The 144,179-nt window shown below is 42.4% G+C and overlaps 3 protein-coding genes across 3 annotated transcripts in view; 2 read left to right on the top strand and 1 right to left on the bottom strand.

Annotated features, from left to right (window-relative positions):
• Positions 1-1,063: 1,063 nt before the first annotated feature.
• TUT4 (terminal uridylyl transferase 4) lies at positions 1,064-78,950 on the bottom strand. Its single transcript, XM_065408902.1, has 32 exons — positions 78,856-78,950; positions 75,479-75,536; positions 68,170-68,845; positions 66,124-66,287; positions 64,615-64,731; positions 60,542-60,719; positions 56,423-56,511; positions 51,838-51,889; positions 46,214-46,283; positions 43,529-43,655; positions 40,496-40,615; positions 39,855-40,073; positions 39,526-39,700; positions 36,291-37,042; positions 32,989-33,139; positions 30,704-30,790; positions 28,220-28,323; positions 27,994-28,051; positions 27,794-27,897; positions 27,046-27,135; positions 23,730-23,843; positions 22,337-22,414; positions 21,765-21,942; positions 21,346-21,393; positions 21,169-21,251; positions 18,963-19,078; positions 17,928-18,088; positions 7,765-7,865; positions 5,427-5,756; positions 5,231-5,378; positions 2,589-2,762; positions 1,064-1,511 (listed from the first exon to the last, which is right to left on the bottom strand). The coding sequence occupies exons 3-32, from the start codon at positions 68,729-68,731 to the stop codon at positions 1,420-1,422; spliced, it is 4,842 nt and encodes a 1,613-aa protein (XP_065264974.1). The 5' UTR covers positions 68,732-68,845; positions 75,479-75,536; positions 78,856-78,950; the 3' UTR covers positions 1,064-1,419.
• Positions 78,951-86,788: 7,838 nt separating this feature from the next.
• Positions 86,789-105,064, top strand: GPX7 (glutathione peroxidase 7). Its single transcript, XM_065409839.1, has 3 exons — positions 86,789-87,025; positions 101,763-102,024; positions 104,855-105,064. Exons 1-3 carry the CDS (start codon positions 86,789-86,791, stop codon positions 105,016-105,018), a joined length of 663 nt encoding a protein of 220 aa, XP_065265911.1. The 3' UTR covers positions 105,019-105,064.
• Positions 105,065-133,126: 28,062 nt separating this feature from the next.
• The window catches only part of SHISAL2A (shisa like 2A), a 23,213-nt gene continuing 12,160 nt past the window's right edge, over positions 133,127-144,179 (top strand). The window contains exon 1 of the mRNA XM_065410113.1: positions 133,127-133,314. Within this exon, the coding sequence (XP_065266185.1) occupies positions 133,133-133,314 (182 nt within the window). The 5' untranslated portion in view covers positions 133,127-133,132. The remainder of the gene's footprint in view (positions 133,315-144,179) is intronic.

A 144,179-nucleotide genomic window follows, 5' to 3' on the forward strand; every position in this document is an offset into this window, starting at 1 on the left:
TTATAAAATCGGTTTCCTAAATTCGAATTATATAAATTCGGATTAATCCCGTAGTGTAGACATACCCTTAGTGCAGTTGTTGGCCATGTAGGGAACAATAATCTCTTTGGAAGGAATTTTTTCCACTCAAAAAGAGTATCTTGTGATGAAGATTTTTCTAAATTTAATAGATTGATCCTAATCTGCTACTATAATATGGAAAAAGACATTCAGCCAATGGCATGCTAAAGACATAAGATATAAGCACAGGGACTGGACACTCAAGACTGAAAGCAATAGCACAACCAGCTTTTAACATGTTGGATAAAGTCAGACAATAGCTGACAGAGCTAGGTAAATTCAGAATGGAGTTTTAAGACTGCTACACAACAAATTGGCTATGCTATCAAATCAGCTGTTTGGGTCAGATTGTCCTAAGGAAGCCAAACTAAAGACTAAAAATTAGCAATAAGAAATCACCTCCCTCTTTGAAAGGCATTAATTATAAAAAGTCATGCCAGAATATATCCCTGCAGGTTAAAGCCTCTATCAATTTACAGAGTATATGATGCACAGTAAGCACGCAAGATGCAATTTATTGAAGGATCAGCTTAATGACAGGTTCCTTTCCCCCTTAACTGAGGCCCTGTGTCACAGCACAGCTTGATTTCTGTTGAGTACTTGCACATAACTGGATTTAAAGCTTGTGAATGTGGAAGCAGATGTACACTCTCTCCCTCCATATATACTGAGTATATTTAGAGGAAAAATGTGTGATCCGTAAAATACAGTAATAGTAAATGGTGATGGTAATGATTTTGGAAAAACTTGAAGTGATCAGGTACATTTTGGTTCTGAATATGTGACCCAGTTTTTCCAAGCTACTTACAGCGTTCACGTCCCTTCTTTCAAAGATTTTAAGCTAGAACTATATTTTATTTGTTATATTAATTACCCAAATATGGACCAAACACGTTCTAATATACAAGTATGGAAAAACCTTAAATCCTGGTTTTGCACTTTTGTTTTATTTTCTCTTTTAAAAAATTTTTTGGCACTACATAGTTCTGTAAAGAATAGAAGTGACAATTTTTTTTAAAACACATGAAATCCCTTTCTAATTTTATTTTTAGAACAATATATATAAAGTCTGAAGCAACCAAAGTATGAATACAGCTAATAGAAAATAAAGAACTTAATTTTAAAAATTCTCTCTTTACAGTTTACCAAGATAAAACAAAACACAATTGCCCTTAAAAATAGGGTAATAAAATAGATGAAATTTGTATCACTCAATTTTGTGATACTAGTAAAAACTATAGATCATATCTATATACAAATGATACAGTTTAAAAACAGTCTTAAATAATCTTGTATCTAAACATGTTGCATTAAGATTTTAAATCAGAACCTGATTTTTCTCCCCCCTCCCATTACATTTCATTTTTTCTGTTGAATGTAATTCATATTCAAGTGTGGGTGTCCTTGAGACAGAAGCGAGAACCGCTGGTTATTCTGCATCAGTGGACCAGCTAAAAGAAAATGGATTACAATTATTTTAGCAAAATAGATGTACTTAAAAGTGCTTGGCTATATTCAATATATTAGGCATTTATAAATAAAAGCATCTACTTGACTGGTAGAGATTCCAGCTGTGCTGGTATCCAGTGTATCTGTAAGGCAGCACTATTTTAACCCAGTCTCTGAATATCCCAGAGTCATCAATACACTTTTATTTGCACAGTAGTTTATCTGATTTCATTTAAGTTACAGTAGGAGATAAAACAGGGTAATTTCAGAGGAGATGGAAATAGTGCCCTGGCTCATTCAATAGATACAAGTGAAGGAAATAACTGGACTTACATACAGTACCTTTCACCCTAAGGATTCTATCTAAGATTATATAAGATTGTCCATCATCATAATATCCTGGCACCTTCAAATTTTGGGCCTGATTCAACTCTTACTGGAGTTAAGGGACATCTTTCCACTGACTTCAATGGGATTTAGATCAGGCCATTTATGAACTAAGAGCCCAACCCTGCAAGATTACACAGAAGTCATTAAAAGTTGAGAGTGCTCATCATGCTGAAGGATTAGGCCTTAAGGGCCTATTCCTTTAACCTTTACTCACGCAAATAGTCCCCTGAAATAGATGTATGGAACACAAGCATAGTGAGTTAGGAATATTCATGGGTAACGCAGTTGCAGGTTTGGGGCATAAACACACAGGAACTGGTTTACTCCTACGGAAATATAAGTGGCTCTAGTGTTGGGGGCAACAGTCAAGGGGAGAAGGGTGGATGGCAGGAAGGAGTAGGGGGTATTCTGGTCAAGGAAAGCAGTGCAAACCCCTACTCTTTCAGAAAGTGCCATAGAATTTTTGTGCTCATGCAGTGAACATAGGATCTTGGATTTTAAAGTCTCATTTAAAAAGTTCCCAACATAGACTTCAATTGATCTACTATGTGAGGATGAAGTGTTGAGTTGACTTTGTTGGAATTCAAATTGTGCTTCCAGGGAACCTAAGTATTTGAAACATGATTCATCAGCTTCTAAGCCACTGAAACAGTAAGAGAGACACAGCTTTCCTTTATTTGTTCTAGTACCTTGAGGGTAGAAAGGTTTGCTCGGTGGATAGCTGGCATTTCCCTGCTGCATGTAGTTCTGAGGCATATTGTAAGGCCACACTCCTCGGAGGAGAGGAAAATGGGTAGGGGTCCCATGGTCCCAAGGGACAGAAGGAGGGTTCATTTTACCAAACTGTCCTTGGAAACCCTGATCTATTTTTCAATTGAAAGGGAAAAGCATATTGCAAAGTTCAGACGAAATAATGAAACAGTCAGTCATAAAATACAATTTACGTCTCTACAAATTACTAGGTGGGACTGAAAGCAGCTAGATTTGGAAAGTTAACATCTTAATAAATCAGTCATATTTCACATAAAACTACTGTTTGTCACCTTAATGACTCAATGTTTAATGTAATACTATTAGCTTGTTGGTGCAAGAAGCTGAATTAGCACTTAGTATCAAGATATAAAATCTTGCCTGTCAGTACAAAAATAAATGAGATGTACTGTATGTAGCTCTAACAGGTTCTCAAAAACAATATATCTAATCCTGAAAAGATCTTCAACCATCACTGATGTTAGTGTGACCTGAGGGCAATCATCCCATTACAAAACTGGATCCTTAAAAGAAGTGATGTGATGGAATTTTACTAATTCTTGTACGTTTAATAAACTTAATACAATACAAATACAATACCAATTTCTCTTAATATATATTTCTAGAAAGAAATATTAAAAAACCTCTTCAAGTACTATACAGTACGTATGCTAATCCGTTCACAAATCAAGTATTACTGGAACATTAAGGATGAGAAATCGAGAACTCAGAAGTCAGGGAATTCCAAAAGTTAATGTTGAATGCTCAATCTTAACTCTCCCCTCTTGTGTGTTTGCCTTACTATTTCAGAAGATAGAATATTACACTATAATTTAAAAAAAATTACATATGAATGATCCATAGTTATTAATTTCAAAATATTCTTTAATAAAAGTAATAGTATCAAGCCTTCTGCGATATCAGAGACCAACTCTCATGTAGTTCTCACTGCTTCAAGCAAAAAAGCTTTTACATACGCATTTACGTAGACTGGTATTGCTGATGAACCATGTGGTTGTCACATGATGGAATTTGTTTTTTCATTTTTTTAAAACTTTGCAAATTATATACAAAACCCTGTATTAGAAGAAAGTACTCAAAATGTTAGGAAATGCCAGATTTACGGTTCCCTGTGCAACCTTAATACAGTCCCCTAATGAGTCTTTACAAGATCACATACCATTTTTTCCATAGGACCCCTGACTTATTCAGTGCACAGGATGAATGGTGTTCTAGGGATGAATCAGAGTTGTGCAGTAAAGGAGGCTGTAGGATCTCTGCCTCATTTGTTGCAGAAGTTGGAAGGTGTGTAATGAATGTGGCAGGGGGGTTGCAAGAAGAGAAAGGACCCTCTCATGGTTAAGGTATTTGAATGCTGCCCTGGAGAACTGGATTGTATCCCTGCCACTACTACAGAGAAACTCTGTGATGCCACTTAAGTCGCTTAACTTTTCAGAGGCAGTCACTAATTGTGTGTTCCTCATTTTTTGGGTATCTGACTTGAAATCCTGGGGTCTGATTTGCAGAAGCGCTGAGCACTTAACAGCTTCAACTGAACTCAATAGTAGCTGTGCTTGAGTATACAAAATGCTGTACAATGCTAAGAATGCTGAAAACTCAGGCCCTAGGTGTCTCAAACTGGGTATCTAAAATTAGTGGAAACTTTTCACTTTAATCTCTCTGTGCCTCAGTCCCCTCACAAAAGTGTTGCGAAGATTAATTAATTAACGTTCATGAAGGACTCAGACACTATAGTGATAAGCACCACAGAAAAGTCCATGAGGAAATTAATAATTCTGCCTTCAGAGCAGGGTTTGAATAGTGTGCAGTAACCAAGGCAGGATCACACATTGAACAAAGAGGAGGAAAAAAATATTCAATAGCTGCTCACTAAGTGAGCACCCTGTGCACTGAATGAGCTATTGGTGCTGTAGAAAAATAGTACGTGATAATGTATTCTAAGCCGGCCTCTGCCCAAGGGAGCTGAATTAAGGTTGCACGGGCAACCTTAATTCTGGCATTTCCTAACTTTTGAGAATGTGACTTTGCAACCTTACTAATGTTCTTTTAACATAACTTTTTGTGTCTAATGTATTATAATAATAAAGGTATAAACTGAGAAAACAAATTCATAGAATTATGGTTGAGGTTCATATTGAATTACTGGAATTTTCTGAACTGAGTACTTGATTTCTCAGCCTTACTATTGCATTAACATTGCCTTTTTTACATTGCTGTAAAGAATCACAGAATCATAGAATATCAGGGTTGGAAGAGACCTCAGGAGGTCATCTAGTCCAACCCCCAAAACGTTCACTTCCTTCTGCCAACACTAATACTACTGGATTTCTCAATAGAAAGGGCCACCATGTTTCCTGTGGATGCTAATCCCTAATCTCCAACCCAGATTTATGTAGTTTTTCTAGAAAAAGTGTAAAATTGTACAGCCAATGTAAGTGACTCAGTTCTTTAAACTTCACATTTCTTTAGGGTAAAATAGATTTAGAGAGTTAACTGGTTCTGTAACATTTAGCATTTGTACAAAATGTGTGAGATGTTTGATACAATAGAGAAGAGTTACCTGAATTCCCCACAGTGCCATTGTTCACCAGTGAGTTTGGAGTCACGGGGTTGTGCCAGTGTCCCTCATGAGAAGTGCTGGGGATTCCCATGGGCCTGGCAGCAGGCTGTGCAAAGATGATACTGGGATCATTCAAGCTTACACTGCTCTGGTTATTTGTGGTGTTGCTGCTGCCAGACCTCATAGAAAATGGAACATTTGTTGAATGAGGAGGGTTACCCGCTGCAGAATGAATAACGGGCCCATGAATAGGCCACGAAGTGTTGGGAAGCTGAATTTGGTGGTGATGGTGCATCTGAAGTAGTCCCAGGTTATGCAAGGTGGAATACTGACCTGGGGGAGATTGGGTAAAGTTAAACAAAGGCAGCTGGACCTGATGGGGTGGCTGTGCACCCTGCTGTGGCTGTGGAACGTGCTTAGACTGGGACACTGGTTGTGGCTGAGCCTGGTTAATAGAGGCTGGTTGAGAGGAATTCTGTGTAAATTGCTGAGGCTGTGGAGAGTAAGATGACTGATGCGAATCAGACTGGAGGGGAAAAAAAAGTACGTATTTCCATTAGTTCACTAGCTATTTAATGTGTTTCTCTTTAATAAGCACCTGATGTATAATACTCCTCACAAGGAATGCAGATGCTACCCACCAACACATTATCTGAGCTCTGACACATGTTGAGCCAAATTCTCTGCTGGTGTAAATCGAAAAAGCTCCAGTGACTTCCATTTTCACCAGCGCAGAATTTGGCCTGTTAACGCCATTTGGCACATCCCAGTCAGAAAAGTTATGCTGGGCAACTGCCAGCCCTAAGCCACTATTAGGTTCCTCCAACATCAGGTTCTGATTTGTGGTCAGAAGTGTCCTTTCCTGCCTATTTTTTTATAGCACAGAACCTCACTAATTCCCTCAAAACCCCAACAGGTTTACTTCCCTCCTCAGCAAAGAGTTCAAGAGTGGCTCTCAGCTCCACATGCCTTTTTGTAAGTGTTTCCATAGTAAACACCCAGTAATTTTTAAATCTTTATTTAAACTGTTAATGAGAAATTAGAGAGGCAAGGTGGGTGAAGTAATATATTTTACTGGATCAACTTCTGTTGGTGAGAGAGACAAGCTTTCGAACACCTTTCCAACAGAAGTTGGTCCAATAAAAGATATTACCTCACCCATCTTGTCTTTCTAGAATCCTGGGAGCGACACAGCTACAACGCCACTAGTGAGAATAACACATGAGAAATTGTCACTCCAAAGACTCAGCCTCATCTACCACTTCTTGGTGCCAGGCTTATGAGGCGAAGTTATTATAGCATTAGCAGGAGAGCAGGCTGTCTTCTTTCTCTCTCCAAGCTCTTCCCATACAGCAGATAAACATAGGAGCAGAGAAGAGCCAGGGAAAGCCGCTTGTTGCTGCCACAAGGTAGAGGAGCATGCCAAGAACTGGCCTGGCAGGGAAAGAGACAATTTCCCTGCTCCCTTAGCACAATTCTTTACAGAGTTCCTGCACCTGGTCAATTGTCTTGGCTGCTCCTCTCTCTGCCTAGGTCAGCAGGTTCTTCCCTCCAGCAGCCTGTAGCATAGTAACACTTCCCTTAAATCTCTCCCAACCCTACGTTTCTCTTCCACATTGACAGCCCACAAATTGGCTCCTTAGTGTGGTGGTGGCTGATGTGCAACAGGCAAAGCACTTGCCCCCTGCTGCTACTCCAATTACTCCTGCATCAGTCTCAGCCAGTTTTATCAAACCAGGAAGAGAAAGGCAAGGGTTGAGAACTGGCAGAGACAACTGCTAGTTTATCAGCTTATCCAAGTTTAAAAAAAATATAACTGAGGACTTACTACTACAGACATTTTTAAAATGTAAAAGTGTATTTGGTGGGTAACCCATCCATATTAGCAGATCACTATAACGAGGTGGTATATTACCAAGACTCTACACCTGTTACAGAGTATTCTACAGAACACTTACTTATGAATTATGAAATAACATGAGGGACAATGTTTTCTTTGTCTCTTCGTAATGAGAATTCTTTTCCCTTCTGCTTCCCATTTTTTCTACCTTCCCCTGATGGTCACCATCCCAACTGACCATCAAAAGGCCCTGACTTATTTCATTTTTTTAAGCCAGGGGAGAGACAGAATTATGAAAATCACCAATTCACAGTCTCTTACATGGATGAGTTGAGCTGTGCACTAGTTCAGATCTAGTTTTATCTATGTGCATTTCTCGTGCACAAAGCCTCTTAGTTTAGACTGACTGGTAGCAATGCTGGCCTTTAAGAACTGCTGGTCGCCCAGAATGAAGCTTGCCCATGCAGTTTCCATTCTGAGAGACCACAAGTGGTCTCTAAGTGACAGTGCATGGCAACCCAGATATCAGTTTCAGTAGCTGGTACTGTTGAGTAAATGCACTGTTGTCATTATAAAAACCAGAAGTCATTCAGAGCAATTAGTGCAAACATTTTACTAGCACAAACCAGGTTTGCTGGTTTCATTACCATTAAAAGTATTTTATTTTAAAACTTTCAAGCTAATTGGAACTTACACATTCTGACGGTTGTCTGGTACGTAATGGTCGTTCCACTTGCTGTTGAACTGACCCTGTCACCAGCTGTGCATTTACCAGGCTTCGGACCAACTGGGCACCTAAACAAGAAAATACCATAAATAGAAGTTTTAATATAAATCAAGAGACAATGCATTCTAAGAGACTAAGAACAGCTATCCTGGGTCAGACCAGTGCTCCATCTAGCCCAGTATCCTGTCTTCTGACAGTGGTCATTGCCAGACGTTTCAGAGGGAATGAACAGAACAGGGTAATTATCAAGCGGTCCATCCCCTGTCATCCAGTCCCAGCTTCTGGCAATCAGAGGTTTAGGGATCCCCAGAACATGGGGTTGCATCCCTGACCATCTTGGCTAATAGTGACTGATGGACCTATCCTCCATTAACTTACCTAATTTTTGAACCCAGTTAGACTTTTTGCCTTCACATCATCCCCTGGCAACGAGTTCCAAAGGTTGACTGTGCATTGCGTGAAGAAATATTTCCTTACATTTGTTTTAAACCTGCTGCCTATTTATTACACCGGGGGGCCACTCGCTCTTATATTATATGAAGGAGTAAATAAAAGTTAGCTATTCACTTTCTCCCCACACCATTCATGATTTTATAGACTTCTATCATGCCCCCCCCTCAGCTGTCTCTTTTCTAAACTGAACAGTCCCAGTCCTTAATCTCTCCTCGTATGGAAAGTCTTCCATACCCCTAATCATTTTTGTTGCTTTTCTCTGTACCTTTTCCATTCTAATATATCTTTTTTGAGACGGGATGACCAGAATTGCAAGCAATATTCAAGGTGTGAATTACTATGGATTTACGTAGTGGCATTATGATATTTTCTGTCTTCTCTACTCCTTTCCTGATGGTTCCTAACATAGTTAGCTTTTTTGGCTGCTGCTGTATGTACATTGAGCAGATGTTTACAGAGAACTATCCAGGATGACTCCAAGATCTCCTTCTTGAGGGGTAATAGCTAATTAAGTCCCCATCATTTTGGATGTATAGTTGGGATTATTTTTTCCAATGCGCATTACTTTGTACTTATCAACATTGAATTTCATCTGCTAGTTTGTTGCCCAGTCACCCAGTTTAGTGAGATCCCTCTGTAACTCTTCGCAGTCAGCTTTGGACTTAACTATCTAAGTTAACACTAAGCATAGGACCAGGAGCCAGAAACTCCTGAGTTCTAATCAAAACTCACTGTACGGTTTAGGCAAATCACTTAATCTCATTAGCCTTGTCTACAGTAGGAAATTTATCCATTAATGAAAACAGGTGTTAGCAATAAGTGCAACACAATTGGCCATTTAACTTCGTTCTGAGCAATATGAATGCTCATGTAAATGAGACTCCTTATCTAGTAGACATGGAAGCCCCATCTAAACCAGAGCTTCAAGCATTGCTACCAGCAGTGGAACTTTACCAGCATTAGCAACATTGGGAAATTGTTGCCAAAAAACCCTAATGCAAAAAAGGGATAAACATTTTCAAAAGCAACTCTGAAACATAGGAACCTAACTCCTTGATTTTCAATGAGACTTTGGCTCCAAAGTCAGTTTTTAAAATAGGACCTAGGCTCCTAAATCATTTAAGTGCTTTTGAAAATTTTATTCAAGGCCTTTGCGGGATTATATTTACCTACCTCAGAGGGATGTTGGAGGGTTAATGTTTGCAAAGCACTTTGAAGAGGAAATGCACTACATAAATGTGAAGTATTCTCATTATTATTAAATGCATCAGTCAGGGAATGAAAGGCAATACTATAAAAATTTGGATGAGGAATAAAATATGATATTCTGAAACTAAGACTAGAAACTAGACTACTTACATAATGGTTTTAAAGCAAGTCAGGGAGAAATTGTTGTAAAATATTAAGACACTTAAAAATCTATTCTAATGTCAATCACTGTTTTATGTAAGGGTTGCTCTGCCTGACATTTTTTCTGAAATTTTAAACCACTGATCCCCATTCCTCCCTCTGCAATCGCAGCATAGGAAGTCTCATTCTAAACACCTCTCCACTCTAATGGTATTTTTGCCTCATACAGCAGAAAAAACGGTTACTTACCTTCTGTAACTGTTGTTCTTCGAGATGTGTTGTTCACGTCCATTACACATTAGGTGTGCGCGCGCCGCGTGCACAAACGTCGGAAACTTTTTCCCTCAGCGGCTCCCGTCGGGCCTGCAGGGTCTCCCCTCCCGCCAGAGCGGCGCCCCGCTCTAGCGTATATATATCCCTGCCGGCCCGACCCTCCCTCGGTTCCTTCTTGCCGGTGACTCCGACAGAGGGGAAGGAGGGTGGGAAGTGTAATGGACGTGAACAACACATCTCGAAGAACAACAGTTACAGAAGGTAAGTAACCGTTTTTTCTTCTTCGAGTGATTGTTCACGTCCATTACACATTAGGTGACTCACAAGCTTACCATTGGAGGAGGGTAGGAGTCAAGGAATAACTGATTGTAGCACAGCCCTGCCGACCATCGCGTCATCTCTGGTCTGATGGTGGATCGCGTAGTGGGCTGTGAACGTATGCACCGACGACCAGGTGGCTGCTTTGCAGATTTCCTGGAGCGGAACCTGTGCCAAGAAGGCCGCCGAGGACGCTTGGGCCCTAGTTGAGTGAGCCCTGATCTCTGGGGCTGGTACGTTGGCGAGCTCGTAGCACGTGCGTATGCAAAGCACAATCCATGCCGACAAGCGTTGTGTCGAAATAGGTTGGCCTCTCATTCGCTCCGCAACGGCAATAAACAGCTGAGTCAATTTGCGGAATGGCCTGGTGCGGTCTAGATAAAACGCCAAGGCCCGACGGACATCCAGGGTATGCAGGCTGCGGTGGCTGGGGTACGTATGGGGCTTGGGGAAGAACACCGGTAAACAAATGTCCTGCCCCATATGAAAGTGCGTGACCACTTTTGGAAGGAATTTGGGGTGCGACCTCAGTTGCACCTTATCCTTATAAAAAACTGTATAAGGAGGTTCCGAAGTGAGGGCTCTCAATTCCGATACCCTCCTAGCCGATGTGATGGCCACGAGAAACGCTACCTTCCATGAGAGGTGCAGGAGGGAGCAAGAGGCTAGGGGTTCAAAGGGCGGCCCCATGAGCTTAGTGAGGACCAGGTTGAGGTTCCACGCGGGGACCGGTGGGCGCGAGTAGGGAAACACCCTCTCCAACCCCTTGAGGAATCGGACTACTGTGGGGTTGGAGAACACCGAAACCCCCAACTCCCCAGGGTGGAACGCCGATATGGCAGCCGGATGCACCTTAATTGAGGCGGGGGCGAGCCCTTGATGCTTGAGGTGTAGCAAGTAGTCTAGAATTGATGGGATTGAGGCCTGCAGAGGCTGGATGTGGTGAGGTTCACACCAGTGGGAGAACCGTTTCCATTTGGCAAGGTAGGTCGCTCTTGTGGAGGGCTTTCTACTACCAAGGAGGACTTGCTGGACCTCATGAGAGCACCCGTGCTCCCTATCGTTTAGCCAGAGAGAAACCACGCCGTGAGATGTAGCGACGGTAGGTTCGGGTGGAGCAGGCGACCTCGGTCTTGTGTGATGAGGTCGTGATGGAGGGGGAGGGTTATTGGAGTGGACACGGACAGTTCCAACAGGGACGTGAACCAGTGCTGACGTGGCCACGCCGGGGCAATAAGGATGACTGTCACCTTGTCCCTGCGGGTTTTGAGGAGGACCCTGTGGATGAGCGGGAATGGGGGGAAGGCATACCCCAGGCTCCCGCCCCACGGGATTGCGAAGGCATCTGCCAATGAGCCCGGACTGCGGTTCTGGAATGAACAAAACTGGGGGCATTGGCTGTTGTCCTCGGTGGCAAAGAGATCCACCTGGGGAAACCCCCACCTCCGGAAGATTGAACGCAGGACGTCCTGCTTCAACGTCCACTCGTGCATGAGATAGGACCGGCTGAGGTGGTCCGCTAGTCCGTTTTGGACCCCCGGGAGATGTGTCGCTAGTAAGTGGACTGAATGAGCTATGCAAAAGTCCCAGAGGCGGGGTGCCTCGTGACAGAGGGGAGAGGACCAGGACCCGCCCTGTTTGTTTATGTAGAACATGGCGGTAGTGTTGTCCGTCAGAACCGACACGCTGTGGCCTCTTATGGTAGCGTGAAAGGTTTGGCAGGCAAGGCGAACCGCCCTTAGCTCCTTCAGGTTGATATGAAGCAACTTTTCTTCCCTGGACCACAAGCCCTGAGTGCGCAGGTCCCCCAGGTGCGCCCCCCAACCCAGGTCCGACGCGTCTGTTACTAACGTCAGAACGGGCTGCGGGGCGGCGAAAGGGACCCCCGCGCAAACCTGCTGCCAATCGAGCCACCAACGGAGGGCGTTCGACACCCGAGCCGGGATCGTAACGACCAGGTCTAAGGGGTCTCTGTTGGGGCGATATGCTTGGGCCAGCCACAACTGCAGCGGCCTGAGTCTGAGGCGGGCGTGTCCGACTACGTGGGTGCAGGCCGCCATGTGCCCCAAGAGTTGTAAGCAACAGTTGTATGGCCGTGGTCGTGGGGAATTGCTGGATGGAGCTCACGGCCTTCTGAATGGCCAGGAACCTCGACACGGGGAGACTCGCCCGTGCCGCCACTGAGTCCAGGACTGCCCCTATGAAGTCCAGTCTCTGCGTAGGGACCAGTGATGACTTGGGTACATTGACCAGTAGACCGAGTTCGTGGAACACCTGTAGCATCAATGCCACATGGGAGCGAACCTCGGCCTCCGACCGGCCCGCTAGGAGCCAGTCGTCCAGGTATGGGTAGACGCGCATCCTTCTTTTTCGAAGAAAAGCTGCTACCACGGACATGCATTTCGTGAATACGCGCGGGGCTGTTGCCAGGCCGAAGGGCAAAACTGTAAATTGGAAATGGCGCTGGCTGACAGTGAAGCGCAGGAACCGCCGGTGGGCCGGTCGGATAGCGATGTGAAAATCGGCATCTTTCATATCGAGGGCAGCGTACCAATCCCCCGGATCCAGGGATTCAATGATGGTACCAAGGGAGACCATACGGAAACGTGGTTTGAGCAAGTATTTGTTTAGCTTGCGTAGGTCCAGAATAGGACGAAGGCCCCCTTTTGCTTTGGGAATGAGGAAGTATCTTGAATAGAACCCTTTCCCTTTGAGGTCCGGAGGAACCTCTTCCACCGCTCCTACTGTGAGGAGGGCCTGCACCTCTTGCAAGAGGAGTTGCTCGTGAGAGGGGTCCCTGAAGAGGGACGGGGTCGGGGGGTGGCAGGGAGGGGGCGAGGAGAACTGAAGGGTGTATCCTGCCTCCACCGTGCGTAGGACCCAGCGGTCCGATGTTATACGTGACCAAGCACGGTAAAAACGGGACAGGCGGTCCCTGAAACACAGGGGGGGATCCGGAATAGAGGTTGGTACACTGTCCTCGATCGCAGCTTCAAAACCCTTGTTTGTTTCCCGGCTGCGGTTTGTTTTGGCCCTGATTTTGGCCTTGGTTGGGCGTGTTGTTGCGTCTACGCCTGTTATCCCTGCCCCTCCTGCGGTACGGCTCCTGTCTAGGACGAGGGTGGTACTGCCTCTGCAGAGGTTGGGGCTTGAAGGGCTTCCTCTGCGTCACTGGGGTGCGCATCCCCAACGACTTGAGGGTAGCTCGAGAGTCCTTAAGACTGTGTAGTCTGGCATCCGTTTGGTCCGAAAACAAGCCTGAACCCTCGAACGGAAGGTCTTGGAGGGTGTTTTGCACCTCTGGGGGAAGGCCGGAAGCCTGCAGCCATGCCGAGCGTCTCATTACCACTCCTGACGCAATTGTCCTAGCGGCTGCGTCAGCGGAGTCAAGTGAGGCCTGTAAGGAGGTTTTGGCCACCGCCTTCCCTTCGTCAACTAAGGCAGCAAACTCGGGTTGCGAGCCCTGAGGCAAGGCTTCCTTGAACTTGGACACCGATGCCCAGGAGTTGAAATTGTGCCTGTTCAGGATCGCTTGTTGGTTCGCGATCCGCAGCTGGAGGCCTCCGGACGAGTAGACCTTTCTCCCAAATAAGTCCAAGCGTTTTGCCTCCTTGGCCTTGGGGGCCGGGGCCTGTTGGCCATGTCGCTCCCGTTCGTTGACCGCAGAGACGACCAGCGAACATGGGGTTGGATGGGAGAATAGGAAATCAAACCCCTTGGATGGGGCGAAGTATTTCCTCTCTACGCCCTTTGCCGTAGGCGCCGCGGAGGCTGGTGTTTGCCATACGGTCTTGTAATTAGATTGGACCGTTTTTATGAGCGGGAGCGCAATCCTGGAGGGGCCCTCCGGGCTTAGAATGTCGACCATAGGGTCTTCCTGCTCTACGGTTTCCTCTGCCTGCAACCCCAAATTGAGGGCTACTCGGCGGAGCAGGCCCTGGTGTGCCCGATGGTCAATCGGGGGAGGACCGGACACTGTTGTGCCCGCTACGGCTTCGTCAGGTGAGGAGGAGGAGGTCATGGCCTTTTGTGCGTCCTCTTCCTCTTGTAACTCCTCATCAGCAGGGCGCTCCTCCGGAGTGCGTTCTCTGACGTGGGCCTGAGACGGTGCCGGGCTCGGTGCCGAGTCGGCCCTTTCCCTTTCTGGCGGCCTGGATACCGTGGACTCCCTGCGGGAGGGTGGGCGCCACCGTGGGGAGCGGGACCGGTGTCCTGAGGGGCCCGATCTCGAGGTTCTGGACGGGGGGCCTTGTTGATGGTAGGCCCAAGGGGTCCAGAATGGCCATTGCCCTGGGTGGCCCCACTGTGGTTGCCAAGAGGCTTCGTGCTCCCTACTGGCCTGCGCTCTGTGGGCATATTTGCTGGAATGGCCCGAGTCCACCTCCGAAACTATGGACGGTGATCTAGAGGGCCACGGCGGTGCCGTGGGGCGGTGCCGGTCCGGGGTTGGAGAGCGGTGCCTTCGTGACCGGGACCGGGAGTAGCGCTGTGCCGACCTGGACCTGGATCGGTACCGGTGGCCCCGGGACCGGGAGCGGCTGTGGGAGGACGGTCTCAGGGATCGCGCGACCGACACGTCCCGGTGCCTGCTCGAGCAGGGCTGCTGGGCCGGTGCCTCGCGTCTGCTGGGGCCCGACTGTTGTGCGGACCGCTGCGCGGAGGGAAGCCGGGAGTCCACCGAGGCGGAGCTCGACCGGGATTGGCGCCGCGAATGGTGCCAAGATGGCGACCGTGATGGGCGCATCATCGCCGGCTTGCCTTTGGACGGCAGTCTCGGCGGAATGTCCTTAGCGCAGAGGGTGCCTTCAGCGGACAATTCAATGAGGTCCTTTGCTGCCTCAAATGTGTCCGGGGTGGAGGGCTGTTCCAACAGTTCCTCCAGCCCTTCCTCCTCACTCGACGCGCCTATCCCGGGGCTCGACGGGCCTTTCGGCGCCGGAGCCACTGGCACCGGGATCTGTGTTGGGACCGCAACGGCTTTAGTGGCACTTGCGGTCTTCGCGGGCGCTACCCTCTTGTGCGGGGAGCGTCCTCGGGCCTTGGGTTGGCCCTTCGGCTTAGCCGGCGAAGAGGACCGGTGCCGGGGGTGTTCCCTCCGAGCCGGTGCCGTAGGCTTAGGTTGCCCCGCCGGCATCGGATCCCAAACTGATGCCGGGGCACTCCGCACCGAGGTTGACGGTGCCGTAGAAGTGGAGGGCTGTAACGCCGACTCCATGAGCAGCTGCTTAAGGTGAAAGTCTCTCTCTTTCTTAGTCCTGGGCTTGAAAGCCTTACAGATCTTGCAGCGCTCCTTTTGGTGTGCTTCCCCCAGGCAACGGAGACACGATTCGTGTGGATCACTCAATGGCATAGGCTTGCGGCACGTGGCACAAGCCTTGAAGCCTTGGGCGTGCGGCATGCCCCGCCGCCCAGGGCCGGTGCCGGGGTTAGCCAAACACCTAACACAGAGAGTTTAAGCCTTTGTAAAGAACTGATAACTGCTAGCTTAACACTAACTACTAACGAACTGATAACTGTAACACTAATTACTATGCTAAGGGACACTCTCAGATGAGAGACAGAGTTGTTCCAACGTCGCCACGGACGGTAAGAAGGAACTGAGGGAGGGTTGGGCCGGCAGGGATATATATACGCTAGAGCGGGGCGCCGCTCTGGCGGGAGGGGAGACCCTGCAGGCCCGACGGGAGCCGCTGAGGGAAAAAGTTTCCGACGTTTGTGCACGCGGCGCGCGCACACCTAATGTGTAATGGACGTGAAGAATCACTCGAAGAAGAACCTTCACTTTCAGAGAGATCCACAAAGCAGGAGACAGCATGTGGAACATTCTATTACAGCAGTTAATTGAAATTACATTAAAATTAGCATTTTTTCTTTGCTAGTCTAAAAAGCAAGATATTCTGTGGGTTCACAGAATTTGGTTTTGTCAAAACAATGTATGACAGCACTTTATAATACCACAGAGAGACAAGGACATGAGCTCTTACCAAGGGATACTGTAAGTGGTCTTGTGAATCCTATATACAGGCAATACAAAGAACTAGTTCATGATATTTGGTGTGTTGGCTAAAGAGCAGGGCTGTAGTAAGACTAACTGAGGCCTGGACCCATTAAAATTTCAGCACAGCTATATCGCTCTCCCCATCCAAAGACCTTGTTTACACAGAAACTTAGTGCAAGATAAATACGTGTAAATCTGTAGTGCGCTAGCTTGCCACGCACTGATTGGTCATGTGTACGCTGCTGCTGAGCATTAAGCGCCATAGTGCACTTTGATGTACTGCTGTCAAAATGTATTAAGGAACTTTTAGTGCCTGGTAACAGGATCCACGTGGTGACGTAGTGTGCGTCAGGCTTCTGCACTCTACAGTCACATCCTGGGTTGCTGTGCACTAAGCCTCCACATTGACAGCCCAAATAGAGACATCTTCTCCCAACACTTGCCTCATTCCTCTTCCTTCCCAGCTCCTCTGGTTATCTACCACTGTTTGGTCTTCTTGTTCTTTCCTCACTCCCAGTCCCCATACTCACACTATACTTATTTTCTCACTGCTTTATGCTGTTGGGCCCCTCAGACCACTCAGTCATGTCCCAAGGATCTTTCCTTAACCCACTCTTGCCAAACAGTGAGAAACTACACTTTTATCATTTCAGAAAGAGATGTGCAGGGGAGCCTGATAAGATTATGTAAGAGAGGTGTATGACCAAAACCCTGGATCCAAACACCATTAAACTCTAAAGGATTTTGGATTTCAACTTTACATCTTAGACCCATCTCCAACTATAAAGCACTTCAACACAGAAAAAGGTTTATAATTTAAAAGTATGTTTATATGTGCGAAGAGGCAAATAAAATCTAGTGTTAATTAAACCGCCATCTCCTTGCTGTCATCGCTCTATGGGAATGCACTTTCACACTGCAAGGCTCTGAGTGCAATCCCCCTTATAAATTAAAAACACATTTTTTTATATTTAATACCATTATAAATTCTGGAGGTGATGTGGCCTTTGGGGGTGGAGGATGACAGCTTGCGATGCCCACATATTAACCTCGCAACCCCGAGGAGTCATGACCTTCAGTTTGAGAACCCCTGGTCTACTTCTCCGTGGGTCTCAGTGAACAAGAGCTAGGATCCCTGCCCCCTGTTGTGGCTGCTTTGAGCTGGTCATGCAGCATAAAACAGTTCAGGATTCTGTTTACATAGGGGAATACCCAAGAGGGATTAAGCTGGTGCAGCTAACTTTACAACAACCACTCCTGGCCCTTACAACATGGTGTAGTGTGGGTAGGCCAGTGGCATTGCCTAACATTGCTAAATCCTTAGCCAGCAAAACAGACCCTTCAATGGCTGTTCCTGGTTGCTTAACTTACAGCAGTGCTTAGGTTGCTTTAAATTATGCTGGGGTCCAAAATACCTCCCCAACTTTTCCAGGATCAAGAGAGTGGAAAGGTGACTTAGATACACCTTCTTCCATCCATTCACTTTGTCTTGTGATGAACTCAGCACATCTGAATTCAAGAATCTGGTCCAAAGATTCTAAAGCTTGAGGCAACATCCCTTTTAGAGAAAAGAGGTGCTTATAATGAAGCTTGTGATGACAATGACAGTGGGTGTCTTGGGCTGCAAATGTGAGAACGTGCAATGCTGAGGAGGGTGGTGTAGAAACCCAAATAGAACAGCCTCAGAACTTTCTAATGACAATAACAGAAACCATCATAGATGAGACCGCTTGTTTACCTGGCACGCTGTTATTTCTCGGTCGAGTTTGTTTGAACTCAGGACAATCCCTTCGAACATGTCCCACATCCCCACAGATGAAACATCTCTTCTCTCTAGTCTCCCTGTCCTCTTCTTTCACTTCTTTTTCATCGTCTTTCTCATTCTCCTTCTTCTTCAGCCTACATGGTAAAGTTTATTAACACTGGTGCCAAAACATCGTCTGTACAGTTCTACAGTTCCTATGTCCAGTGAAGGAATATCATGACCAACATATGTACTGGAATACAACTACCCCAGAGCCCGCAGGAAAACACTTTCCAGAGCCTGGGCTGGTTAAGGAACAGCTTGTAGTGGAGTCAATGAACTCAGTTTGTGTTGGATGGCGGAAGTGCTACAACAGAAGGTATTACTTCTCAGGAAGAATACGTTAGCATCCTGGGCCTGGCCCAGTAACAGCATTGATGGGTGCAGCACGAAGCAGTGATGCTCTTTCAAATGTTGAGCACTGGCAGAATAAATGGCAAACTGGAATTAACGTGAGGAATAAGGAACAACCTTTCCTTAAGCTGTACTGTTTCTTCATCATAAGTAATACAATAAGCCACTGTAATAGTTTATACAGTTGTGCACTTTAAAGTCATGTGGTAAAATGTAGTCCCCCCCCAAAGCTTACAATCTAAATAGACAATGTACTGACAAAGGCTACAGGATTGTTTGCAACAAAGAGCAGATGATAATACTGGTGTTTAGCACATATCTTGTTAGTTCAGCCATGCATGTGTGTGCACGTGCTTTCAGGAGAGCACTGGGAATTGATTGTGGTTAGTCATTGATTGTGGTTGGGCAAAGCAAAAAGGGGGTGGGAAGATGAGGTCAACGGACTCTTAAGAAGGACAAATGGGAAGCTTTGATAAGAAAAACATTGTATTCTCTGTAATACGTTTTTCTTATCTGCATTGAATATGCAAGCCGTGAAAGTCCTCCTCACTTAATATGATGACCTGAATTAAATAAATTTTAATTTAAGATGACTGCTTCATGTATTTTACTCACCTTCTCCTTTTTGGACAGTCTTTCATGTAGTGACCAATTTTTCCACAGACACGGCAGCATCTATCATTGGGTGCCAGCTCCCCATCTGTCAATACTTTGGAGTCAAAGAAGTATTCCTGCAGACAAGTGTCAGACTTTTACACTAGAGAAGTTATTCATTTATTAATTTACAACAGCCAGAGAGGACAGATAAATCAGATTGTCCCAAAGATCTAAAGTGGGGTGGCATGCTTTCATTTGCTACCCTCTCACGTTCATTCTATGACAAACTCCACGCAGCCTTTAACTTAGTCTAAGTTAAAGTCAAAATATGTGTTTTATAAAGAGAGCAGCTTGGTCTACAGGAGTGAGTGTAGTAACTCTCCTGTTCTAATCACAGCTCTGGAACAGACTCCCGTTGTGGACTTGGGGAAATCACGTAACATCATCTGTATGAATGGGGTGTGATCTGGCGGTGTGGGGATTAGTTGTTTATAAAAGTGCTTTGAATAAATAAAACATTATAATACTATAATTCATGGTATTTCCCTGATGTTAGAATGCACAGTTAGGGCATATGTTGACTTGGCCAACTTTTCTGTAAAATGTTGGATGAGACCCTGGGACAGAGCACTGCAAATTGAAGATATTTCCATTTAGATACTGGGACATCTTGTTGAATGCCCTTGCAAACAATAAACACAGATGCTGCTTGAGAGAAGGCTGATTAATAATAATCTGGGATGTGGTTATTACACAGACACACATACATTTCGTTCATTTTATTCCTCAAACACAAAAAACTAAGTCCAACATGTTAATTTATTACTTATTAATTGTATATATGCAACACCCAAAAGCCCCAATCAGATCAGCACCCACTGGGCTAGATATTGTCCAAACACAGAGCAAGAAACAGATCCTCCCACAAAGAGCATATGATGCAAGTTAAGACAAAATACAAGCGAGTATAATCAACAAATGGAAGGAGTGGAGGAAGGACAACCATGGCAATAGTGATAGCCATACTTATTTACATATACTAGTTATATGTCCAATTTGCAGATTTTGATGGTGGGGTTTTTTTTGTTTTGTTTTTAAGATATAAGCAAACAGTAAGGTTGAGATTTTCAAAAGCACCTAAGTGACTTAGGAGCACAAGTTCTATTAATAATCAATGGGACTTGCACTCCTAACTCACTTAGTGCTTTTGAAAATCCCTCCTTATCTAGATAATCCCAGCTGGCCACCTGCTTAGCTATTATTTTAAGGTTTTTCAAAGATGTTGTTTGTTTTCTGTCTAAGATACAGGTGTTTCAACTAAGACCCTTCCTCATGGCAGAAACATCAGTCTGCAAGCACAGGTTCTTTGAAAAACTGATCGCTCAATGGGAATGAATTTCTGACAGTGGTTTACAGTGGACAGTACACGTTCTATTGGTTAGGCTTGAAAAGTTTATTTTCTTAATGAGCAATCAGTCATTACCACCCACTGTAGAAATTAACAATACGGGGTATGTGCAAAGCCTAATGGGATTGTTCCTTCTATTTAGCAACTAATTCAGACCATCACCAAAGTTCTTAAAGCCTTTAGTGTGTTTTAAAGCTGATTAAGCAACGAGTCTTCTGACTGCTTTATCAAGAAAACAAGTATCGATCATTATTCTAAGGCTTCACACTCAACTTTTTGCTCCTACATAAAATCTAGGATTCTCTTCCCTTTTGATGATGTATTTTCTACATTAGAGCTGCTTAGCACATAGTTGGAGAGCCAAATGCTGCTCCCGGTCTGTAAGTGTAAGACAAGAACAAAGCTCATCAGCTTCACATTTTTATTGCTGAGGAACTGAAGCAATAAGCAAGTTTTATTTGTTTATCAAATAAAATCTAATTACAATGGTTGTGTGTTTACTCTGTTTTTAATAAAAAAAGTTATATAAATCTATATACAACTCAGGTGCTTCTGAGAAGTTGCCAATGCAGTACTTACTACTGCAAAGGGTTTGATCTACTACATAGTTCCCTTCTCTGAGAATGCTGAAAATACCTACTGGTCTGTTTCTATATGCCTCGTACTCAGCCTTCTATCCAGTTGTACCTTTTTTATTCAGTTTATGCATGACTGCGTGTCATACACATTTGAAAGAAGCCAAGAGAATACACCACTCTGATGGATATAGGAAAGGAAACTATACTAAAGCTTAAGACACAAACAAAGAGAACTTACAGCTTCTCTTCCCAGGATTGGATAGAATGGGGTACCAAACAGTTTTCTCCCATTGATAAATGCCTTCATTATGAAATTGGTCACTATTGAAGAGAAGATAAAATCATTGGAAGACAAAAGAAAGGCACTTTGCTTTAGAAATTAGTAAGAGCTCTGTAGTAGGAATAAATAGCTTACTTTTTCTGGAGACTCCAGCACCAAGATTATGATTCAAGTCAAAAGGATCTAAGGGAAGGAAGAAAAATATCCAAGAGTGAGCAAAATATGTTGCAGCATAAAATATTATCTCATTTAATACATCTATTTAAATGTGTAAGGTCCCATATTACACACACTCATAGGTGGGAGCAGGGCAATTTTTGGGTTATTGATTGCAGTGGGTTTAAAATAGATGTGAATTACGCACAGAAGAAATATTAAAAGTTAGGGGTCTATTGTCCCATTTACGTATGCTGTAGGATTTGCAAACTAAAGTCTCATTATCATTAATGGGAGTTCCCCATGTAAAGATCCTGTGCATCAATGGGAGATCAGATCCCCAAGCATGTGTTCATTGTTTTGTTGCATAACAGAACAGAAATTCAACAAATAGGTACCTTCAATGGCAATGCATTTGGATGTCCACTGTTTCTCAAAGGTGGTTAGTAGTTTCTTCTGCCGAATGCTGATCACATATTCCTTGAAGTCAAATTCTTCAGTGTAGAATCGCAGCAACCCTAACCAGAGTTCTCCAAGTGACTCAGTGTTCTTTCCAAGTGAAGGCAAACGCTTCTTCTACATGCAATTTAAGACACAGTTCGTATAGGCACAATTAACCAAGTACTTTCCCCCCTGAACTACACATTTTAATAAGGGGATTGTCTACAGGAAAAAGTTATATCTGTATAAACTAAGCCATGACTTTAAATGGATATTTTTATACTGCCATAACTCCCTATGTGGACACTTATTCCAGTACAAGAGTGCCTTTTTCTGCTTTAACTTACATTGCTTTGGAAGCAGTTTGGGTTTTTCGGTTTAGCTTACTCTTATACTGGAGTATGAGTATCTACACAGGGAGTTATAACAGTATAATCATGACAATTTAACTATGCTGGTATAACTGGTAAAGCTCTCCCATGTATTCAAGCCCTAAGTTTTAGTGAGTATTTTGGAATTGGAACATTACCAGCTCTTCCATGTCATCAAAGAAAAAGGCATTCCACCCATCAACCATTCTCTGAGGAATCTGTTTTCCATCAAATATCTGCAAAAACACAAGAACAGTTATCTTCCTAGTGTTCACTGCCACCTTGGGTTTAAGTAATCATAAAACAGTGACAGTTTTGTTGCAAAGACTATTGCAAGAACAGCTTTTTATTTCAGTACTTGTTTGAAAGGTGCTTGGCATTACATGGAAAACATTCAAATGCATTTTACCTAAAGGCAATTCTGCTCATCTACCAAATATTTCATGTATTTTAATTTCTTTGTTCCTTAGAACTAAGAAAATGTGCATAAAATCATCCCACCTGGTTGCACTCAGCTCCTCTTTCCTATTAAGTCTCTAAATTAAAACAGACCATAGCTGGCCTCACCCATCATGACTTTAATTTGGATAGGCCAAAGGCAGGGCCGCCCAGAGGATTCAGGCAGGGGGCCTGGGGAAAAGCAATTTCGGGGGCCCCTTCCATAACAAAAAGTTGCAATACTATAGAATGCTATATTCTTGTGGGGGCCCCTGTGGGGCCCGGGGCAAATTGCCCCACTTGCCCCCCCTCCCCCGCCCGCCTTGGGCGGCCCTGGCCAAAGGGAGACTCAGCTGTTACTTAAATACAGCCCCAGAAGTAGCAATTACCAGACCATTAAAGTAGTGTCAATGAAGTAATGGTCTCAAATAGAGTGACTCAGCCAGAGTTCCTCCTTTATGCAAAGAAGGAAAAGGCAGATAGATCTGAGAATTACTCCTATCAGGGAACTCCAGAGAATGTCAACGTTTCAGGGAAAGGCAGATGGCTGAATAAGTGCAGTTTGCCTCACCTTAAACAATAATGGAGGTATATAATGTTATTTTATTAGTAAAATTTCTTAGCATTTATGTAACACTATCTTCAAAGCGATAGAAACATTAATTGTTCCAACACCTTAACAGGTAGGAACATAAACATCACCCCTCTTTTGCAGCTGAGGAAGCTGAAGAGCATTTGAGTAATATGCCCAAAGTCATACAGCAAGTCAATAGTAGAGCTGGAATTAGAACTCAGGACTTCTAACTTGGGCCATCATTACACCTCCTTGCTGATTGAGTCCTCTTTCTCTTGATTGTACAAACACCGTAATTTGACCCAAACCCAAGAAAGTGAATGCAGTAGCACATAACCAGGTCCAAAATACATTCCTCGTTTTGCTGCTGTTTTCTTTTTAAGTTTTACTTACATTACAAAGTAAAAGTTAGAAAATGGATGATGAAAAGAGACCCAGGATTTTCATCTGCACCCCTTACCCCTAGGACCAAAAACTCTCAAATCTGACTTGAAAAAACAATGCCACTTTTTCCATTACATCTTTTCCTGAAAACCTACCTCCTGAAGAACTGGGATAACTGGGGGATTTCTCTGTTGCAGAAAGTACAACACCATAAGGATATAGGCATATGAAGATAGGCTTCCTCTGGATGCGTCTCCAATGTCACAGCGCTAGACAAAATACATTTTGAACAAAGTACTGAATGAAAATTAAACGACAAGGTATTTAACTCTGTGAACTATGGCAATGAACAAAAACTCAATTACTGTTTCAGAATTAAAAACTGTTTAATCAAGTCTGAAAGATAAATGTCAACAAATTTAGAGAGACACTGTCAAGTAGTTTAGGAACAAAATTTGATCAACTCATAAAGCTTCAATGATCTGATGGGAAAATGTCTTTCCAAATTCTATGGCCCAAATTTTCCAAAGCAGCCTCTAAAATTGTGCAGTTTTTGCTATCCAGCTCAATTTAGTTCCAAAATTTCAATGTTGTGAAACCAACGTTTTCCTAACCTTATGTTAACAAAGATGCTTCCGTATTTTTAGTTTTATTTTTAATTTAAAATTTTTATTTTAATGATTTTTATGTGAAGTTAGTTATTTTCCTGTGGTATTTGCAACTTTCTTAATTGTTACATTACGCTAGTGTATAATACCCCCTAAATGTGAAACCAACTAGCCTACTTTCACTGCCGGGGCTCTATGAAATACAAACATCAGGCATAAAGGGTGAATTGCCTTATTAAAACTGAAAAATATACAGTTTATTATGGTTTTATTAGTAACACAGATATGGACATAAGATGTTATGAAATATACCATTTTTAATCTGGCAAATTCCCTTTAAAATATTTTGAAAATATAAATGCTTGCATTACTGTAAAAAAATCTTCTTTACCTATATACTAACTGTAACTATTATCAAAATGGAAAACATTTATTAACCTGGTCTGGAAAAAAGACAGCAGTATTTTGTGCTACTTACACTGCGCTCACGTGGTAACATACAAATGTGCTTTTAAACTCTGTTCCCACGTCTAGCATACAGATAACTCTTATTGGCAGTTCACTTTACTCTAAATACATAAACACAATGCAGTGCAATTTTAACAGCACCTTATTAGGGCTGTCAATTAATTGCAGTTAACGCCTGCGATTAACTGAAAACAAAATTAATGTGTTAATTTTTTTAACACGTTAATCGCATGCCTCTGGGCGGGGAGGAAGACATCTGCAGCAGGGCTGAAGCCCCAGCCCCAAGCTCTGGGGGTGGCAGGGGGGCTAAAGTCACAGCTCCAGGGGCCGTGGGGGGCAGGTGGGGGCCTGAAGCCACAGCCCGCTGCTCCAGGGGCGGCAGGGGGTGAGGGAGGGCTGAGGCCCCAGCCCGCAGCTCCGGGGGCAGCAGGAGGTGAGGGAGGGCTGAAGCTGCAGCTCCAGGGGTGGCAGAAGCCACAGCTCCGGGGGTGGGTGGGCCTGAAGCCACTGCTCCGTGGGCAGTGGGGATGGGGGCCTGAAGCCACTGCTCCGGGGGCAGCAGGAGCCAGAGCCCCACATCCCGAGACGGGCTGAAGCCCGGTGCCCCCCACCCCGAGGGGGGTTTAAGCCCCACACCCTGAGCGGGGCTGAAGGTGGGGGGGGCACAATTTTTTCTAGGGGGGGAGGTCAAAAAAAATTTTTTTTAGTCAAAATGGGGTCACCGTCACAAAAAGTTTGAGAAACATTGCTATAGAGAACAGAGGCCTGGCAAGCTCAGCCTCCCTGCACCAGCCTCTCCTCCCCTGCCGCATGCCAAATGCCTGAGGTAAAATCCACCCTCCTTTGCATACAAGGGCTCCCTCAGCTAAAGGGAGTTATGTAAAAATAGTAATAATAATTCTACATATGTAAGTTCAACTTTCATGATAAAGAGATTGCACTACACTACTTTTATGAGGTGAATTGAAATACATTTCTTTTATCTTTTTTACAGTGCAAATATATGTAATAAAAAAAAAGTGTAAAATAAGCACTGTACACATTGTATTCTGTGTTGTAATTGAAATCAATATATTTGAAAATATATAAAACATCCAAAATATTTAAATAAATGGTATTCTATTATTGTTTAACAGTGCAATTAAAACTGTGATTAATCGCGATTCATTTTTTTAATCACTTGACAGCCCTAGTAAATATTAATTCAAATTCACTGTTATTAATAACACATCAAACCTTCCACTATCCCAATTTTGACAGACAGGGAAACTGAGGCAAAAGGATTTAAGTGATTTGCAGGCCACAGGAGGAGTGTCCCAGCCAGAGAAAGTCAGGAATTCCTGGCTTACAGTCCTAGGCTTAGACACCATCCCTCTCTCAGCTCCCTTTGTGCTCTTCCAAAGAATGTAAATATAGAGTCTAATCCCAACTTGAAAATTAATTATCAGCATAAGTGATAATACAATGGACAAATGACTGTCACATTCTGGAACAAAGTCAGAAGTATATTTCAGTTATCTCAAGGGACAGCAGTACATTAACAGCTTGTATTATGGTACAGCTCTAAAGCAATAATAAAACAAATTCTGCTAGTCTTTTCATGAAAATCCATTCACGTGGTCAATTAAATAATGTAGAGCAAATAAAGAGATAGTGTTTCAGTCAACAAACAAAGAGGCTGCATGCCAAGTCATTTACAGAGCCACATACCATTTATCTCCAAGATCTCCCTGCACAAAAAAACAATTTCTATTACGCTTTTCTGCAAGATTATAGGGGAAAGAAATAATATTTTTTTTAGCTAGAAAAATTACTATCTGGATGCACAGTGCATTCTGATTCCCAATTATATTGTTAAAGCTTTTTTGTTGGTGTAGCTGGCTTGAGTTCAAGAAATTAAAACCTACTTTTTCAAAAAAAAAAAGCTTTCCATCAAACACAAATGGTTCAACAGCCAACAGAGGGCATTAAGGCCAATTTCTGCTCTGGAATATGTTTGCAACTTCACTGGCTTCAATGGGAACTCACCATACATACCTGAGGGCAAAACTTGGTTCGAAGGGCTTGTCTACATGGAGCAGCAATGCGCTCTAGAGGGGTGTGATTTCTAAAGAATACTTGGGAAGATTTAGTTTGTGCCAGCAGAGTCTACACAGGCCACTTAGTGCACTTTAAAAGTCACACCCTTCTAGTGCACATTTATAGACAAGCCCATACACAGCCACTCAGGAGGTAGCATCTTAATTCTCAGATTAAGAAGATTCTGCTTGTCTCCTTTCTAGCTGGCATCAGCATCATGTAAGCTCTTTGGGACAATGACAGTCTAGCACAGAGCACAGTGCTATACAAATAATAAATAATGATAAAGTCATGTTGTACTGTATCTTTATATTACCTTAGCAAAAACTTTCATTGTATATCCCAAATATTGCACTCTAGGATCAATAGCTGCATATGTAGCCAGCATTCTTGTGTTATGCTGTGCCTGGAAAACAGACAAGTATTAGAAATAGTTTATAGTTTAATATGGTATAGCCTGCAGTTCAGACATGGGGAGGTAGAGAGCCAAAATATACAGGGAGGCAAATTCTACGCTCAGTGACACCCATGCAACATTTCAGTGTGGTTGCAAGAACACAATTAAAGGCTGACTTCAGACCAGTTTATTTGTAAAAATTAGCACCTGAACACACCAGCTTGTTCAAAGATGGAATCACTCAAAAACTGAGTGAATCTGGGGCAAATCCTGGCCCCTCCTTTGCTGGCCTGGAGGGGCCCATGGCAGGAGAAGCTGTTTGTTTCCACAGTGTAAGAAGAGAGCCAGAAATTGAAGGACAAACAGGCTCCATTAAGCTGAAAGGCCACAGTGACTCTGCAGCTCAAAAAAGGAAGGCCTCTCCATCACTGTGCCACAAAGCTAACCAACTACTTGGGCTGGGCACTGGGCTGAGGATTTGGGGCTATTTGAATTAAAATATGTAAAAAAAATTGGATATGGTATTTTTATTTCTGATTCAGAATTATTCCCTAGGAACTTTAATGCTATCTCCATCTTTTAGACGTCCAAGTATTACCATCTGTAGGCAAACTTTCCAAACAATCCTGCAAAGTATGCATTAGCTTTTACAGAAAGAGACACTTACTAGAGTATTGTATAAGCTGATGTCTCCCTCTAAGCCACTGCGTCTGTGTTCAAATTTTACTATAGGCACTTTGGCTGTTGTTATAGGCAAGATGTTTTTTAAACCTGAGGAGGCAGGATAAAATATTTCCATAAATATTAAACATACAAGCAGATACATGTAATTGTAAATATCATGTAGAGTACATTTAAAATACATACCTGGATGCTTTTTAAGAATTTTTGCCAAACCTTCAATTATTTCCTTACAATTTAGTTTCTAGAAAAATAAATAGCAAAATCTGAGCAATGAACTATGGATCCTCGCCCCACAAACTGAACAAATATTATATTTCATGGAGTAATGAATGAAGGATCATAAATCTTTCTTCATTTTAAGAGTATAAAATGTAATTGCAACATATATTTTCAAATATTGAACTCCCACCTCTGCATTTTCATGGCCTTCCAAGGTCATGCAGATATCCAGATCACTGTCCCGGAATCCAAATCCATTTTTTGAAGAGCCAAATAAGCACAGTCTGGCTTTATCTAACCAAAAGAATAGACAAAAAGTGTCACTTTTTTTGTAATATCTTTTGGCACTGCTTACTACAGGAAATTTCTTATTTGAGATAAGAGGCTGGACCCAATTTTGCATAATATATTTAATGGACTTTTAAATCAGTTTCTACTGGACACCTCTGACATCTCATGTCAGACAACAGAAGTAGTTGGTACTTTATTTTAATTTCTATGTGCAACTGATGAGGAATTAAAATGCAATTTTTGATGTGCCTGCTGTGTTACGGACTCAGTAACTAATTATTACATACAAATTTCTACATGCATTAATTGCTTTTTTACAGTACAATACAGTTTTAACTATTTTGAAAAGTATATAAATACATGCAAAAAACTAGTTATAATACACATTAATAACACAGATACTAAGATACAGCTATTTGTACTTGATTCTTTGTGATTTTTTTGGTTCATTTATACTTCCCAAGGTTTAGCAATTGTAGGGATATAGGCTCACATTAAACCAGGGTGAACTATGGTTTTAAATTGAGTTGGGATATTTGCATGAGCATTAGGCTCAAAGCATGTGACCAAAAAGAATGAGATCATGAGAAAGAAGTAATTGTGTTAAACTGGCAGTGACCATTTGAAATACCAGTGTTATCTTATTTAAGGTTGGGCTGCAGTAATAGAAATAAAACAAGGTTAATTGGGAACCAAGCACAGTAAATAATTGGCTATGTAAGAAACTGCTTCATCTGGCTTTAGCTAAGGTCCGATAATTGGCAATGACATCACTTGTTTGTTAATGGGTATAAAAAGGTAAACCCAGGAGTTCATTGCTAATACCTGCCTGACCAAGTTGGAGCTGACAATATAGGTTTAAGCATCCCTGGGTTTAGCCCATTTGTAAGTACCTTGATCAAACAGCTTATAAATGGTTTGTTACTCTTTGGATGTAGTAAATTGCTTATTTAGGCTTTATAGGCATGTTTAGAGCAATTGTATACATACACCTCTACCCCGATATAACACTGTCCTTGGGAGCCAAAAAATCTTACCGTGTTATAGGTGAAACCGCATTATATCAAACTTGCTTTGATCCGCCGGAGTGTGCAGCCCCGCCCCCCCGGAGCACTGCTTTACCGCGTTATATCCGAATTCATGTTATATCGGGTCGCGTCATATCGGGGTTGAGGTGTATTATTTGGGCTTTGGATGTAATAAAGGAATTTAAGGTTAAATTGGTGTTGTGGTAATAAATACAGATAATAACCCTGTATAAATCATGATAATTCCAACAACAACATGAAAATTCCATTTTCTGTTACAGGAAAGTTTGGTTGATTGGGATGTTTCTCTGTGCCCATTAACCATAGTCTATAGTATAAGATACAAATAATGAAGTCAATGCAGTTTCTGAATGAAACATTTTATTTCCACTTTGGGTTATTCATTTCCATTTTTGTTTGAAATTTATTTTCACTCATGTATTAATAAGCATGGTAATATAATTGAGAAGGATTTCTTTCTGAATGACCTGTTTTAGATCACTGTAATTTGTTCATTTTGAAATCAATGATAAGAAACTATATCTATCAGCTCATGGCTGCTTTCAAACCTTTGATGGAATCAGAAACCTTCTGTCTTAAGTTTCTGTGACAGAAAGATAGTGCCCTCAATCCTCAGCTGTCACCAATAAGCACAGGGCACAGCTGAAGGGTCGAGCTGCAAAAGAAACATTTACAACTACCTGATCTTGGGGCCAATTCTGGAAGAAAGAATGGTCTTCTGGATAAGACAATAGACTGGAACTCAAGCGACCTGGTTCAATTCCTGATTGTGCTACAGACTTTGTGTGTGACCTTAGACAAGTCACTTAGTTTTTCTATGCCTTGGTTTCCACAATATATATATATGGAGAGAGAGAGAATAATTTTTCCTACTTCATGGAAGTGATGCGAAGATAAATTCATTAAGATTTCAGAGGCACTCAAATACTATATTGATGGGGTCCATATAAGTACATGGGCCACAATGCTACTCTAAACTATATGTAGTTGGCTATAGCCCAATAACACTCTTTCCCTCCCGTGGCATGCTTCCTGTGCTTGGGGTCAGCAAGGGTTTGGTTATGTCAACCTACATCATGCAGGCTTTCCTCCATGCTGTGGAGATGCACCAGTTGCCAGCACCACTAGGGCAGCACAAAGGGGCCAGAGTAGGGTTAGGGATTGAGTTTATATGTCTACAGGTACCTTTATATACACACTCAAAAGGAAGACGCCACCATTTTAAAGTAGACAAAGGAACAAAGAAAGACAATTCTATATTAATGGGCTGGACAACTGGAATGAAGGAAGAAATTTTAACAACGAATGATAAGTGGTTACCTATTATTACATACCGTTGTATTCTTTTCTAATAAATCTTTCCAAACTTGCCAGAATTTGTTCTCTGTTTTGTTGCTCAGAGAAAGGAGGTGATAATTCATCTGAGAAAAAAAAAAAGTTAGACTCTGATTTAACATTCCACTATATTTTTGGTCCTAAATATCTGATTTTATGAATTAAAGTATTTGCTAATATTTATTCTCTTTGAATACCGATTTTTTTTTTAAGTCTGACGTTTTCTATGGTAGTTAGTACTGACTGCATTTTACTTTGGGACTTGATCCTGTTGTCATTACTCAGGCAAAACTCTTGGGAGCCAATAATAGCTTTGCCTGAATAAGAGCTGTAGAATCTGGCTAATACTGAGGGCTTGTCTACACTAACAGTGCGGCAGCTGCACCAGTGCAACTGCGCCACTGTGCTTAGTGAAGATGCTACCTACGCCGATGGGAAAAGCTCTCCCATCAGCGTAGGTACTCTGACTCCCCAAGAGGCAGTAGACATAGTGCTGTCTACACCGGCGGTTAGGTCAGTATAACTGCATCGCTTAGGGCTGTGGGTTTTCTACATCCCTGAGCAATGTAGTTATACCAATGTAACTTGGTAGTGTAGACCTAGTCTGAGGCCACACTGCTTACCACACCAAATCTCTATTACTCCTGGAGGGATTCTGCATCAAAATATTAAAAATTCTGCCCCCCAAAATTTTTAAATGTGAAAAATTCTGCAGATTTTATTTGTCAAAATAATGCAATATAATCACACCAGTTTCAATTGTTTTGGTAAGTTATTTAAACTACAATATAGAAAAAAGTTCCAATAACGATTCAGCATTTCCTAAACACATGAAAGTTAAGTTACAAACACTTGGTAACCAACACCCTGCATTCCAGTTATAATCCTGATTTTCATTTAAATTACATTACAGAACACCAAACAGCAATAAAAAAAAAAGTAGAATGGCATTTTAAATTGCTCAGACTTTCACACATGAAAGACATACAGTTTTGCTAATCATTGTCCTGAACCTGGCTGGGTACTTTGGGAAGTGCTTGGTTCTGATTGTCCTGACATTTTATTGACTTCTTGGTAAATGTTTTATTTGCCCTCAAAGTCTTTTTTTTTTTTTAATGAATAGGTAAAATAAATCCTGTGCTGTAATCTAACCCCATTGTGCCACTTTGCCACAGGAAAAAAGTGAGAAAGCACATAGATTTTCCTAGCTGATTCCCTTACTGTCATTATAAGGCTTTACATCACTCTGGCAATGTAGGGGTCTTAAAACTTTTACATGTTTTATGCTCCTGGGGGAATCGACTGAGAATGGGAACCATTAACTAACAATAGGAACATTAACAATGTTACTTCACAAGCAGGCTGCTACATTTCTGCCTCAGGTAATGAGATCAATTAACCATCAACAGCAACTTTGACAAAATATGTGTGTGTGTGTGGGGGGGGTGTTTACAAAAGCTATTTTCTTTAATGTAAAAACAAACAATTTTCAGTAATATGATACTAATATTTAATTAAGTGGTTTTTTCGATTCTCAAGAAGTTACAGACATGTTACTAGGCAGGCAGCCTGCTACAATTCTGCCTCACAGAATGATATCAATTAACTAGCAGGCAGGCTGCTACATTTCTGTTTCAGGTACAGAGCCTTCCTTGGGCATAATAAAAAGACCTACCCCACCTCCATGCCTGTTGAGTCGCAGCAGAAGCGATAGGGACACAGTCTCTCTCGCTTGTTGGCCAGCCCCGCCCCACGACAGTGATCAACATCTCCCCCACAGGCACACACGCCCAGCCTCCCTCCCCCTGCAGTGATTTGCCTCTCTGAGGCTGCTTCAGGCACGCTGGAACAGATGCACTGCCTGGGCTACCAGGGAAGAGGTGCGTGTCCCCCTGCATATTTCTTTTTAATTTTACAGAAATATGTAGACCATCTGAATTCTGCACTCCCACAGGTGTGCAGAATTCTGTCAGGAGTACTTTATGCACATTGGCTGCCTGTTCTCTCCAAAACCAATAATAACTAAAGATGAAAGCTCTTGCTTAAACACATTTTGGGGCCAAATTCTTTGTCAACTTAACTCTACTGACTTCAAACTACATGACAAAACAATATGGGCCAAATTCTGTTTCAGCTACATTGCTGTAACTTCCTCCCACTAAAGTCAATGAAGTAAGCACCACATTAAAGGGAACAGAATTCGGCTCTACGGCTTTAATTTTTAGAAATTACAGCCTGTGAAGTGAAAAGTCCTACACTAGTCCAACAGTAATACTGTACTTACCAAAGCATCTCTTACACACTATATCAAGTATTTCCCGAAATCTGTTTGTCATTGGTGGTAGTGGTTTTAGATCAATTTTCTTAAAATCCTCTGGGCAGTCATTTTTGGAATGGCCATCACGTTTGCAGATGCTGCATACTATAGTTGGAGGCTATTAGAAGAAATAAAATAAACAAATTTTAAAATATTTCAATGAATGCATACTATTTCCATAGGACTGTGGTGAGCAATAACAGCGTTTATCTAGAGAACAATAAAAGAGCACCCCTTGACAAATCACCTTTTGCCCCTGCAGTGCACTACAGAGTTCAGGAATTCTGCCAGAGGATAAAGGGAAAGGAGAGGTCAGAAGAGGAGGGAATCAAGAGCTGAAATCAAGAGCTTTGCATGAGGAGGAAGGGAACTAGCCACCAAGTATATGCACAATAAACCTCCTAGATAGTGACCCACTGGCTGATCTGTTAAGGATTATAAAAATGTAATGTCACAAGCCCAGTCATGTAGTACTTCTTTAGGTAAAGTTCCCACTGACATCAATGGGAGGTTTGCCTGTGTAAGGACTACAGGATTAGGCTATATAGGTTTAAAATGTCATGTTAGTAAATAAAGAAAAATATTTGATTCGATTTCTAATCAATTTTTTACAAAGAAGAGTTGAAAGTAGTTTCAGATACTATACTTGTCTCTGAGACCCCCCCTAGCAGTTTTTGTGTTTACTATCACGTTACTTTTTACAGTGTTTTTCTCTTGCCTATTACTATGTGAAAGACCCACACAAACAACATGGGCAACACAGGGCTTGTACCCTACCGGGGTAAATTGACCTAAGTTACGCTACTCCAGCTACATGAATAACGTAGCTGGAGTCGACGTAGTTTAAGTCGACTTACCCCAGTGTCTTCACTGCGTCGACGGGAAATGCTCTCCGGTCGACTTACCTTACTCTTCTCGGGGAGCTGGAGTACCGGAGTCAACTGAGAGCGCTCTGCCGTCAATTTAGCAGGTCTTCACTAGACCCGCTAAATTGACACCTGCTGCATCGATTGCAGCAGCGTGGCTCTCCCCAGTAGTGAAGACAAGCCCTAAGTGATTGACTGACTATGCTGAAAAACAGAACTGACTACACAAAGTTCAGTAAACAAACTGAAAAAACAAATACATTTCTCTTTGCTACTCTCTTTCAGTTACAGGTACACTAACCCTAGGGTTACCTATTTTGATTTACAAAGGGGGGAAAGGGGGGAGTTCTCATCCAGAGATCTTGGCATCCTTGACAATATTTAAACATACAAAAGAGCATAACTCCTCTACCAGTTACTACAGCTCCATCAATTCCACCTAACCCCCTATCCAACAGAGCTTAGGGGGAAAAAACCTTCTGCCCTATAATTCTCTCCTGACTCTAAAAGTCAAGGAGAACCGAAAAGATTTTTGGGCAGAAATGTGTTTATTAACAGTGTCCCTTTAATAAATTGGACTTTTACAAAAAAGTCTGAAATGAATCGAAATATTTTAATAATTACACAACTATCACTCACAACAGTTCTAGGCCCTTAGGAACTCCGCTTTCATAACATGCTATATTATCGTCTCTAATGCCACATGTTATCTGACACTCTGAGACAGACTGGAGAACAGTCTAAGTGCCTAGTGTCATGAAAAGATGGGAGTGAATAAAAATCAATGTTTAAAACAAAATTTAAATATATTTTTATTTAATTTAAATAAAATGAATTTTTAAAAATTTAAATCGGATTTTTTTATTTACATTAAATACAGGTTTATTTTTTAGGAAAAAAACTATTTTAAATGAACAACCTAAGTTAAGGCCTAAACTTATTACAATCAATTAAAATAATCTAAATTAAATACCGGTACGCTTCCTACCAAGTTGTAAAAAAGTCAAAACAGCAAACTCATGGAAGTTACTGGCTAAGCACGTGGAACCAGAGTTTGCTGAAATGCTACACTAGTTTTTGATAACAATAGCCTCTTCTACAGGTACAAAGAGAATATTTTCCTCATTTCAGTTTATTCAATTAATTCAGTTCAATGAGTAGTTCATTCAAAGTTAAGAAAGCAATGAAGTTAAAAAGCAGGAAAGCTTGTTTTCCTCTTCCAAATAATGAATAAAAAGTAAGTATAAGATTCACTAATTCTAAAATATTGAAAAACATGGTGACTAGAAACAATTGTTCAATTTACTAACTATATTAATAAAGACACTGTAGAAACTGCAGTACTCCTATAAAGTCTACCAGAATTAAAGCAGCACATACCCTGAACTCCCATTTAATTCCTTCAGTGGCAGTCAAAAGAAAGGAGATGTAATCAAGCTGGAGTCACTGATTATTTTTTGATAAGGCCTTTTTGGCTCTCAACACTTTTGGCTGGGTGAAAACTGAGTGATGTCAATTTGCTCTAAAACATCTAATCTTCAGGAAGATGCCTGCATACTTCTTATCACTGCACTGGCAAATCTTTTCTCTGAGTTACTTTTTTTAAAACTGAAAATCTGGAGTTTTCCACACTGAAATGTATCAGTTGTTTTTACCTAGAGAAGAAGAATATAAGGAAAGCCAATCTTCCAGTCCTTGGGGATAGTTATAGCCAGGGTGGTAGCTATACATTAGTAAATAACTGTTGCATTTAGTTAGGGTCAAATTAGGTCATGTTTGTACAATATTTTGAAAACTGGAAAATGATATAAAACTGCTATCAATAAGTTTTATTCAACATAATAATTTGCCTTCTTACAAATGAACAAAAATAAAAAACAAACAAAAAAAATATTAGGGCCCAAAAAAGATGGGCTATCAGGTTCTTTCTTTCTCTTCTATGGTGAGCAACTACACTGCACTTCCCAACTATGGAAAAGTAATGAAAGTTAGAAAATAGCCTATACTTCTCTAATCTGACACAGGGAGGAACATCACATTTTATAACCAAGATAATTATACATCTCTTTGTACCATAGGTACATGGGTCAAGGTGCTGGTAAAGCTATGTTGTAACTCCTCTCAAACCATGGTGATACCCTGACATGTTAACTTCTTTCAGCCCTGTAACAATACATTCACCTGTGCTGAGGGAGCAAGTATTTGAAACAGGGAGAGTAGTAATTAATGACAGAGAGTGGAATAACAACTAAACAATTCTCCCACCTGGGAGTCTAACAGTTTGGAAGCAGGAATACAGTTCTAACAGGTAGTGAAAGAAGATACTTTGCACCCAAGTGTATGTTTTATTGATGTGGGAGTGAAATAACCCCACCATTTACATAACTTTAAAATGCATCTTACCTTTCCAGAAGTTAAAATAAATTTATCAAACACATAATGCATTTCTTCTCTGGAGAGTTTATCTTCATCTTTAAGGTTACAAACATCTACCATTGCTTTGCAGTTGTGCGAGGTAGCTGATGTGCTAGTGCACTTATTCTTCTGTGAACACTCCATTACTGAACTCTGTCCACTTTCAACATCAACAAATTCATTAACAGAATTTGGGTCATGGAACCAACGTTCACTGCAATTACAATGGTGGCTTAGCTTGTCTTTATTTAGACAAATTTCTGAAAGCTCTAGATCATCTTTCTCTTTGAGTGATTTTTGCTTTAATTCACAGCATTCTTTAGAAATAAGAGATACTGTTTCCTCTCTGTCTTCATCATAATTGGAGTCCAATGCATCTGTCTTATTTACTAACAAACTGTCTGTGTTCTCAGAAATACATTTCCTGGATGTAAATTCCATTTCATTACATTCAAGTTCATATTCATGTATACTACATCCATTTCCTGCATTCTGTTTCTCTAAAACATTTTCTCCCTGTGGAAGGCAACAGTTGGCTACAGGTTCTCCAGATTTTGCATCTTTCTTGCTGCTAATTTTTTCCTTTTCTTTTTTCTTGGTATCTGATTTGGATTTAATCCCATCTTTAGTTTGTGGACATGCAAAATATTTATACGCTGTCCTGAATCGCTCTAGGATGTACTCAAACACCATCTGGCTATTTAGGCTTCGTGCAACATTCCTCTTTAGTGCAAAAGGATCTAGAAAAAGACAATTCAAGTAGTAATTTACTACTATACATCAAGTAATACTTGCACAATAATGTATTTCAAATGCATAAGTTATTAGTATTCTGTATTTCAAATTACAGAACCCTATAATATAGTCCAGAACTATATTTATTATGTTATACATCCTCTTCTTCATTTCATCCTGGTACCGGACTGTTTTCATTACAAGGTTGAAGGATATAATGGAATAAATAGCTCATAGACATATATTGTTCTTAAGTACCATTTAAGGAACTGGATCCCAAGAGAGTCTTTAGATATTTCTGTGTAATCACCATATATTTACTGTAAATGTCTGATTTAATTAATAAAAAATTGTGTACTGTTTCTGCTTTGTTAAAAAAAATCCCATATTATGGCTGATTCCTAAACTTGAAAGTAAAATAAATATCCAGACATTACAATCAATCTTCGGGTAACCCTGCCCAATATTTTCTCCTTCTTTGATTTTTTTCATTGATTTAATTTGATAATTTATTTAAAAGTGAAGCAACAGTCAGGAAACTGACTATGTAAAATGATCTCATAGAGTTTCATATTTAGTTTCTCTTTGTAACTTCCAGATCAAATTTGCGATTTACAAGTCCAAAGAGGACTTTCATAATTGCAATTACTGACAATTCCACCTCAGATCTTAAATATCAAGGTGGGTTACTTCTTCCTCTTACATCAACTCCTGTACTAAAAATTCATCACATGGAACTTAGCTGAAAACATTGTTAAAAGGATATAATCCCTCCCTCTTAGAATAACCATTTGATCATTATCTTGACACATTTTCCTTTTTTTCTCATGGTTCAGATATTAGGCTCTATTAGGTCCCTAACTCTCATCTCAGGGTATGTCTACACTGCAATAAAAGACATGCTCCGCCAAGTCTCAAAGCCCAGGTCAGTTCCTCAGGCTCACACAGCTCGCGCTGATGGGCTAAAAATAGCAATGTAGATGTTCCAGCTCTGGTTGGAGCCCGAGCTTTGAGGCGCGGCGCTGCAGGTTTTTCTTTGCAGTGTAGACATACATACCCTTAGGGACTTCAGTTTCCAGGATGATGACTAGGTTGGATTCTCATCTCCAAAACTCAAAGTCTATTCCCACAGACTTAACTTCCCCTCCCCAACGTTTCTTTGATCATGTCCAATACAGATATCCATCTTACCAAAACCTCCTTCACCAAGGTCATTAACAAACATCCTTCTAGCAATGTGATAGGAAATTTTTCAAATCCTATTTCCCTTTGTCTCCTGCCTTTGACACATTTCATTACTGTTCTCTCTACCTTCCCTAACAGTGTTCTCTTCCTGTTCTCCTCATACCTCACCAATTCCTCCTCGGCATCCCTTTGCTGACTCCTTATTTTCCTCTTTTCTGTTGGCATTCTTTAAGATTCTCTACTTGGTCCATTCCTTTTCCCTCTATGTGCTTTATGAGACCTCAGGTACTACCATTTCTAAGCTGATAACTAACCAATCTATCTCCTACTTTCAACCTCCACCCCTTTTGTCCAGTCTCTCATATCTAGCCATCTCTCCTACACCTCCTCCTGGATGTCTCACCATCTCAATCTCCTATAAAAACTGTATCTTCTTTCCTAACCATTTTCCACTCCCTCACTTTTCTATCACCACTGACAATCCAGAGTTCTGGTACATTATTTTCTGATCTTTCCTAACAAATACTGTTTCATTTTTTTTAAATAATAAATAATTAAATAAAAGATTAATGTTTTCCAAATGGAAATGGATAAAACTTAGGCAAAGAAAGGGAATTATTCTTTCTCCCATCATCACATACCACATTAGGTATCACCATCAAATATACTCCGCCTCAAGGCTCTCAAATGTTTTACCTATGGTCAGACATCTAGTTTTTAATATATTTTCCAGGACATACTCATCATCCCACTATGCGGACAGTCAGCTTCCCAGTGTGGGAATATGGCCCATGGGATGTTTTACTCCACTGAGCTGGTTCCATTCACTCTGATCAATGCTCTCCTCTCTGCTCTGTCCATATGTCAGAAGCAGAGGAAATAAACTGATGATCAGAGGCAACTAGAAGATCCAGTGGTATGGGATCTTGCACAGGTAATGTTCCCACACCCCCAGAACAAATGGGTGGAGAAAAGTACAGAGAATGGGGAATGAAATAGATGGAGATGGTTCAAGGAGAAAAGGAACAGTATTGCAGAGATGGAACAGAAGGAGAAAAGGCTGGGGGGAAATGGTACTCCATATTTCAGGCGTCATTGTACTCATACTGCAGTGCTGGGTAGATGACATGTCCTCAAGTAACCTGATTAACTTTTGTACATTTGCCAGCTAAACTTGTACTTTCCTCTCCATTTGCATCTAATGCAATTTCTTGTCCAAGTACTAGAAATAAATGTTAGATAAGTAAAATCCAAAGAATAAAGTATAATGTCTGTAGACCTGGTAAAAAGAACATTACCGCACCTTCAATGGCTATTCGCCTTTTAGGCCAGTTTTTGTTCTCTCTGGTTAAGAGTTCTTGTACCCGTATGCTGATGACATATTCCTCCAAAGCAAATTCCAGTGTGTAAAACTTCAACAGTTCTAACCACAGTTGCCCCAGGGATATTTGGTGGGGTTTTTCAAATGCTAAGGGAGACTGAAACAAACATGAATGTTTAGTAGCAATAAGAAATGAAAATTCCAGTTTTTTTCTAAGTTTTTTTTTTTTTTTTAATAACAAGTTTAATGATCAGACAGCAGAGGTGAGAGACAGCAGATGTGGTCTCCATTCAGATAAAACAACGACTCACTTTGCCATGTTTCTCCTTCGCATTACTTTGGTTGTCCGTTTCTGAGCTTGTTGACTTCTTACCACCTTTTTGCTGTTCAGCTTTGGCTTTGCCTTCTACACCACTTGAATTTTTCCCCGCTCCATTATTTGTTGGCTTGTATTCCCATCTTACAAACTTCTCCTCTTCTATACCTCTCAGTGTGTAGTCATCTGCCCTCTTTAAATCAAAGCCTTCAATCTAAATACAGTTAAAGGATTTCTGAGAACAAGATTGTATGTCACATACCATACTTGGAACAAAACATAGAAATGGCAATTTCAGGGCCCCAAAAAGATAATTTCACCAACACTGTTAATGTTAGTTATGAATGGTAAGAAAAGGGTAATCACATCTCAGTGTGTCAACTGAGTTAAAAATAAATTCCTTCCCCCGATCCAAAGCACAGAATTGCATAATTGTCCAGGAATATTATGAGAGTCTTTCACTTTCCTCAGAAGCAACAGGCACAAGTCAACCACTCAAAGAAAAATGTGCTAGGTGCTTTATTTAGACTATTCAATCTAGTATGACACATCTTATGATCTGTAAAATACCCGTGTAGCACTGCCCTTTAAAAATATTGCAAGAGTAGGATTATTATATTGTCAAAAAAAACTTACCCAAGTGCCTAAATAGGATGGTAAAATGGGTGGTTTTCTTTGTTGAAGAAAAAATATCACCATTAAGGCAAAAGAATATGAGGGAATCCCACCTTCTGCCTGGCAGTCAATATGGCACAACTACAAAAAGATAAGACAGCTATAGTTTTCTGATAAGCTTTTAGCATTTTAATTATATAATATATTATATAAATGAGCCATTAGAAAAGTTAAAAAGGAATATGGAGTATATGCTAAAGCTGACTAGAAAGGCTTTCATCTCAAAATCTAAGGAAATGGTAAACTTTTATATAGATGTCTTCTGTGTTATCTACTTCTCACTCACAATCCATTCAGAACACAGCACCTCACCTACTTTTTTCCACACCATGCAACTCCCATGTTACAGCATTATTCAGAAAGTTACAGTAGATACACATTGGCCAGAGGATAAAATGTAATCTGTAATCATTTGTAAAGTTCTTCAACTTTACTATTATTATTATTTATTATTACACTCATTGATTCTATCATAACTATGCAGTTGTGGCTCACATTTACGCTTCTGCCAGGGATTTATGTTTTTGGTTAGAGAACCTGCTATTGTGCAATCGCCAGGTATAGAGGGCTTCTTCGTATCTGTCTCTATGCTGATAGAATGCTTTTCCATGTGAGCTCAAGAGGTTTTTCACTATTTTTAGTCAGACTTCAAACAGTTCTCTTTTCTAGTTTGTAATGTAATGTTCTTATGTATTGTATGGCACTAATCGATTTATGAAACCGTCTTCATAAAAATATCAATATTAATAATACTATATAATGGAATGCACTTTTCAATAAAGTCAAGTCATTTGAAGTCAAGTATTGCTTAGTAGTGAACCCAAACCTGAATTATAAAAGGATTTGACATCTGAAGTATACTTAATAGGGCTGTTACAGCTCAATTCTTATACTCAGCAATGGTATCTCTAGTTGACCCAGTGGGAGATGGAGACAAAAACTTGTACAATTGTTTTGCTGGCAGCCTGACATGAGCTCATTTTTTAAAACTGCCTTGATTTTGATGAGTGGTGGGTTTGGCAAATGATGCTTACTCTCTTGGGATGAATTCTGGGAAAAGAGTTCCCAGTCCTAGAATGAGGATCTGCAAAGCCCTGCACCTGTTGAAACTGTACTGTGGGTGATAAGACGTCCAATGTTTGCTAGTTGGTCTGCTTCATAATGTTATGGGGGCCAGAATAGAGCCAATGATATACTGGCAATTTTAGAAGTGTGTATAATATAAATGAAGAGTGAGATCCTCACCCCCTCTCTGGCCCCTTTAGATCAGATAAAAGGGCCAGAGCAGTGTAAGGGGGCATGTCAGACGGAGGCTGGCCCCTGTGGCTGAAATAGGTCCAGCTCCCCTGTGCCACAGCAGGTGCTCCTAGTTGGGCGCATTAAGGGGGTAGGGGCTGCACCTGGGCTATAAATGGTTAGAGATTGCTCCATTACAGGAGGACAGGCTGTGATAATAGAACCGACTGAGAGAGAGGCAGGAAGCAGAAGCAGCAGGACTACCATAGTCCCCTGGGATGGGGGGCAAAGAGAGCCCAAGATGTGAAGGGTGAGCTGAGAAACAGTTTGTTTAAGTTTGGATAATAAAACTGCTAAAAGGAAATTGTGGGTGTGGCAATGTGTCTTTGCAAGCAGGGGAGAAGTCATGCCTTGTACAGGGCCCTATAAGCCCCAGTTCTGACTAGGGGAGAATTCCCTTGCACAGGCACTGTGGACAACAGCCATTCAACAACCTCATTGCAAGCCCTGGAGTAGGGGGCAGGACTGCAGCAATGCAGAGATTCTGGACAGTACCACAGCCTTGGACGGCATCCATAACTTTGACAGGCCCCATCCAGCCCCCAGAGTAGCCCAGGATCAGGGGAGTACAAAAGTGGCTTAAAGGTACCTTAGCTCTCCCCTCCCTCTGGGTTGTGAGAGTTCAATACTGGCACAGCACAAAATCTTACCCAGTAGATCTTTGGCCAAGTTCCACTGGAAAACTCTTCATGAGTCACTAGTATACTGCAACCCAGAGTCTGGGAAGATTTGATGACTTTTACAAGTTAGACTTTTTCAGGAATCTAGCTAGGAATTTTAGCAACACAAGTTCCTTAAACTTAGTTGCACCACTGGGAGACTGCAAGCAATTTAATATAAAACATCTCTCCACAGATGTCAAAAAGGCAGCATATACTTGCCTCTAGACACAAAGTGGACATATTCTGCATTACATGCTACTGCAAACACTTCAACTCACAATACAGAACAGAAAAGAGAATTCAGAGTCGTTGTTGTTGTTGTTTTTTTTAAACTATCTATTGTAACCATGCACAAAACTATGCACATAGAGTTGCAATCTACTTCCAGGTTCTGATATTAATAAATCACTCCAGAGTCAGTTCACTAGAACTCACAAAGGTTTATAACCCTATTATATACAGTTAAGTGTGTGTTACTTCTTGTATTTCAGAATCTAGTTGAGAACTACCCTCCTTAAGCTTACTGTAGCCTACTTCATGGACTTTGTCTTTGTATTCCCTCTACTCATCTTGCACCTATCTACTCCCTCTTTTCCTTCAACATAATCTTGTCCCTGTTGATGAAAGAGTACCTCCTCCTCTGCAGCTCCTCCTATCAGCTCTCCATCTCAGCCTCAAATAAGGCTCTGCCTTAAGTCTCAGAAGAAAATATTTTTCACCCTTCCCATACCTCTTCATTCCTCTCTCCCTATCCTAACATTTCTTTCTGTAACTGTGGGATATAAATGCTGAAGAATTTGGGGACACGGTTTACAGGAGAGATGGATGCTACGCTTGACTATAATACATTTTGATTTAGTGGAAAAAGAAAAATTTCATAAGAAACTTTGATACTACTGTATTATAAATTACATGCTGGTGTCTGTGTCACAGGAAGTTTATTCCCATAACACATTTGTTGCTGTATTATACTTTATGTGCAAGCCTCAAGGGGAGAACAGACATGTTTAAGCGGTCTTTATTTGTATTAACTTACTCTAGCCCAGTAGCGGAAAGCCAACACCAAGGGAGCAAGGACAGGTTCCAGTTTGCCAAGTGCAGCCAGCAAGTCAGTTGTAAGACAGGCCACATCATTTCTAGCACTCACTTTACAAGTTAAACCACTGTCATTAAGAGAGAAATAAGAAACCAGTTTAAGTTCATAATTTTAACTCCAAGTAAGCGAAGTTTGACAGATTGCCACTCCCAGCATATTGAAAGCAAATACCAGAAAACCTCTCATGAATGAAAGTGACCATTTTAGCAAGCAACATGATACCTATCAAACTGAGTTAGATTTTCATTACTGCAGGAGTTGGATTTGGAACTCACAAAAATCCCTTCCAGCTATAACAATGAAAAATGTCATTGATAATTTTTTTTCTATGCTCAACTCTGCCCCTGATTAACTGTAACCTTATGCAAGTCACTTAAACTTCCTGTGTGTTTCCACATATGCAAAATGGAGATTAATATCTTATCCCCTCCTCCTATTTCCTTCCCCATCGTTCACTTGACATTAAATAATATTGGGTACAGAGTGGACATTTGACTGAGATGGGTTAGTATTCGTTGCCCTTGTGGAGGAAGTGAATCTGTAGAAGCGGGAGGAGTGCCAAACCAAAGGAAACTTGGAAAAGCTAGTATTTTAAATATAAAATATATGGTAAACGAGGGCCTTGATTATCATCTTTGAAGTTCACTTTTTTGGTTTCTCTTTGTATTATCTTGATTTATCTTCTCTCTCAGTTAATACAGTAACTCCTCGCTTAACGTTGTAGTTATGGTCCTGAAAAATGCGACTTTAAGCGAAACGATGTTAAGCTAATCCAATTTCCCCATAAGAATTAATGTAAATAGGGGGGGTTATGTTCCAGGGAAATTTTTTTCACCAGACAAAAAACTATGTATTATATAGATATACACACAGTATACGTTTTAAACAAAACAATTTAATACTGTTCACAGCTATGATGACTGTGAAGCTTGGTTGAGGTGGTGAAGTTAGAGGGTGGAAGAGGAAAGGATATTTCCCAGGGAATGCCTTGCTGCTAAATGATGAACTAGCACTTGGCTAAGCCCTCAAGGGTTAACACATTGTTAATGTAGCCTCTCACACAAGGCAGCACGAACACAAGGGAGAGGAGACAGCATAGCAGACAGAGACAGAACCACACCTTGTGTGTGGGAGAGAGAGAGAAATGCACATTTGCCCATTTAAGTAAGCTGACCCACTCTTACGTGCGTTGTCTTTTTAAGTGGATCAGGAAGTTGAGACAGCAGCTGCTGCCCCAAGCTCTCTATGTCTCTCTCTGCTCTATATGGAGAAGGGGTAAGCGGGGTGCAGGAGCAGGGGGGACACCCTGACATTAGCCCCCTCTTTCCCCCCTACACAGTAAGCAGGAGTCTCTGGGAGCAGCACATAGCAGTGGGGGGGGAGGGATAGCTGAACTGCCGGCAATTGCTAGCCTGCTAGGCGGCTGCAGCACAGGGAACTTAGGGGAGTGGGGAGCTGATGGGGGGCTGCCGGTCCACCCTGGTTCCAAGCCCCCACCAGCTAGCTGCAACTGGCTGCTCTTCCTACAAGCAGTGGACAAAGCAGGCAGCTGCCAAATGACATTAGAAGGGAGCATTGCACAACTTTAAACGAGCATGTTCCCAACATATGAAGATATACCTATCTCATAGAGCTGGAAGGGACCCCGAAAGGTCATCGAGTCCAGCCCCCTGTCTTCACTAGCAGGACCAAGTACTGATTTTGCCCCAGATCCCTAAGTGGCCCCCTCAAGGATTGAACTCACAACCCTAGGTTTAGTAGGCCAATGCTCAAACCACTGAGCTATCCCTCCCCCTAATTGATCAGCAACGAAACAACGTTAACGGGGACAACTTTAAGTGAGGAGTTACTGTATTTATTTATTTATTTATTTTTACCAAAAAGGTAAAAGGGCCTTGACTTTTTCAGATTAAATACAAAAAACAGAGCCAACCCACTCGTTTAAGATCTATGCTATGTGTTTATTTTTTAATGTAACAGCTGGGATGTACCAGCTAAATCTTCTCTCAAGAAACTTCATTCTGCCTCCCTAAATTATTATTATTTACATTCTGTTGGTTCCTATAATGTGCTAGCAACATCCACACACATAGGAAGCAATAGTTCCTGCCCCAAAGAGTAGCCAGGGGCTCTCCTGGTTTCAACCAAATACCTCCTATTCTAAACTGTCATATAGTGGTGCTGTACACCATTAAACAGCAGCTAAATTTCATTCAGGTGGCTGCATTTCAGTGGTTGATGAAGTTATCTGCCCATCTCCCCTTTTCAGCCTCTCATGTGGGTAGTGAGGCTTAAATTTGTGAAATGCTTTGAGATCCTTGGATTAAATGGTTGGTATAAATTTTAAGTATCCCCTGGGAATGACTTTCCCTTTTCCTTATTTAACTCCATCCAGAAAGGACATGACCAGACTCTCCCAACTGGTGTCCTCGGTGAATCAGGGCTAGTCCAAGTGAGAGGATGAAGCCAACCTCTCTCTCTGGGCTATCCTTTCCACTGTTAGCATGAATATTATTACATTGACATTTATTGCTGGGAGTGCAAGCAACCAGCTGCCAGGAGGTATGAATAAGCAGAATAAACATTGATATATTGTTAAGGATCCTTTTGAACTTTTAAACAAACCTTTTAACATCTTTGCAAAAGACAACAGGAACTTTGGCATGGAAATCTGACTCCACATCTGAGTAAAAAGCTAAACAAGGAAGAGAAGACAAACATTTTAGATATAAAAGTCTTACATAGCTCTCCCTAATTGTTTCTTTTAGCTGCTAGATTCAAATTAAGTACATTTAAGTTGCAGGTGCCATATGTCTAAATATTTTCTGATCACTTTGGATTCTCACCACCACTACAGTACATTCAGTAAGGAGGAAAGGTTACAGTAACTATGGTTCTTCAAAACGTATTGTTCACATGGACTACATTCTTGGTGCACATGCTCCTCATGCATCAGATTCTTTTTTGCACAGCAATGTCCACTGGGGCTCCATCTGCCCCTTCAATATCCTCCCATCCCCTCACCCAATGGCATAAAGGGCTAAGGAAGCCTACAAATCCCTCAGTTCCTTTGCCAATACAGAACCCCAAAGGAGTAGGACTCTATAGTAGTGGGAAAGGAGGTTGGAGCATGAAATCCAAATGGACAATACATCGTTAAGAACCACAGTTATTGTAAGGTAAGTAATCGTTCTTTCTTCTTTGAGTGATGGTACACATGGATTCCACTCTTGGTGACAAACAAGCAGTTACCTGTTTGCTTGGAAGTGGATCAGAGAAGTCTTACTTAAACAATAATTGCAGAACAGGCCTGTGAAAATGAGCATCCAATGTTGGAACCTCTACCAAAGAACAGTGTCTTGGAAATGTGTAGACTGTGTAGAGCTCCACATAGCTGCCCTACAAATTCCAGAAATTGGACATACTTCAAACAGGCAGCACAGGCTGCTTAAGCTCTATTGAAATGAGTCTAATATGTCTAGGTGTGTCTAACCTGGCTAACTCTCTGACCAGTGAGTAAGTATGGAATAGCCCTTTGAGGAACTTTGATACCATCGGGGGGGGGGGGGGGGGAATGACTTTCGAGGCATATGGTATGGTAAGCCAAAATTGCTGCAAGATGGCCCTTAACAGAACTGAACAAAAGGCCAGCCTGTTTTAAGTGCGATAGGTAGTTGAGGGTCTTTGGTATTAAGGCCTGGATCAGGTCCAGAACCTTTTGAGCTGCCCATATTGAGAACATCTTCCATTTGGAAGAACATATATTTCTGGTTTATGTTTTCCTGCTCTCTATCAGCACTTCCTGGACCTGGAGGGGACAGTCTATCTATGGTAGTCAGCCAGCAAACAGCCACACTGTCAGTTGCAGTGACTTCAGGTCTGGGTGGAGTATCTGGCTGTGGTGCTGTGAGATCACTTTTGGGCAGTCTGGGAGCTAGATCATTGGCTGAATGAACATGTATATAGTTCTGTCAGCCAAAACTTGCTAGTGCAGAATATTAGACTAATCGTGGCTTTGTCTCTTGATTTTGGAAGTTACCCTGGGGATGAGGGAAAATTAGTGAAAATGCATACAGAACGCCATGAGATCCTTGCAGAAGGAAGACATCCAGTAACTACCTCAGGTTCACAACCCCTTTGGAACAAAAGTTCTGGCTCTTTGCATTGACACTGGGGGCAAACAGGTCTATCAGATGGTTCCCCCAATGCAAGAATATCGGCTTTATGATGGACTTCCTCAATGTACACTCATGTGTGGTAACAGACTGAGTGCCAGGATGTTGCTGACTCCTAGGAGATGAAGAACCATTGGGGTTATCCCGTGATCGTGGCACCATGTCCAGAGCTTCATAGTTTCTAGAACTAGGAGGAACAAGTGTGCACCACCTTACTTGTTTATATAGACCATTCTTGACATGTTGTCCATCACAATCTGCAGTATGGAGTTTTGGAAAACAGGTAGGAAGGGCATACAGGTTAGTGTGATGGCTCTGAGCTCCAGGACATTGATGTGAAACACTGTATTTTCTAGGGACCAAGTCCCTTGCATCTTTAGATGGTCTGGGTGGGCTCCCCAAGCCTGTTCCTGACACATCTGTGATTAGAGTCCTTGTAGGGGAGGGAACCCACTGCACACATTTGTAGGTTCCTTTCACCATCTGAGTTCTGTGATGATGTGAGATGGAATCATGATCTTCTCATACATCTGGTGTTTTGCCAGGGAACAGACTGGTGTGAGCCAGAGTTGGAATGGCCAGAGATGAAGTCTGGCAAGTGCCATCACATACATCCATACTGATATATGGCCTAGCACCCCAGACATATCTGACTCATCATAGACAGGTTTGATTCTATCCCAACCACTAGTGACTGCACTGAAATCTGGAGCCAATTATGGCTCTTTTGCACTCTATCGCCTGCAATATGGTAAGATGATTTTTTTGGAGTGTACCAAGAGTGGGGGAGGGATAGCTCAGTGGTTTGAGCATTGGCCTGCTAAACCCAGGGTTGTGAGTTCAATCCTTGAGGGGGCCACTTAGGGATCTGGGGAAAAATCAATACTTGGTCCTGCTAGTGAAGGCAGGGGGCTGGACTCAATGACATTTCAGGGTTCCCTTCCAGCTCTAGGAGATAGGTATATCACCATATATTTATTTATAACTGAGAGAACACAGTGTCAATTCCAGGCTTGCTGCCATCTCCTTCTGGGATCTGCACTGCTTCAGCCAGTTGTCCAGGTAAGAGTAGATATGAATGCACTTCCTGCTGAGATGTGCCGCAACTATCAGTAGGCACTTCATAAAGACTCTTGGTTCCATGGAGTCCAAATGGCAGTACCTCATACTAGTAATGAGTGGGCCCACCATGAATCTTAGATACTCCCGATAAGACGGATGGATGGCTATGTGGAAGTACATATCCTGGACATCAAGAAACACTCATCAGTCTTGAGAAATGTACACAAGCATTACCATTCTGAATCTGAGGTGGTGTATATACACATTCAGTCTCTGCAGGGCAAGGATAGGACAAAAACCACCTTTCTTCTTTGGGATAAGGAAATATTGGGTGTAGTATCTCTTCTTTGCCTCCTAGACAAAGCAATGAGGCCATTTCTGTTTATAACAGGCTCTTGTGAGAAGGACCCCTGCAAATGTATAAGGAAGAGAGCAGGGTGGGGTAAGAGTGGAAGTATATAGGGTAGCTTTGGGCAATGATGACTAATGCCCATTGTAAGCTGTGATGGCCACATAGGCCTGGGGAAAGCAGCAAGATGGTTCCTGAAAGTGGGAGAAGGCTCTGGATTGGCTTTAGGTATGATTCGACACTCCTGTTAAAACTGCTGCCTCCGAGAGGCTTGCCGAGGAGGGGCAAGATGGGAATCCCCTGAAGCATCTGGGCTTCTGTCTGTGTTGCTACTCTGTCAACTCCATATGTAAGAAGCAGTCGTCTCTTTGCTGGAACTGATGCTTGTATAGTCTTCTATAGAGAGCCAGTGTGTAGATTCCCAGTGTCCCTTAAGTCACTGAGAGAGTGTAGGCTTTAGTCTGTTCTCCGGCTGATGAGCTCCAATCCCTCAAAGGGCAGGTCCTCTACAATAGCCTGTACTTTGCACGATACCTTGCCCAGTGCTTGGAACCATGAGGCCCATCTCATTGTGACAACCCTGGCCATTGACCTTGTGGACATATCAAACGCACCATGGCTGCCTATAATGATCTCACGACCACCTGAGACTCTTCTGAGATATCTTTTTAACTCTTCGCGGTCTGCTTTGGACGTAACTATCTTGAGTAATTTTGTATCATCGCCAAACTTTGCCAACTCACTATTTACCCCTTTTTACATATCATTTGTGAATATGTTGAACAGCACTGATCCCAGTACAGACCTCTGGGTGATCCTACTATTTACCTCTCTCAATTCTGAAAATTGACCATTTATTTCTACCCTTTGTTTCCTATCTTTTAACCAGTTATTGATCCAGGAGAGGATCCCCTCATCTTGTCCCATGACTGCTTACTTTGCTTAAGAACATTTGGTGTGTGGCCTTGTCAAAGGCTTTCTGAAAGTCCAAGTACACTATATCCACTTGATCACCCTTGTTCACATATTTGTTGACCCCGTCAAAGAATTCTAATAGATTGGTGAAGCATGATTTCCCTTTACAAAAGCCATGCAGACTCTTCTCCAACAAATTGTGTTCATCTATGTATCTGGTTATTCTGTTCTTTACCATAGTTTCAACCAATTTGCTTGGTACTGAAGTTAGGCTTACTGGCCTGTAATTGCCAGGATCACCTCTGGGGCCTTTTTAAAAAACGTGTCACATTAGCTATCCTCCAGCCATCTGGTACAGAAGCTAATTTAAATGACAGGTTACATACCACTGATAGTAGTCCTGCAATTTCATATTTGAGTTCCTTCAGAACTCTTGGTTGAATACTATCTGGTCCTGATGACTTATTACTGTTTAATTCAGGGGTTGGCAACCATTCAGAAGTGATGTGCCGAGTCTTCATTTATTCGCTTTAATTTAAGGTTTCGCATGCCAGTAATACATTTTAACGTTTTTAGAAGGTCTCTTTCTATAAGTCTATAATATATAACTAAACTATTGTTGTATGTAAAGTAAATAAGGTTTTTAAAATGTTTAAGAAGCTTCATTTAAAATTAAATTAAAATGCAGGGCCCTCCAGACCGGTGGCCAGGACCCAGGCAGTGTGAGTGCCACTGAAAATCAGCTTGCGTGCCACCTTCGGCACGCGTGCCATAGGTTGCCTACCGCTTTTAATTTATCAATTTGTTCCAAAACGTCCTCTACTGACACCCCAATCCAGGACAGTTCTTCAAATCTGTCACCTAAAAAGAATGGCTAAGGTGTGGGAATCTCCCTCACATCCTCTGCAGTGAAGACTGATGCAAAGAATTCATTTAGCTTCTCCACAATAGCCTGGTCTTTCTCTAGTGCTCCATAGCACCTCGATCATCCAGTGGCTCCACTGATTGTTTTGCAGACTTCCTGCTTCTGATGTACTTAAAAAATGTTTTGCTGTTAGTTTTTGTGTCTTTTCCTAGTTGTTCTTCAATTTATTTTTGGCCTGCCTAATTATACTTCAATACTTGACTTGCCAGAGTTTATGCTCCTTTCTATTCTCCTCAGTGTGACTTGACTTACAATTTTTAAAGCATGCCTTTTTTCCTCTAACTGCCTCTTTTACTCTGATGTTTAACCATGGTGGCATTTTTTGGTCCTCTTATTATTTTATCTGGGGTATACATTTAATTTGAGCCTCTTTTATGGTGTTTTTTAAGTTTCTATGTGGCTTGCAGGCATTTCACCCTTGTGATTTTTCTTGTAATTTCCTTCTTGAAGTTAAAAGCTATTGTCTAGGGCTTCTTTGGTATTTTCCCTCCACAAAGATGTTCAATTTAATTACATTATAGTCACTATTACTGATCAGTTTAGCTATATTCACCTCTTGGACCAGATCCTGTGCTCTACATAGAACTAAACTAAGAGTTGCCTCTTCCCTTGTGGTTTCCAGGAGTAGCTGCTCCAAGAAGCAGTCAGTGCCAGTCTAGCACCATTCACTAGCATTAAACTGACTGAAAACGGCTACAGTAAAACATAAAATCTCTATCCTTTTTGTAATTAAAATATTCTGTGTGCTTTTTGTTGTATTTTTCCCAGCAACGTTATTACAAAAAGCAGTTACGTAAGCAAGCATCAATTACGGTTAACTCACCACAGTTTTTTAAAATGTCAAGCACCTGTATCAGAACATCTGGGTGACTCATCTAAAAATGAGGACCAAACAAAATTAGGACAGGTTATTTTATTCAGAAACTGAATTACTGAATTTTATAATTAGTTTAACACCATTTAAGTTGTACAATTTAAATACATAACGTTTATCGTAAATTTTCCTACAATAATTCATTGTACTCATCTACTGATATTTATGAAAAATGTTAAATATGTTCATCTACTCCATGAAAATGGGTGCTAATAAATAATTCAGACAGCTTTCTCTTTTAAGTTATATTCTATGAACTCTTCTGGTAAACCCATCTGCTCCATCTACACATTAAAAAATAATTTGAATATTTTTGAAATCTGAATCCTCTGATATGGTGTATGTTCAGCTGTAAGTGTTGGCTCTTTACTCCTGGGGGAATTCTGTGCCACTGCACATGCGCAGACTTTATGTCCCCCAATTATTTCTTTGCTTCCCTGTAGAAAAATGACTTTCTGACTGGGAAGCAAAGGGAAGCCACAAGAGCGGTAATGCAACCGTCCCCAGCAGTATGTTTTGGGTGCCCAGGACAGCCGGCAGAGAAGTAAATCAGTGTGGGGCAGGAGGCAGGACTCGGGAAGACCCGGCTGGTGGCTCCTACCCTGCGCTGAGCTCAGCTGCTGGGCTGGGGAGGATGGGACTTCCTCTTCCCCGGCATCCGGGGCTGAGTCAGACCCACCCCCAGATTTCTCCCCCAGCTGCAGGAAGCTAGGCAAACTCCTCCTTCCTCCCCCACCCCTCCCCCTTCTTGCACTCATCGCTCCTCAGGTGCAGGGAGCTGCTACCCCATCCGCCCAACCCCCATGCATCCAGATCCCCTCATACCCAGGCCCTCCCAACGAGCCTCAGCCCCCTGCACTCAGAACCACCCCCAATGAGCCCCAGTCCCCCTGTACCACCCCAATGAGCCACTCGTACCCAGATTCCCACCCCACTGAGCCCCACTCCCCCAGCCTCTGGACCTCTCCACTGAGCCACCCACACCCAGACCCCCCTGCCGAGCTCTATCCCCCACACCCAGACACACACACCCCGCTGAGCCCCAACCACCTTCATCTGGACCCCTCTGCAGAGTTCCATTACCATTGCACCCAGAAACCCCCAAGCCCCTGTGCATCCAGATACCCTCCGCACCCGGATGCCCCACTGAGCTGTCCACACCCAGATTGCCACACACAGAACCCTCTCAACTCACACCTGGATCCCCCCCACACTGAGCCCCTCCATACTTGGATCCTGCCTTGCTGAGCCTGCCTCCTGCACCTGGCATGGAGGGGCAGGGCCCTGGGGTGTTTCTGGGGCAGGTCCAGTCCTTTCACTGTCAGGGTTGGGTGCAGTCTCACCACTGAGTCTGTGTCCGGGAAGGGGGGAGGGGGAAAAGCAGCACAGTGATCTCCGACCTCTGTGCAGCCAGTGGCCTGTGCTCCCCAATGCCGTGCTGGAGCCTCTACATTTATTTGACAAATAACACTTGCAGAATTTTGCAGAATTTTAAAATATTATGTGCAGCATTTTCATTTTTTGGCACAGAATTTTTAATTTTTTGGTGCAGAATGCACTCAGGAGTAGCTCTTGAGCTTGTCAAATAAGTTTGGTTTACTTGATGAATTTTGTTAAAGTAACATTTTTATACATGGAAAAAATCTTATTTTTCAGAAACCTAATATACTTATCAAAACAATATTTTAAAGGTGAACTGGAAATAGTTTACCAAAAATGAGTTAATAATTTATTTTTATGTGCTCAGAGACCCAACCAACAACAGACATGGGGTACTGAGCATGTATTTGCTTTAAGTGTAGCTCCAGCTGATCCTAATGGCTGCAACACCTCAGAATGCAATACTCAGATATGCACCCCAAAGTACCAACACAGTTGTCATGAACTTCACTGGAACAAAAGAGCCGACGGTAGTAAGGTTTTTGAGTATGTTTTGGGGGTGTTGGGTTTTTTTTTGTTTTACTTATGTGTTTTGTTTCTTACATTACTTTTGTATTAAGTTAAAGATGATCACCCCATGTATTATAAAAATGCACCAATAACCTTAGCCTCCTAAGGGCCAGCTCCATTATTCTGGAGGAGTTTTCGGTATTTGTGATATCTGGGATGTGACAGCAACAAGGAGCTGAATAGAATATAAAAGGAAATATGATGGCAATTTTAAGACAACTTTCCATAAAGTTTGTGTGTTTAGTGACTTTTCAACACTTACTATTTGGGCATCCTGTACATAAAAATACACAGTTTATTTGGGGTAAATTATTTGCATTTAATTTCTAATGCTTAGAAGCAGATTCAGTAGAATAGAAAAGAAAATGGCTAGTAGCCCACATAAAGCTGCAAAAAAATGAAATTAAAGCTACCATGTAGATGTAATTTTCTTGAAACGATGCAAAATGATAAAACTTTTGTCAATTTGATTTACAATTAGGGCTGTCAAGCGATTAAAAAAATTAATCACAATTAATTGCGCTGTTAAACAATAATAGAATAACATTTATTTAAATATTTTGGCTGTTTTCTACATTTTCAAATATATTGATTTCAATTACAGCACACAATACAAAGTGTACATTGCTCACTTTATATTTATTTTATTACAAATATTTGCACTGTAAAAACAAAACAAATAGTATTTTTCAATTCACCTAATACAAGTACTGTAGTGCAATCGTTTTATCATGAAAGTTGAACTTACAAAAAATTAGAATTATGTGCAAAAAAAAAACTTAATTCAAAAATAAAACAATATAAAACTTTAGAGCGTACAAGTCCACTCAATCCTACTTCTTGTTCAGCCAATCGTTCAGACAAACAAGCTTGTTTACATTTGCAGGAGATAAAGCTGCCCGGTTCTTGTTTACAATGTCACCTGAAAGTGAGAACAGGCGTTCGCACACAGGGGTGGCTCTATGTATTTTGCCGCCCCAAGCACGGCAGTCAGGCGGCTCTCGGCGGCGCGCCTGCGGGAGGTCTGCTGGTAACACGGATTCGGCGGCATGCCTGCAGGAGGTCCGCCGGTCCCGCGGCTTCGGCGTACCCGCCACCGAATTGCCGCCGAAGCCGCAGGACCGGCGACCTCACGCAGGCATGCCACCGAAGGCTCCCTGACTGCCGCCCCCACAGCGACCAGCAGGCCGCCCCCCGCGGCTTGCCACCCCAGGCACGCACTTGGTGTGCTGGTGCCTGGAGCCGCCCCTGTTCACACAGCACTGTTGTAGCCGGCGTCGCAAGATATTTATGTGCCCAATGCGCTAAAGATTCATATGTCCCTTCATGCTTCAACCACCATTTCAGAAGACATGCGTCCATGCTGATGACAGGTTATGCTCAATAACGATCCAAAGCCGTGCGGACCGATGCATGTTCATTTTCATCATCTGAGTCAGATGTCACCAGCAGAAGGTTGATTTTCTTTTTTGGTGGTTTGGGTACTGTAGTTTCCACATCAGAGTGTTGCTCTTTTAAGACTTCTGAAAGCATGCTCCATACCTCCTCCCTCTCCGATTTTGGAAGGCACTTCAGATTCTTAAACCTTGGGTCAAGTGCTGTAGCTATCTTTAGAAATCTCACACTGGTACCTTCTTTGCGTTTTGTGAAATCTGCAGTGAAAGTGTTCTTAAAACGAACAACATGTGCTCGGTCATCATCCAAGACTGCTATAACATGAAATATATGGCAGAATGTGGGTAAAATAGAGCAGGAGACATACAATTCTCCCCCGAGTTCAGTCACAAATTTAGTTAACGCTTTTTTTTTTTTAACGAGTGCCATCAGCATGGAAGCGTGTCCTCTGGAATGGTGGCCGAAGCATGAAGGAGCATACGAATGTTTACCATATCTGGCACATAAATACCTTGCAATGTCGGCTACAAAAGTGCCATGCGAATGTCTGTTCTCACTTTCAAGTGACATTGTAAATAAGAAGCAGGCAGCATTATCTCCTGTAAATGTAAACAAACTTGTTTGTCTTAGCAATTGGCTGAACAAGAAGTAGACTGAGTGGACTTGTAGGCTCTAAACTTTTACACTGTTTTGTTTTTGAGTGCAGTTGTAACAAAACAAAACAAAAATCTACATTTGTAAGTTGCACTTTCATGATAAAGAGATTGCACAACAGTACTTGTATCATTTTTACAGTACAAATATTTGTAATAAAAAATAATAATATAAAGTGAACACTGTACACTTTGTATTCTGTGTTGCAAGTCAAATTAATATATTTGAAAATGTAGAAAAACATCCAAAAAATTTAATAAATTAAAATTGGTATTCTATTGTTTAACAATGCAATTAAAACCACGATTAATCATGATTCATTTTTTTAATCGCGATTAATTTTTTTGAGTTAATCACGTGAGTTAACTGCGATTAATTGACAGCCCTACTTACAATATATCAAAATACCAAATAACGTTCAAACTATGTGCTATTTGCTATTACAACAATTAGCCTTAGTGGAAGATAAAGACAATGGAGCAGATATAACGTGCAGGTTATTGACTCTTTTTAGTTATGACAAGATACTACTTACCTTGGAGGGAAATTTTATGTCAATATTAACATCACTGGTTTTAAAAGCAAATCTAGTTAGACAGGAGCCATACATCCTCAGTGAACACTCTGGAAAACAGAGAAAGGCTTTGTAACTTGGCTGGCCGCCTCCAGTACGCCCCCTCGTGGCCTAGGGTAGCCTGCTTCATTTTCCCCTCTTGAACTGTTCTAATAAAATTTCCCGTCAGGCTTTGTCTTGGTCAAAAACAGCCCTCTTTGAAGACTAGGTTTATTAAAACTCAAAACCCCAACACAAAGTCCATTCATAAGTCCACACAACCCAAGATTTCTCTTTCTCCTCTCAGGTCTTCCTGCCTGGGGCCTTGGCAGTCTCTCCCCTGTTTGGAAAGGATCTTTCCACATACATCAATACCGGGAGGGCAGGGAAAGCCAGCAGGAAGGCTTACAGCGTGGGTCAACTGACTTGGCTTGTGCTAGGGGATAAAAAATAGCAGAATAGACATTCCTATGAGGGCTCTGAGACCTACCCCCTTCACCATGTTTCAGCACAAGCTTAGTCAGTTAACCCAGGCTCTGAGACTTGTTGCCATGAGTCTGTGGTTTTTTAGCAGTGTATATGTATCATCCCAGGCCTTTGTGCCTGGAGAGCTTTCCTCAGTTTCTGCAGACTCCACCACAGCTTCCTGGGCTCTCCCCACTTCACTGCAACTTCCTGCTTCAGGGTTGAATTACCTGATTCAACCCAAGTATGCCTCATTCTGTAATCAAGATTAGTTAGCTACAGCCCTCCTAGCCCTTAAGGGGCAAGCCACCCTATTATAGGTTTAAGTGATGATTGGCCAAATTATCCCCTCACTGATGACATTTAAAACTTTCTTGAGACACTATATCTAACCTCAGCAGTTATACCCTAATGAATGATTAATCACCTCCCCCACTCGGTTACTCATTCTAGCCACACTTCCAATGTGGCATCACAGAAAACAGGAAACTCAAAGAACACAATTTTCACACTCTCACAATAAAGAAAATATTGTTCTCTAAATTTTTATGCTGTAATTTATTTATTTTTTATCCTGTAAACTACAGTTAGTGTCATGGTGTTAGTGTATACTTTTTAATAAAGTTTAGGTGGTTATCAAGTAGCACTGTTCCACCTGAGCATCCAATCAGCCGTAAAACTTTTGTCTGATATACTCCTTTGCCACAAATATTACTCCTTGTATTTACCATGGCATCTGTGCCAAATAATTAGATTAGCAAGTGCCTGTGCATTATTCAACAGTAAAACTTACACACAAAACATAATTGAGCAACCTGGAAACCATCATAGCCACAGAAGTACAGTATCTACTTAAACAATTGTATTTCTAGAGCTACAATGGTTTCTGACCAGTTCAAATACACATTAGGCCTGTTCTAAGCCAGACAATGGTATCATAAGCAAATACCATTCCATCGCACAAAATTATTTATGAAACATTTTGATGTATTTTATGTAGGAGATAATTATTCTGTGATATTTGTGCTGTAGTCATTGGACAAAATCAGGCTAACCACAAAACTGGGAGTAGTCCCTCCTCCCCACAATTTAGGACCATGCTGCTAAAACAATATTAGTTGCCTTTATCCTGGCTGTGATCAAACCAAAGAATCTACAGATTCTCAGGAGAAATCATGGCTTGGTAGAAACTGTTTTCCACATATATACAGAACATTCCACTGACCAGAAGTAATGAGACCCTGTGGAATAGTCTTGTGTATGTTAACCAGGGAGCTAAAATTGTCAAAGTCATCATTTTTCATGCATCCCTGTAAGAGGGGAGTTGACTTCTTTTTTTTATGGTGGACTCTTGTGAACAAAACAAGCCAGAATGTTCAGTTGTTCCTGGACTGTTACTGGATAAAAATTTTAGTCAGCATTTGATAAAATTAAAATCCAGAAACCAGTTTTTAAAAAGGAGCACAACAAATTGTCTTCCATTACTAGTATCATTTTCTCTATTTACCATCATATTTTAGTTAATATGCATAGTGTATGTTTAAGAAGCATAAGAGATCATTACCCCTAAAATGAACAAAAAAGTCTTAATTATTACTACACTTTTATTGAGAAGGGGGGGGAAAGTAGCTATTTATCAAACAAAAAAAGATAACATATTAATTTCTAGGCAATTTTGATATAAATGAAATCTGCTAGAAAAGCTATTGTCTGCCAATGAAAGACCAATACCTCATTCACTGCAGCTTCTCTGATAATTCAACTATTGCTAACATAATGTTGATACATTTGTCTAGCTTCAAATATCTGCTCTCTTGTTTTGAGTCTACCAATTAGCATCATAGGAGATAAGAAGTTAAAGCAAAGAAGGAAAATAAAAATCAACAATATAAATTATAGGGACATACATAAATTGGATTTGAAAGTTCAATATTTTGTTAGTGAAGTAACATGAAGGATGGCTAATGTATGAAGATTTACAAAATATGTGATCAAAATAAAGAGTTTACAAAATATATGAGCAAAATAAAGCAAGAGGAGAAGGATGGGTGAAGCTGATACTGAATCTACAGAGAGGTATTATGTAAGTATTTTGGCTGACACAGCAGAGACAGTGTGCATAGCTGTTAAGAACAATAAAGGCATTCAGGTGTTTCTTGGAAGCCATAACAGACCTCCAGAGCTGTAAGAGAAGGAGAAGAGAAGCAATGAAGGCAAAATAAAAAAATTATATATGGAAGGTTTGGATGAAATGAACAAGACAAAAATACTTTCATCAATAAGTAATACTGTAAAAAAAAAAAAAAAAAGCAACAATGTTATCTAGTCTATTAATTTAAATGGGATTTACATTTTGTCTAGAAAGCATATATGGCCTGATTTTAAAAGGTGATCAGCACCTGCAGCTCCCATTGACTTCAGTGGGATTTGTGGGTCATCAGCACTTCTGAATATCGGGCCCATAGTGAATGTTAAACAGAAACTTTCTTGATAATTTTCAAAATTCTGATGTTACTATCCATAACCACCACAGGCCTTTGCAATGCATGGTTCATATTTGGCACGTGCAATAATACTCAAATCACTGAAAGTCCAAAGAAAACAAACTTAAGGCCGTAGTTAATCCCACTAGAAACATACATCTACCAGGTATAATTATTTAAAGAGATCACTGAGACTGAAATGTCACTGACTGCACACAATCTTTTCCACTAACAGACGTGCCACCCTGGTTCTTTACTAATCCCCAGGTTGTTTACAAATTCAGTCAAACTAGTTTATGTCGTTACTGCATTGGTGAGGGTCACTCACCATTGAACTTCTAAATTGCCAATGGCATTAAAAAGAGAGCACGAACAGTATGAAATAACATTTGGAATTTAGATACTCAGATGTAAACAAAATTATCAACTTCTGCAAGCAATTTTGCTCAGTTGAGGACCCATTGCCCTCATATTTAACATGGAGAGCTGCCTGTGAGAGCTATGCTCCTTCTGGATTTAAAAGACCTCCACTTTCAGTAAAATAATGCATATGAGGACTTGTAGTCTATGTTGCACCTATGTATCAAGGGTGACCTATAAATAAAACTATTGGGGTTGAGTATTTTTTTTTGCTGTTTCTTTTTAATTTTTTTTAAACTTTATTAATTCAAGTCTTGTCTATCCTGACAGATTCCACAGACAACTGGAGAACTGGTAGAGAAAAAGTAAAACTTACTTAATTGAGAAGGGAAGTGACATTTAGTCACACTGTTTAAAATTCTTTGTTTTGTTTACATCTATTTAATTTAAATGCATTACAAATACTTGTAAGAAGAAAGATTTTTGTTATAGCCCCACCACTACGATTAAGGACTGGTACTTTGATCCTAAAAACGCTTGTGTAAAGTTAAGCACATATGTAAGAGTTTGTGCAACTGGGAGCTAAATCTCTTTGAGACCTCAAACAAGCCGGCTAACAAAACCAGGGAAGGTAAGACTTGACATTCCTGATACTTCTAAAGATATAATAAAGACATTTCAAACAAAATTAACTATTCCACACTGATGAAGAGAGCAAGATTTAACTTATAATTGTTAGAATAAATTAAGAGAATGTCTTGCATTTAAAGAAAATGAGGGACATCATGCATACCTGGTAAGGGCTGTTGAATAATCTTCTCCATCTCGTTTACAATTTCTTGGCGGATTCTGAAGTCATCATCTGATATGCCTTGTTCATTTGCTGCCTCCATGAGTGTAAAAGTCAAAGCAGCCACCTGTGCAGGGGAGGAAGCTGGGAGGCCACGCAGCTCATTTTCTTCCTGTTTTTCCTGGAGAATTTTTGGATGATAAGAGGATAATTGTACTTGATTATATTATTTTTAACTTGAGGGTTTGCTTTATATGGTGCTCTGACCAGCACATTTCCACAGGATTCAAACTCTGCACAGCCAATTGGCATATATGACAACTGGGCTCATGGAAATGACACTAGATGCTCCATGTTAGAAAAGGAACAGGTTTTTGCAGGGCCGACAGCCAAGGAAGGAATCTGAAGGGTTATGTTCCCTGAATTACATTTGCATGGCTGAGAGCTCTGAAACAGAGTTTATCCAAAGACATGAAAGAAGCTGTATTTTTTTTCTTGCACAATAAACACTAGTGACTGAACGGAGAGCCCATGTGCAGGACTCCAGTGAGGCAAACAGTTTCCCCTGACTCCCAATTAAATATAAGGAGCTTGTTCTCCTCTCACTACAGCCCAACCAGTTCCTCTCATCAAGTGCTAGTTTTAATCAATTGGATTATAATAATTAACTTCATTTATTGGAGATAACTACTTTAGGAGCATTAAAACCTGATAAATCTCACATCACCTGGAATCAGCAGTGATCACTACTTGGTTCTGAAATTCACTGATTAATTGAAATTGTATGACTCACCATGGAAACATCTTAATCAATAGCATAGTTTTTGAATAAGTGACTAACAACCTGTTATGCATCCGCAGAACACAGCACCATAATAAAAGTGTTGACCAGATCTCCACACTTATATGTACACAGTTCACGTTTATTTATCAAGTTAGCTCTATTTTGATTTCCTTATTTTAAAAATTAAAACATGACAACAAAAATAATACAAATTTTGCAAGATTTTTTAAAATTATTTATTTTGTCACTGTTGGGTTTGTTTTTCTGTGGGGTCTGTTTTTTGTTTGTCTGGGGGTTTTTTGGTGCAGAAGCTGCTATTGGTAAGCTAGTTTAGTCACTCATTAAGGTAAATGTATCTAACCTCAGCTCTCATACGTTTTATAATATGTGACCTGATTGGTCTTTTTGCACTACTGGAATATTAATGTTAATACACCGCGACCCGATATAACACGAATTCGGATATAACGCGGTAAAGCAGTGCTCCGGGGGGGCAGGGCTGCGCACTCCGGTGGATCAAAGCAAGTTCAATATAACGCGGTTTCACCTATAACGCAGTAAGATTTTTTGGCTCCCGAGGATAGCTTTATATTGAGGTAGAGGTGTATTATAACATATAATATATAAAAGAGTGTATACTTAGATGTATAAAATTAGAAACACATGATATTTTTAGGGCTTCAACTGAGTCTTAGACCCACTGGATGGGAATGGAGGGGCATATTTTACAAAATACCATTTAAAAGTGTATTTTGCACCCATCATTGTGAATCTGGGCTTACGCTATAAATTAAAATGACAGTGAACAACAAATGGCACAGATCAAACCCAGCTTTTCACCCATTAATTAGAAGTATCCACATCTCACCCTCCCACCCTGACTATTCAGATATACCAATGTAGCAACAGTGGCCAAAAACACCTTATTTCACATCTCCTGGCTAGATCATGCCCTTTGGTCTCAAATGCAGAACTAATTATAGGGATCTGTGATTTTGTCGCTTCAAGACTGGAATATTACAACACACTATACCTTAGTCTGACCCAGAAGCCAACCCACAAACTAGAGATAATTCAGCACACAAAAAAATACCTATTAAGTGAAGCAGACCAATGAGAGCACATCATACCAAAACTTGTGCCATACATAGGCTGCCAGTTCAGTTCTGAGAAGTCCAAGATCCCAGTCCTTATCATTAAAGACCTAAATAGGGTAGAACCAATCTATCTCAAGGACTTCCCCATTCTGTGCAGCTCCCCAAGTCATTTATATTCAATAGAGACGTCATGAGTGATGGAATCCTGATATGAATTATAAGCTGAAGAAGAGCATTCTCAATAGTCTCAATAAAGTGCTCTCAACTGTGGAATATGCTACCACTGGAGATTAGGGTATGGCCAAATCTTGCAACCTTCAGACTACAATGCAGAACTCTTCATCAGGTATTTGCTCCAACAGCTAAACTTCAGAATGTCCCCAGCAACCTGCTCCTAGAGAAAAACACCTATATCCATCTACTCATAACGGATTAGCTTAAAAGTAAATGGTGACAAGGGAAGAACAGGTTCCTTCTCTTGAAGAATTAATGAAGACCTTTTTAAAAATGTTATGGCATTTAGATATTACAGAGATAGACATCTTAGAAATTACACCTGGGGGAATTCTGCACTACTGCGCATGCCCATAATTAATGACCCACATATATTTTTAATTTTTTGCACAGAAAAAAGCTTCTGACGAAATGTTGCTGCAGTTCCGCCTTTTGCCCACCAGAGGGCGCTGTGGCGATAGACCACAGCAGCAGCTCCCGGCCAGCGAGGCAAGAGAAAGAGCCTGCCTTCTTCACAGTGCCAGTCAGGCCAGGTCAGGAGACGGGGCTATGAAGACACAGAGTGTGGGCGGCCGGGGGGGGGTCAGACAGGGGCTCATAAGGGCTAGTGGGGGAGGACAGACTGGGGCAGGGGCTGAATGGGAGTGGAGGCAGAGGGCCACAGGGGGAGGGAGGTGCAGGGCCACATGGTTATGGGGGAGGGGGTTCAGAACTACATAGGGACAGGGGAGTGGCTGGGTGGGGGCATAGAGACACATGGGGCGGGGAGGGGGTACAGAGTCACATAGGGACGGCGGAGGGGGTGCAGGGTCACATGGGGATGGGGGGAGTGGGTGTCTGAGTGGGGGTGGAGGGACATGGACAGGGAGTGCAAGAACACATGGGGGCACAGGAACACAGAGACGGGGCAGATGTTCCTGACTGAATGGGAGAGGCTAGGGATCAGCCAGCGTCTGCATGGGGGAAGCTCCCTAACAATCCCTTCCCCACCCCCAAAAAAATCTGTTCCATACTTTTCCCATTCATACCCAACAACCCCCCAAGTTCACACCCAGGCTCCTTCCCAGCAATTTACTTCCCTCTCCCTCAGCTCCTCCGTTATCCCTGAATCCCACAAGCCTTTGCACTGCTTCTCAGGGGTGCGGGAAATACAGTTCTCTATTGTAGTTTAAATGAATTATTACTCAGAGTTCTGTATTAATATGCCTAATAAGGCATCTATTTGTCAAGAAACAAAAACATTTCCTGAATCTTTTTTGTTGTCTGTGTTGTTACAGACATACTTGCTGACAAGTATTTTGAAATAAATGACCAAAAATAATTGAAACTGGTGTATTTATATTGTGTTATTTTGACAGACAAAATATACCGAATTTTGCATAATTTTAATATATTATGCACATAATTTTTAATTTTTTGTTGCAGAATTCTCCCAGGAGTATAGAAAAAATGATTGCTTCTGAAAAAATTATTACTATTTTTATATGCAACATTCTAATGGGCCACACCAACTGGCTAACATGGCAATGTACCCCACAGAAGTTCTGTTTTTTATAGGTAGTACTTCTAAGAGTGAACTTTATCAAAAATTTTAGCTCCAAGTATCAGAGGGTGAACTAGATACTTTCTGAGTCACCTGGATAGGTTTGTGGGTCAGGTATTCCACATTCTGTATTTTCTAGTTCAAAGGAAATGTTATATTATATAGAGAATTCTGGTTACAACATAAACAGTATTACATACTGTAAAGTACATTATAAAAAGATTAATAACCTGAAATAGATTCAGTTACAAAATACTTAGCCAGCACTAATCTCACAAAAAACAATTAATTTTTTTTTTTTAGTTTTGATTTATCAGATTCACAGAATATGTTATCAAAAAAGTAACCTGAAATTCTTACTACAAAACAAAATGTATGTATTTCACCACAGACTCAAAGTCTTCATTAATTAACTTACCGTTATATTTTTCTTATGGCGTTTTTCTTTAATGTGCTTGTGAGCTCCCTGGATATTTTCAATGTGAACCAAGCAGAGTTTGCATAGATACTGGCAGTTGGCATATTCTGGGGAGCGCTGAAATAAAGAGGCCAACATTTTTTTAAAAAAGAGACTTACATACTTCTGTCAGTAGTCCATGACAAATTGTGTCAATAATAAACAGTACTTAGCATTTATACAGCACCTTTTAGGTCAAAGTATTTTACAAATATTAATTAATGAAACTTCACAAGACCTCTGTGGGTTGGATTATCCCCACTGGACATGACGTGAAAGTGACTTGCCCAAGGCCACATAACATGTTAGTGTCAGAGCCAGGAGTAAGACTCACAAGTTTCTGTCTTCTAACCCTTAGCTCAGGATCACTCTCTTGTTCAAGCTCTTTAAATGTAAGGATCTGTAAAATCTCATCATCAATCCTCCCAATGTCTTTTTCCACATCGACAAGAAGGGATATATTCACTATAGTGTCAGCTTACACATGTACTCCCTTTTTCTGCCATCTTTTGTAATTTTAAAAAGTATGTATTACCATCCTCCCTCCATTCGAACATGTTTATATTTGATAAATCCACAAAGGATTTTGGAAATGTCAGCTATTAAAACAGTATGGGGATTAATGCACAGGAAACATTCATTTTAAAACACTATTTGCTCTTGCTGAATTTGGTCTTTTGTGGTTTCACAAAAACTTGATATTTTCTGAATACTCAATATTTTCTGATTAAAATGTCAGTGTAAAATAATGTGGCCATTTTGCTTTTATCAATATAATATTCTGAGCCTTTATTTCATTTGTTTGAGGAAGAAACCTAACAAGATGAAGCCAAATATCAATCTGCTGGGGCTTATTTGATTAGTTTTGGGGGAGGGTGAAGGATTTCCTCAATACTGAGGCAGACCAAAAAATCTTCTGAGTACACTTCAAAAGCAGAAGGAATCTTTTTGTTTTCTTAAATACCCATATACTGATTTGGGTATTGCTTTAGACCAGTTTAAAGGGGGTGTTTTGGGGAAGGTTTTCTGGGATAGAAATGTATGGGGAAGTTTGGCATTCATTATTTACAGTACTAGGACAAGTGACATTCTATAAACACCTAAGATAGATAAGCAGTGGATCCTTTAGATCTATTAAACTAAAAACGCTGGTAAATGCTCTACATATGCCATATGGGAGATCTATGTTCAATTTTCAGTCAATGTTTCTTGCTCTCCAGGCCAGCAATACTGAGGAAGCAATCAGCTGTAGTGGGCAGTGTCTTATGTCACCCAAAAGAACCATTCTAAATAAAGAAGGAATAGTGGCAATAGGGTCAAAAAGAAGTCCCATCCAAACAAAAGTATGGTGACCATGATGTGAAGTCTCATTGGCATGGGGCTAAAAAGGCTCTTTACCAGAGCTACAGAACACACTGAATTTTCCTTCGCCCTGAACAAGCAAAAAGGAACAAGAATATCACAACCTACTTTTTCTAGTCGGGAGATATAATCTCTTTCCAGTCGCTCTTCTGCTTGTTTCAAGCCTAGCTGCTGTTCTGCTGTCAGAGTAGACTCATCAATTACAGCAGTGTTTTCTAAATACTCAGCCTCCAAATTATGTTCTTTAGCTGATTCAGGATTCTTCATTTTGCCTGGAGAAAGAAGTTGGCACTTAATTATTGTTTTCCAGAATAACTTTTTAAAAATGGGGAGGAGGAAGAGGTAAGCATTATAAACAATATAAGGTCATCTGTAGGTGCTTTCATGCAGGAGTCAACTCTGTGGGCTAAACATGAGAACATTCACTGGTACTTTTAAAATAGCATCACACAGGGCTTTAGTTACATGGTTCCCAATGACTTCAATGGGAATCAAATGGAAAATATCATCAACCACAACAACATAAGTGTAACCTCTACGGAGAAAAGACTACATAAGAATCTCTTCAATGGTCTTAAGATACCATACCTTCCAATGATGCATTACGGTTGTTTGTTTACCACCCTTAAGCGAGACTAAAGAGCCAACTTTTTTAATATAAGTGCTCTATCAAAGAAGAGAAAAAATGTAAGATATCAGCGCTGTGTAAGAGTTTTGTGCAAAGACTATGTTGTAGGAGGTAAGCTCTTTGGGGCAGGGATCATCTTTTTGTTATGAGTACATACAGCATGTGGCATAATAGGACCGTGATGTGCCATGAGAATACAAATAATTACACTGCATGTTTAGTCAAGAAAACTACCAGAAAGCTACTTTAAATAAATTCACAGAAAAATGTTTTCGAAAGCTACTATCTAGACAGTTCAATTGCACCCACTTACTAAGTCAGCATGATGTTAAGAACATACTTATGTTCTGTGACACCTTAGCATTCTATGGCTGTTCACAGCAACCATGCTGCATTGGAATGTTGTCATTTATAAATATATAAGATTTTGAAATTACAATCCCTCCTGAAGACTAAAATCTGCACATAGTTTGTTAATGTACACAACCATCTACAGTGTACACTATTCTTATGAGCACAACCCACATCAGTGGGAGTGTTACCAAGAACAACTAGATCTTACAAGAGTAAGGAGAAGATGGCATTGAGATAGCTAGCCTGGGGACACAGATTGGAAATTGCTTAGTTAGCTGATTCCTAAGTATGGTCTGTGGATGACTGGTGGTCCATGCAACACTTGCTGGCGTTCTACATATAGCTGGCTGGTCACATGTTTTCCAAACTGGTTCTTGCTGGTAAATTTTAAGACAGTTAAAAACACATTAACTGTGGGGACCGGGGCCTGGGGCAAATTGCCCCACTTGGCCCCCCCCGGGCAGCCCTGGCAAGTGGCTTATGAACCATTTCTATTAAAAGCCACACTTTGAAACAGTTTGAAAACTCCTGAACTAAGGGCTAACTCAGAAGGAAATGAACTCTGATGCATGTATTACATTCTGAAGCTGAAGGAGACTTAAATACGGAGGGTTCACAAGAGTGGCTGCTGGAAGTATCTAGACTGAAAAGAAGCCATCAGTCAAAGCACCTTCTGAAGACTTTTGCAGAACAAAAATAGCATAGCAATCAGGTAAAAGGCAAGAGTGTGTGTCTTCTTGATGCTTACAGGGGAAGTTTTCTTAAATTTGGAAGTAGTTGATTTTTGTCTGCACTTTTAAAATAGTATTACTAATAGGCCTCTAGGTAAGATAGCATGATATTTTGAAGATTTCTGTTTTAATATTTTCTAATTTCACAAAATAGCCTGAAATTGACACACAATCAGTTAAATGTGGCTCTAAATACATTTAAAATATTGCATAATCACTTTTAAACAACATAGAAAAGAAATTTAGTTAAATGCTATTCATCTGACCTTTATTCTCCAAGTAACAAAGGGTCTATTCACAGTACACGCTTTGTAACTGTGCTTGATGATTTTCTGTATGTAACTGAGAAGATATGCAAAGCAGAAATACTTCAGAGCCCATTTCAGATTGTTAACAATTTCTCGAAGAAACCTGAATGAAATAGTGTGCTTTAATACTTACTAAAGTCATCAGACTTGTGCTCCACTGTTCTTTGATTTGAAACTGTCTTACCAGAGTCACCAGTCTGATCCGTGCTTGTTTTTGACATATGAACTCCTGGTGGATTTTCCAATACCAATTTCCCTCTTTGTGTAGCTGGTAAGGTTTCCATACTGATTCCATTCCCAGAAATATGGGAGCTTGGAGAGTTTTCTCCTGTCTGCTGAACTTTTGTCTGTTTCAGGTTTTCTACTGTTGCTGGTAAATTAGATATTTTTTTTGCTTTGCCATGACTTCGATCCTGAAGGTTTGACCCCATATCTTTAGATCCAGGAATGCAACTATTTACTTTACATGATTTATTTTCTCCTGATTTTTCAGAACAAACATCATTTTGTTTACTCTTTTTGCTACTGCTCCCACTTGGAGAACTTCTCCCAACATCTTTTACAGATTTATCATTTCTATTGTGTTTATAATTCTGATTGTTTATAACTCTGACTGCTTTGCCTTCTTCACAGACAACACGGGTAGACTTTCTTGGGTCATGATTTCCATTTTTTGAGCTCTTGGCCTCTTCCATTATAGTGAAGACCTGCTTCTTCTGTCACTTGAGACTGCTTGAAACGCAATTCTCCAGTAATATAATGTTGATTAAAATCGACTGTTTGGGCACGGGAAACTGGCTGATTGTCTGCTGGGGAAAAATAATAGTAAGCATTAAAAAATATGACAGGAACAATATCAAAACTCTAAGAAAATATGTATTAAACAGACCTCCCTCTAAGGAGTAAGAAAATGTATTGAATTGAATTATGATGAAAGAAAGAAGCACTTTCCAAAAATAGTTTTCAACAATAAAATTTATATTATTCTTAAAGTAAAATAAAGAAAGACTCAAGAGTATTTTCCTAATGGGGAAAGGAAGAGACAAAACAGTAGCAAGAAAACTCTCACACAGTTTTAAACTGTCACCAGGTCTGTTTTCTCTCTTTTCTACATTGTTGTTGTGGTGTTATATATTGAATATCTGTCATCAGATAACATCTCCTCTTCTTTTGGCTTTAGAAAAGCAGTAAGAATTAAGGAAAACTATAACTACAGTGAGGAAAATAAGTTAATTGAAATATTAAAAACACAGACAAAATTACTCTAATAAAATGTATGACTAAAATCAGCCTCTGAGGAAAGCTAATTCAGTTCTATCAATTCAAGAAAAATATTTTTTTTCTAGCACTCAAATTGTTAAGAAGCATGGATTTGGCCCTCTATTTACTGTAGCACCTGTATGCACAGAACCTTTGGTAATAAGCTTTTGGATATAAACTACTCAGACAAAATGTCATGACAAATATATTAATTTATATAATAGGTTGCTTCCTCAACCACTAGAGTTGTCTAAATAGTCTACCTAACCTCAGATTAGCTAAACCCCTTTGAACCCTGATTCCTTGAGGAGGGCATCATCAGCACTCAATACTGGGGTACAGGACTTATTTGTTTGACCAGGTTTTCAATTTAATTTAACAGTAAATGGGAAGGCTGATAAGCAGTAGGATTCCGTTTGTTTGTAACTGATTGTTTGTGTTAATGTGAAGCAAGGAGATGGATTTGTGATAAGCACTAATACAAATGTCTAAATAATTTTGGTATGATAACTATTATAAAGTGCTGAGAATTGAGTGATCCATAATATGCAGGCAAAAGGACAATTAAATATGTAACTCCAGCAATATGTGAATCTGAAATGTAAAGCTGACACTTTACCTACTATGTTACACGTTGTGGGTAGCAACCAGGGGAATTTATGGGTGCTTACTTAACCATCAAAAGAAGTACCCATATTGTTCTATGGGGAAAAAACTATAAGACTGACTAAATCAGGGATGGCCAGCCTGTGGCTCCGGAGCCACATGCGGCTCTTCAGAAGTTAATATGCGGCTCCTTGCATAGGCACCAACTCTGGGGCTGGAGCTGCAGGTGCCAACTTTCCAACGTGCCGAGGGGTGCTCACTGCTCAACCCCTGGCTCTGCCACAGGCCCTGCCCCCCACTCCACCTCTTCCCATGCCCTCACCTCACCCTACCATGCCCTCGCTCCTCCCCTTCCCCCCCCCAGAACCTCCTGCACGCCACAAAACAGCTGATCGGGAGGTGTGGGGAGGGATGGGGCTGCGCTGATCAGCGGGGCTGCCGGTGGGTGGGAGGCGCTGGGAGCGGGGGGGGTGGGGCTGCTGGAGGGCTGCTGACGTATTTCTGTGGCTCTTTGGCAATGTACACTGGTAAATTCTGGCTCCTTCTCAGGCTCAGGTTGGCCACCCCTGGACTAAATGGTATTTAAGTTCAAACCATTAGATTTTACTACATTGTAATTAATGCAAAACTTCATTAAAAAATTACAATGGAAGGAACAATCAGGTTAAAATTATATATTTGTAAAAACCAGATTTCCTTATATGTGTTATAAAACCTCAGATTATCTACACTGAACATATAAAAGGCTAATGTACTATTAGTCACTTATGATATTTTACTTTCAGCATTTCTCTCAGCTTGAAAATAGACTAATCATTTTCACTTTCTGACTCATTAATTTGTATTTTTTGGCTAGCAAGCACTTCAGGAGAAGGTTTAAATTCCATACTAGAAACTGTTGGAAACCATGTATTTATATGACTGGTTTTATAAAACCTTACCTTAAAAAAAAACTCAACAAACACCACCACACTGTATTTTGGGCCTACATCTATAAGGCATATACAGTAGTTTTAATTTACTGTGTATTTTGCCTCTTCAAGAGCAAAGGGAAGAATAATAATTGTCCAGTATTTCAGCTATAACTTTCTCCATAAACAGAAGGCATATTATCACTGTTTTCAATTGGTTATGTTAGAGCATATAGATTTAAAAAAAAAAAAAAAAAAAAAAAGTCAAAAATTGGTCTTGTCAAGTTAAGTTTCAATAGTCATCAACTTCAGTTTTACATAAAGCCATACAAAATGAACATAGAAATGACCTACAGATTATCAAATTCATTCCAATGCACAGGCAGAAAAGATTCTCTCAAATATACTGAACTGATATTACAACTACCAGCTATTAAAGTGTTATTACACTTCACTCTAACTCTAGCTCTTGGCCCAATGGCCAAAAAACCAAGACAGTAAATGTGATTCTCACTGGGCTTAGAATTAATACTTTTACATTCCCTCTCTCAAAATCTCTCTCTAGAGTGAGAGATATAAAATACTACACAGATAACTGTAAGCTATACTACCTCACAGGATTTTGTGGCTCTACACTGAATCTCAAGATGTTTGGGTATCATCAGAACCCAGTCACAATTTTCCTATGTTTCATCCATTTCACAGACATGTCTCAATCATATATAACATATATTACACACCCTCTCTGCTGTCCTTTGGGTTTTAGTTGTTGTAATTTTGAACTCTGTAGGATTTTCTTTGAGATTTAATACTACTGGAAAAAATCCTTCAAGACATCTGTCAGTCAGCTCTGTGTTGTTAGGGTGTGTTGTGGAATTAGAATACTAGAGTTGACCAAATCAATCTATGTAGAGCTGACTTCAGTTCCTTTTCATAGTATATACACACCAAAACTTCCAGCCACAGTGAGTTTAATGCAATTCCTATTGGCTCTCTCCCTCTTTTGGCTCACCTAATAGAATGGCTGCCTATGAAGCACCAGAGTCCCATTTTGAGTCTTGGCTGAGACAATATGCAAGCAGCAAATCCAAACTGGCACTGGGAACCCTGCTAATATGCTAAATCTGTTCTAGTGTTTGACCACCAGTTGGCAGGCACAAAGCACTGCTATAACGACTAGTGAAAATGTTATATCTGTTAAATGGACAATGTCAGGTTAAAAAAATGTTCTATTTTTTAAAATTTCCTATGTTACAAATAAGACTTTAGATTAAAACTCAAATAATTTTAAAAATCTAAACTATTACTATTTATTTTGCATTTTTCTCATCCCGGACCATTAAAATAGACTAATCAGTTTCACTCTTATTTCTAGTCAGTTTCTGACTTTCATGCACCTGAAAAATACTTGAATTTATAGACTTTCTGATAGTGATAAAAGCCACTGAAGTAAAGCTTGCATAGGCTGACTGGAATTAGAACCTGTAAATTATAGTACAACCTGAAAACACATGGACAGTTAACAGCTATTAATATTGGTTACTGCTAGCAACACCAATACCAAAAATCAGAGATGTGAAGTTTAATTTGTATTCTAAACAACATAACTGAAGAGTGCTTATCAATACTGCAACAGCAGGATGGCAACAGCTCGGTGCTTTTACTAAAAATCAAGACTCATTTCTATCAATTGCCTTGCTTCTACATAAATAATAAAAAGTGTTTTTCCAAACTAGTGATGTGGGCTTATCTATCTTTGCTTGACAGATATTGCAATTTGGGTTGTATATTTATCTTTAGAATGGAATAACAAGTCCACCATCATCGTGTGAAACACTCAATGAAAACGTAAGTTTGCCTCTTTTTTCTCCTTTGTTCATAAAATTGCTGCTAAAGTAAAAAAAAAATAGCAGAAAAAGTTGAAAACAAGATAGCTACTAGCACTAGAGACACTGGCAGTAAGTCTGATCATATCTTAGCAGGCCACTATTTATCAGGTTTTAATTTTTTAATTACTTTAAATCATTATTGTTAGTTGTGGGGACTGGATGGCTCAAGGGACTGATAATGGAGTAATTTCAATATTAGGTCACTGCCTCAAATCCAACACAGATAGTGATCAAAAGTCATTATTTTACATTAGCTAAAGGCTATTCAGTGACTAACATGAGCCAGTTTGGTGATCTAGGTCGAGTTCCTCGAAAACATGAGTCCACAGCTAAGTTGCCACTCAAATAGATTTTCTTGCAGTAGTTAGGAAAGAGGACAATAAAATATATCAATATTAAATTATATTAATCAAGATAACCATACATTTCCTTAGATTTCCTTCAGCTGGATTTTTTTCTGTCACCTTTAAAACACCTCGACCCTCATAGCACAAGAACTTGAATGCTATAATAATGTTACATATTGACAGAGAGAATATAATCAAAATTAAGTTAATTACAGCCAAAGTACAGCAGTGTTTTATCTCTGAGACAATTATAAGAGAAAACAAATGGGCAGTCCTTAAGACTTGGGTATTTTCAAGGCTGCAAAAAGGTGAATATTTCAGAGGCCAAATTTAGCCCTGGGCTAAGCAAGTACAACTCCATTGTTGTCAGAGTTCCATTTAATGGTGCCAGGCTTGAATTTGGTCCTTCTTGTACAAATTATTACAGGAATTTCATTTGCTGCACTGCTGCAACACTTACTCAAGAGTACTTAGATTTTCTAATTCCAGCGTAAATTGAATAATATAACTTTAAAAAATCATATAAAACAAATTCTTTAAAAGATACTTCCTTACATTACTATAATTGACAGACTATATAAAATCTAATTTACTCTTCTCCATTTTTACAATTCATTTGGCTTGCACAATGAAAGAACTAGACATTTTCACTTTTGTTTCTTGACAGCTTGTAAGTTTCACTTCCTGGCTCTCAGCCGTCCGTATTAGCAAATATAGTCTTTAAACTGCAGAGAAATGTTCAATCCAAACAGTATGAAAAGCTCTTTTTATTGATTTATTACATTTCATGGAGACATTTCTAGCATTTTGTAAAATCTTTCACCCCACCCAAAAAAAAAAAAGTTAAATTTTGCACTTAAACTACCTTTAACTATCCTTTTAAAACTTTACATTTTGTATCTGATTTTGTTGTACCAACATACTTGGGGAGGGGTTGGGGGGATTAAATGGACTTTGTGCCCAGCCTGTATATGGCTTGGTCCACACTTGTGCCTGGGTGCCTATACAAACCATTCAAACTTCTATCATACTTTATGACAACACTCAAAGTATTTCTTATCATACAGTTGAGAGCAGTTAAATCTCCATTCATATAATTAGATCTGGATTAGGTTATGAAACCAAAATTAAGGAGATTTAAAATTCAAAGAGGCACGGTCAGTGGCTACTGGTGACTGCAGCTCTTTAGATTTAAGGACCCACCACCAATAAACCCAGGACATAGGTATTTTTTAGTTAATGAATGTAAATGCTGAGGGACAACACATTATAGTACTGTTTCTATGAGAAAGACCAATATTTAAGAACTAACAAGAACCCTACTCCAATCAAACAGGAAGAGCAGAAGGAGAATGTAATGTGCATAATGTGTAAGATTTGTCATTACAACAAATCCAGTAAGAAGTTATGATTTTAACAGTGTTACAACCCTAACTCTGAGGGCAAATAGTTTTGGCAGTATTGTTCCAAGTTCAGACTTTGATAGAAAATATTCCATGCAAAGTTTCAGCATGGATCAAATGCTTTATACCTGCATTATACAGCTGCCTATTGGCACTGGCTTGATGTAAATAAAACAATTTTGTTTGATGCCAAATTTAGCAGTTAGATGTGGTACAAGCATTAAGATTGTTTCCTTAAATCTCTGAAGCATATAGGATAGTCATCATTTACAAGATATGCTTACTACAAGTTATTTCTATTTGCAAAGACATACTTTTTCTGAGTTGTCATTCTTCATACTGGGTAAAGAAGAAAAAGTCAGAGAGAGAGAGGGGGGTGTGGTCTCAGCACAGGACCAACAGCCAGGGACTCCTAAATTCTAATTCCTGCATTGATAATTCTCACTGCAGCTGGGCAAGTCACAATCTCTCTCTCAGTTTCACCACCTGTAAAATGAAGCTAAAAATATGTCCCTATCATAGAGGGGTGTTGTGACCATTAGTTACAGTTCATCTTGCTATGGTATTGTGCAGATGGAAAAACACTATGAGCATGATCCAGAGCCCATTAAAATCACTGGATCCACTGACTTTGGTGGGCTTTGGATCAGGCCCTGTAAGTGCTAAGTATTATTGTAATAATGCCAGTAAAATATGTATGTATTTTATAAGTTTCAGGGATGCATTCTACCACACCATTTAAACAGGACAGCACTTTGTCTTCAAAGCACTCCACAAACTATGTATTACTTTAGAATTAACTGTAAGCAGTTGACATGTTTTTGGCATAGGAATCTGTATGGTAGAAAAGCTGTGGCGAGAATACGTTAAAACACTTCGGTATACAGACCGAGCCTTGGCAGTCTGCAAACAAACTATTGATAGCAGTCTCACAAACCAACACTTATTTTAGTAAAGAAATAAATTCTGAAGCTACTTAGCACTGCCAATTTTATATTTTAAAAAGTTTTTATAAAAGGCTTTTACCTCAGCCTTGCTTCACAATGGTTGCACTTAGGAATATCAGCTATTATTGTCAGCCTCACTGTAACAGAAAAAGATTGCTGATTTCATAATGGAAATTGATTGAATTTCATCTGCAGACAAAATTAGTTCAAGTATAGGTTTGTTGTAACATCATAGCCAAAGGGGGCTAATTAGAAACAATGTACTGTATATACAATTGCACATGTGTGATTCTGAATTAAAAAACTGGGTTTACTTGCAGGATCATTAAAGTCAAAGGACAGTGTACAATAACTTCGTAAATTATAATTTGGGGGGAGGGATAGCTCAGTGGTTTGAGCATTGGCCTACTTAAACCCAGGGTTGTGAGTTCAATCCTTGAGGGGGCCAGTTAGGGATCTGGGGAAAAATCAGTACTTGGTCCTGCTAGTGAAGGCAGGGGGCTGGACTCAATAACCTTTCCAGCTCTAGGAGATAGGATATCTCCATTTATTTTATTTATAATACTGCAAAGTTCAAGAGAAAATTATTGAATTATCCACAAATTAAACACAATTTGTGACTATCACCAACTCATAGTTTAGGTTGCATCAGTACATTGACTGGTAATGTGTAAAAAGAAGTATAAATATTGAGTAATATATTAGACTTTGATCCTGAAACTGGGTTCATATGAGCCAGTGGCATGATCAGGACTTTAATTTGTGTGTGGTTAGTAATTTATGCTAAACTCTTCTACAGTTCATTCAGTGGGACAGGGACAATGATAATAGAGAAACTTTGAAATTTAGAAAAGAATACCAAAGACCAATACTCCAATACGTAGAAAACATTAGGATCTACTCACAGCTGTACAAGTTTTTGCACTGGCTTATAAAAAGAACACTGTGACTACAAAAAGCAAAATTATTATTCTACAGGCAGAGCCACAACAGAGTAGAGGAAGTCCAGCTCATAAGAGGCAATGGCTGGAGGTGTTTTGCTTTCAGGGGTGTTGGAGGGAAATGTGCTCATTGGCAAATTGTGCCCCCACTCCCCCTTTTGAAACTCTTCCCAAAACAGATCTCCATGCATTCTTCTCTGCATCAGTAGAACAAGACCACCATGGCCGTGTCCCCTGACTATCCAGATACCCCTTGTGAGTAATTCAGTACTGCAGGCACCTTCCTTCCATGTGTTTGTTTACAGAGTGCAGACAGCACGGCTGGTTCCTATGGAGGTCTTGGAGGTATACCATGTGGAGAAAGGGACTCCCTGTTCCCACTCCTCCTACCTGTACAGGGCAGCCATAATTTCACCCAAAAAATCACCTTTATAGGGGGACTTGCATACTGTGGTAGGTTTGGCAGAACTATTACATAAAAAGCAATTACTTTGCAGGAGGTGGAATTTCTGATATGTTTGGATAAGAGCTCTCTTCCTCCAAACTTAGCTTCTTCTGGCAGATGCTGCAATTAAGTCATACTTCTGTGGCTGAGTGGGTCACCCCTCATCATGGAAATAATGTTATAACCATTTAGGGCTGGATTATCAAAAGCACCCACGTGAGTTACGAGCACAAGTCTCACTGAAAATCAGAAATATTATGACTTCTCAGTAGATTCAAACAGAAGGGAGGAATCCTGGATCTAATGCATATTGTCCAGGAACCCAAATCAGCAGGAAGTAGTGAGAGACAGCACATGCAAGGTTATTAAATCCCTGTTTAAATATAATTTAATATTGTACCTCGTATGACAGTCCCTCTCTAATGATTAACTCAATATTTCAGAAAATAAGTCTACAACTGCCTGTTTTGCTTTATCTTCAGTGCTTACTGCTACTTTTTGAGACATCTTTAAAAGAAGGTTCAAAGTAACCTGACATTTTCCGCCAATTGACAAATCCTCTACATATGGCAAAAGCATGTATTCATTCCGCTGCATTTGTACCTATTTTAACCCAACATAAGGGCAGGATAAGAGTAGCTAAAGTGATCCCTGTGTACAGTTTGCAAGCAATATTGGGATCTTGTAGGATGGATGACTATATACTCTAGGAAAGAAAGATCCCTTCCACTCCATTACCCCCAAAACTTTAGTACATGATTTAGAAACAGCTAATATGGTTCTTACAACCTTACAAGTAGCACCGGAGTGCAGTAACTGTCACTAAAATTCCTAGGATATTAGAGAATACAAGGGGAAATCCTAAACTGATTAAAATACAATGCAACTGGCTAAGAAGAAAGCAGGGAATTATGCCAGTTTACAAACCACATAAAGCCTACCCCCAACAGTTTATCTTCCAAATGTAACATTAAAATAATGAATTACCATGGAGGTTAAAAATCAAGAAAGCCCTGTCTTGATGGGCAAAAGTGTGTGTTTTTCAACTGAGTTAGTTTAACACAACTAAAAAGTCATGTTAAGATGCAGGCTAAGAAGTTTGAAGTTGCATTCATTGACTGGGTTACAGTCTAGTGGGGGAACCCAGACTGCAACATGGCCAGCTAACACAGCTTCAAACACGTTAGCTTGCATCTTAACAAGGCTATTCTGTCATGCTAAGTAAACACGACTGAAACACACACCCTTTTTACCTGTCAAGATATACCCAAGGAAGAATGGCCAACGGGAGGGGGAGGGATTCTTCTTATGCAATGTGAAGCATGAACAATTCTGTTACTTCTCAAACATACATTTAGATCAAGTAAGGAGGAAAACAATCACTTGAACAGGATATGAAAACATATCTGTAAAAGAGTAATGTATTAATAAACATGAAGCATAGCACCCTGGCTATAGCCAAGGATCAGGAGCTGGGAGATTTTTTTGCATTGGGGATCTGACATGGACTTCCTGTGTGACCTTGGGCAAGTCGCTTCACCTCAGCGTCCCCAGCTGTAGAATGGGGCTACCGGTCTCCTCTCGCCAGCCATGGCCCTCCTTGGATGGAGGGGACGGGGGAAAGGCAGAGCACTGCTAAGGCTGTGTGCCTGTCTGTCATACCTCCCACACAAGGGCCTCCACAGCAGGCCCGCCCCAGGCTCCCACCCCCAGGGGCTATTTAGCGCCCGCAGCTGCCCCCTCCATAGGGATTTACATCCTCCCCCCCCAGAGGAGAGAGGCCAGAAGCAGGGAGAGAAACTGCGGAGCCTCCCCAACGGGGGGAGCAGCAGCGGTGGGCAGGGCGGGTCCTACCACAGGTGGGCACCGGGAGCAGAGCGGGGAAGGGAACGGGCCAGGTAAGCAGGAGCCCCCGCGGAGAGAGGCGGGGAAGGCCTGGGGGCGGGAGGGGGTCCCCAGGAGCCGCCGCCCCCAGCAGAGGGGGGAGCCCAGAAGCAGGGAGGGGAGCAGCGGCCGCCTCTAAAGGCCTCGGGGCTCCCAGGAGCCTCCCCTACGCCCCGAGCCCGGTACCTGGCTGCTGCCCTAGGGGCGCTGAGGCTGCGCCCCCCCCATGCCCGGCTCTGGAGGCCCCGATGCGAGCGGCTCAATCTGGCCCGGCCGCCATGTCAGCCGCGCCGCGCACTGCATTGTGGGGGGGAGGGGGCTCACACCTCCGCCTGCCCGGAGGGAGGGGGATGGCGGCACCTCCAACCCCTGCCCCTCCCCCCGTCCCGGGGGGCTCGAGGCGGGGCAGACCCTGACCCCCCACTGCAGGGGAAAGGGGGCGTGGCTGACCCGTAGAGAAACCTCTGCCCCCCACCCCCCCCGGAATTTAAAGGGCCGACGGCGCGGGGGGGGGGCGTTTGATGGGGCCCCTGTCAATGCAGCCCCGAGGCGGCTCCTCTCCTGGCCTCGCACCCCCGCTCCCCAGCCCAGGTGGCTCCGAGCCTGCCGTGTCGAGGCAGCCGGCTGCGGGGTTTGTCCCGTGCCGATGAGCCCTTCGCCAAGCGGGGCCTGCCGGGACCCAGCCCTACTGCTCTGCCTTATGCCCTGGTGTCTGCTGGGGGTGCCCGCCTGCCTGCCCGCCTCCCTCCCCCCCCCCCATCACGAAACCGCTCTGGCCTCCACCTGACCTTGGCCTCTCTCCAGCTGGGGACTGGGTCTGGGCCCCTACAGCCTGGCGGCCGCTTCCCAGCCCACAAGGGCATGACTGGCTTGTGGGGCTCGCCCTTGGCATTGCACTGAGGGAAGCGGGCAGATGCTTAGGTAGCTCAAAATCTCTTGGTGAACCAGCGCTGGCTGCCCCTCATGAGCAGCAGGCGATTATGGCATTGACACCGAGGCCTCCCTAGAAAAAGGGGAATTACGGATTAATGTAGCGCCATTCAAGAGATTCAGAAGAAGCTCTTGAAAATAGAACACACAGAAAGAAGATATTTATATATACAGAGAACATGAAAAGGTGGAAGTAGCCATACCAACTGTAAGAGGCCAATCAACTGAGATGAGCTATCATCAGCAGGAGGAAAAAACCCTTTACTTCCACCTTTTCATGTTCTCTGTATGTATAAATATCTTCTTTCTGTGTGTTCCCTTCTATGCATTCGATGAAGTGGGCTGTAGCCCACAAAAGCTTATGCTCAAATAAATTTGTTAGTCTCTAAGGTGCCACAAGTACTCCTGTTCTTTTTGCGGATATAGACTAACAAGGCTGCTACTCTGAAACTTGAAAATAGTGTACGCTGCTGGTAGAAGAAATAACACACGGCTTTAGACTTCATATGTATAAGTAAATAACTGCACTAACTTTATTTAATGTTACACACACTGGCAAGACTTGCTCTTGACAAGATGTAAGGATCATGCTGTTTTTACAATATATATTTTTTGCAAGCTAATCTGCTCCCTCCTGGTTCAGTTGAGACTTGCAATTCAAAAAGAGTGAGGATTGTTGCCCAGGTAGGAGGCCAAGAACATCTGAAATTATTTCTGTAGATCAGCCTAGGCTTTTCTGTGAGTCAGCTCCCAAACCCAGATTTGAACCTATCACTTAAAGTATAATCTGTTTTACCATTGTACATTTTATTTGTCAATATCCTGTAACTTCCCCAGAAAGAAATCGATCCTCCTTTAATTTGGCTTGTTACTGTACATATCATTTTACAGGACATGGGGGAGGAGGAAAAGAGTGTGCAGGAGATCAAAGGCATGGAGACAAAGAGGCAAACAAGAAAGGTGGAGTCTTAACCCTGTTAAAGCCTTTACACATTTAAACATTTAACATGCTTAAAGTTTTCATTGTGGATAAAAGACTTCCACTGCATTCCCCTCCACCATCCATTATCCTCCTTCTCAGTGCCATGGAACTTTTTTCTCCCTACCCCAAAACTTCTTATGGACTCAAAGTCTCTAATAGGGGAGCCCTACTTTGGTGGGCCTCTTGAGAGCTATCAGAATGTATAGATTCTTGACCTGATTTTCATTTACATTAAGGCTGCTTTACACCACATTAAGGCCCGTTTACTCTGCCAAAGTGGCATTTTAAGGTCTCTACACTGCCAGGGCAGAACATTATTCTGATTCGTGCAGTGTAAAATTGATATAATAATATTTAATTTTATTCTGACAGAGTTCTACAAAAGGAAATTTCCCCATCAAAAAGAAACCTCTTAAAAATGTTAATGTTGCAAGTGTGTTTCAATGGAGTCCTACTAACACCTAAAAACGTTACTTTCTTTACAGAAATTTTACACCTTAAAAAAAAAAAAAAAGTTTAAATGTAAGAAATCTGGAAATTACCAGTTAAATGCAAATCTCCCAACCTTCAAACAAGCTTGTGGGTGATGTCATTAGATGTTTGACTGCATCTGTGTGTTTTTTCTGAGTGCTGTCCCAGCTCTGCACAAATAGTTGGCACAGCAGACCTTGATCAAACTGCCCAATAATCACAGCGAAGGAACTCTGTCAGGTTTATTGTTAATGAAGCACAGTCCTAATGCCCTGGCTCAATGGTTACAGGTACACTAACACATGTATGCCCGTTGCAGTGGACTAGCTCAGTTAGTGGCGGGACTTTCCCTTATCCCCTAGGCCAGCCAAAGACACTCCCTCTGAGACTTCATTTTATACCCCCAATACAAACAAGTTACATGTTGCCCCTCTGACAGTTACTGCCCCCTGACATGGGTTGTTACTGCCCATTACCTTGTACATGTTGGTTTGATCAAAACATGTCTATCCATCTATGTCATCCTGACCTTATCTTTAGGATGGGTCAGCAGGAATTTTCCTCCAGGGTAGATTGGCAAAGGCCCTGGAGGTTTTTCGCCTTCCTCCGCAGCATGGGGCAGGGGTCGCTGGCTGGAGGATTCTCTGCGACTTGAAGTCTTCAAATCATGATTTGGGGACTTCAGCAGCTGAGTCAAGGGAGAGAATTATTCCAGGAGTGGGTGGGTCAGCTTTTGTGGCCTGCATCATGCGGGAGGTCAGACTAGATGATCATATTGGTCCCTTCTGACCTTAAAGTCTATGAGTCTATGAGTCTATGTTCCTGTTATCTTTAGGGAACGTACTGATATCGAGGTGTTCTGGTACCACCCTTCTGGAATGTGTTTGCATGAGTGCTCTGTGCCTAGGACCTCTTAGCAACGTGTGCGGTTTTTTTTTGCAATATCAGCTGTTTTCTTGCCAGATTCTGTGAGCAGGGCCTTCCTCTTGCTCACAACCTGATTTTGCTTTTTGTCAGCAAAACTTTGACCACTACTTTAGATCAGGCCTCTGATACAAGGGCTTATGTCTCAGGCTCTCTTCTTACTACAGGTGAAATAAGTGATCAACATGTGTGAGAAATTACATAAAAATGTGGAACACCTTTATTTTGTTGCACATGCTATAATTGACAAATTATAACTTTTTAAAAAGATATAACTTGTTTTTAAGGATATATTCTCACTCAAGTAAATAAACCAGTTGATTTTTTATTTTTTTTAAAGAGAGTTTATAAAAACAAAAAGCAGAAAAACCAAATGTGCAACCAAAAAGACCTTTACATGGGCTATCAGTAAAGTTTGAATGCTAGATCTTCAGATTCCCAGCAGAAACTATGACCATTTGCATGAAGGGCATAACTGTTGTCCTCTATATGGACCAGTCACCAAAGGGGAACTTGGCATACTTTGCTATTGGGTTACACAACTATTTGCCCGATATCACTAGAATTTTTGAGATCAGGAATCTTCAGATCAGTGCCTGGCTCTGGAAGAGGCTATGATCTGGTGGTTAAGGCAGTGGTGTATGGTCTAGTGGTTACAGACAACATATTAAAGATAAGAAATTTCATTTTTTTTTTTTTGTACTGAAAGTCTATGTGACAACATAGATAAGGTTATATTTGCCCTAGGATACTCCTGGGGGGGATTCTGCATGACTGCGTGCCTGCAGAAAATGCCCCCCTGCAGAACTCCTGTGCTTCCCTGCAGAAAACGGCAGGGAGGCCCTGCAGGGGGGGGGGGCGGGAAGGGGGCAGCAACGATCAACCATGGGCACAGTTTTTTTGGGGGGGGGGGAGATTGTCCTCCTCCAAACAGAGGCGAGGCATGGGGCAGAGCACACAGTTACCTGTCACTCCCTCCCCCCATCATTTCTGCAAGCGCAGAGCTGCCCAGCTGAAGAAGGCTGCTGTCTGGGCTCCCGCTGACTCTGCAGCTGAATGCCGTCTCCTGGGTCCTAGTGCCAGTCCGGCTCCCATTCTGTGTGCTGGAAGCCTTCCTGTTTTCTGTGCAACACTGAGTGCCCGTGGTGGGGCTGGGTAAAGGGGGTGGGGGGGGAGAAGAGGCAGGTGGAGGAGTGGAATAGGGCAGGGGGAGGGGAATATGAGAGTGAGGGGAGGAAATGGAGAAGAAAAGGGGATGGGGAAGTGGAAGCCCAGCATGCAGTGTCCTCTCGGCATCAGCTGGAGCACCCCCATTAAGCAGGCCCATCGAAACTTCACCCTGACAAGGCTTACCCCCCTACACCTGGACCCCTCTGAGCCCCCCCACACAGACCCCCCACCCCACTGATCCCCAAATAGCTGTACCTGGACTCCCACCCCATCAAGCCCCAGTCCCCCAGCACCTGGAACCCCCACTGAGCCCCCCCGCTCCAAGCCCCTGGATGCCCCACTGAGCCCCCCACATCCAGGACCCCCGCCAAGCCCCATCTCCCCAGACCAAGACCCCCCCCCGCTGAGCCCCAACCACCTTCACCTGGATCCCCTGCAGAGACCCATTGCCCCTGCACTTAGAACCCCCCAACAAGCCCCGTGCATCCAGATCTCCCACTGAGCCATCTGCACCCAGACTGCCCCACACAGAAACCTCTCACCCCACACCTAGATCCCCCATACACTAAGCCCCTCCACACTTGGATCCTGAAGAGCTGAGCCTGCCCACCCATGCTTGGTGCACGTGGCGCAGAGGAGCAGAGCGCCTGGGTGTTTCCGGGGGAGGCCCAGCCCTTGGACTGTGGCAGTCAAGTGCAGCCTCACTGCCGAGTCCCTATACCAGGTGATTTGGGGGCTTCAGGGTGATCTCCCAGTTGCAGCCAGTCGCCTGTGCTCCCTGCTGCCATGCTAGAGTCACTTTTCTTTATTGACAAAATTTGCAGAATTTTAAAATGTGTGCTTAATTTTTTGGCACAGAATTCCCTCCGGAGTAATAGGAGAGACCTGGGTTCCATTCCCAGCTATCCTGAAATGACTGTATGAAACCTCTCAGTTAACTTACTTGTAAAACAGGGGAATGATACCTGAGTGCTTTTTATGGCAGGAGCCTTTGCTCAATAATAAAAGATCACAAGTGCATAGAAATATAATAGTAGTCGGTAGGGGGGAGATCAGAACTCCTGGCTCCCAACTCAGTGCACCTTTCCCTAAGCAGCTTGGGGGTATTTTTCTTCTCTCACTCATCTGTGGGACATAGCTCAGTTTGGTGGGAAGTAGAACAGGCAGCGTGATTTAGCAAAGATGTGGAACATCCCACAAAACATAGTAAACAAATTTTTCAGCTAGTTCTCCATTGCCATATAATCCTGCCCCACTCACCTATTTACATTACCTATCCAAACTTAATGTAGACCCCTAACATTTGCAAAACTATACGTAAAAGTGAAAAATTACTAGATTACAAAATTTAATTTCCTATTCAAGGGATCAATTTCCAATATACTATACATATGCTACTACCGTACTCATTATAAAACACTACATGTTCTTTCCCCCTTTGCCAAAGAGTAGCTGAATTCCTGGCATAGCAAGTCAGTTTCCCTCGTGGAGCAGAAATTGGTGATATGGAGTCAGGTATTTGTTTGGTGTAATTTATTTACAAATACACAAGTCCAGTTCCTTCAAACAAGTGTAAGCGGGGGAATGGTCCCGCTATTGTGGGGAACTTTCCTGGCTTCTGCACTACCCCAGTGAAGTGGGCTAGCGAAAGGATCTGAGTTCTCGCTCCCACTTCCTTTACCCAGAGGCCTCCCTGCCCTCGAGGACTCCCCTTCCACTCTCCTGTCTGGCAGAGTCCTCGTAACCCCAACAAGGCTGGGCCCAGGATTCTTGGGGGGCTCAAACCCCAACCCTGCTGTGGTCACCTAGGACAGGGGCTAGGGTGTCCCCACTCCGGGGTACTCTCTGCACTGGGCGCCTCCCTGACCCACTGATCATTTCATACAATTTAAAGCAAATACAAGTTGTTTAATTAACAATTAATTTAAAAAAAAAAAGGAAAAATGGGAAAGGTTAAAGGAAAACGCATCACCCTGCTCTGTGGCAGGGAACATCACAAACAGTGTCTCTGGACATCAGGGCACTTCACAGTCTGTTCCTTGTAGGTCCCAAGTCTCATTCTCAGGCCCTGGCTGTGCTGCAAGGATGCTGCGGGTTGGACACTTGCAATGGTGGTGGCCACACACATCCAGGCTTTGGGTGGTGGGACCCTTCTTCCCAGCGTCAGCCCCCCGTTGGGTTAAGATCCCCCTCCCAGTCTGGCCTGCAAGGACCCTTGTCTGGGGGTATCTTTCTGCACTGGGCCCTTTGTCCAAGGTCCCCCCTTGGCTGGCCCCAGTTGCTCACCACACCTGGCTCTGTGGCTGCAGCTCTGCTCCCAGCATAGGATCTGCTCTCTCCCTGGGCTGTCTCTGGTTCTGTGGCTGCAGCTCTGCTCCCAGCACAGGATCTGCTCTCTCCCTGGGCTGTCTCTGGCTCCGTGGCTGCAGCTCTGCTCCCAGCACAGGATCTGCTCTCTCCCTGGGCTGCTTCTGTGACTCTGCTCCCAACTCTGACCTGCTTCCTGAGCTGCTTTTCTGGCCCCTCTGGATCTGGCACAGCTCTGCTCCCCAGCTCAGCTTGGGCCCCTGCTTTCTCCTTAGCTTGGCCCCACTCTGTCTGACCCAGGCAATTCCAGCTCACAGGGAGGACCCCCCTGGCCTCCTGACTTCCTGATTAGCCTGCCCGGCCTGTCAATCAGGCTCAGAGGCTGATGCTGACCTGGAGCATTGGCCTCTCCCCAATCTTCTAGTGCTGGGAGCTAGCCAACCAAAACACCCCCACTGAATGTTAGTAAGGGGGCAACAGTCCCCTTACACAAGGGTGCTAACAAACGGCACACAGGCAACTCCCTTTAGCAGAAATCTCTTATAACGCCCTAAAGTAGGTGTCTTGCTCTGTTTCTTTCAAGGCTCTGACGCCAAACTCACTGCTTAACCCATAGTTACTAGTTCCAGCCCCAAGCTCCTGCGTTTTTACCTGGAAAACCCTGCTAGCCCCCAGACTCTAGAGGTTGACTAAGGGGCTTGACTGTGAACCCCTCCTTGTTGAAACTGCTCTGCAACACAGAGCTGAGACCTAATGAGGGATGTTTTAACCCACACAAGGGGTCAAGAGCAAGCAGGACAAATGCCCACTTCTGTCAAAAAGCGGGGTGCAGAGGAACGTGGAGTGGTGACGCCAGCCCCGCGCAGGGGGGGAAGAAGGGCTCGCGTGTGGGGCAAGCAGCTCAGGGGTGCCCTGCACAGGTGCGGGGGAGGCTCAGGTGAGCGTCTGGGGTCAGCCTTGCGTGGGGGGGAGGAGCCGGGGGGGCTCGGGTTAGCTCCGCGGGGGGGGAGAGGGAGGCGAGGTCTAGCCTCACCCAGTGTCCGTTTTCCCTTTGGGAAATGTGGTCATTCTACTAATGCCTGCTGAGTTGAAAGGACCGGCACAGAGCCAGACATGTATATGTATGCACCTACAACTGGCCTTATTTATTACACCACACAATACTTCTTTTATGAAATATTTTTATCCCCCAACAAACCATTCCTAGAAGTTGCATACTCTCCGGGCATCGTGTGAAACAGCGACGCTACCAAATCTTGAGAGCGCGAGTGTTGCAAACCCTTTTGCAACAGCTCTTTCTTTCCGGCAGTGCCGTGTGATTTGTGAAAGCGGTCTATGCAGCACTATGCTCAGCTGTCTTGCAGCATGCTAGATCCTGAGGGCAGTGTGGAGCACAGGGCTTCCTCCTCCTCCTCCAGAGTTTTTCTCATTCCTCTAGCCATGCTCCTTGCTGTAGCAGCGCTGCTTTTCTTAGCGTTCGCCGCCTCGCAGCAGAAGGAGAACGATTTTTATACGTTTAAAGTGGTAAACATCAGGGGCAAGCTAGTCTCTCTGGAGAAATACAGAGGCTCGGTAAGTTTGCAGGGAGATTAGCAGCTGCTCTCATTGCAGACTATAACTAACCAGCCCATCTTTGCATGCTTGCATAAGGGAGTGGGGATCCAGAGATTGTACATTAACTTGCATGCATGCACGTTCATAGTCTCTCATTTGTGCATTTTGTGTAACTGATCTGGAGTATTGCTTGCATGTTTACTTTGATATCGTTCCATAGGTTTCTCCATTATTTTAATAAAACGTTTGCCTAACCCCTGTGTGTGTGAGTCTGTTTCTTGGGCAGGCTGCTCTGTATACGTGGCACACGGAGTTGCTTGCCGTTCATTCACTATACATAGTACTCTATTATGTCTATTATTAATCATGAAAACATTTATCCGGGATTGGAAGCATGTCATTTTAAAGCAAAAGTCTGTATTGCAAGATATTTCCCCTTTTGAAAGACTTGACTTTTGCTGAATTTTGTTTGAAGCAGAAGGGGAAAACGAGGATGGTGTTTAATCAGTATGTCAAGGAATGCACCATAATAATCAATAAACGAAACTGAGAACATAAGCAAAGCAGATTATGATATTAATCTACAATGAAATTATAGATATTAAAGATAATGTGAGGAAAGGGGCAAGACAGCAGATCTGTTTAAAAACAATTCATTTAAATGTTACTTACATATTACTCAGGGAGTCCTAAATGAAACTCTCTCCCCAAAAGATGTACACATTTTCTCAAGTTCTTGAAATGTGATTACGATATAGTCATAAGGAAATTTATCACAATTATGTATATTCAAAGGTTAATAAATAGCATATGTATTTAGAAACTGTGAGGCAAATCAGGGTTGGTTCTTCGTGCTAGAATGGTGGAGAGAAAAGCTTTACTTGCCAGTATGCTCCAGCTTACTTGTGCTCCAGCTCTGGCGTGGCACAAGGCAGCTGGACTGTACCTGTGAATTTGGCTGTAAAAGTTAAAATTGGCAGGGAGGACCTAAGGGTGATGCTAAGGTCTTTAACTCATTAAAGATGTCACATGATAGCATTTTCTTTGGGTTTCTTTTTTAGTGTTCATTTATGAAAATATTAATAAAGTAAGAAAACAAGGAAATTTCCAGACAAAAAATTATGTTAAACTGAAGTTAAGGTTGAGAGTATATATCAGTAATGTAAGGGTGAAAAAATTTAACAAGAACATTGTCCAAAAATAAGCAAATTAGAAACCCAGAAAATTCAGAGTTAAGTTAAACTTTAAAAAATAATCCTCACCTGTTTAGAAATGAAAATGCACAGTGAAAGTACCCAAACATTTTAACTCTGTCCTGTAGTGATTCCATAAGGAAACTATTATGAACAAACCAAATAACTCTAATCTGGGACCATAAAGGTAGATTAGTATAAAGAGACTAGTCCAAGGTAGCAAAGCAAGTCAGTGGTTAGAACTCCAGGAACAGAACCAGGGTCTCCTGACTCCCACTCCAGTGCCCCATCTAGTGGAGATGTATTGTCCTAATTTCATAGTGCTTTTTTGTAAATTTTTATGGCCAGAAGGGCCTGTTATGATAATCTAGTCTGTCCTGCATTATACAGGCTGTAGATTTCACCTAGTGATTACTGCATCTAGTGTAACATCTTCTGGTTGAATGAGAGCATTTCTTTGAGAAAGACAGAAACTCTTGATTTAAAGACTCCAAGTGATAAATAATGTACCGCGTCCTTTGATAATCTATACCGACGGTTAAAAGTATGTTTTATTTCCAGTTTGATTTTTTAATAGACTGTTCTTGCAGAGAAAATGCCTGGCAGGGGCATGCAATGATCGGTTGCACATGGTTTCATGCAAGGATTGTGCTCACTTGAGGACATTCTTGCATACTCTATTCCATGTCATTGTGCCACTTATATGTGATCCTTGTACTTTTGCCAATAGGAATGAGAGATGAAGTTAAAAATATCTAAGATCAAAAGGGAAGCTCCTTGGTGGATTTAGACTAAATGAGGCCCAGATCCAGTCTGACCAAAGCCCCCAACCCACCCACCAATTCAAACTGCGCTTAAGTGGTACATAGACCTCATGTTGGTCCCCAACATAGAGGAGAATTTTATCCATTGCATACACAGGTATTTGTTTGTTTCCAGGAGTACCCACAACTTGCTAAATGCTGTACAAACATAATACATTAATGTTTGTCTACGTGTAGTTTAATATATAAATATATATATAACAATGTATAAATATATAATGTGGTGTCTCTCCCAGATGGACATAATCTATATGGGATACCGTCAAATTGCTTGTTATTATACAGTAGTTGGCTTTTTTTCAATAGTTTGTTCCCATAATTTCTTCCAATGGGTCTGTCAAGAGTCAATAAATGCTCTGACTGGAGCACATCTTGTCTGCAGGGCACCTGTTGCAGCTCTGGCTTTTAAAGGAGCAAATACCTTCTTCAGCTTCAGTAATTCAGAGCCAGAATCCCCTGGGAAGAAGTTGAGGAGGAAAACTCTCCAAGGTTACTCTTTTATGGAGTTCCTCACAAATCATTCTGTCAAAGGACAGAGGGTATTTGCCCCACTGCAGAATGAGCTGCAGGGCCCATTCCCACATCTTGTGCCTCTGCTCCACCTCTGGGTTTGCAGCTTTATTGTAGTTATGTAGTTAGCACTTTCTCTATGGGTGACCAACCCCATGATCCCCCATAATGGAGGGCTCCTTACCACAGAGAAGTACTGGGGACGCATCATCTTTTCTTCTTGGTCTCAGCTGTCCCTACCTTGACCAGCACTCACTCAGCACAGGACCACGCAGTTCCTCAATGTGGTTCTCACATCCATGAGAGCCCTCCATGGGCTTCTTGTGAGAAGGGCAGGAGGAGAGGATGCCATGAAAGTGATGACCCCCTTTCTGAGTGGAACAGCAGAGACCCACATGTGGGGGGCCCCACCCTTCTCAATCCAATTGAAACTTGACTACTCATATGTGAATATTTAAATGAGATTAAAACAATAAAATCTCCCTTATCTCCCGTCCTCTTCCTGGGGCTGGGCATTAGTGTCACATCCACATGCATCCTCTTTTCAGAGGTAGATAAGGATTCCATGGTTAGAGTCTGTTGCACCATAAACTGTGAAGTCTTGTTTCCCTTTATTCCTGTAGCTAGCTCATTTTGTGCCTTTGCCTTTCTAATCTTGCCCCTGCCTTCCTGTGTTGTTTGCCTATATTCATCCTTTGTAATTTGTCCTAGTTTCCATTTTTTATATGACTCCTTTTTAGATCATGCAAGATCTTGTGGTTAAGCCAAGCTCGTCTTTTGCCACATTTTCTATCTTTCCTACCCAGCGGAATAGCTTGCTTTTGGACCCTTAATAGTGTCCCTTTGAAATACTGCCAACTCTCCTCAGTTGTTTTTCCCCTCAGTCTTGATTCCCATGGGACCTTACCTATCAGCTCTCTGAGCTTACCAAAATCCACCTTCCTGAAATCCATTGTCTCTAATTTGCTGTACTCCCTTCTACCCTTCCTTAGAATTGTTAACTCTATTGTGAACTTTCACACAGCTCTTCTTCAGTTCTAGGATAAAACAGTAGTATTATATGATCTACCTACATTAGATATGAAGTGCAGTGAGCCAATCATAAAGAGCTATCAGAAAATAAGGAAATTTGTATCTTGAGGTAAACAAGGAAAGCTCATATTTTATTTTAAAGGTTTTATTGGTCTCATTGTCACTGTACTCAGCAGAAACTGGGAGGCACTGTTTTTTAATCGCTACTGTACATATGTAGGAGTCAGCACTTCTTGGTTCCGGTCCCCTCTCTTCCACTTCTCTGCTGTGTAATTTTAGCCTCAATATACACATCTAGGTATAATAGCACTTACCTACCTATTATACATAAGCCTCACCATAGTACACTTAGTAACATGTTTTGAGAATCGTGAATGAAAGGCATTATACAAATGCAAAGTATTCTACTGCTGGGGGTAACATTAGGTGTTCTGCATGAATCAGATCTCTCTGTAATCTGAGAATTTAGTATTAGGTATAGAAAAAGTAAACATTTAATTACAAAGCACTGGATTTTTTGGATAATGATTCTGCAAACCAGTGTAATTTGACGTTTCTAGATAGGTCATTGTTGGGTATATAACCCAAGACCTGTGATTTATACAAGGCTCTGCTGCCTCAGCTAAAAATTCCACATATGTTAACTTGAAGCCAATAGTAAATTAATAAACCTCTCTGTGGTCCATCCACTAGAGAGCCATACTGTGTAAATGACTTACACCAGTCTGTAATATTTTTTCCAATATTGAGTTTAAGATTAGACTGCTTGGATTTTCTAAGTAAAAGAAGGAAAGCCTAGTATTGTAAGGGCCAACGAAGGCTAATGCATGTTGCAGCTTTATGAAAATATTTTTGGAAAAGTCAAGGATTAATTGTTTGCACTGTACACTAGATGGTGCACTTGACTCACATTCAAAGTTCCAGGACAGGGTAAGAGAAAAGAAGCCTATATTAAGCTCACATGTTTTACTAAATATTAATGACTTAAATAATTAAAATTTTAGTGCCCAAATGAGACAAAGTGACTTTTTTATAAAGAAAATTTTAAACACACTGCAAACAGATCAACTCATTTAATCTTCTGTAATGCAGGATAGAACCACTTAAAGATGACCTGCTAACAATTTTTTAAAAACTAGTTTTGTGCCTTTTTTGCTACTTTATGATGTTTTAAAAAGGCATGAAAGGGTTTCTATTTTTAAATTTTGTTTTGTCTGCTTTTTTTATTTCCTCAAATCTCAAAATCCTTTGTGGGAGACCCTCTGGAAGGTCTCAAAATGTGCATTGTGAGCACTCATGTTATTTGAAGGAGTTGTGCTAGCAAACACTTCTTTCTCCAAGATGTTAAGTCATTGAAGTTAAATAGATGTTGAAAAAAATCACGTTTGTATTGACAAAATTATTTCAGGCCTTCTTTACAAATACTGTATATTATAATCAAGCAAAAATTACACGCATTTTTTCTTTGCAGGATATCTTTCACATTTCTTCACATACCCATAGAATTCTATACATTTTTATTCCTTTGTAGCCATCTGGAACAAATTGTTTATCCACCTCGGGCAGATTTTGGGTGGGGCATCAGAGGGGCATTGCAAACTGCAAGCCGCAGGCAGTTTAGTGTTCAATACAAAATATATATAATAGAATATATGGTGTTCAATATAAAGAGTTCTGCAGAGGAGACAGGACCTTGCGCCCCTGAGGCAGGGAGTCAGAATTTTGTTTATTAACAGAGTGATTAAGATTAGGAAACATCCTAGCAGCCCTTTCTTAAGTTAAATGATCTGTTCAAAGGTTTGTGAACTACAAAAAGTAAGTAGCCTAAATGATAGAAAGTAATTGTAGATTTTTCTACAATTGTTGTATTCAAAAAGTAGTAACAAAGTTATTAATCTTTCTTTGAGAAGATAACTGATTTTTAGACAAAAGAAATGTAGTAGATCTAATCAGTCAGTAAGGCATTTGATACAGTTCCACATGAGAAATTATTAGTTAAACTGGGAAAGATGGGGATTAATATGAGAACTGGAAGGTGGATAAGAAATTGATTAAAGGGGAGACTGCAACAGGTCGTACTGAAAGGTGAACTGTCAGGCTGGAGGGAGGTTACTAGTGGAGTTCCTCAGGGATCCGTCTTGGAACCAATCTTATTTAACATTTTTATTACTGACCTTGGCACAAAAAGTGGGCGCTTGCTAATAAAATTTGCAGATGACACAAAGTTGGGAGTATTGCCAATATGGAGGAGGACCAGAATATCATACAAGAAGATCTGGATAACCTTATAAACTGGAGTAATAGAAATGGGATGAAATTTAATAGTGCAAAGTCATGGCATTTAGGGACTAACAACAAGAATTTTTGCTATAAGCTGGGGACTTCTCAGTTGGAAGTAATGGAGGAGGAGAAAGTCCTGGGTGTATTGGTTGATCACAGGATGACTATGAGCTATCAATGTGATGCGGCTGTGAAAAAGGCTAACATGATCTTGGGGTGCATCAGGTGAGGTATTTCCAGTAGAGACAGGGCAGTGTTAGTACCATTATACAAGGCACTGGTGATACCACATCTGGAATACTGCATGCAGTTCTGGTCTCCCAGGTTTAAGAAAGATGAATTCAAACTGGAACAGGTGGAGAGAAGGGCTACTAGGATGATCTGAGGAATGGAAAACCTACCTTATGAGAGAAGACTCAAAGAGCTTGGCTTGTTTAGCCTAACCAAAATAAGGCTAAGGGGAGATATGATTGCTCTCTATAAATACATCAGAGGGATAAATACCAGGGAGGGAGGGGAGTTATTTAAATTAAGCACCAATGTGGACCCCAGAATAAATGGCTATAAACTGGCCATCAACAAGTTTACGTTTGATATTAGGTGAAGGTTTCAAGCCATCAGAGGAGTGAAGTTCTGGAGCAGCCTCCCAAGAGGAGCAGTGGGGGCAAAAAACCTAACTGGCTTCAAGACTGAGCTTGATAAGTTTGTAGAGGGGATGGTATGACAGGACTGCCTACAATGGCGTGTGGCCCATCATTGACTGCCTGAAGCAAAAATCCCCAATGGCTAGGACAGGACAGTAGATAGGGAGGGCTCTGAGTTACTACAGAGAATTCTTTCCGGTGGGTCTTGCCCACTTGCTCAGGGTCTAAGGGTAGGTCTATACTTACCTCCGGGTCCGGCGGTAAGCAATCGATCTTCTGGGATCGATCCTGGAAGTGCTCGCTGTCGATGCCGGTACTCCAGCTCGGCGAGAGGAGTATGCGGCATCGACAGGGGAGCCTGCCTGCCGCGTCTGGACCCGCGGTAAGTTCGAACTAAGGTACTTCGACTTCAGCTACGTTAACGTAGCTGAAGTTGCGTACCTTAGTTCGAAGTGGGGGGTTAGTGTGGACCAGGCCTAACTGATCACCATATTTGCGGTTGGGAAGGAATTTACCCCCAGGTCAGATTGGCACAGACCTTGGGTGGGTTTTTTTTGCCTTCCTCTGCAGGATGTTATAACATGCAGGATTTAACTAGTGTAAATGGTGAATTCTCTGTAACTTGCAGTCTTGAAACCATGATTTGAGGATTTCAGTAACTCAGCAAGAGCTTAGGGGTCTATTATAGGAGTGGATGGGTGAGGTTCTGTGATCTGCAAGGTGCAGGAGGTCAGACTAGATCAGGGGTCGGCAACGTTTGGCACGCGGCTCGCCAGGGTAAGCACCCTGGCGGGCCGGGCCAATTTTATTTACCTGCTGACGCGGCAGGTTCGGGGGGCCGCGGTTCGCCGTCCCGGGCCAATGGGGGCGTCGAGAAGCGGCGCGGGCGAGCGATGTGCTGGCCGCGGCTTCTCGCCGCCCCCATTGGCCCGGGACAGCGAACCGCGGCCAGTGGGGGCCGCGATCGGCCGAACCTGCCGTGTCAGCAGGTAAATAAAACTGGCCCGGCCCCTGGCGAGCCGCGTGCCGAACGTTGCCGACCCCTGGACTAGATGATCATAATGGTCATGTCTGACTTCAGTAAGAGTATCTGAGTAAGAATATGCTTTTAAAACAATTTTAAACCTAACCAGTGTCACTTAAGTGACTTGCCACAAGATGTCAGAACATGTTAGTATTAGAGCTGAATGGGTTTAATATTTAATTTTCTTTCTTGATATAGAAATTAGATACAATGCTCCTGTCAGATAACTTAGAAATTATCCGCTCCCCCACACACACTAGGGTTTTCAGTTGCTTAAGTCCCCCCCCCCCCAAAAAAAAAATCAATCTGAAACAGCACTCTTGTGGGCAGGCACGGAATTTGCCCCCACACACATGGCCCTGTTGGCCTGACTGGAGCCACCCCCATAAATATAGAAGTCGTATATGCCTATTGTATTTTGATTCCAGTAGTAGGGATTACCAATGAACACTTACCTATATTACAGGCTTGTTGTGAGGCTGAAATCATGATCATAAGGTGGTTTTATATCCTTCTATGAAAGGAACCATGGGCTGTGGGTATCGAAGGCCAGGGGCCCAGTGCTCAGGCCAGCTAGCAGGGGGACGGGGGAGAGGACTTAGGGCTAGCCTCCCCAAGGGGGGCTCACCTGCCACCCATGAAAGGAACTGCATACAAGTGCAAAAGATCAGGATCATAACAAAATTTGGTCTTTGTTGTAATCAATGTAAACTATTGTTAATAATGGTTGGTAAGAATAAGTTACTCAGGCATAATTAAACTTTCAGTAATAGGTTGGTGTTCGATTTATTTTAGGACTGTCAAATGATCAAAACAAATTAATCATGATTGAGGCTACATTTTAGTCACCGGTATTTTTAGTAAAAGAGTCATGGACAGGTCACAGGCAGTAAACAAAAATTCACGGCCTGTGACCTGTCCATGAATTGTATTATATACCCCTAACTAAAACTTGGGCCGGGACCCCCACAGGTGCTCTGTGGGGTGGGGGCAGCCCAGGACCCCTGCTGGTGCTGGGGGGGGGGGAGGGGGCTCAGGACTCCCACCGGTGCTGGGGGGGGAAGGGTTGGTGGGGCTGGCTGGCTCCCTACCAGGTTCTGCATGTCCCTGCAGCTCCTAGGGAGAGGGAAGGCCAGGGGAGCTCCCCACACTGTCCCCCGCCACTTTTTTTTGCATAACTGCACTCAAAAACAAAACAATGCAAAACTTCAGAACCTACAAGTCCACTCAGTCCTACGTCTTGTCTTAGCGATTGGCTGAACAAAACAAGTTTGTTTACATTTACAAGAGATAATGCTGCCTGCTTCTTATTTACAATGTTACCTGAAAGTGAACAGGCATTCGCATGGCACTGTTGTAGCCAGCATTGCAAGGTATTTACCTGCCAAATATGCTAAACATTCGTATGCCCCTTCATGCTTCGGTCAGCACTCCAGAGGACATGCTTCCATGCTGATGATGGGTTCTGCCCAAAGCAGTGCAGATGGACACATTCATTTTCATCACCTGAGTCAGGTGCCACCAATAGATTTTCTTTTTTTGATGGTTCCAGGTTCTGTAATTTCCGCATCAGAGTGTTGCTCTTTTAAGACTTTTGACACCAGGTTCCACACCTCGTCCCTCAGAATTTGGAAGGCACTTCAGATTCTTAAACCCTGGGTAGAGTACTGCAGCTATCTTTAGAAATCTCATATTGGTACCTTCTTTGCGTTTTGTCAAATCTGCAGTGAAAGTGTCCTTAAATCGAGCAACATATGCTGAGTTGTCATCCGAGACTGCCATAACACAAAACATGGCAGAATGTGGGTAAAACCACAGAGCAGGAGACATACAATTCTCCTCTAAGGAGTTCAGTCACAATTTTAATACATCTTTTTTTTTTTTAAATGAGCATCAAAAAGCAAGAAGACCATGTTCATTCAGTCTGTATCTATATGCTGATACTTGGAAAGTTAGCTAGATGGCACCAGAACATACTTTGTATGCCAGTGCATAGGGATTCCCTAGATTGTGCCTTGTTGTCACAAACCATTAAGGATTATTAAAATCAACTTTTGCTTTATGGGTTTGTTTTTCCTGAAAGAAAACCAAGGGAGGATGTAGAAACCAGTTTTAAACACTGTATCGTGATCAGCTATACTGTGTATGTGCATCATTACCCTCTATTAGGTGAAATTAGAACTGCCCAACTGCAGGGTATAGAGCAGGGGTCCCCACACTTTTTATCTTGTGCCCCCCCTTACCCCTACCCACCACCACCACGGCCCCCTCAAGCCACAGCTGGGAGCAGGGCCTTGGTGAGGGCCAGGGTTGTGGCCGGGGGCAAAGGCCCGAGCAGCAGCCAGGAGCCAGAACCAGGAGCACAGCTGGGACAGAGCTGGGGCTCCCTCCCCACCCCCTATGACGGTGGGCCTGGGCCCCACCATGCCCCCCAAACATTCCTCTGTTCCCTCCCCCCCTCCCCCAGAGGGCACACCCCACAGTTTGGGGACCACTGCTATAGACCTTAACCTTATAACAGTTAAAGGTATTCTCACTCAAGTGAATGGGGCCTATGCTTTTGGAGCAGGAGAACTTGGGTGACGTTCTGCTGTGACGTTCTGAATGGCCACAATGTCCAATATAATGGCACCCATGAATTCTTGGTGGCTAAGAATTTGTTACACTATATTTATTGTACAAACTGCAATTATATTTTATTTTTCCCTTCAACTACACCAAATTTGGATGTGCTTTATTGATTGGCCAATGATATTTCATGGTGAATTTTATAGCAGGGGGAGGGAAGGCTGAGTGAATTTTTAGTGCTCAGGAAAGGTGCTGGGGTGACAGCCCTGAACCCCTCTGCTCATCCACACAACAGAAAGGTATAGCATGGGAGTGGTAGCTATGCAGGAGGTGAGATGGTATTTCTTTCATTCTCCATGGCGCCTTTCTGATGTGCCAGTGATGGTAGCCATGTAGACACCTGTCCACTAGGATTTGGCCTGAGATTGCCAATTCATTTCATATAGGCTACCAAATAGCAATACATAGCTACTATTGATTTGGTCTGGAATTGAACTGACAACCCTCAGATAACTAGATGTGTATTATTTCATTACTTATACCCTGAGCCATCCAGTTCCAACTCCCAGCCCTCTCTAGAAATGACGAAACTATCTTTCTTCATAAAAGAAGTACAAAACAACCCTCCACCCCACCCCAATAAGCAATACCAGCACATTTGCTCCCTGGCTAAAGCTACAGCTACCAGATTTTTCTGAAAAGCCATTCTTCATGGTTTGAAAATAAAGGTTTATAATAGAAACATGAACTGAATGGAAATGGTCAAAAAAATAGGGGATAAAGTTGAGAAATTGTGTCTTTTTAATAGAAAACCTTCAAAAAACAAAACAAAAAACCCAAAACCTTTTGACCGGTTCTAACAGATGCTGGAAGGAGGCCTTTCACAAATAAAATCCTGTGGAACCAATTATCCTTTCAGTTATGCACTGACTACCCCCATTGTGTATAGGAGAAGTCTAATTTCTTCTTGTCTTTCCTCTCATTACACTCCACTGGTTTCCTTTTCTGACTAGAGAGCTCCTAGTCTTCCCTGACTCTAGGCATGATCCTTATCAAGTCTATAGTGTCATGCTAGACCTGCTAAGTAACAAACTTCCCGTCTGCCTGCCATCTCTCAGGGACAATTAAGGGATAACTTCGATAGGTTCTGAAGGATGCCTTGTTTGGCCTTTCTTATCCTCAGTGATGACGACCACTAAGATTTTAACAGGAGGAGGGTTGTTGGGGGGAAAACTGCCCTTAAAGCAATCTAGCAGTTTCTTCAGTCTATGGGGGATGATTGATTAAACAAGCCATTATTTGTATGGCCTAGCAGTCCGAGCCATGGATCGGGACCCCATTGTGCTAGGTTCTGTACAAACTGAACAAAAAAAGACAGTCCTTGTCCTAAAGAGCTTATGCAGCGATAGGCCTGAATCCAAACAGCTCTAAACTGTAGGAAAGGTCAGGACTGGATCCCAACTTTGTAACTCAGGTCCATCTTAAGTGATAAACACCTCAGAAGAGAACCAAAGCCTCTCTACATGCCATATTCAGGGTGCATGAGACTGTGTCCTCTTGTGTGCTGTGCCAACATATCACTAAGCAGTAGGGCTCAGAATAGTAGTCATTGCTGATACAGTAGAATGGTGTAGGAATGCCATGATTTGTGTGTCATGCCTTTTAGAACTCTAGCTCTAATGAAAACTATTAGTATTAAACGTAAAAAATTATAATCACTGTTACCCTCTCACATAACTGCATAACCTTACCATCCTCACTTCCATCCTACCCCTTCACACCTTGCTCTTTATTTAGATTATAGGCTTTTCTAGGCATGGAATCTTTGTTCTGTGAAGTACCATCAACATATAATATATAGTGTATGAGTTTATATACTAAAATAAACACATTGTATGCATGTACATATGTAATAATAGAACTCAAAGCTTGTCTAATGAATATTCTATTGGTAAGAGCACAAAACCCGGAGTCAGGATTCTTGGGTTCTATTTCCAACTCTGCTACTCACTTGCTATATGAGCTTGGTCAGGTCAATTAACAATGTCTGGTCTATACTACAATATATCCCTATATCAGTATAACTAGGTCACTCGGGAGTGTGACAAACCCACACCGAGGCTACGTCCTCACTACGGGGTGGGGTGTCGATTTAAGATACTCAAATTCAGCTACGCGAATAGCGTAGCTGAATTCGACGTATCCGAGCCGACTTACCCTGCTGTGAGGACGGCGGCAAATCGACCTCCGCCGCTCCCCCGTCGACAGCGCTTACTCCTACCTGCGCTGGTGGAGTACAAGCATCGATTCGGGGATCGATTGTCGCGTCTCATAATTCGATCCGAGAGATCGATTTCTACCTGCCGATTCAGGCAGGTAGTGAAGATGTAGCCTAAGTGACATAGTTATACTGACTTAACACCCACATGTGGACAGTGCTATGTCAGTGGGGGAAGCTTCTCCCGCCAACATAACTACCACCTTACAGGGGGGTGGATTAACTACACTGATAGGAGAGCTCTCACTGTTTGTGATCTCAGTGGTCATGTGAAACTCGATACATTAATTTGTGCAACACTTTGAGCTCTTTGGTTCAAAGATACAGGATATAAATCAGGGCAGATTAATTGTATGTCCTCATTGAGTTCAGTGGGGCTGCACAGGTGTAAGCCTAGTAGGATTTGGCCTGGTATCCTAACTCTTTTCTACAATATACTTGAATTAAATCTTCTAATATTTTAACTGGTGAATTTAATTGGTTAACACTTATAAAGTGCTATTTAAAGTGAAAGTTTGTAGCATTATGCAGTGCTGCATGTTATCTGCATAAGTGCAGAGTATTGTTATTAATAGAACTTCTGAAAGATCTATAGCAATTGGCTTTAATTGCCTCCAAAGAAAACAAGAGGAGGGTTATTTTAGTCAGCGTGAGTTGTAGTTCTCCCTTGCAGCAGCTGAAAGAATACAAAATGTTTAGGAGATTTTAGAGTAAGGATTAAATATTAAAAAAATCTTCAAAGCACATTTGGAGCCTGCATGAATAAGAACTTCCACTAGGATTTGGAATTTTAGGGCTGTTTTGTGAACTCAAATAATTTAACAAAAAGTACTTGAAGTCTGAGTTCAAATACAGATCAGGAAAGAAACACATGGACAAATTCTGCTCTCAGCAGCCCCATGGAAATCAGTGGGATTAAGAATAGAATTTATCTCCATGGGCAGATGTGGCCATAGTTGGTGGAAGCATGTGTGACTCAGCTGATTTCAGCAGAGTTAGATCTGCTTACACCAACTTACAACAAGACTGACTCTGGCTCTGTGGCTCCACAAGTCCTAACTTTGAACCCCAATCCCAAACCAGGGCAGTCAACGGTGAAACTCCTGTTCATGTCAATTGGAGCAGGATCAAACTTTCTTATTCAAACATGTAAAAAGAGTGTAAGAGCTTCATTTCACTGGGCCAGGACATTCTCTACCTCTATGACTGGCATATTTGAGACCTGTGTGTATATCTACACACAAAGAATGAGGGAATGCTTCCTACATGGCCTCATTTCTCCCCTCCTCACTCCTGCAGGTGCAACATTGGTATGTGGCTCTACTGAGGTTTGGGGACAGGCAGCATGATCTTGCTATGCCTCCAGACTCTGTGGAGGGTACTTCCTGATGTTAGCAATCTGTCTATAAAGCACTGTGTGTAAGATACATCAGGCCTGGGAAAGGTCTCCCCCATGGATCATTTGCAGAATCTGCTTAACAATGATTTACAACTTGAGGCTGTGCTATTGTTCAAGTGAAGCCCTGCTATGCTGCACACCCACCCAACAGCAGGGGCTCCAAAGGCAATGGCACGTGGGAGAAGTGATGTGGCCCACGGAATGTACATTTATAACAATTTCATTGTCTGTAATCAAATAGTCTAGAAGCTCAAAGATGATGGAAGATGAAATTAGAAAAATTCCAACTGGAAAAAAGATGCGCATTTTTAAGGTTAATTGACTATTGGGATAGCTTCACCACCACTTGGAGTCTTTAATTGAGACTGGATGGCTTTCTGAAAGATATGCTCTAGTTCAACCACAAGTTAGTGGGCTTGATGCAGTAATCACTGAGTGAAGTTTATGTCTCATGTTATGTTGTTCAAGCTACATCACCACGATGGCCCCTTTACCCTTAAGATTATCAATCTATATTGACAGTGGTAAGTGCATCAGTTGATTCAGGGTCAATGCTGAGAGGGAAGTTGTTGCACATTTAAAAACATTTGAAAGACCTACAATAATTAATATGCACCAAACCTCATCTGAACAGTCATTTCTTTACATGTGCTGGATTGTTTATACTATAGTGAATGTTTAGAAAATGCCAAGGAGACAGGACAGAGGAGATGCTGGTTTTTCTGAAAACAGAATGAACACACCCAAGGAATTTAGGATGAATTATATCAGCATGGATGCTACTTCTAACTTCAATAAAATGAATATTTAAAAACTAAGTCTCCCTAAATAATCAAAAGAATTTGAAACAGTGTCAAACAGTAGCAAGATGCTCAATCCCGGTCCATTGAAGATTCTCAACATGGATATTTTTATTCTGCTGAGAATGATCTCCAGTCAAGCGTCCTTGGTGGAAGCTTATGTCAAACAGATATGCAGTGTGTTTTTAATCTCTTGTGTTTAGGTATCTCTTGTCGTCAATGTTGCAAGTGAGTGCGGATTTACAGATAGCCACTACAAAGCGCTACAACAGTTACAGAGAGACCTTGGCTCACATCATTTTAATGTGCTGGCATTCCCATGTAATCAATTTGGGCAGCAAGAGCCAGACAGTAACAAAGAAATTGAGAGCTTTGCCCGAAAGACTTACGGTGCCTCCTTTCCTATGTTCAGCAAAATTGCAGTCACAGGTGCCGGTGCTAATGCTGCCTTCAAATATTTAATTGGTAAGTAATATCTAGAGCAGCTATATCTAAGGAGGTAAGTTGCTGGCATTGAATTAATCTGATCTGGCAAGACTTTTATAAGGGTTATTTATAGTGTTCATGGTAGCAAATGTGCCTGATAGGGTTATTTTAATAAACATGTATGTGAAATAATCATATCTAATGCCTATCCAAATACAGATTCAGAATATCTAGAAATTCAAATTCGGTGTACATGGGAGTGTAAAACATTCCCTCTGTACCTGATCACAGGGTCATGAACATGGGCAGCTGTGCCTGGTTTTCTCCCCTTAGCAACCATTTCTCCAGAGAATCCATGTCATGACACATCTGAGGCTGCCACAGGTCAGATTTTATGAGATGCATTAGCAGATCTGTAGGGTGAGAGGAGGCAAAATGTCCTCAGTATCCATCTGAACCCCTCACTTTCACAAGCTTTGCATTCACTCACAAAACAGTGCAACCAGGTGCTGATAGTGATTTCCTGGAAAAATTTCTTCCATGTTCCTCACAAGGAATATGGAACAACCAAACCGTATAATCCATCCAGCTATTTGTACAAGAGCCAATGCATGCTAGGAGAGGAGTCTTTGGGAGTTTTTGTTGGTTCCTGGCAGACAGCTAAGAAACCTTCAATAAAGCAGGTTCTTCTTATCTAAGCACTATATTTTTCTGCATTGGTTGAATGCTCCAAACACCATTCAAATACTGAACTGAAATCAGAATCTTCAGCCAACATTCAGGGAATTTTTTAGGAAGTGAGACAAATCTAATCAAACCCACCACCACATGACCGCACATTGAGTCTCACCTCCTCTACCCAGGAACAGTGTTCCTCCCACACTCTCCCATGGATTTACAGCAGAGTTCTTTGTACTACTTTTGGCTGCCATATGCAGTCTTCCAGAGCTGACATTCCTGCAGATTATAGAATATCAAGGTTGGAAGGGACCTCAGGAGGTCATCTAGTCCAACCCCTCAAAGCAGGGCAGATCCCCAGACAGATTTTTACCCCAGATCCTAAGTAGCCCCCTCAAATCCCATCCTTCCCCAATGCTCCACATGCAGCATGAGGCTGTTAGAGGTGGTACAGTCACCACTGTAATGTGAAAGGACAGTCACCAGCATAAGCCTGGCAGTGCACTGTGACAGGAAACACTCACCTCTCATTAGTGCCTCCTGTTGGTTGTGTATGAACCTGCACTTTCTCTCTCTGCTCCCACCACCCCTTTTCAGCTGTTCATCTCATCAGGTGGGTCTTCACTGGTCCAGCTCTCTGGCCAAATCACACAGTCAATGTGCATGAACAAATCCCTTCCAGGGTAAGAGGTCCAAACAGGGCCTGTCCCTGTGCCCTTGTTAAAATCTTTAGCCATGTCTCTATGCTCAGTCCTCAGCCCCTTCTGGACTGGCTTTAAGACCGTGCCTGCCCTGGTCTAGAGCAGTGCCTCCAGGGCTTTCTCCCTGGAGACTCTTTGCCATAACAGTTCTTATTGCCCCAGCTGGGTCACTCCTTCAAGTTCAGCTCCCTTCCAGGGGACAGGGAGTAACAAAGTTCAACAAATGGTTGGCCCTCTTCAGGGTCTTCAGCCCCATCCTTGAGTCCTTTAAGTTCCATCCCTGGGCTTGGGCTACTAAACAAAACATGCCCCCTTCTCAGGGTATTGGCCACTTTGCCAGTGGCAGAATCCAGGCCTGTCCACTATCTAGGTCCCAACCCAGGGACCCTACAAATAGCAGCTACACACTGCTTCCTTTAATAGTTGCTGCTGCTATTCTCTAGGCTGCTTCCCACATAGCCCCTTCCTCTTCACCTTTACCTCAGGGCTGAAGTTCTCTACACTTCTCCTGCCTCACCAAATGCCATGTCCACCAGAACCCATCTTCTGTATCTCTCTTGCGCTCTAGCAAGGCACACCCTTCCTTACTCCTCTGGTCCCAGTTAGGGACAGCACTGCATGCATCCCCTGCAGCTCCTTTTATCTGAGCCTGCTGTGCTCTGATTGGCTGCTTCCCTGCAGCCTTTCTAGGCAGACCTGGAGGACTCACCTTCGCTGCTCCTTTTCTGGGGCAGGGTGTGGAAGGACCATGAGGCCTCCAGCAGGGGGCTCAGAGAGCCTGGTACACCCTGTCACATGCACCTTGGCAATTTGTCTGATTCCACGTGGGGGTTTGGCCCAGAAGTGGCAAGAGATGTAACCTTGTCCCAGATGAAGCATGTATGGCTCTGGACCTGTACGTTCTGTGCTCCTATCTTATGACCTCACATTTATGGGCAGAAACTCCTGCCCTTATTCTAAAATGCATTCCTGAACTTTTCCATTTAATATAATAAAATCATAGAGGTTATTCAGAGAATAACCCAACCTCTAACTAATGAGGGTTAGGAAGAAACTTCTCCTAGGGGGTAGGTTATTCCATTATTTCCTACTGCGGAGTTTCTTGAAACATTCCTCTGAAGCATCTGGTAATGGCTACTATCAGAGATAGCCTACTGGACTAGATAAGCCATTAGTCTGCTCTAATATGGCTGTTCCTAAGTCCGTCTCCCTGCCAGTGCATGACTGTTCCAGATAGTATATTTTCTGGTACTTTCTCCTGTCTATATGCCTTAAGTGATTGAGCTTCTACTAGTTCCCATGGTAGAGTATTCCACAGTCTAATATATCTTCCTGTCAGGAAATCCCTCCTGATATTCAACCTAATGTTTTCCCCTTGATTTTATGTACTTTCTTTCCTTAAGATGCTAATCAACACATCATCATACTCAAATATGAGGAACTGGTTCATGTGGTTTTCTCTTCTGTTTGTATTTTCTTTTCCTTCACAGAATCCACAGGAGAAGAACCAACCTGGAACTTTTGGAAGTACCTGGTAGCCCCTAATGGGAAAGTAGTAAAGGCTTGGGACTCAACTGTCACTATTGAAGAAATAAAACCTTACATCACTGAACTTTTGAGGAAAATCATCCTGAAACAGAAAGATGAACTGTGACTTTCAAAATTCCCATCATGTCTATTATACCTTGATTGATAATTAGGACTGCAATTTGACTGTTCACATTCCAAAAGAGGAAATAGAGGGACAGGAAATCATTATGACTAATTGAAGTTTTCCCCATCATCCTAAGAATACAGGAAACAATAACTGAATGTGGTAAAAGGTGATTTAACTTAGGCTTGTGCTATCAGTCTAAAGTGATTGAATTGAATTTGTGCCTTCTTGGAAAGAAAATCATTTGTTTATCTTACTATCTCAAATCATCAATTGTTGATGATATTATGAAGAGCCAGTTAGGATTTTTTTGGCAGCCAGGCTCAGTTCAGCTAGAATTTCCTTAGAGAGACCTTACTAGCAACTGCAATTCATTTGTCATGATTTTGACCATGAATTTCATTTAAAAATGCAACCCAAAGTAGAAGAGTGCACTTGGCGTAGTGTGGACACAGTTATAAGGGGCAGGCAAAAATAGGTTTCCTCAAAGCAGACACACTTATAATGATATGTGTCTGCTTAGTTATAAAGGACAGACACTTCACTTTCTCTCTATTTGTGTTATGGGTAACTGGGGGAGAAGGGCATGGGGAGGTCTCATCTATAGAACTGAAATAAAAGACAAAATTTCCTACAAAAAGATTCTCCATAAGTTGTGTGAACTGTCTTTACATTCTTTGTTTAAAAAAAGGTTGCTGAGTGACATTAGTACAGTCTGTGTAATTAATTTGAACATCTATAGGGCCAGATTCTCCTCTGGGTAAATCAATGTAGCACCATTAAAATCAATGAGTTAAGCTGATTTATCCCAGCTGAGAATCTACCCCTATTGTTAGGTTTCTTTTTTCAAAAAGTTTTTGTATTGTGCTTCATATTTTGACATTTTGGGAGAAAGAACAATACTCATTTTGAGTCAGAGTTAAGGTGGTTGTGGTTGAGTGAAGGTGGTTTTGAAATCTGCTCGCACCATATGAATAATGTGTTTATTGTGTGGGCAATATAAGATTAATTATGTCTTTGATTATTCACTTTTAAGAGCTTCGTTTTGATAAATGATGTGATAGCCAAGTCCTCTATCACCCAGCAACTTTAATTATTTTTTAAATGTAGCCAAATGAAAGACAGCATTTTTAAACTTTTAAATAAATGGGATTGGACAGATTATTAAATTAAAGGAATGAGTGGTGCTGTCCAAGTTTAATGGCTTCTGCAGAGCCCTGCCTCATTCAAAGCACACATGACAAAGGCACACACATTTACCATATAGCTAAGTTAGCCAAACATGCCTAGCACAGGCTACCTCCTTCATTCCAAATAGTAGTGAAAACTGCTCAGAGAGTTAGATACTTGTCAGACAAAGGACTAGAATCCACATATTTATGGCACTAATGCTTACTTCACTAGGGCACAGTGGTTCCAAGCCAAGTTACTGAACCTCTCAAAACCGTAGTTACCTGTTCTAAAAATACATGGCTAATAATAATAGTTTGGCCCTGCCTGAGTGCTGGTGTAATTTAGAGCAGCCTTGGGGTTGGCTTTGGGGTTACTCTAATGTTTGATCTGCTTCCCCAGGTCCCCTATGGAACCTGGGAAGCAGAGAATAGCCATATAAATATAGAAACATGATCTCAATGTACCCGGTTGCATACACAAAATAAATAAATAAATGTACCTGGTACTCTTGGCAGGTGGTTGTGGTAGTGGTGGGGGGCGGGGAGGATTAGAGCATAGTCTGGGCCAGCTGGTGAGGCTCTTTATGTAGGGTATATTCTCAGGGGACTGTTTCTGCCAAAGCAGCATAAAGGGGCCTTAGTATAACAGAGAATTATATACCAGTACAGTATAAGGGGGCTGTAGCATAATAAAAAAAAGATTGAGATTCCTCCATCACTCAGTTCCTCAGTCAGGAAAATATCACAGTGGGGTCACATTCACCCTAGACCAAAGGGTGGATCATGCAGGAAGGAGAATCATTAAACCAGATCCTGACCTTTCCTTTAACTCTGGAAAGTAGCCTTGGCCAGTTCAGAGCTCTATGGTGAAAATATTCTTAGTCACTGTGATATTTTTTTTCTGTTTCACTGACAGAATCGTGTCCAGTGATCGAGTAATGGAAATTTCTTACACATTTAACTATTTTTGCTTTTGAAAACTGCCTCTTGTCTAAACCAATGTTAAAATCTATGTTCAGTTTATAATTCAAATCTTGTGGTCTAATGTGATTGCATTGGGCAGATCTAAGGATACAGAGAAACATTAGAAAATGCAAAAACAACAAGGAGTCTGATGCATCTGAAGAAGTGAGGTTTTTACCCACGAAAGCTTATGCCCAAATAAATCTGTTAGTCTTTAAGGTGCCACCAGACTCCTTGTTGTTTTTGTAGATACAGACTAACACGGCTACCCCCTGATATTAGAAAATGCAAAATTTTCAAACTGGACACAGTTTAAAATGTTTTAATCTCAAAAGATACTTACTCAGTTTAATCAAAATGTTCAGAAAACATTCCAGTTGCCAGTAAGACTTAATCCTAATTATTTGAAAGCATGAAGATTTCTGTCTTTCTTGGGGAATAGGGAAGTGGGCAATAGGGAGAGGAAGTGATTGTTACAAGGAAGATTAAATCAGCCTTAACATTGGACTGTGACTGGAACCTTAAAAATGGCGATATTCTCCCCTCACTAATATAAAATTTCATAGACCTATTAAGCTAAGATAAAAGCTCTGTTACTTTAGCTCCAAAAGCACGAGGCTACTACCACTTAAGCTAAAACAAAGATCTCTGTTAGCTGTCACCTATAGAAACACACATAGGATATCTTTTTTAGTGTAGCCAACCAGTGGAGGGTAATATGCTCTCGCACACATGGGGTCTACACTACACAGTTAACTGAGGCTGTTACTGAGGTTTTAGCCTTACCGCTCCCTGCCATCCATACAGAAAAACTTCTGACCTGGGTTTGGAGGTGCTTTAAGCCTGGGTTAGCTTACTCAGGTGTCGGGGGTTAGAGCTGAGGCTCCACTTTAAAAATTATAGAATCATAGACTATCAGGGTTGGAAGGGACCTCAGGAGGTCATCTAGTCCAGTCCCCTGCTCAAAGCAGGACTAATCCCCTTAAGGTGGGTTGGAGCCTGCCTATTTTGCAATGAGGACATAGGCAAAATCATTTAAATGCTGATAGTCCTCCAATGCCTTCCCATAGTTTCCCCCCAAAAGAATACACAAGTTCTCCCACAGTTGACAGGGAAAGAATCCTAGAGCATCTCGACACAAAGAACCAAGGGGTACGCAATGCCTATCAATTGTGAGATAACTTTTCTACCCTTTGGGTGGAATTGTGGGAAGGCACGGAGGGCTATCAGAACTAGATAGTAAAATAAGGCATTATTTATAAAACAAGCTCTAGGGGCCAGCATGCTCCTAACCCTACGATGCTTAAAAAAATATATAATATTGCCAAGTTATAATATCGTTGACACAGTAAAGCTGGTTTGTGCTGCATAGTGTTTTTAAAATGGTAAAACAATAAACTTTTTAGCATTTTGCACACAGTGTAAACTCTTTCCAAATGGCTGTTGCAATCATATACGTTCATAATTATGCCAGTGTGCTCCAGTAGAATAAAGAGGGGTGTGTGTGTGTGTGTGTGTGTGTGTACCACAATGCCTCCTGTCTTGCAACAGGGTGAGGAGCAGATGAATGGATGGAGAGGAAAGGGGAGATGCTAAAGCAATTGATGGTTCCTGCACCTGCACAGCTGCTGTTAGGGTCATGGATGCCTATCAGGAGCAGTCCAAGAGGGTCAAAGCTGGAATTGTCTTGAGATTTGCACAAAGGCCAGGGGAACTGGAACCTGAACTGTGTTTTCTACTGCATCAAGCAAGCTGACATCATCTGAGAAAATCTGACGAGTTTTAAAAATAAATAAATAAAGGGGAGGGGGAATAAAAGGAAAAAACTGTGTGTGTGGGGGGGAAGATAATTAAAGGAGATGGAGGGGCAGATCACAGCCCCAAGGCAGAAGGGCAAAGAATCTCTGAGCCAGATGCAGTTGGAAATTGTGGACATTTCCAGAATCAGGCACGATTGACACTAATTAACATGTTGAGTCCTACAAACTGATTTTAGACTAAAATGAAGGGCGTGACTTACACCTATGCAAGCAAGGAAAATTGGTGCTAGTGGGCGTGTCACATAGATACATGGGCATGTAGGAAGAAGAGAGCAGCAAGCCCCCAGGTCTTTTCTATTATTCAGTCTATTGCTAGATAAGTCATAGCACCTCAGACAGTGACTTCATCACGCCTCACAAGTGAAGGAGAGTCAGGTGTGTCTGTTATGTGGCAGGGAGATCACCAAGGAGAATCCAGGGTAATGGAAGAAAAGTGATTAATGTTTCAGTATGTGGTTCTCTTCCCTCTACATAAATATGGAAATAGTGTCCCAGCATGGTATTGGCAGGCATTATGCTGCTGAAAGTACTGTCCTTTGGATGAGGTATATAACTGAGGCTCTGACTAGCACAGAGCACTCTTCACAGAATAGGAACATTAGCCCCAGTGTCCTAGCCAAAGTTCAAGTGTGGTAATTAATACATTCTGGTTCCTTAAATTCCTCTTCACTTTCTGTCCTAAACTGGTGGCTAGTGATGCTGCACGGTGTTAAACAGCTGCTGCAGTCCACCTTACCAGTTGCAACAGTTTAGTGGTGGATGAAATGAATACTATGTAAGCTAGCACACTTAAATCCCCGATCCAGTAAAGGACTTGAGCACATGAATGCTTACATTTAAGTTAACAGAAATAGTCATGTGCTTAGAGTTAAGCATGTAACATGTTTAAATCCTTTTTTGGACGGAAGTCCTAGTTGGTAGAGCAAGTTTAGGTCTTTCAGGATGAAAGGTGCTAGATAAATGTAAATCATAATTTTTTTATTAGGAGAGAAGTCTGTCCTCTAATCATTTGATATGATCTTGTCACTAAATAAACAAACCATAGATAACAACCCAAATTGCACTAGATTGTATTTGTTCTCTGAGGATTCAACAAGTGTGTACAGGACCGGCTCTAGGCACCAGCAAAGCAAGCACGTGCTTGGGGCAGCACAATTCCAGGGGCGGCATTCCGGCCATTCTTTTTTTTTTTTTTTTTTGCTAGAGCCGGCCCTGAGTATGTAGATATCAGAAATTATTCCTTTGGCTTATGAATCCAAACACTGTTCATGTCTGACAGGGATCTTCCCCCGGGCACCTCCTGAAAACTATGTAGAAGCATTGAATGTTCCATGCTTAAGTCTTATCTGCATTGCAACTTGCCTGTTTTACAGAAAGATTTGGTATGTGTTAATAAATATACATTTTTATGAATGGATAGCAATTGTCTAGGGCTTTAAGATTTTATAGCATGCAGGTTTGACAGATGTAGAATATTCCTGTAAGAAAGACTTCACATTGGTTTAATGTCTAAGATAAGTGACTAGACACATAACTGCACATTAATATATGTCTCTGTATGGCATGACAGAGGAAGAAGAAATCACTTCAGAGCCTGGTCTCACAGCTGTTACTCAGAAAAAATACCTGTTGACTTTAAGAGTTTTGCCTGAGTAGAGATTGCAGGATCAGACTTAGGTAATACAAAAAATCTGTTTGCAAAGTGGGACTTGTAACCTGAAATATTTACAATGAAATACATAGGGGTTTAAACACATATTTTTGTTTTGTTTTTTGGTAAGTGACAAGCTTTATGAGTCTGGTTCATCTCTGTGTTACTCCAGTTTTATGCTGGGATCATTCCATTTATGAAAATGGAATGACACTGGTGTAATGCTGGAATAACGCAATGGTTAGTGACTTTACTGGGTGGTACCTAATGCATCATTTGCAACACATTAGCACATTGCTCAACAAGTGGCTGAACCTGGTCCAAAATACTGAGTGCAGACATCCATTTGTTCAAATGGACTAAGTTTTATGGTAAACTACAGTCAACTCTTGGATCAGCCAAATAAATCGTTTTTTGTTGTTGTAAATGTGCTTAGGTTTATTTATTTTTATTTTAACTACATATAGAACAAATACAACTTAGCAAGATTATGGTTGAGTAATACACAAAAACAATCAAGTGTTTTCATCGTGTTCTTAAATTACATGTTAAAAATGGTAGATGAGTTTGAGGGCGTGACATTGGGTGATATAGAGTTAAGCTCTTTAGTTTATGCAGATAACATCATACAATTGGCAGATATGTTTGAATTAATTACGATCCTCTTCACTATCTTGGAAAACTGGTGTAGTTGACTTGGATTTACAATAAATGCCAAGAAGATGAAGTGGCTGTATCTTGGAAAAGGGGCAATAGATAGAATGTTGAAATGCAGCAGCAGTGAAATCATAGAACAAGTAAAATCCTAGGAAGCTTGATTGGTACTGATGGTTCCATCAAGAATGAGGCTAAAAGGAGATGTGCTTTAGCTACAAGTGCTGCACAAAAGTTGATGAGATTATGGACTGACAAAAACATTACATTTGGTACCAAGGTGAAAATTTCCCAAACCAGTGTACTAATATTATTGTTCTGTGGTCTACAAGCAGATGCATTAAATGAAACAGACATCTGAAGGCTGGAGACAATAGAGATGAGAGTTCTTTGGAAGATGGCAGGTGTAAAGTGGGATAATTTTAAGATGAAGAAGTAAAGAGAGACAGATATGAAATCAGGATAAGGGATTGGCTGCAATCAAAAAGATTACCATGGTGGGGACACTGTAGAAGACAAACAGATGATAGGATTCCAAAGAAAATAATGCAAAGGCAACCAAGGTCAGAAGACCTAGAGGCCAACCATCGACTATATGGCAGGACATTGTACATAAGGACATGACCAGGCTGGGCTTAATGGAGGAACAAGCTATCTACGAGAATGATGGGCAATGCTATACAGCTCCCTGTGTCTGTAAAGATGCTTTGGGATGAGAGAAAGCAGGTATTCTCAACAGTATAGTACAAACAGATGCTAAAGTAGATATGTCAATGACAAATTATCCTAGGTGAAACTCAAAGCACTTTACAAAGGTGGATAAATATCATTATCCTCATTTGGCAGATGGGGTAAATAAGATGGGGGCAACAAAGAGGATAGGGAATAATAATAATAATATTCCTAAATAATACAGGAAATCTGTGGTAGAGGCAGGAATGCAACACAAGGGGGCAGATTCTCAACTGGGTCTGAGCTCCAGTCAGACACGTTGAGGCGGGGCCCATAAAATAGTGGTGGTGGCTCCGTGATCCCAGGCCACCAGCACACATTAGAGCCAGAAGAGAGCAATCTAATTTAAGCCCATGAAGGATCAGACAATGCAGCTCTGCTGTGTCATGCCCTGCCCCTAGAATGCCTCTAACCTAATTCTTTCCCCCATGCATGGTGGTTGGGGGGTGGGGAGTGGCAGTTAGAAGAGGTGGCTGAACTTTCTCTGCTGACTTTACACTGGTGGAGAGATCCCCTGCCCAAGGGTAATTGTCCACTAGCCATTTCCAGCCTGGAAAATCTGACCAAAGTTGATTAACTGCCAGTCTACTGCCTTATCCATTAGGCCATGCTGCCTTTTCTCAGAGTGTCAGAGATACCTGAACACAAAGAAGTTCTCTGATAGTTAATCTCAGGAAAGGAAACATTCAGGGGATCACTATATTTTAGGTGAGGAGATGTGTGATTTACAGTGTGAGACACAAATACAGCTAGATGGGTTTTAAGATACTGCTGGAGAATGCCTTCTTTCTCACCCCTCTTCTTAGGAGGTGCACTTGCTAAAATTCTCTCCAAAATTAGACTAACAGCGCTCACAAAAGGACACTGTTGTTCTGCATGATATCAGGTCACTTGGTTTCCATGGATGGTGTGACAATGGCAGAGGAAAAAACTGGTACTCCAGAATAATATAAAAGGCTAAAGTGCAATCATTTGCAGAACAGAAGATAGGGGCACTTTTCTGGTGCCAACATGTGCAGATCCAACTCTGTAAAACTGTTCTCTTTTCCCAGAAAGAGATCAAAGAAAACTTAGTTTCCTTGCAATTACAATTTTAGTTAGGTGATAAAGCATGATGGGGAGTGGTTACTGTAATAACAAGCAGCCCAATGCTCATTTCTTCCTTTTCCTCAGAGGTGTGACTCTTTCAACATAAATTAATTATACTTTTATTTGGGGAATGGTTATTGCAGATGAATTCTGTAATCCACACACTGTTCATCCAGTCCTTATAAACAGATATGCCACAGACTGCTCCTGAGAACCATGGACTTGTAAATTGGATGGTAATTTCAAGTTTAAATTATAATCACTTTTTCTTGCCCTTAATTATAGTCATATCATTAATTTTCATGGTTTATATTACCATACGTATGCCAGGTACTTTACAAATATATCAATAAATAAGTTGCTACTAGAGCAGAAGAAATGGTTCTTCTGTCCTGCAGGAGTTTTCTGGGTTTTTCTCCATCCCGAATGGGGACAAAAACTGGAAATCTCAAAATTGTTTGTGAACCGATAATCCTAATATCTATCTATCTATCTATCTGTCTGGATCAAGTCAGTCAGAACATTTTATTTTAATCATTTCAAAATGTTTTGTTCTGATTTCAACAGGTCTTTTAGTATAAACGAACTAACATTTCAAAATGAAGTTATTTTGAATAAAAAAACAAAACTTATTACAAACCTGTCAAAATGGGACATTTTGCCAACTTTGAAACTTTTTTTTTTTTAAATGTTTCAAATCAGGATATTTGTCAAAACCAACCCACTCCAGCAAACAGCAAACAGCTTCCTTTTCAAGCTTCAGTTTCAATTAATCTGCATTTTATGACAAAAAGTTGTTGAGGGCCCAACCCTGACATGTGGGTAACTTTACATATGCCAGTGAATGAAGTGCAAGATCAGGCCCTTTGATTATTAAAATCAGTAGCTCACAACTTTTCCAGACTACTGTACCCCTTTCAGGAGTCTGATTTGTCTTGCATACCCCAAGTTTCACCTCACTTAAAAACTACTTGCTTATAAAATCAGACATAAAAATACAAGTGTCACAGCACATTATTACTGCAAAATTGCTTACTTTCCCTTTTTTAACATACAATTATAAAATAAATTAATTGGAATAGATATATATAAATATAGTACATAGAGCAGTATAAACAAGTCATTGTCTATATGAAATTTTCGTTTGTACTGACTTCGCTAGTGCTTTTATGTAGCCTGTTGTAAAACTAGGCTAATATCTATATAAGTTGATATCCCCCTTGGAAGACCCCTGATTGAGAACCACCAATTTAAGTGACTTGCCCAGTGTCACCGAGGTGACAACAGCAGAGTCAGGAATACAGCCTAGGACTTGTAGTTCTCAGCCCCCTGTTCTAATCACTAAGAACATATGTGCTCCTGAAGTAAGAGATTACATATGTGCTCCTGAAGTTAATGCTAAGCGAGAAATCTGTATCACGTGTTGTATTGTTGAATTTTTGGGGACTCAGATCCTACAAATGCTTAGTACTGAGGGTAGCAGGTGTAGTGCTTACTTCCTTGGGACTCCTCACTTGCCTGAGAGTCAGTGTTTGCAGGACCAGACCCAAACACAACAGAGAAAGAGGGAGGAGGAACATTTTTAAATAATGTGAATCAATATCTGTTTCTTGATCCCCATGCCCACCTGGCATTATTTGTTCTGGTTTTGGTTTACAGTCCTTGCTTATTCTGAACCTCTCTCTAATGGTAATGGGATCACAGAGGATAAGAAGGATTTCTGATATATTTCCACTGAAGGGTATTCTGTGAGGGGGCAGGATATGTGCATGCGTGAAAGATGGATGGAATTGTTCTCTACCTTGGTTCCAGAAGGTGGGATCAGGCTTTGTTCTAGCAAAGTGAAGTGGTCCTAATTTGGTGGGGTGGTTCTGACATGGTTCTAGAATAGTGGGTTGGTCACATTCTTTGGTTCCATAAGACCAAATGAGAACCGCCTCACCCTGCCAATACAAACCTTTTTCATGTCAGATTCTGGAACCAAGCTGGGAGCATTCCATAAAGCTAGATCTATTCCAGTTTGCCAGTTACTTCCCAGGAGTGTGTACTTAGACACCCCAATCTGCATTAAATACATACTCTCCATAAGTGATCCCTGCTTGTGCCACTGAGAATCTCATAGCATGAGCATCCCCATTCTCATAGTTCAGTTTTTATGCTGTTTATTTCAATTTATATTCAATTAAAATTCCATGTATAAGCACATTAATTTTTATTGAAAGCTTCCCAGAGGGAGCTGTGTTCTTCAATAATCTATTGTGAAGTATACTAGAAGGGGCCCAATCCTGTTAGATGCTGCATGCTCGCACCTCCCATTTGGGGGCTCATTGCTTTTCAGGACACATGCAACACCCCACAGGCCCTGGGCCTGAAATAAACTGGCAGTGCATTCATAACAGGTGATGCAGATTTCTGCATTCGGTATCCATGTTTGAGGCATATATGTGATTGCTTGGACATCACACTCACAGTGGTTAGAGCAGGGCATTGGGTACCATGACGCCTAGACTCCATCTTTGGCTTTGTTACTGTCCCCTTGCTGATAATAAGCAAGTCAATTAATTAATCTGTGACTCAGTTTTCCAATCTGTAAAATGGGAATAATAATAGTTAGCTAATGCAAGGGAGTATTGTGAGGTTCAATTCCTAAATACCACTAAAACACTGTGTTACTTGCAGGGATGATACTAGAGAAGTCCAAAGTATTTGGATTTTCAAAGGTGCCTAAGGGAGTTAGAGACTTAACTCCCACTTTCAGTCAATGAGGGTCTAGCCCCTAAGTCTCCTAGACCCTTTACAAATTGCAGTTGTATTATTGTCTCTTAGGATGTCACTGGGCTCTTCTTCCAGGTGTTGAGCCTATTATTGCAAGCATCAGTTCCATCAGACACAGACTGTGATGAGTTCTCATGTGTAGTCAGTCAAGCACCACAGTGTCACCTGTTCTGCAAGGAGTCTGACAGCAATGAAGAAGTATTACCACATGGCATGCAACCACATGCTTCCCCTTTACTCTTGATCCCTTGAGTGTTACTAGCCTGCAGAACTCAAGAATGGAACATTTTATTTCAGTATTAAGGAACACCTGATCACCAAAGCTCAGTTCCTGCTCAACTTACACAAACAAACCCACTCTACTGCAAAGTGAGCAGACTGGCAGCAGAGGAAAATCAGCGGCATGTTTGTTATTTCTCTTCCTTTTGTATTCTTCTGTGGAAGGTTAATGCTAAAAAAGAATGTTAATAATTAGTACAAGATTAAACCAAATACAAGGAAAAGTATAGGCTTTGCATTGGTTTGAGTGGGTATCTTCAACAGTACTCAGTTTGGTAATATTTTCATATAGCTGGTATCATCCCATTCATATTCTGCTCAGAAGACTTGAGATTTTCCAGAGATGAAGGATCCTTTCTCATTGCAGCCTGTTTTTTGTTGTTGGTGTTTTTTTTTAATAGCTGTAGCCAGAGAGATAATGAAGAAGGCTTGAAAGGTTAATGGAGATTACAATTTTTGTTTGGTGTTATGTAAGTGTAGCAGGGTGGTCACCCGCTCCTGCCTGGATGGGCTTAAAACAGCCCTGGAGAGGGGGGGGGGGGGGCAGGGGGAAAAGCTGGTCTGATTGGGAAGCAGCCGCAGCTGGGGCCACGCCCCAAACAGACCCAGCTGGCCCTATAAAAGCCAAGGAAGCCAGGCATAGAGAGACCTGACTGCAGGGACCTGAGCAGAGTAGGGCTGGGGAGCCCCAACCTGGAAAGCCCCAGGCTGTGGCCTAGCAGAAGGCTAACAGGTACTGGGGGTTGCAGAGGGTAGCCTGGGGTAGGCAAAGGCAGCAGGTCCAAACCCAACCTTGCTGGTGATGAGTAGGCTGATACTGCAGTCTGCCCTAGGGTGCGGGGGCTAGATGATGACTGGCAGTTGCCTTATACTGAGGTGAGGTGGGGGTTCTCTAGGGAGGGGAGACCCTGAGAGAAAGGGGTTACTGCCAAGGGGCAGCATCCCAGATAACAGGGCACTGGGTCTGGGAGGGACATGGGGGGGTCCAAGCGGCAGTGGGACACCGGCCTGCAGAGGGTGCTCCAGAGGCTGGATGAGCTAATTCCCAGAGACAACCAGCAGGAGGTACCGCAGGGGTGAGTCCTGCACGGTTACAGTAAGACTCTGGTTTTAATTACTTTTATTATCATGCACATACAAAAGGTGTTTTGTGTGGTTTTTTTTTTTTTTTTAAACAAGAAGCCCTCAGTTTATGAAAACAAACTACATCAACGCACAGGCGTTATGGCTTTCCTGTAATCAATATTGTGAGGCAAGGATGATCTCTGTATTTAGAGTGGGAGCTTCAGATGTAAAGACTGAAAGAAATGTTCAGTGAGATCAGAGCTGTGCTCAAGTCTTGAAGTTCAGATCCAGAATCAGATCAAAATTCAGATTTACCCATAGCTCAGATCTGGAGTCCCAGTCTGGACCCTTTAGATGTGGTATTCAAATAAATTCCAACTATAGTATCACAGAAACTAAGGCAAATATAAATAAAATGGCTAATTTAAAGACTGTAGATATTAACCCATCCAGTCCTATCCTCCCTTATTCTTATCCTTCTTTACCCTATTGTAAACAATGACCTAAAGTCTGCTTAAAGGGGAGATTATAGGATCATCAAGGCTACCGGATCATGTCACCTTTACACTCAGGTATTCACAGGTAACAGACATAGCAGACGATCGGAAGAGTCAAAGGGACATCTTAAACATACATCCTGTGCAGAATACATCTTGTGCACATGATGAACACAGTTACCTAATTACTAAACTAACAACTTGGTAAAACCTCCAGTAGGTTGGTCAAGAGAACTCAGAAATGTATGTGACTGAACAAGGACTGCTAAAGAACATCCATTATATGAATTCACATAGGCTCCCTGTCACTCTTTTTTTGTGGTCTTCTTCAGTTCATTGTATTATTTCACCTTATTCAATCAAGTGCTGGTTGTACAGGATACTCAGTTCACTGTATGCAGCTTTAATGAACAGGTCCTGAATTCACAGCTCAAGATGAATCTTGCAGTTATATCATCACCTTTGGATCTTTTGTTCTTTGCAGATCCAGACAACATCATTATACTTTAACACTGACCATGTAGTCTGGCTTGGGAGCACTAGCTTTATAAAATTACGTGACAGACATTCAGACTAAACAATTGGACTTGAACTTCTCTTAGACTATTAGGAGCTCAAGGATATATTGTACCATATGCCATTAGAAAGGCCATTTTTCCTGAGTCTGCCAGAACATCTTTGTCAAATCTCAAATCCAACTTGAATTTAATAAACCGCTGGATTCATTAATTACAAATTGCAATTATTAACCAATTCTTAGATTGGAAGAATTTTGGCACGGGGAGTGTGTCTTACTATATCTTTACATAGCACCTAGCACAATGAGGCTCTGGGTACTATTGTCATAAAAATATGAAAAATCAATTGTTTGGTAATTACATTACAAACTTAGAGCAAGGTGCATTCCCTACCCTGAAGAGCTTACAATTCAAGGTAAGAGATCATGGGACAACAGGTCAGGAAAGAGACATTGCAAAGCGATTATGTGTGAGAAGATCAACATATGACAGTAAAAACACCTGGAATAAGTGGGGTTTGAAGAGGTATTTGAAGGAGGAGAGGGAAAAAATACATTGTGGATAAGAAATGGCACAGTGGTTCTTTCCACTAGGCATAGAATGATAGTGTGAAGCAGACTGTAGGGTGAGGGGGCAAGCGAAAAGGGGTGTGTGTGTGTATGTGTGTGTGTGTGTGTACTATGTGGTGCCCTGACTGTGAAGGAGCTAGATAGAATCTGATGCAGTGAGGGGCAGGACGTCAGTGAAGGGATGGAGGCTGGGGGTGAGAGGTAGATTTGGGATGCATCAGCACCAAAGAGATAGCTAAAGGCATAGGTGTGGATTGAGATGTCTAAGGAGATAGACTAGAGAGAGAAGGAGAGGACTCAGGACAGACCTCTCAGGGATGCCAACAGCTAGAAGGAAAGTGGAGGTTGAGGAACCACCAAAAGAGATGCTAGAGAAGTGATCATTGAGATAGGAGAAGAATGAGGAAAGTGTGGGGTGGCAGATACCAAAAGAGGAGAGAAAGCAGAAGAGAAAGTGATGGCTGTGAATAAGGGAGCAGACAGATCAAACTGAATGAGAACAGAAAAGTACCCCTTTGATTTTAGCTAGAAGGTTGCTGTTGACTTGGTTGAGGAGGTCAGTAGGATGGTGAGGGCAGACACCAGATTGAGGAGAAAGCTGGAGCCCATGAGGTAGGAATGGACAGTAATCTTACAGATTTTGGACAAATGGGGAGTGTAGTGGGGTGGCTGCCCCACTCCTGGAGAACAGTGGTTAAAAGCAGCCAAGCTAGGCTGATTGGGGAAGCAGCCACAGCTGTGACCAGCTCAATAAGGGCCCAGCTGGCCCTTATAAGAGGGCTGTGGTCCAGGAGCTGAAGAAGTCTCTCTCTAGCTGTGGAGAGAGAAGGACCTGGGAGCTCAGGGTACCAGGAGTAGAGCAGGGCTGGGGAGCTCCAGCTTGGCAACTCCCCAGGCTGCAGGCCTTGCCAAAGGCCAAAGCAGGTACAGGGGTTGCAGAGGTGCAGCCCAGGGTTAGGCAGAGGCAGCTGGTCTGACCCCCTTGCCAATGTTGAGTGGTCTTTACAGACTGCAGTTTGCCCCAGTGAGTGGGGGCTAGATGATGACTGGCAGTAGTCACTGAGGCAAGGTGGGGACAGAGGGGTGGGGGTTCCCCTGGGAGGGGAGACCCAGAGTGGGGGTACTGCTGGGGGCAGAACTCTGAGTAAAAGGCACTGGGGCCCAGGAGGGACACGGGGCCAGCGGCGGGTGAGCCACTGGCCTGCAGAAGGCGCTCTGGGCTGGAATTGAGCTAATTCCCAGGATAACCAGCAGGAGGTGCCACGCCAGTGAGTCTTCACCTTCGCTACAGGGAGGAAAGAAAAAGAGTAGCAGGAGAGTGTTTGTAGGCAGAGGGGAAAGAACTGGAGGAAAGACAGTGGTTATTACAGATAAATGGGAGGGGCCAAGGTATAATAAGTCTTAACACTTATAAGGTGACTTCCATATAAGGATGTCAAACCACTTTATATGCATTTACTAAGCCTCACAGCAAATAATGCGGTAGCAAAATATCATTATCCCCATTTTACAGATCGGGAAACTGGAGCATGGAGATATGACTTCCCTGACTGTAAAGATAAGGCCTTTTCCTGTAGCCATATTGTAAGGCTTAAAGCCTAAGGCCTTTGTCTGCAGCCAGATTAGAAGAGCAGCAGCCATTAGCTAAGAAGCAGGAAGTCCTCCTCACATTCCATCTAAATTACATTAAAACAATGTAATATCAGACTATTCAGGAGACCCCATCCTAATAGCACCCACTATTACCAGGTAAAGAAACAGATCTTAAGATAGTTAAAGAAAACTTAGTTTAATAGCATTCTGTCTAGCCAGAAATCACTTATCAATAGTTGTGGTTGTGAAATCCTCATTTCTTTATTGTTTTGTCATTATGGTCCCCACTTCCCTATTGTTTCTCTGTATGATCTGTCTGGTTCTTTGATTGTTTGTCTGTTACATAATTAATTTTGCTAGGTGTAAATTAAGGCAGTGGGGTATGATTGGTTAGAGAATGTTGTTAGGATTGGTTAGTAAAATTTTAGCAACGTGATTGGTTAAGGTATAGCTAAGCAGAACTCAAGTTTCACTATATAAACTGGGGTCCAAAAGGAAGTTCTTTAAGAACCAACTCCAGGACACAGCCCATCAGAGCTGCCAGACCTCAACACTCTGCCAATGACACCATGCAGAAACTGGAGTTCCCCAGATGGACCTGATCCTGACTGGCCAGCAGGGCAAAGTTCCACTGTCTTATGGGGAGTGGTGAGCATTGTATGTGTAGTGTGTGCATTCTGTTTTTGGTGATTGTTAATAAATAGAGGATAAGGACATTGCTATGTAAGGCTCTTTCACTGGTAAAAGATCCTGCAAACCTGCAGAAAATTATGTCCTGAGCCCTAGGAATTGGATAAGGATGGGTACTTAAATTGACAAGGTTATGCCTTGAGCCCTAGGAACGGGGTAAGGGTGGGTGCCCCTATAGTGTGTAAGTAACAGAATTTTGTGCAGGTAACACATGGAGATATGACTTCCCTGAGGTCACACAGCAAATCAGGATGGAGTGAGGAACAGAGCCCAGGTCTCTTGACTCAGTTTTGTATAGTTGCATCACTTCAAATTAATTAAAAGAAGAGAAAGCAAATCACTTCAAGTAACATCTGAGGAATAGGTAGTAGTTAAAGTAACAAATCTGAGGCAACAGACAAATGAAAAGATGGTTATTTAGCTGTTCAGTAACTTGTTCTTTGAGATGTGCTGTGCTCATACTGTAGGTGTATGTGCACCCAATGCACTTGAGTCAGAGACTTTTGCCTGCAGTACCACTAGGCAGCACATGAGCCCCATCTCTCCTCATGCACCAAACCATGGCCATAAAAAGGGTTTATCCACCATCTTAGTGACATGCCAGGGTACAATCCAGACTGAGTCACACCTGGCCTGTAACCTTACCTAGGGTGCCCTTTACAATGCTTTGCTGCTGTAGTCTCCAATCTGTACTGCTCACAAACAGAGCCTCCAGGATGTAAGTCACTCCCAGCTATGGCTGTGTGTGTGCTGCAGCCAGCCACACCTTGGCTCTTACCAGCCTTAAAAACCACCACAGGGTGACCCAACACACTCCCAATCCCAGATTTTCCCCCAGAAATGTATGTCCTGTACTGCCCAGCCCTCTCCTGGACAGTATGAATATATTAAATCTGTTAGTCTTTTAAGTGAATAATATGCACACAACTTGTTATCCCAAATGGAGTTGCCCAGACACTTCAACTTGAATGCATTTGATTAGATAAAACAATAAAACAGGTTTATTAACGATGAAGAGAGATTTTAGGTGAATACAAGTAATGCGGCATAAAAGTCAGAAATGGTTACAAGAAAACTAAAGTATCAGGGGGTAGCATGTTAGTCTGTATCTACAAAAACAACAAGGAGTCTGGTGGCACCTTAAAGACTAACAGATTTATTTGGGCATAAGCTTTTGTGGGTAAAAACCTCACGTCTTCAGATGCATAGAGTGAAAGTTACAGATGCAGGCATTATATACTGACACATGGAGAGCAGGGAGTTACTTCGCAAGTGGAGAACCAGTGTTGACAGGGCCAATTCAATCAGGGTGGATGTAGTCCACTCCCAATAATAGATGAGGAGGTGTCAATTCCAGGAGAGGAAAAGCTGCTTCTGTAGTGAGCCAGCCACTCCCAGTCCCTATTCAAGCCCAGATTAATGGTGTTAAATTTGCAAATGAATTTTAGTCCTGCTGTTTCTCTTTGAAGTCTGTTTCTGAAGTTTTTTTTGTTCAATGATAGTGACTTTTAAATCTGTAATAGAATGACCAGGGAGATTGAAGTGTTCACTTACTGGCTTATGTATGTTACCATTCCTGATGTCCGATTTGTGTTCATTTATTCTATTGCGGAGGGACTGTCCGGTTTGGCCAATGTACATGGCAGAGGGGCATTGCTGGCACATGATGGCATATAGAACATTAGTGGATGTGCAGGTGAATGAGCCCTTGATGGTGTGGCTGATGTGGTTGGGTCCTCTGATGGTGTCGCCAGAGTAGATATGGGGACAGAGTAGGCAACGAGGTTTGCTACAGGGATTGGTTCCTGGGTTGGTGTTTCTGTGGTGTGGTGTGTAGTTGCTGGTGAGTATTTGCTTCAGGTTGGGGGGTTGTCTGTAAGCAAGGACTGGCCTGCCTCCCAAGGCCTGGGAAAGTGAGGGATCATTTTCCAGGATGGGTTGTAGATTGTGGATAATGCGCTGGAGAGGTTTTAGCTGGGGGCTGTATGTGATGGCCAGTGGTGTTGTGTTATTGTCCTTGTTGGGCCTGTCCTGTAGTAGGTGATTTCTGGGTACCCGTCTTGCTCTGTCAATCTGTTTCCTCACTTCCCCAGGTGGGTATTGTAGTTTTACGAATGCTTGATAAAGATCTTGTAGGTGTTTGTCTCTGTCTGAGGGGTTGGAGCAAATTCGGTTGTATCTTAGGGCTTGGCTGTAGACAATGGATCGTGTGTCTTGGATGGAAGCTGGAGGCATGTAGGTACGTATAGCGGTCAGTAGGTTTCCGGAATAGGGTGGTGGTTATGTGACCATCACTTATTTGCACTGTAGTGTCCAGGAAGTGGATCTCTTGTGTGGACTGATCCAGGCTGAGGTTGATGGTGGGGTGGAAATTGTTGAAGTCCAGATGGAATTCTTCAAGGGCCTCTTTTCCGTGGGTCCATTATTGGGAGTGGACTACATTCACCCTAATTGAATTGGCCCTGTCGACACTGGTTCTCCACTTGCGAAGTAACTCCCTGCTCTCTATGTGGCAGTATATAATGCCTGCATCTGTAACTTTCACTCTATGCATCTGAAGAAGTGAGGTTTTTACCCACAAAAGTTTGTCCAAATAAATCTGTTAGTCTTTAAGGTGCCACCAGACTCGTTGTTGTTGTTGTTTTTTTTTTTTTTAAAGAAAACTAAAGATAAGACACTTACTAATGCCTAATTTAAACTCTATTAGATTCAAGCAAAGTTTCTCACCACATGCTCCAGAAGACTATTAACCAAACTTTATTAACACAACATACAGGATAATCTTATAACTTATAACTTCACATACAGTGTTGCCACACATTTTAGTTTCCTGGTCAGTATTGTCTTGGTAAGAGTTTCTAAATGATACCTTACAAGGCATATTTTGTACAAAGATTATTACAAGAGTGTGTAGGGTGTGAATACAGGGGTGTATTCTGTCACAGCCTCCCTTTTTATTTCTTCACACTGCTGTCTAATGTCCCAAGTAGTAAGAAAGGTGGAAGGGTTGTGTAATGTATATTTATACAACGCATCTTGAACAACAGTTATTGTACATGTAAGTAATGTCTTGTTCTCCTTTGGGTGACTGTGCATATATACATTTCACTGGATGTGATTCATCAGCAGCTCTGGTGGAATCCTTTCTGTTGCTTATTAAGATGGCTAGAACATCTTAAGTATACATGAGAGAGTATGCTCTCAACCAGAGGTTATCCATATGGTGAGATGGAGAGACTGAAAGTTAGAATGCAGAGATTTGCTTCTGGTTTTGTTACAGAAGATCCGTAGTTAGGGTGACCAGCTGGCGAGTTGACATAGGTCCACATACCAATATTGTCTTGGCCAAGATGATGCCACAAGGATTAGTCTGGTCTCTTTTTTTTTTTTTTTTTTTCCAATTTTTTGAGCACTCTCGAGATGAGGTACTAGAGGGGATGCATACAACAGATTTGACCAGAATAGAGGGAAGGCATCTGTGATGGAACCTGGGCAGCAGCTTGTCTTGGGGCAAGACTTCCTGCATTTTTATTTAGATTGGCCATAAATAAGTCTATTACTGGATAACCCCACTGATAGAATATCTGGAGAAGAATGTCCTTCTTGACTGACCACTTGTGGTGATCTATAAAGTGCCTGTTAAGGGAGTCTGATAGTGTTTTTCACCCCTGGAATATGGAAGACTATTAAGGTGTGTAGTAGATTGGGCCTATTTTATAGTGTCTTCCTCCTGATGGAATAAGCTTTATTCTGCTGGGTCAGCTCACTCCCTGGGGTAACCCTTTTCTGAAACTACCTTCAGCTGGGTTAGGTTCTTTAATCGAGCCTTCTTAACAAACACAATCTCACCCCTTACATACTCTTTCTTTAAAATCTGTGTATGCATAGTAGTTCCTTCCCCAAATCCGTGTCTCACACCAATAATTCCTGTAGCAAGATTTTCTGGCTTTTGCCTCAGAGCATCAGCCCACCAGGGCACCCTATCTCTCCTTGTTCATTTGGTTTTCTGGAACAATTCCTTTTAGCAGTAACTCCAGTGACAGTCCCCCTCCTCCTCATTCCTGTCACCCTCTTTTATAAGGGTCAGCTAATTAAGTTCCACCTCTTTCCTCAAGTGTAGTGAGTGGGCTAATCAGGCAGCCAGACCAGCTCTAGTCCTCTGACCCCCAGAGCGATATTATCCCTTACTCCTTCACAGGTAGACATTGTTTCTTACACACAATTCCACAGATTGATTCTTGGCCTAGCTGAGATGATCTGGTCCTTCCCTGCTTGTTCAGACTAAACATAGCAGTGGAGTTGTCTGTGAGAACTTGGATCACTTGGTTCCTGATGGTGGAGATGAATATTTTGCAGTTCTGATGAATAGCACATAGCTCCAGGACATCTATGTGGAGAGTGACTTCCTGAGGTGACCATTATGGTTGTCTGAAGCTGACTGAAATGGGCTCCCCAACTTCTGATGGATGCATCTGTTACAAGCATCATGGTAGGTTCTGCTGACTGAAAGGGAACCCCTTTGCATACATTCCCAGGGCTTATCCACCACTCCAGAGACTGGAGCACTCATTCAGGTATGCAAATCAGCATGTCCAGCGAATGTCTGCTCAGCCGATATACTAAGTGCAGCCAGGAGGGAGGTTGTCTATCGTGGACTTCGTAAGATAAACGTAGCCACTTAGAGAGGCGTTATTTCGATATGACAGTGCCTCTGGATCTTTTGGTGGTGGAGAGGAATAACTGTGGTGATTTCCAGAAGAGTTTAGTCCTGTCCAAGTAAAAGGCTAATGCTCGCCTAATATCTAACCGCTGTATAGGCATCCAGGCTCAAACTGCAGCCTGAGCTCTGGGACCCTCCCATCTTGCAGGGTCCTAGAGACCAGGCTCCAGCCTGAGGCCAAACGTTTACAACACAGTGAAACAGTCTCTTAGCCCAATCCCCACAAGTCTGAGTGGGCTGGCATGGGCCAGCTGCGGGCTCTTAATTGCAGTGTAGACATGCCCACAGACTCCCTGTTCTTAGTTACAATGCCCAGCTCCACTGGTCCAGAGCAGCAATGTGGTAGATACCTAGTGAGCCCTTGTAGCCTTGGGGTTGAGCATGCACTGTAGCTCTGTGAGGATGGTGCACACATAATACAGTCACATATAGGAGCTGTGAGGACATGGGGCACACTCAATGTACATACAGTCTTCAGAGATTTGTAGAGACTGTAAGTCTCTACGGAGCATGTGTACACTGAGATTTTTCCAAAGGCTTATAACTTGGTCTAAGCATGGGGAGGGGAGAGCTCAGAGGGGAGGCTGGGACTGGTTTGGCAGAAAGATTTTTAACACAGCAAGACAATATATTTTCCTCTAACCTCATTCTTGGAAACAGCTTAACTGTTTTGGCTGAAACTTTCCAACAACTTCAGTCTCAGGCAGACATCCTGCCAGGGGCACTGGAACACGGAGAGCTGGGGGGTCATAGGCCCCATCACTTTTTACTGGCTGTAAGGGCGAGTGATGGGGGGAGGATCAGAGAAGGGCAAGTGGGGAGTGGAGTCTTTGGGTGAAAGGCAGCACAGGAGCAGGGCCTCAGGGAAGAGGCAGTGCAAGGGCGGGGCCTCAGGGGAAGGGGTGGTGCGGGGGTGGGGCTATGCTTCTGGCATCAGTGGCCCCCTGACCTTTAGGGCACCCAGCATGGAAAATTTCAGCCCAAATGGTTAAGAGTTTAGCAAGATTATAAGCAATTGAAAATAGGATCTTATAATGGGAAGTTTCAGACCACCTTAATAGGTGGAGCTAACAGCCCCACCTATAAAGGGAGAGACAGAGTTTTATTACCTGAATCTTTTTGAGTTAGAAATTGGGATGGACATCAGAAGAATATTCTCTCCTATGGCTATTTGTTCTACATATTGTAGGATTGGGAAGCCAGGAAGTGCAAAAGTGTATGAAAACTGTCATTATACAAAATAACATTTAGTTTTAAAAATCCTCCTAAAAAAACAGAATCTACATTATTGGCCTCATAGACTGAAGTAATGGAAAAAAGCTTAACAAGGTTTGGTTTAAGTTTATGGTGAAAGCTCTGGGAAATCTTTTCTTTTGTATTAACTTTGAAAGCATTTCTCTTCAGTTTCATTCAGGGTAAATGCCAGTTGACAGATATTCTGAACTTATGAATGAATGATTTCCTGTTATGGTATTTTAATTCTGAATCACTGTTTCAAGGATCAAATCATTTACATGTGTTCAGGTGTTATGTCTGATCTACTGCTTAATTTAAATAGTCTGGAAAAACATAGCAGACTGTCCCTTATTTTAGTGTTCTTTACAGATGAGTAACTCATTAAATGGGTACAAATTGAGATCTATTCCAGCAATCATCCCCTACATCCAAAAATTTCATTCTCACTAAAATTGCTTACATAATTAAAAAAATTCAATAAGATGAAACAATAAATAATAAAATTTGCATTTAATAGCACCTTCCTTTCAAGTAGGTCAATGTGCTGTAACCATATTAAGCATATCCCTAGAATCTCCATTTTACAGATAGAGAAACTAAGGCACAGAAAGATTAAGTGACTTTGCCATACACTTACTGTGTGGCTTTGGCTAAGCTGAGAACTGAATTCCGATCTCTTATCTACTAATCATGTTCTTAAAATTCACCAGAAAATAAACTCTGTCCATCAGGAAAGGAAAAAGAAATGTAAAGTGCCGTAATAATGGCAGTTACAGCTGAGCTTTGTTTGGATGGATCATGAAAGTTCATAGGCCCAGCTTCACTGAAAGAAGCTACCACAGCCAGAAGAGCTGGTGTTGTCTGTTAGGTGGAAGTGAATGGCAGTCAGTAGCCACGTTATCAATCTTTGCTCTGCTTCTAGGAACAAGGATCAATGAGTATTAAAGGATGATATTGTCTTTGTTTATAGAAGTGGCCCCTTATTTGAGATTTACCATTAACAACATTTTAAAAATAAAATTCAATACTGAGGCTGTCAGATACAAAATGCCACCTGCTCATCAACCTCTAGGCTCCTCTCCAATCATCAGTGTCACCACTTACAATAAATCTTCCCCTATTGCTCTGCCTTGTTGAGTCTCCATCTCCTTTCATATTTCATCTGAAATGAAAACCTCTTGTGCTTTGCCTTGGAATTCCCCTCTCCCTCAGCTGCTCTTCATAATACAGCTCTGCAAAGCATTTAGAGGGGACAGTCTGTAGGACAGATGTCATACAAAATAAAGATGCATTGACTTATACTGCATCAGATAATTTGAGGTGGGGGTATTCAATGAAAAAATAACCCCCGTATAAGTTGTGGGGAAACACAGGGACATAAATAAAAATCATAACACTTCTTTATACTGGTATGTACTTTCATATGAGGATGACATTTACTAGTTTGTAAAAAGTACTATGTCACAAAACCCCATTATTATCACAACTTTACAGGTAGGTAAACCTAGGCAGAGGCAAGGAAAGTGACTTGCCTGTGGCTGTACAGTGAATCAGTAGTTGAGCTATGAACAGAATACAAGTCATGATTTCCCCATCCCCTGCTCTAATCATGGGTATGCACTCAGGGTACCATGAGTATGTACTCTAACCTAGATACTAGTATGTACTCAGGTTGCTAGCCTGCACTGAAGTCCATGCCACCATGTCTTCACTACTATTGTTACCCATACTTGCTAGATTAAAGCTAGTGTAGCTCTCTGCCTATGTACACTACAATCACATCTTCATTTGCTGTATACACATACACACACTTCCTCACCATTATATGAGTCAAAGTGCATGTGCTCAAAATAGACCCTGCTATTCCCTATTATTGTTCTGCCCACTCTGTTGGCCAGTGTATTGTTGGAACAGGTATACACTCATTATTTTACAAATATTTTTATGGAACCAAATTTTTAAAAAAATCCCACATTTCAGCACAATGAATGTGTGACGTTACTCTGGTGTTATCTGGACTGGAGTGACCTAGCAGCTAGGTCACTCCAATTCTTGACTCCGGGAGCCAGCCTTATCCTGCTCTGCTGTGAGAACCCATGCTCCCGGGATGCTCCCGGGTTGCTCCCGCACAGCCTCTAGCATGTAAGCTACTCCTAGCTACATAAGTGGGCACTTTTGGCCAGCTGCTGCTTGGATTGTGCAACCGAATGACACTAGCCAATATCTCTGGTCCCAGATGCAACCCTAGGAACCTCTGTCTTGCAGTGTCCAGTTACGCACGCTGGATGCTGCAAGCTTATATGAGTTTGTCATTTTAACAAAGAAATTGATATGTACCGGGCTTGTTATCCCAAGGGGAGTCTGACACGTTTCAAACCAAATGCACTGCTTCAGGTGGAATAAACAAATTTATTAACTACAAAAGATATATTTAAAGTGATTATAAGTCAAAGCACAAGAAGTCAGATTTGGTCAAATGAAATAAAAGCAAAACGCATTCTAAGCAGTAGCGTAGCTAGCGGGGTTCGGGGAAGCGGCCGCTTCCCCTGACCTGACATTCCCCAAAAGTGGCGCTCCGGCCGGCTGGCAGAACGGGGCCGCGGGCTGGCCGGCTCCCAGTGCTCCGGCCGGCGGAACGGGGCCGCGGGCTGGCCGGGACTCTGGCCTTGAGAGCATTGCCAGGGGTCTCGGTGCCCCGGACAGCGCTCTGGATGGGGAAGCGGTGTGGCCCTGGGCATGCGCCGCTCCATCTTTCGGTGGCATTTCGGCTCATGTGAGTATGTACGTAGATACTTCTCACTGCTGGCTGGCTGGTTGCCCTTCAGCCAGGCTCTCCCCTTTGATCAACACTTCAGTCGCTTGGTGGTGGTGTCTGTAGATGGAGGTGGAAGAAAGACAGCATGGCAAACGTCTCTCCCTTTTATCCTGTTCTTTCTTTCCTCTTAGCTTTGCCCCCCCCCCCCACTTCAGAGTCAGGTGAGCATTACTTCATCGTAGTCCCAAACTGACCAAGGGAGGGGGGTGACTCACTCGAGAGTCCAACAGATCCTTTGTCGTTGCCTAGGCCAGTGTCCTTTGTTCCTGTGAGGCTGGGCTGGGTTTGTCCCATACGTGCCCTGATGAGGTGTGACCTGCCCCTCTGCTCCTGGAGAGTTTTGCCTGGGCTTGTTTTAAGCCATGAGGATACGTTTTCAGTCTCATAACTTTATACATGAAATTACAACCTATAACATTACTATGACCACAATACTTGGTGCATCATTATCCTTCCAAAGACACCTGACATGACAAACTTTGCATTGGATACCACATAATCATATTGTAAGGATGAACGTGGGGGTGCAGGGTCTTCCCCTGAGGTATAGAGCATCACAGAATGTTTATAATAGGCAGCAGGCTTAAAACAAATAAAAGGAAGTATTTCTTCACACAATGCACAGTCAACCTGTGGAACTCCTTGCCAGAGGATGTTGTGAAGGCTAGGACCATAACAGGGTTCAAAAAAAAAACTAGATAAATTCATGGAGGATAGGTCCATCAATGGCTATTAGCCAGGATGGGCAGGAATGGTGTCCCTAGCCTCTGTTTGCCAGAAGCTGGGAATGAGCGATGGGGGATGGATCACTTGATTACCTGTTCTGTTCATTCCCTCTGGGGCACCTGGCACTGGCCACTGTCAGAAGACAAGGTACTGGGCTAGATGGACCTTTGCTCTGACCCAGTAGGGCCATTCTTATGTTATGGCTTAGTCAGGAAGGCTTGAAAATAATAATGTGATGTGGGGAGCTTAGGGTATTTCCAGAGGGAGCAAAATATTCTAGAAAGGAGCATTGAGTATAACCAAAGTAACCCCTTGGAAATCTGTTTGTGGAGGTAGCTGAGTCTGAGGCTTGCTCTGGAAGTCTAGTTGGAGTTTTGTTGAAGGAACTCAGGGAAGTGGAAGTTTGGGCTTTTTAGGCAGCCACCTTGGAGTTAGAACTTCAATTCAGGAGAGAATCATGTTTGCAAGTGCAGATGACCCAGTACCAGAGAAATAAAAGAATAGGTGGCAAGTCTGTTAAATTGCTGAACATCCAGGTTACTTGACTAATATATTATGCACATGTGCATTAGTAATAGTTCGTTTCTTAGAAATCAGGCTAAGAATGGTCTTATTGCTAGGTGGAAAGACACTTCTTTGAATCCTACTAAAGAGTACTGCTGCAGGGGTGTATGGTACCAAAAGTATGTGCCTAGCCTTGGATAGTAATAACTCAAACTGACACTGGTAGCAGTGGAGCAAGAAGACATTTTATCAAGTCACTTCAGAAGACAGGATACTGAGCTAGATGGACCAATATGGCCATTCTTGTGATAATTCCTTGTAACTGATGCAGTGATATGCACCTGAGTTTTCAGAGAGCCTGAAACAACTGCCTCATTCACTTCAATATGTGCTAATCCCAGGGCTTGTGTGGACTAGGATAAAAGGTGCATTTTAAAAACTTTCTAGCTAACATGTTTTTAAACCCTAGCATAGGCAGGGCAAGTAGCGTTATAACATATATTAATTGGTAGATATGAACTCTTGGCTCTCCCTAGGGTTCACTCAAGACAAGCCCTGAAATAATATAAACTACAAGCAGAATCATTTTGATTTTGTTGAACCCTTTTACACCTTTTTTATACCACACAAAAAAGACAAGACTAGTTCCTCCCTTGGAAGGTCACCTATGGGGCAGAGAACCTTAGGGCTTGAGCCACACTCTGCTGAGTCTATGGTAAATATTCTATTCACCTCAAAGGGGTGTGGATCTGGCTCTTTATAAAGGCATTCTGAACTACAGGTGACATTCACCCATAATGATTTGGGATCTTTATTAAAAACAAATAAATAAAAAAGAGAGAGGGGATGTTTTGACATATTTTTAAAGCTTTGCACTTTCCCTTTGACTTGGCTTTTAGTTTGGATCAGGAATTTATCTCTAAGATTTTTAATGTCAAAAAAACAAAACTAGAAAATTCAGTACAATGTACTGATGAAATGCTATTAACAAAATGACCAGAGCTGGGATTTTTTCCCATATGCAACTGGTCTCCAAACAACATAATTAACGATAACATTCCTATATACTATTGAAATGTATTTTTTTGGTGTAATGGCTATGCCTACCATAGTCAATTGTTCATGATTCATATTTGGTGCCAAGTGCCCATAATAAGCTTTAGGCAACATTTTGTAGAAAATTATCTTCAGGCTTTCTTTCTAGATACGCTGAAATATCTAAAATTTAACAACGATAACAAAATCCATGTGTCATTTGCCACACTGGAGGGAGAAATGCTCTTGGCAAAGTTTGAGCTAATTCGTCCTGCGCCGAGGTGGCAATGTTGGAAGTAAAGGATAATTATAAACACTGGGTTGTCTGCAACTGGGATCGTCCAGCTACATCAGATGTCTAGATCATGACAGTTGTTGGGGCTGAAATGGTTTTGGGTTAAAGGGATTGTTATGTTGTGCAGAGAGAGACAATTATTTTGAATATTGAAAATTACCCTAAGGCGTGAACAAATGTCCCTCTCGGTTATAAGCAATTGGTTTCGGCTATATGGATTAAAAACTGTCAGCATAACAAAAATCTCCGCAGTGAAAACTCCCTACCTTCGCCGTCTGGGCTGCAGAGGGCAGTGGGACGAGCGAAACAAGTGTTAGGAAAGTCGTTGGACTTAATCTTTCCCTGGTGTAACCGAAGTGCAGGGGGGATCGGGCCCCTTGTAGACAATCCAACCCGCGGGACAGCGCAGGGCCTCCCCGGGTGAGCTTCCCGGAGCTGTCCTGTAGGGGGAGCCCGCGGACTGGCCAGGGCTGCAGGCGGAGGGGATAACATTGGCCCGTGCTGGGCGTGAGACGACCCCCCGCACCGGGAGGCAGCGCTGCTCTCTCAGGGGAACTCTGCGGAGCAGCCTCGGGAAGGGGAGGAGGCGGCCGCTTGCCAGGCAGGATCTGCCGCGGCTCCCCACTGCGCGGCGCGCTCTGGCAGCGGCTCCGGCCAACTTTGCCGGTCCGGGGGCCGAAGTGGGCTCCCGGCGGTATCCCTCCGCCCGCAGCACCATGAGCTCCGACTGCACCAGCTACCTGAGCGCCGACGGGGCGTTGGTGAGCGGCTTCAGCTGCCCGCGGGCGGACGGCGAGGCCAGCGCCGTGTACTGCTGCGGCTTCCAGGACGTCAAGTACTGCTGCGATGACCCCAACAGCTTCTTCCCCTACGAGCACGGCTACATGTGGTGGCTCAGGTGAGAGCGGCTCCCTCAGCCGGCCACGGGGGCGCAGACCGACCCGTCCCGGTTGCTGGGTGACGGGGTCCGCACGGGGCCGAGGGCACAGACTGACCGGCACGGGGCGTTGGGTGGGTGGGGGGCGGTCCGCGCGAGCGCACAGACTGACCTGGCCGTTGGGTGAGGGACGGAGGGTGCGCGCGGGAGGCGGGGGCACAGACCCTGCAGCCCTACCGTGGGCACTACATGCTGGGCCAGGGGCATAGGCTCTCCAACTGGGTGCTGGGTTGGGGATACATGGCAGGGACAAGTATCAGGAGGTAGCCCTGTTAGTCTGTATCCACAAAAACAACAAGGGACCGTGTCACAGAACCTCCACCACTGCCTTGGGCATCGGGGGTACCTGCAGGGATAGAGTCACAGGAGACTTTCTACCCAGCCCGGGGATTGCTCTTAGACCGGGACAGTGTGAAGGAGATTTGAACACTGGGGAAGAGGTTTAAACGTCTCGTGGAAAAACACTTTTTCTGCAACACAGGGAGAGTCTTTAAAAAGTGACTGGAAACTAATCTCCTGTGAGGGAGTATCCCTCCCACCTAGTGTGAGACTTGGCAGCTCTGCGCTTGTTATCCTGGGCCTGTGAAAGGTGCTATGTTTGTTCAGCTTAATTTGTGTGAAGTTTGTTTTGATGCGATTTGCTTGCACCCAGATATTTTTAAGCTCTCTTTCCTCTGAAGACGGTAATGGCAGAATTACAGTTATTAAAATTAAGGGACTTTTTAAAAAACTCCAGGCACAGGATAAGAATTCAGACATATTAAAATCTGTACTACAGCTGATGAAGAAAATTCAGTTGAAACGGTTTTGCAACAAACACTGAGATTTTTTTTTTTTTTTTTCAAAAAGCATCTACTTTTTGTGGAAAACTGAGTTTTGTTTTTCAAAAAATGAAAACTCAAAGTTTTTGGCTTTGGAAGGACACTTAGTTTTCTGACAATGTCAACATTTTCTGTGGAGATCCCATTTTCTGCCCATCTCTAATCTTTACCTACTGCTGTAAATTGGCTCATAAGAGACCTTTGTCAATTTTGGCTATCTACTTTCAGATGCCACTAGTAAGATCATAGCAGTTACAAAAGATGTGTTAGGTTGAGTCATATGTGCTTGTGTGAGGGCCCCATGTTCACTTTCATTTTGGAACATGCCTGAATCTCTCCCAGCAGTGTCTCCTTTCCTCTTTGTTCAACACCGGGAATCTGTCTGCAACTCCTTGAAGTGCAACTTGAACTGTTAAAGTGTTTGAAAATAATACTGTGCAGCACACTGAAAAGAAAGGAAACTGGGATTGTGAAAACTGCTTTGTGCAAAGGAAGAAATTGTGGAGACACTAAAAATAGTATATTTTGTTGTCTTGTGCAGTAGAAGATTAGTGTCCTTTTTATGCAGTAAAAAACATAGGGCAAAATTATCTGCTTGCATACTCTATTGAAGTCAATGGAATTACACCAGCAGGGAATTTGATCCTGAAATCAACAGAATTACAACAGTAGGGGATTTGACCATGAAGTCAGTGGAATCACAACAGCAGGGAATTTGGCCATAAGTCTTGAGGATGTCCCTATTTGTTCCTCAGCACCCTGTCACAGCTACCAATTCCAGCTAAGAAGGTTTGGTCTGGACTCCATCGTGATTGTTAGAATCTTTTCTCAATCAGCCATAGGATCAATATCAAACAAAATGAGTCTTTCCCTCCTCACCCTCCCAAGAATGAATGTATCACCTTGAAGCACTTGTCTAATGCTGGTGTGCAAAGAGGCTGCATCCATGAGAACAAAATATTTCAGCAAGCTGACTCCTCCTTAGGACATTTTTACCAGTGCTTGCCTCCAGATTGTTAGGTGGTGGATACTCATGTTGCAAGATGAATCATTGCAACCAGAGGGACTAGTTCTAGGGCCAAGATTTATATGCAGTCACTTGGTAAAACTCTGGTGGGAGTCTAGGGAGGAGGGAGAGTGCCACCAGTAATAAGTCATGATCCATTTTTCTGGGAAAACCACAGTTCATTCTGCAAAGTGGATCAGATGTTCTATGCTTTTATTATATTAAACATGCAAGTAAAATTCATCAGAAAAATAATGTACAATTTTAATTGTTTAACAATGGGAATATTTAATTAACTCACTCTCTGTTTGCAACCATGACTCCTTGTGTTGTGATTCTATTAGCCTTCAGAGACTAAGCAGGTTAGCTTAGGTGGGAGACCTCTGAGGGTCACTGTCACCTAGGTCTTCAGAACATGATTTTTGTGATTCAGTGTCTCCTTCCACTTCAGTTCATTAGGAAGCTAGTGTCCCAACATAGTGCTGTGGTGATGGTTTTTCCAGGTGAGATGTAATATTAAGGTTCTCCTTCCTGATACAGTCTCCACAGAGCCCTGGGTAGGAGTCACCTGGCCTAGCCTAGCCACACCACATGGCCACGAATCTATTTGAGCAATAGAAGGCAGTTAGGAACTGTGAGCAATTCACTTAAGCCCAATAATCTAAAGACTGAGGGTCTAAGTATCCCTTTCCCTCTAACTATCCATCAGCTCATCTATCCAGCTGCAGTGGTCCTGGAACCAATGTTTCCATTTCCCTGTCATGTGTACTATTTAGAGCAGGGGTCGGCAACGTTCGGCACGTGGCTCGCCAGGGAAGCACCCTGGCGGGCCGGGCCAGTTTTATTTACCTGCTGACGCGGCAGGTTCGGCCGATCGCGGCCCGCACTGGCCGCGGTTCGCCGTCCCGGGCCAATGAGGGCGGCGAGAAGCGGTGCGGGCGAGCGATGTGCTGGCCGCGGCTTCTCACCACCCCCATTGGCCCGGGACGGCGAACCGCGGCCAGTGGTCAGCAGGTAAATAAAACTGGCCCGGCCCACCAGGGTGCTTACCCTGGTGAGCCGCGTGCTGAATGTTGCCGACCCCTGATTTAGAGCTAGGTATAAATAGTTATTTACAGCACTAGCCTTAGTGTAGATTAAACTGAATTGTAGGGTTTTATTTTGTTAGATTTTTTTTATACTGTTTTGGTTGGAGTAGGCCTTGCCCAAGATAAGAGACTTCTAAGAAACAGGGTTTGAGAGGTCTTCCCCTTACTCCCACAATGTTCTCCTTTGGGGAGTAAGGGAGGTGGGTGGGTTTTGGAATGGACATGAGCAACACATCTCAAAGAACATCTGTTATGAAAAGTAGGTAACTGTTTTTCTTCTTCGAGTGATTGGTCATATCAGTTCCAAGTAGGTGACTCCCAAGCAGTCACTCGGAGGAGGGGTCAGCGTTCACTGAGTTGCAGATTGTAGCACAGCTCTGCCTAAAGCAGCATCGGCTCTAGCCTGCTGAGTGATGGCATAGTGCGATGTAAAGGTGTGAATAGACTACCACGTCGCCACCCTGCAGATGAAGTTTACACTCTCGTGGAGTGAGCTGTCAACAGTGGGACTGGTAGCTTTGCTAGGTGATACACATGTGATACAAGCCGTGATCCATTAAGAGATCCTTTGAGATGACACCGGTAGCCCTCCATCCACTCCACAATTGTGACAAAGAGCAGGGTCGAATTCCTAAACGGCTTCATCCGCTCGATGCTAAACACTAACACCTATCTGACATCCAGGGAATGGAGCATATGTTCTCAGTTAGTGGCATGTGGCTTAGGGAAGAACACTGGCAGAAAAATGTCCTGATTCGCATGAAATTGCAAGACCACCTTTGGGAGGAAAGCTGGATGGCTGCAACTGCACCTGGTCCTTGTAAAACACAGTATAAGGAGGCTTGGAGGTCAGGGCCTTGAGCTCAGATACCCTCCTAGCTGAAGTTATAGCCACAAGGAATGCCACCTTGCAAGAGAGGTAGAGGAGAGAACATGTCACCAGGGTCTTGAAGGGAGTCTCGAGAGCAACAGATTGAGATCCCATGGGGGAATCGGTCTTCTTACTTGAGGATACAGTCTATCTAGGCCCTTGAGGAAGCAGCCAACCACAGGGTTAAGCAAATACTGAATGGCCCGCTGAGCTGGGATGGAAAGCTGAAATCACAGCCAGGTACACTTTTATTGATGATACTGCCAGCCCCTGCTGCTTTAAATTAAATAAATAGTCCAAGATGAAGGGAATCGAGGACTGCAATGGAGGAGTGCCCTTCTGAATAGACGAAATTGAAAATATCTTCCACTTAGTCAGATAAGTTGCACGAGTTGAAGGTTTTCTGCTACCAAACCTCCCTGACCGAGTCTGTGCATGTAAGTTCTAACGGGTTCAGCCATGGAGCTTTCATGCTGTGAGGTGGAGAGACTCCAGGTTGGGGTAGCCATCGTACAGGTGGCCGAATCTGCCGAGTCGAAGGCGGCCTGTAGCGAGGTCCTTGCAACCACCTTGTCTTCCTCCAAGACTGCACCAAACTTGGAGTGGGAGTCCGTGGAAAGCAATTCCTGGAACTTGGCCAAGTTATTCCAGGAGTTGTAGCAGTAATGGCTGAGGACCGCCTGCTGGTCCGCTATGCGAAGTTGGAGACCCACGGTGGAGTACATCTTCTGACTGAAGAGGTCTAGCTTGTTAGCCTCTTTGGATTTGGGGGTAGGCCCTGACTGTCCCTGCCGCTCCTTGTGGTTAGCTGTAGGTGGGTAAAGAGATGCTTGAACCCTTTGTGCCGTCCAAAGTATTTGTGTTCCACCCCCTTAGCTGTGGGGGGATAGAGGTGGGTATGTGCCACAACACCTTAGTGGTGTTTTGGATAGTCTTGATGAGGGGCAACGCTACCCTCAAAGGTCCTTCAGTGGGCAGAATGTCCACCATCGGTTTGGTCTCCTCCAAGACCACCTCCGCCTGCATATTTAGGTTCTGGGCCACCCTCCTAAGTAGGTCCTGATGCGCCGAGTCCATGGCAGGGAGCGTAGTAGAGGTACCCGGCACCACCTCATCTAGGGAGGATGAGGACGACACCCTGGGGGGCACTGGGTCTTCTTGACCTTCGACTTGCAGGGATCCCCCTGTGTGGCGATCCCTTGAGTGGCGCAGAGGATAGCAGTAGTGCCCAGTGCCGCAGCAGTGTCAGTACTGGAGCCCATGCTGGGCCTTGCCTCGGTGCTGGCGCCAACCTGGGCGTCCATGTTTTGCCCATGGGGAGGCTCCCGAGTTACCAAGATGGCCGAAGGGGGGATCTGAACCTCCGAGGCCACCGACAGGGATCTGGTCCCTGGGCTTGGTGGTAGGCCCACAGTGTCCAAAAGGGCCACTGGGCCAGCCCCTGCCACTGTGGAGGCCAGGACATCAGAGGCACTGGCTGCCCTATGTCCTGCCTCAGGCGGTGCTGGGAACGGTGCCAGGAGTGGTACCGGCTATGCCTGGACACACAGAGGTCCATCTCCAACTCCAGAGAATAGTCCAATCGTGGTGACCAGGGTGGTGCAGACCAAGACGGTGCCGGGGAATGATGCTGGGGAATGGTGCCGTGGCGAGGGAGATCAGCGCCGCATCGTTGTAGGCTTGCCCCTGGATGGCACGGTACCTCTCTGTAGAGCCGGTGCCAGAGCAGGAGACTATGCAGTCATAGCAATCAAGTCCCTGGCTGCTTCAAATGTGTCTGCTGTGGATAGAAGGTCTATGTCCTCCTCCAGGTCCTGTACTGGGGAGTCCACCAGGACCGGACTTGACAGAGCTCCCTGTGAGGCTGGAGTCAGTGGTGCCAGTATAGACTGGACCAAAACTGGGTGTCCTGACGCAGGCCGCATCCCACTGGTGCCTGCTCACTCCACTAATTTAGTGGGGGAGCGCCCCCTGTCCGTTCTCTTCTTTTTGTGCGGCACCAGCGAATGGGAGCAGTGCCTTGCACTGGCACTGGAGGTTGTCTTCAGCGCCGGAGAATGGCGGTGCCAAGATTCCTTAACTGAGTCCTTTCTCGGTGCCGAAGCCTCCTGCATCGAGGCAGGCACTCCGCGCACAGAAGTTCCAGGCGTGGGGTCAGACGCCGCCTGGGCTGGCTGGGGACAAAGGGCCACCTCCATCAAAAGGAGCTTCAGTCGAAAGTCCTGCTCCTTTTTAGTTCTGGGCTTGAAGCCCCTGCAGATCTTGCACCTGTTGGATTGGTGTGCCGCGCCCAAGCACTTCAGACAGGAGCTGTGTGGGTCTCCCTTTGGCATAGGCTTCAGGCAGGACCCACACGGCTTGAAACCTTGAGACCGAGGCATGCCCCGGTCCCTGGACAGGAGCAAAAGATAGTGTGAGGGGGAACCCCCAGTTAAAACCTGACTAACTACTAGCACTAATACTAACTACAACTTTTAAAACTATTTACAGAAAAAAATGGATAACAGTCCACTAGGGAATCACTTGCTAAACGCAAGAGAGAGAAAGCGGCTCCAATGACCATCAATGGTGGTAAGAAGGAACTGAAGAGGTGGCGGGTCAGCAGGGACCTATATACACCGCTATGAGGGCGCCACTCCAGGGGGCTCCACAGCCAACCCAACGGGTACTGCCAAGGGAAAAACTTTCCGATGACTGTGCACACGGCCGTACACAACTACTTGGAATTGATATGAGCAATCGCTCGAAGAAGAAAGCATATCTCTTTCGGTGTTCTGGTCACAGGCTGTACAAAGGGCTATAGAATTCCTATGGAATGTTTCTTTTGTAGTGTGTCCTTAGAGCAGAGTTTAACTGCCCATGTCCATCATATAAAACACCATGGAAAAATATTTTAAAATGGATAAATGGAGTTATTAAAAATATCTCCAAGCAGAGCCAATTAATAAATGTTCACAAATACATCTATCTCCAAGAAATGTTAATTATGTGGAAATTGCGAGAGAGATCATTCCTTAAGTCACAAGTCAAATGACCGCTCACAATCACTGGGACACTGCAAATCCTACAGCTTCCCAACACTATGAGAATGGTTTATAGTACATGCCATAGTTTACAGTATACAGTAACTCCCCACTTAAAGTCATCCCAGTTAACGTTGTTTCGTTGTTACGTTGCTGATCAATTAGGGAACATGCTCGTTTAAAGTTGTGTAATGCTCTGTTGTTTGGCAGCTGCCTGCTTTGTCCACTGCTTGCAGGAAGAGCAGCCCGTTGCAGCTAGCTGGTGGGGGCTTGTAACCAGGGTGGACCGGCAGCCCCCCATCAGCTCCCCACTCCCCTAAGTTCCCTGTGCTGCAGCCGCCCAGCAGGCTAGCAATTGCCGGCAGTTCAGCTGTCCCTCCCCCCACTGCCATGTGCTGCTCCTGCCCTCTGCCTTGGAGCTGCTCCCAAAGACTCCTGCTTGCTGTGCAAGGAGGGATGGGGGGGGGCTAATGTCAGGGTGTCCCCCTGCTCCTGCACCCCGCTTACCCCGTCTCCATATAGAGCAGGGAGGAGACACAGACAGAGAGAGACAGAGAGAGCTTGGGGCAGCAGCTGCTGTCTCAACTTCCTGATCCACTTAAAAAGACAATGCACTTAAGAGTGGGTCAGCTTACTTAAAGGGGCAGTGTGCATCTCTCTCTCTCTCTCTATCTCTCTCTCTCCCACACACACACAAGGTGTGTGTTTGTCTCTGTCTGCTATGCTGTCTCCCCTCCCTCCTGTTTGTGCTGCCTTGTGTGAGAGGCTACATTAACAACAATGCGTTAACCCTTGGGGGCTCAGCCGAGTGCTAGTTCATCATTTAGCAGCAAGGCATTCCCTGGGAAATATCCCTCCTTCTTCCACCCTCTAACTTCACCACCTCAACCAAGCTTCACAATCATCATAGCTGTGAACAGTTTAAAACGTATACTGTGTGTATATCTATATAATATAGGTTTTTTGTCTGGTGAAAAAAAATTCCCTGGAACCTAACCCCCCCATTTACATTAATTCTTATGGGGAAACTGGATTTGCTTAACATTGTTTTGCTTAAAGTTGCATTTTTCAGGAACATAACTGCAACCTTAAGCGAGGAGTTACTGTAGTTCTATCCCAAAAGAGTTAAAAATGTCTAGCCACTGAGAACAGTTTGACTTGTTTGTATTTGTTCCAGAGCAGAATCTATATCACATTCATTATCAAGCACTTTTAAAACAACTAACTTTTAAACTAATCTCTCAAAAGTTTCTTCTAGTTCTGGAGCACTTTTAAAACAGTTGGGATCATCACTATCCTTTAAATACTGTGGCTACTAGGACTTAGAAATTATATAACATTTCAAGGGCCTGATTCTCTACTGCTTTAGCCCTTGTGCAGTCACAGTGGTGCTGAGGGTGGGTGCAAAATGCTACTGCTCTGATTTGGTAAAATTTTATCCCACATGACACACTGCACTCATGTGAGTGACTACACCAGGGGTAAAGCAATGGAGAATCAGGCCTTACAGCTTCAAAGCAATGCACAGTAATCAAATAATGAATCAAAATCCTACTAGAAGGGCCACCTCTAAAAGATGACTCTGCTTTGGCTGTTCATTGCTGTTCTGCTTGAAAATACAATTCACGGAAATATTGTTTTCATGAGCTTTCTTTGCAACCATGTCTTTACATGAACCTGGGGAGTGATTGAGACTAAGCTGAGTAAGCTAAATGCATGATGTATCCATATGCAGTAGTTAGAAGGTAACTCAGTTTTAATTGTGTTTGCTCTATAATACGTACCATTTTAAATATTCAAAGTTCTTAAAAAATGCTGCATAATGAATCCTCCCAATGCATTTGGGAGGGGGTGGCTGGCCCGTCAAGGGCACACAGGAAGTTGGGTGTCAGAGCTAGGATTAGAACTCAGAAAATCCCGTCTCCAAGTTCTGTGCTCATTACACTACTAGTCATGCCTCTCTAATCAATAGTAGTTACCCTTCCTAACATTTGCAGGACAGTTTTTTTTTTTTTCTGTGGGTCTGTTCCGTGGTTAATTATAGAGTCCTGAACATCCATCATGAGTATTTGATGCTTTCTCTCACTGATTTTTTTTCCTTCCAGTTATTTTTCTTACCCACTCCTCACCTCTTTCTTTCTTTCATTTTGTTACAGCATCTCTGTTCTGTGGAATTTTGCCTTCCCCTCCCCCCCCCCCCCAAAAAAAAAAAAAAGCTCAGTTGCTTTCTCATAGCTTATTCATTATTGAACTCTGGCTTGCTGTCTTTTCAGTCCTCGTTTTCCTTTATTGAGACCTCATCCCTTTACCTATTTCTCATTCTTCCCTGACTTCTTTTCTCACAGATGCTTTCACACTTTATTTATTTTGGCCTTTTCTTTCATGGCTTTTATTTCCTCTTTCACATCAGAGCCTGGCTTTTATTACAAAGGATTCTATGTATGAAGGTCTATGTAGCTGAACCAAGGCTTCTGTATCTTTATGGATTTATTGGCTCCAAACCTGAACTGTGGCTGAGAAATGCTCTGTGTAGTTCAGGGGAGAAGTGCAAAGGTGTCTTTATTTAAGCCACCTTTGTGTGCCCTCAATCCTGGGTTGATCTACACCAGTCTGGTACCATCACATAATTTAGCATGGCCTTAGTCTGCTCTAAATTGTGACAACTCCCCGTGGCTTAACTGTAACAACTGCTAGCTATACCAGCTATGCTCCTTTTCCCTAGCCACTCCCCCTGCACTAGCCAGTGAGAGGGGGTTGGGAGAGGAGCAACTACACAGGTTCTAGGCAACCCAAATATCCTCCTTTGTGGATTGATCCTCTGATAGCCATTTATGCCTGCTTTAAGGCAGCCTTTCATGAAAGGCTCCTTAACAGATACTAATACCGTGATGCTTGTACTCTGGTTTCCCTTTAAGTGCAACACACAATAAAAGTTTAATTAAGAGAAAGTAAATCCAAATGACCAATTTCTTTCAAATCAGTGCCCATGAGCTAATGCATGGGTTAACCAGGAGGGGGAGCTGAGATAACAAAACAATTAATAATTTGTCTCTGTCCAGCATCTCAGAACCAGGAACTCCTCAGCAGAGTTTGTTTTTTCAGTACTCTTGGTTGGTGCTTCCACAGGCAGTAAATTAAAGAAATACCAAGGAAGAAAATAATATTTAATAATTTTGCTTATGAAGTATATAATTATTTATTAAAAGCTTGGAAGTAATTTACTCTGGATTTTTATGGTGGGTTTTTTTCATGGATTACTTGTTTTTGGACCTTTTAATGAAGAAATAATAATAATATTAAAGAATCTATTGCAGATTCTAACTTTGTATCCATTTCTATTTTTCTTAATTAATGTTTGTCTCCAAGAGCATAATTGCCATTTCTATAGCTGACTAATTTGCATTCTCTTTCATCAGAATTCTTTTGGATAGAGCTGATTATTCTTGCTGAAGTGTTACTTCCATTCTAAATCTGTTTTCCATAGTGTTAGTAAGAAGACATGGGCTGTTGCACAGCTGTGCATCTCTGTCATGCCCGATCTAGCCAGTACACTGGAACAGATGACATAGTGTATGCATTAATTTGAGAACTAGCCAATTGAGGCTCAATCCAGATTAGACTAGGAGATTGTTGTTAGATTAGTGGAAGCAATCAGAAGTATTGGTAAGGATTATATCTGCATCCTGATTGCCATTTGTTATGCAAAATCAAGGTTACTACCAGGTGGTTATCCAGCAGTTGGGGGCGAAAGCACTTTTTTACATCTGTGTTTATCAAGAAGGCTGTGCACTTCCCTTTCGAATGTCCTGTGATCATTATCCATACGTCCTCAGGATTATATTATTGCAACATGCTGTGCATGGGCCTACAGCTTGGGGCCGTTCAGAAGCCAAAGTTAGTGCAAAGTAATTGTTGAGTAGTGTTTCAAACTGACAGCTCATCACACCAGTGCTCTGCACCTGCTGCCTGTGGGCTTCTGGGTGGAATTGAAGGTGGTGTTTTTGACTTTTAAAGCCC

Source organism: Emys orbicularis, chromosome 8 (assembly GCF_028017835.1).
Source record: "Emys orbicularis isolate rEmyOrb1 chromosome 8, rEmyOrb1.hap1, whole genome shotgun sequence".
NCBI classification, from domain to species: domain Eukaryota; kingdom Metazoa; phylum Chordata; order Testudines; family Emydidae; genus Emys; species Emys orbicularis.

Coding starts and splice junctions, on each gene's coding strand:
- TUT4 (XM_065408902.1), bottom strand. CDS start 68,731: ATGGAAGAGGCCAAGAGCTCAAAAAATGGAAATCATGACCCAAGAAAG. Junction 56,512..60,541: donor TATTCAACAGCCCTTACCAG/GTATGCATGATG, acceptor TCTGTTTTCCAG/AGTGTTCACTGAGGATGTAT. Junction 19,079..21,168: donor CAATCCTGGGAAGAGAAGCT/GTAAGTTCTCTT, acceptor ACTTGTCTGCAG/GAATACTTCTTTGACTCCAA.
- GPX7 (XM_065409839.1), top strand. CDS start 86,789: ATGCAGCACTATGCTCAGCTGTCTTGCAGCATGCTAGATCCTGAGGGC. Junction 87,026..101,762: donor TGGAGAAATACAGAGGCTCG/GTAAGTTTGCAG, acceptor TCTTGTGTTTAG/GTATCTCTTGTCGTCAATGT. Junction 102,025..104,854: donor TGCCTTCAAATATTTAATTG/GTAAGTAATATC, acceptor TTTCCTTCACAG/AATCCACAGGAGAAGAACCA.